The following is a 107,440-nucleotide window of genomic DNA, read 5'->3' as shown; positions in this document are numbered from 1 at the left end:
ATTTTATCAATTCCTTTTTGGTTACAAAATGAAAATCTAGGATTTGGGGGAGATTTAGAGATTAAATTTTGAATTTGTTCAAAAGTTTCAAGTGTTTGTGAAAATTCAATAGCAGATAACAATCATTTGCTAGTCCCACTTACCTGTGTCAGCCAAATATCATCACTATCAGCCAGAAATAATGTTTTGAAACGTACAGTATTTCTTAAATACAGTTGTGGTTACATTATTTGCACATGCCAGTTGCAGTTTCACGAAGTGTACAGTTTATATAAAATGTACAGTTCGTGTACCTCCTGGTGAATATACCGGCCTCGGTGGCGTCATTGTTAGGCCATCGGTCTACAGGCTGGTAGGTAATGGGTTCGGATCCCAGTCGAGGCATGGGATTTTTAATCCAGATACCGACTCCAAACTCTGAGTGAGTGCTGCGCAAGGCTCAATGGGTAGGTGTAAACCACTTGCACCGACCAGTGATCCATAACTAGTTCAACAAAGGCCATGGTTTGTGCTATCCTGCCTGTTGGAAGCGCAAATAAAAGATTCCTTGCTGCTAATCGGAAAGAGTAGCCCATGTAGTGGCGACAGCGGGTTTCCTCTCAAAATCTGTGTGGTCCTTATCCATATGTCTGACGCCATATAACCGTAAATAAAATGTGTTGAGTGTGTCGTTAAATAAAACATTTCTTTCTTTCTTTCCTGGTGAATAACATAAAGATTGTGTAATTCGAGATTTAGGCAGTGCTCTAAGACATTTCGAGAACTCGTAACAATACTTTATCGGTGTATAAATATACTTTCGTACGTAAGGCCGGATTTAGACCTGAGGGGGTCGGGGGAGGGGGGGGGGGGGGTCCGGGGCACTTCAGATTCAACATAGAAATTAAATTACATGACAAATAAAAAAACAAAAAAACTAATTTTATAATTATTACCTCTTTTTTTTAAAGGAAGTCCTTATTCTGACAAGGTGGCCTGGGTCAACTGCCCCCTTATAAATCTCTCGCACGACAGTACCTTTATACGCTGATAAAGTATTGTTACTCGTCCGATAACTATTACTCAGATTATTAGCTACATGAATAGTAATAAGCAGTGAACTCGCATCATTTTTATTTTATAAAAAAAAAAAATACAAGATACATGTACCAAAAAATGCTGTGCTTTCTTAGTGAAGGAAGTGGAAACGACCCCGTTACAAATGTCTATGAATCTAGTTACAGGAAATCTAGTTTTTTAACTGTTTTTTAAAAACTTAAAATAAATTATATTTAAGCAATATCGTATCGTATCGTATGTAAGATAAATTTGTCACCTCGTGTGGGGGGGGGGGGGGGGGGGGATAGGTATCTGTTATATACACTTGGGTTATTTTTTCAGAGACCATTGTCATGATTTCCAATAACATGTACTCAATCGCCAATGAATATTCGTCACACAGCCATAGAAATCACACACACACACACACACACTTTAGTTGGTTCAGCTGCTTAAATGTTACATAGGCTGTGTTCTTAAGGAAGGATTTCACAGCCTAGATTAATTTTACGTAAATGTACAGTTTTCTGATTAATATAGCAATGGAAGTTGCGCAAGATTTCTACCTAATTATCTGTAATACGGCTGTTAGGTTTGTAATCTTTAGTATACACTTTGACACGTTAATTCATTATAATACGTTTAACCCTCGGGCAATTTGAGGTCCAGGAAGTAAAGTGAGACTTGTTCGTGCATTTTGTTATCAGTCTACCCTTGAAGTTACTCTCCTATTACGTACTTGTCGCACTCAGCAATAATTCAGAGCACGGAAATGTGGCGAATACGCAACTGGTTAGGTTTTCCTGTATGTCGGGCTCAGGGCCGTACCCTTCGGGCGGACAGTTGTCCCCCTGAGAATCTCATTTTTTTTTTTTTTTTTTTTTTACTCCAGAAAATAGCATACAAATCTCGGGATTTAATTTGTATAGTGTGTCATTTGTTTATAAAAAGTAGTGCCCCCACCCCACCCATATGATTTTGATCAGGGTACGACCCTGGGGTTGAATATATACATACTCACTCATAGGCGGACCTAGAATCTTGTCAAATGTGGAAGGAGGGGCAAGCTTTAATTTTGATGTCCTTTTAGTTCAACCGACTTTTTAAAACAAATAATTTTTAAAAAAAAGACGTCGGAAGGTACGTCCCCACCCCAGCTGTGAAGATTATACATGTACATTCCCACCTCTCCCCGCTGAAAGGTGAAGTAATGTATAATGGCGCCCCCCCCCCCCCACCCCCACCCCACCCCAATTGCTGACATCTTGCAACGCCTATGTATCGACAAACGCACAATTGTTTGTTACTCGTCTTATCTACTCTAGATTCTAAACGCATAGAATAGTGACTGAATAACTGTGTAACTGACTAAAGGTTAGGGGCGTATCCTGTTAGCAATGCTATCAAAAGACATAGATCTCTAGTTGGAGTGCGATCAAAGTACACGTATCACAGTCATCGATCTGACCTCTTATGTATAATTCGCTATAACTTTGTGCCTACGAGGGCCATCCAAACGGTCTCTAGCTTAACCACATTAAAAAATAATAATAAACCTTTCCTATTACAACTGATTGAACCAGTTTTAATGTAGATTTGACAAGATTAAACCCGTATATATAGTGGACTGGGACATCAAATCTTTAATTATTCTAATAAAGTTCTCTATTGTTTCTTTATTTTTAAATTATAGATATTATTGAGTACGGTGTTGTTTCTCAACGCTTACATAGATACAATTATAAAAAATAATACAACTGTTGAGCTGTTAGAGTCGCAAACCCTAGTTTCAACCGGTAGAAATGGGCACCAAGTTTAGTTAATTTACAAACCTGCAACACATTTGGATAAAGTTAAAAAAATAGTAAAACAAGAGTCTGCGACTTTGAAATACTCTTTAAAATAGACTAAAACTCGACTTTATAACTGTTACAGGGCGAGACGTGGTAAAGCGATCGATTGATGCGCGGTCGGTTTGGGATCGATCCCCATCGGTGGGCCCATTGGGCTATTTCTCGCTCCAGCCAGTTCACCACGACTGGTATATCAAAGCCGTGGCATGTGCTATCCTGTCTGTGGGGTGGTGCATATTAATGATCCTTTGCTGCCAGTCGAAATGGTGACAGGTTATACCATAGTCACTGTTGACAATATATGTTAAAATCTAAAGTATACGACTTTATTAACATTAAAAAATAACTCTGTATATGAGCAAATAGTTTCTGTAAGAGGTCCCTAAAATGTTAACCAAAAGAAGGCGAGACTTGACATTTTAACTTCTCTTTTGGGGCAGTTACAGGAAATGGAAGGAAATGTTTTATTTAACGACGCACTCAACACATTTTATTTATGGTTATATGGCGTCAGACATGTTTAAGGACCACACAGATATTGAGAGAGAAAACCCGCTGTCACCACTTCATAGTCTACTCTTTTCGATTAGTAGCAGTGGATCTTTTATATGCATCATCCCGACAGGATAGTACATACAACAGCTTTTGTTACACCAGTTGTGGAGCATTGGCTGGAACAAGAAATAGCTCAATGGGTCCATCGACGGGGATCGATCCTAGACCGACCGCGCATCAAGCGAATGCTATCACTAGGTTACGTCCCGTTACCAGTTCCAGAAAGACTCCTCCGTACGAGTCGAATGGTTACGCAAGACCAAAGAAAGCATACGATGGCTGTACCCTTACTCAACCCGTCCTAAGAAATGCAAAAGTGTTTCTTCTGTTTTCTATGTTTCTGAATGACATTTGATGATAGTTTATTTTCACGAAGTCGCGACGGTTAAATGGGATTTACTTTGCGACACGTTATTAATAACTGTAAACGCAGCGGGAAACCCGCGATGCATCTACATAACCATTTGCCAGCGTGCTCAAGTTTCTGTTTCTGCAACAGCTGAATGTGGCTTTAATGTTATAGCTATAATGCTCCTGCCGATTCAACGAGTCCTTTTGGAGGCATTTGCTGCCCATTCAAGATGCTCCATCAACTTTGTAAGTACCCAGTTCACTGTGACTTATTGATAACGGCTTTTGTAACAGCAGCACACCTGCTGATGTGATTGTTCAGCGCCATATATAGACATCTATATAACACCCACCTGTGATGAACTTTGATAATGTCGCTCGATCCTTTTACTAATCTGTCTGCACATGTATGACTAATGAAATCACATGTTTAACATACCAGTAAATATCTTCGACAATATTTCTAATAAAAACGGTAACATACTTTCTGTTAAAATAATCGTAAATTTGTGTATGAGCTTTCTTAAGAGAGTCTTTGAATTGACGTATTTTGTCTTCTCTTTTCTTTTTTTTCTTTTTTTGAGGGGGTGTCATATTAAATATTCGATACTTCACCTTTAAAGAGGGTAGACATTCTTATACTTGAACATATTTGCATAACTAAGCCGTACAAATAGTATAAATAGCGGTTTAAAAGTAGGTATGTCACTCAGTTGGTCACTGGCGAAGTCGGAGGCTAAATCCGAAGTGGGCGTGCCTGAACCTCTGTGGATAGGGGCACGTAAAACACAGTTTCCTTCCTTCCTTCAGTTTTGAATCTGTTGTCTGATAACCCAACATTTGTGAGCAATTGGTAAACCATTGTCTTAATAATCTCAACACAATATTCCGGAAGAGTAACAGTGGTGGATATCTAACTTGAAACCGAGCAGGGGTTACAACGAAGTTGTGGGGGGTGGGGGCAAGTAGTCATTTTGCATTTTTTTAAATATTGTCACAACTGGCAGGGACGGATGCAGGATTTTCTAAGCAGTGGGTGCAACACTTTAAAAGGGCACCTACAGTTTCCAGAAGCACACTTACGTGTTTATAGCCTATATATGGTTACATATTCCACAGAAAAACAAAATGAAACTGACCATTGTAAACATATTCGCCACTAAAAACCAACAAATTAATTATATTAATCTACTAAACCCTGGGCTTTTCAGGGCACTTCTAATTTCGGATAGGGGTTCGAGTGCAGCTATTATATTATGGTTAAATTGATGTAAAAAATTAACCTTGCTAAAAAAAATTTACAGTCTATTAGTATGCATTGACGTAGCGGGGGTGGGAGTGGATGGGGCCATGTCTCCCAATCGCTCTTCTTCTCCCCCCCCCACCCCCACCCCACACACCATTTTTTTATATGATATTGTTTCTTAGGTCTCACTACAGGGTGTATACTACCAAATCAAATCCCATAGACAACAATAGTAACATATGTGGCTAAAATTTCTACATGGAGCGTATCAATTGACATAAACGCCACGGATATAAATACTACCACCCCTCGCCCTTAAAGTGAATCAGAAAAAAAATCGGAGATCAAGCTGCTCATTTCTAAGATAACGGTTAGCGTCTATGACTACCCTAGTTCCGCACAAAATTCGATTACTTATTTTTACAGGTACCCCATACATGTTTCAAACACAAGGCTACTTGACACAGTGGCACTAGATGAAATAAAACTGCATACATTTTTGTTTGCTCAGATGAAACAATTTTTTTTTTTTACAACCAACACACACACACATTTATCACCACAATCACAGGACGTGTGGTGTTCACTTCTCTATCAAAAGTAACTTTGACCCAGCCGGAAGTTATTTGGTTTAGTACTACCTACTCAAATGTCATCTGCCATTGAAATCCATGTTAAATTGCCCAACTTAAATGAAGATTACCAATAGAACGGGTTCTTGTTGGCACTAACAAACATACATCATTGCGAACATACATTATATAGACATTTATTTTCATTTATTTAGTTTTTTTGCTATAAGACCGCATCTGTCTGTAGTATCCGTCCCAACAGCTGGTTCAGGAACCGTTTTACACTGGCCGCCTCTTCCGCTATATACCCATGTCCCCCAAATTCAATATACAATATTAAAAAATAGCATGGGCAAAATACAGCCAGAAGACTTAACGTTGAAAAATACATATTGTTTTAATGCTTCCCCAATTAGACCTACTAGAAGTGAATGTCTGAACCACAACATGTGCCACAATTAGGAACTATAGTGATGAATGAACTCTCACCTGGAAGTGAACTGCAGTGAGACCTTGGCATCGCACCATAACACGACTAATTGACAGTGTGGGTACCTCCCCAATATAAATTCCTGTCTACGTCAATTCCTATGTACCCCTACCTCCTAGTTCAACGGTCCTGATAAACAAACTAATAAGAAGACTTACCTCTGTTCAAATATAGGCTACACTCAACATAGTTTGCAGAAAACATTGCAACAGAACAGCACAGTAGTTAGACGTCGTATTTAGGTAGTACTGGATCCATGCACATATTTTACATTTATGCATTTTAAAAATAAATATGCTTATAAATATCAAACAGTGATTGTGTACGTGGTATCGCTTTGAGATCAATAAGCATATTAAATTGCGTCAAAGCATTGTTGACGTCACGTTTTTATGGATATGTGTTCGGCAAGTTTCGCAAAAGTCGAAATATCGTTGAAACGCTCACCTCCAGTACCCTCCCCTGGATAGGCGCCTGACAGAATAAATGTAGCGCAGGACTATGCACAGTAATAATCCAATGTTCGTCACCTAATGATGCAATAAATATTAAAATAACAAGCCAGTTTAAGTTATTCTTTGTCTCGGGTGCTGGCAACCCACGCTACGCCACTGCCTGTTGGTCATCCTTATTGAAATGTTTCAATAATAAAAATTGGAAAAACAAAAATGGTAGTAAATAAAATTATTTGGATTTTTTTGTTGGGGAGATTTTTTTTTTTTATCTTGTTTTGTTGTTGTTTGTGGCGAATGGGGTGTTACTGCATTCAAGATGTAATCTTTATACTTTACAAGAAAAAAGTAATATTTTGATCATTTAGGCCTATGCAAATTTGAGAATGCAGCGTTAAGTGAGTGTATATTAAGTCTAACCACGGTATTAATATGTAGCCTAGTATTTAACCATTTAGAATAAACCATAATTTTCTTACCGTCGAACGCCATTCTTCAATATCATTTGGCTATAGGCTACTCGTTATATGTCGCCCACAAAAAAAGACAGACGCTGATCCAGGGGGGGGGGGGGTCGAGGGGGTCTGGACCCCCCTCCCGCTCGTGACACAAAATTAATTTCATTAAAAAGAATAAAGAAAACAAACAGTTATGTCTCGGGTGCTGGCAACCCACGCTACGCCACTGCCTGTTGCCCGCACGCTTAAAGTAAAGCATACAAAAAAGAGGGGGGCATGGATATAATGAGATATGTCTTTGACTACCTTAGTTTCACAAACACACACACCCGAAGAACCCGCGCATGTTTTAAGCATAATAGTACACTGGCGTAGTCAGGATTTTATGAGGGGACGGGCAACCCATAGAGGGGCGCAACCCACAATATGTATGTATTTATCTATGTACATGTATGTATTGATGTATGAATATCACCCGCAGTTGAGCTATCGAGGCATCCATTTATGTATGTATTTATTTATTGATGTATGAATATCTATATATGTATGTATGTCGAGGTTGACTGTTACATAGGCTACATAGATATTAACGCACTGGCGCAGGGGATACTTAAGTCCTTTCTGGCCTCACAAATTGTCCATGGGCGTACATGAGGGGGGGGGGGGTTCGATGGGTTCGACCGAACCCCCCCCTGAAATCGCTTTTTTTATAATTTAATATATCTGACATTATTATATTTACTCAACATAGAAATATATGCCCAATATCTCTGCAATCTATTTTGGAACCCCCCTTTTCAAAATCCTATGTATTGGAACCCCCCTTTTCAAAATCCTATGTACGTCAATCGGTGGGGGACAGGGGGGACACGTCCCCCTCACTTTTCAGCTTGGGGGGGGACAGCATAGGAAATGTCCCCCCCCACTTTTTTCAGACAAACAAATATTTTCTAGTATATATAGCGTAACTGATCACCATTTGGCATTTCGCCTTGGAGTGCCGGCTCTTATGTTCCTACACTAGACTGGTAGTAAATATACTAATTATTTTACAATCTATTTGTAGTAGTTTTTATTTTAAACCTTGAAAATAGTTGAAGATATCCCCAAATAAATCACAAATATTCATTGTGCCCACTATATAATAAAATTATTAAAATAACTATTTACCGAAATACTTTATTTCCTGATATTTCCTGCCATGCGCAGAGCACCGCAGACCACAGGAAACTACAAGAGAGTAGACTGAGCCAGCTTACTGTATACGAGTATGAATGAACATGTCGAGCTCAGATTAAACATCAAACACCACACTGTCTGACTTAGAACACTTCTCACACCAATCGTAATTGGCTTTAAATAAACGTCTTGTCATCAGTTGTCTCGCCAATAGGATACCGCCTTATCCACTTGCAATTGAGTTTCACGTTATGCTCCGGCGATTTTAAGCAACTCGAAGCCGATGTTAAACTTTTAATTAACAACAATAACAAAATTTTCGCAAACCAGATTTGCTAAAACATGAAAATAAAAACACGCCCATTTCAAACTTATCAAACCTCGAAAATGAAAAACCTCGAAATGTTTCCGGTTATACGGTATCTAAATATGCGTTATTGGTTAAGTAAAAATAACTATTAAAACTTAATGGTTCTTTCTTTTATACTGAAATTGACTAATTGGTTTCGAACTTCATATAAATAACAGGTATTGCTGATTTACTCTTAGCATTATGTCACTAAGTGTATATGCTATTTTGAATAATAATATATATGCTCTCTCTCTCTCTCTCTCTCTCTCTCTCTCTCTCCTTTCATCATCAATAGAAATATCAATCTATAAACTTAGGTAGTGATGTGTAATTTGAAATAATTATACCCAAGTGTTGGGGCAGAAAGTCTATAAAAATGTAACACCAGAAATGTTCAGTACTGGCGTCTACTTTTTTATAATTTGAAAAAAACCCAATAAAAGACATTTGAAATTAATAATAAAATAAAACACGTAAAGGAAAGACGGAACGAAAGTTATATAAATAATGGTTACTAGCGATATTTGTTAATTTGTCAAGTAAATAATATTGTTTAATTATTATTATTTTTTTATTTATTCTGAAAAAAATGCGTTTATTTTATTTTGAAACAAGGACATCGGATCAAACTACCAATAGCGCATGCGCGCTAGGTAGATGATGGTCACTAGTTTAGTTGTTATAGACCGGCCGTGGTTATATCGTCGGAAAAAACAACTACTCCAGTCTCCAGGAATCTAATAACGAATATTTTGCATACAATGTATTCGTCAATTATCATTGTACCCATAGGCTTATATCCGGTTATTTTGACATGCTATTTGATACAACAATTCGAATTTGATGAATTACACGCAGGTTATTTGGCAAACTGCATCGTCCAGGACGAAACGCTAACGGAGATAGTATACCGTAGAAAAACTACCATGGACATTAAAAAGTTCTTCACTGCCATACCACGCCATGCCCAGACTCTGTTGCGAGTAGGGACGACACCGGATTCAAATGTCGAAGTTGTTGGTGAAGATGTTAAAGAAAAAACAGAGAAAAGAGTCACTTCTCAGACACGGTTTCCCATCTTACCGCCAGTGCCGTACCAGCCACGGGACGTCAACTGCATGCCGGTGCAACGGCTCGCTAAACGAACGCTATGTTTTCAGCGCGCGTGGTTCGATAGCTTTCCATGGCTCCACTTTGACGCTAACGTTAGCGGAGTACTCTGCTTTTACTTGTGCTAAAGCAGCATGCATGGACTTGGCCGGCATGGCGCGGTATTCAGAGGACACATTTGTTTCCAAGGGATTTTGCAACTGAAAGAAGGCAATTGAGAAATTCAAAATCCACGAAAAGACATCTGCACATATGATTTCTCATAGCAACCTGAAATTCCGGTCTTCCAACAACGACGTTGACGCACAGTTAAGTACGCACCATCTTGAAGAACAAACGAAGGCGCGCAACGCTCTGCTGAAGATTGTGACGACCGTCCAGTATCTAGCGCAGCAGGGACTGGCAATACGCGGCAAAGAGTCGAGCGACGGTAACTTCATGAAGTTGTTAGAGCTGCGGAGCAACGATGACGTCGTGTTACAGAGGTGGTTGACACGCACAACTTCATACACAAGCGTTGCCGTGCAAAACGAACTGTTAAAAATCATGGCACACATGGTGCTGCGAAATATTTGCAAGAACGTGGGCCTTTTTGCAGTCATTGTCGACGGAACCCAAGACTTCCAAGGCGTTGAACAGGAGACAATATGCGTGCGATATATAGACGACGCTTACGACGTTCACGAGGACTTTATCGGTCTGTACAGCGTATCTGAGATGACTGGTGCCAGCCTCAGCAATATGCTGCAAGACGCGTTGCTCAGACTCAACCTCCCAATCACGCATCTGAGAGCGCAAACGTATGACGGAGCCAGCAATATGTCGGGCAAATACCAAGGCTGCCAAGCACTGATCAAGAAAGTACAACCACTGGCAAACTACACGCATTGCGGTGCACACATCACGCACCTCATCTGTGCGAAGGCCATCGAGAGTGCACCGTTCCTTCGCGATGCTCTTAACGTGGTGCAGGAACTGGGCGGCTTCTACAACTCATCAGGCAAATTTAAAAATTTGTATCTCGATCTGCAAGTTATGGATGATAGCCCTTCCCCTTCACGCCTGAAGCCGCTTTGTCCAACACGCTGGCTGTCACGTGGGATTGCCGTTAGAGCCGTCCTTAGCAACTACGCACACGTGCTGGAGGCACTGAATGAGGCATCATCTACATTTGGCAGCAGCACAGCAGACGTGATGGTCTGTCATGTGCACAGAAATCGTCTTGCCGAGTGCACTGCACGAGATATCGCAATTGAATTTGTCGATGGATCGAGCGATACACGGCGTAGTGTTTTTGGGAAATTTTAGACCATTAAAGACTTGTTGGAATACCATCAGTGGCACCATTGTTTTTATTCATGTTCATTATTTGTACTTAAATTAAGAAATTTGACTAATAAAGTTATATTGTATCTATATACCATTTGTTCAGTTTAGTCACAATAATTCAGGCGAAAAATATTTTGTCAGAAAGCAGCTCGGCTAGCCAGCAGAAAACACCTCAGAACAGCCCTAGAAGGGGTCAATTTTCCAAAATTTTCGGGGGGAGGGCCCCCAGACCCCCCGCCACGGGCTTCGCGCCTGCGGCGCTCGCGGTGGCGGGCTTCGCCAGACACCTCGACCCCCCCCCCCTTGCAAAAAAAACAAAATTATATGTATATGTATCGGTCCCCCCCACTTTTAAAACCGGATCGACGCCTATGTGTACGCCCATGTTGTCCCATGCCGTTGCTGGGACTCGAACCTATGGCACCGAATCGCCCGCATATACCAGTCGTCATGTACTGGCTGGAACGAGAAATAACAATGTGTGCGTGCGTGCGTGCGTGCGTGCGTGCGTGCGTGCGTATGTATGTATGTATGTATGTATGTAATAGTATAGTTGGTATATTTGACCAGTTCTACTGGCCAGATGAAACAACATTTTATGACAACTTGTGTCACATATTTGCAGTCGTGACGTGACATTCGAAGTTAGGTGCACTTCGAACTTTGATTCGATGAGATGCTAGTCGATGAGATGCAATTTTGTATATTATCATACTGCTACATATACGGCAACATTTGTGTTCTAGTATCAGTTTCAAGTTACATATTAAAATTAAAGTGGTATATTGTGAATTTGTCATCGAAAATACACATCAACCTTTGTTATTATAGTTTTGAACTTGCATTTTTAGACTAGCTGAAGTTTAAGAATATTGTTTACGCAAATAAACGCTCGGACTAAAAATAAAATTTAAAAAAAAAAAAAAAAATATTTAAAAGACAAATTTTAAACAACAGGGTGTGTGTGTTTCCAGTGAATAACAAACCTCTGCTCACACCCGAAATATTGTTTCCATCAGATGAAAAATAAATTAATTAATTAATTAACAACCCAGTAGACCCTATGTGCACTTTGCGCTACTCTCCCAAGTACAATCTTGGGTCCGACTGAGTTATTACGTTACGTCGTTATATATCTAGCACTAGGTCTAAATTGATTCAGAAAAGAGATGGGAGAAATAAAGATTTCATGTTATTCTATAGGTGATGAGAAACGTTACTATGCCACAATATATTTCTATACACACACACACACATAAACGCACCACACCACAAAACAACACAACACAACTGAATGAAACGAGAAAAATTTTTAGGAAGTGAAATATAAAGTTGGAGCTACTACAAACAGGAAGTAATTATATTTGTTAAACAGGCTCTATTACAGGCGTGTGTGCAGGGGAGGTCCAAACTCCCACCCTTCTTCAAGGGAAATTGTTTTGGGGTTTTTTGTTGGGTTTTTTGTTTTGTTTTTTTTAAATATATTTTTCGGGTGAATCATGACCAAAACCCCTAGAAACTTTGCTTATTACTGGTGGGGCATTTGTTGGGAAAGGGGAGGGAGTTCATCACTGAACTACATCCCGCGCTGAGAGAGAGAGAGAGAGAGAGAGAGAGAGAGAGAGAGAGAGAGAGAGAGAGAGAGAGAGAGAGAGAGAGAGAGAGAGAGAGAGAGAGAGAGAGAGAGAGAGAGAGAGAGAGAGAGAGAGAGAGAGAGAGAGAGAGAGAGAGAGAGAGAGCGAGCGAGCTATAAATTAACACAAATCAGGAACAATAATATAGTCTCTTCTTCAACTAGACAAAAAAGGACTTTGAAATCTGACAACATTATTACGGTTGGTTTACTGGTATTGTTGTTAATATTGTTATCCTCATTTTATGATCATGTAAATTTATGTTCGATAAACGAATATTCACGGGTGGAAATGGTGGGAGATACAAAGGGTGTGGTTCCTTATTTAAGATCCATAGAACTGCCGACTATATATTACAAAACTGGTTTAATTAGCGGTCACCCTAATTTTATAAACAAACTGTCATCGGATTACAACATAAACCCAATTGACATAAACAGTTTACAAAACTTGGAGGAAGTGTGTCCAAGTGAGATATCTAAATATGGACACCATGTACGGGCGGGCAAACCGTCTGTAGTCGGCGTTAACCTCAGATTACAACCTATTGTTCTCCCAGCAATCATTGATACGTCAACAGGGCCCACATTTTAGTCGGTTGTGAACAAGCCCATATTTGGAGTATGTGTATGCCCTTATTTGGAACAAAGCCCAGCGTTTTCTTAGAAATGTGATCACGATGAACCGATTATAAATAGATGACTGCTAATTGATTAGTTCACACCTCCGTTGGGGACGAAGCCGAGAAGTTAGAAGTTGTGTCTTGTTACAAATTACAATTTGAAGATGGCGGATGATTCTGATGTTGCCGCTCTGGTTATTGACAATGGCTCGGGAATGTGTAAAGCTGGTTTTGCTGGAGACGATGCACCAAGAGCTGTTTTCCCATCAATTGTGGGAAGGCCAAGGCACCAGGTTCGATTATTAATTATTACATATGATATAATACGATATTATAATGTACAAAATGTGTCTACCAATTAGCGCTAATTGGACATCACGACGCTGATATGGGTATTATAACTAAAGGTTACTTAAATTATGAGTAATGGTAATTAAAAAAAACACCCAACTTTTAATGAAAATTTACATAACACAAGGTGCTTAATGTAAGAAGGATTTGGGAAAAAAAAACATTTGTAAAATCTCACAAACAAAAAATGCTTAGACCTAATTAATATTTCAAATGACCTACTTGAACTATTTTACTATTTTGTCCCGTGTGTCTAGGTCCATTTCATCCTGGGGTCGTTTTGACCACATACCCATAATTGTTTTAAAATATCTCGGCACATTTTAAACTACGGCTGTTTGGTGTGTAATATATTTTGTTAATTTGGTTAATAAAACGTTTTAAAACCGTGATGTTAACTAAGCATCTAGTTAGTTATGGTTGAATCAATTTATTTGGTGCGACTGAACTAGATATACTGTTATATATACCTTGGTTTACGCCCCTGTATTATAATGCATATGTTTGTAAGCCCACGGATGACCAAATCAATTTGGAATTTAACGAGCTTCTATTAAATCAATGTTCTAATATGTCCACATAGGGTACAGACTTTGCCATGTGAACGTTGACCTTGGTATACGCCCCTGTAATTGATCTCTACTGGGTTATTATATTATAATATAATGTGTACACAGTTTATACCATTGGTTCATTGCCCGATAAGAAGGCGCTATTAAAGTCAGCAAGTGACATAGTTTATTCAAGTAGAAAGTGTGATATAGCCCTACGCTTCTGTACGGGGATTGTTCAAAACAGTATAGGCCTATAAAGCTTATCCCGTCTCAGATCATGTCTATTACATCCGCAATCCATTGCATCTCATAAGATGTGTAGGGTTATGGGGGGCGGTGTTTTTCTTTCTTTGTTAGGACATCACTAGAGCATATATATATATTAATTAATCATAGGTTACTGGTTGTCAAACATGCAAGGTCATTCTGACATGTAGTCCATAGAGAAAATCCAGAACATTTTCCCCCCATAAGCAGCAATGGATTTTTTATATGCACTTTCTCACAGACAGGCTTGCACATACCACTGTTTTTGACATTTACCAGTCGTGGGGCACTGGTTGGGAAGGGGGAAATCCAATCAGAGAATGGGTTCACCGAGGGGATTTGATCGTAAGACCCAAGCACCTCAGGCGTTGTAGGACTACGGAGTCTCCCTATAACCATTGGAGTTTCCGACCAACATAATACAGGAAACAGTTTGATAAATATTAAAAGGGAAAGGTAATGTATTTGTTGAATCGCATTTTGCAACACATTACACAAAATTGGCAAATTGAATTACCGAAATGCACACAGGACGCCGCGATAAAATGTGTGACTAGCCGCAGCTTACCTCGTCTTATTGTGTCCTCCGGTTTAATGAGCGACAACAAACACGATACTTCACTATTAGTGTTTATACAAGTGTTTTATGTAGGCTACTATTCTTGTTGGAAATAGCACCGATACCACACACACAATATGGTCGATGATTGCTGTGAATTTTTCATCAGTTAGCTTATAATATTTCTCGTAAAATTAAGGAACGTTTATTCGTTTGTAACTTTCGCTTACATAAAAAAAAAAAACCACCCACAAACCTACGATCATGATTCATGATACAGTATACATTGATATTACTTCTCCATTTCTAACTACAGTGCGCGTGCTTTAATTTAGTATCCCCCCCCCCCCCCCCCCCCTAAAAAAGTTAATGTCCTAAATTACATATATAGTTCGTTAGTTCATCTGTCCCTTTTAACGCAAACGAACTATTGCTGGTATATATTTTATCGTAATTTCCTAGATCTGCCAAAATATAGTTGTTATACATGTAGATACCTGTACGCATTTTTCTTGAAGGTTGTGTCTTTTCCACAGATGTAAATTGGGTAATGACCAGGTCACGTACCGATTGATACTGAAAGCATACTACACTGGACAGCATTCACGTTACATAGCTTTAAAGCTGTCATTTCGCCTCTCCACTCCATAATACAAAATACAAAGATAACTAGACCTACTGGTTTTAAACTCGTGTTTTCGCTATCAAAATGAAACTGAAGAACAAAAACGGTGTGATGTCGCCTCAGATTGTTATTCATATAAAATCAAACACTGAATATATTCAAGATTGCATGTTTGGTGTTATTAGTTACGATTGAGGATCACGATTTTTGAAGTACATTCGATTGTTTTGTTTTGATGTGCATTCTTGCTATTCAACAGTCATTTTGTCAAAATCAACTTCACACAATGTGCATATATTATTAGCATAGTAATAATGTATTGTAATTGTTGCAGGGTGTAATGGTTGGTATGGGCCAGAAAGACAGTTATGTTGGAGATGAAGCTCAGTCAAAAAGAGGAATCCTGACCTTGAAATACCCAATTGAGCACGGCATTGTCACCAACTGGGATGACATGGAGAAGATTTGGCATCACACCTTCTACAACGAGCTTCGTGTGGCTCCCGAGGAACACCCGGTCCTTTTGACGGAGGCCCCACTTAATCCCAAAGCGAATAGAGAAAAGATGACTCAGATCATGTTCGAAACGTTCAACTCCCCTGCCATGTACGTGGCCATCCAGGCTGTGTTGTCGTTGTACGCCTCTGGCCGTACAACTGGTATTGTACTGGACTCTGGTGATGGTGTCACTCATACCGTCCCCATCTACGAGGGCTACGCCTTGCCGCACGCCATCATGAGACTGGATCTCGCTGGTCGTGATCTTACAGACTACTTGATGAAGATTCTTACGGAGCGTGGGTACTCTTTCACCACTACCGCTGAACGAGAAATTGTACGAGACATTAAAGAAAAGCTGTGCTACGTTGCACTGGATTTTGAACAAGAAATGCAAACAGCCTCATCGTCGTCATCGCTCGAAAAAAGTTACGAGCTGCCAGATGGTCAGGTAATCACTATCGGAAACGAACGATTCAGATGTCCGGAGGCCATGATGCAACCTTCGTTCCTCGGTATGGAATCGTCAGGCATTCACGAGACAACTTACAACTCCATTATGAAGTGTGACGTGGATATCAGAAAAGATTTGTACGCCAACACTGTTCTGTCTGGCGGTACCACAATGTATCCAGGCATTGCAGACAGAATGCAGAAGGAAATTACGTCGCTGGCTCCAGCCACCATGAAAATTAAGGTGATTGCTCCCCCAGAGAGGAAATACTCAGTCTGGATTGGCGGGTCTATCTTGGCTTCTTTGTCCACATTCCAGCAGATGTGGATCAGTAAACAAGAATACGATGAATCTGGTCCAAGTATAGTGCACAGAAAATGTTTCTAGACTCTCAAGGAAGGGTATCGAGCATTACAATTATTAATGGCTATCGCTTGTTGGGACATCGAGGTCAACGTTTCCCCGACTGTTGGTGTCGCTCGAACTACGTGTAACATTCAGTGCAATTTCAGTTGTTGAACATTACCAAAAAATAATCTGTATATAAACTGTATAATAAAAACATTTTAAATTATTAGTCTTACTGTAGGTTATATTGACTAATATTGTTATTATTATACTAAAGTCAAGTCATTTATATTAGAGGGTACTTTACGAATGACCGTTTGATACAATTTATCTAATAAGTTGTTTCAAAACGTACCTCACAAGCAAAACAGAGATTGATGTTTTACACTTGTTGCAAGTTAACTAGGACATAATTATATAAGATTGTGGAGTTGAACCACTCCAATGCAAACCAAATATGGATTGGAATGATATACTGGTATTTTATTAAAGATTTAATATATATATAATTTTACAAGATACATAATTCATCACGTTGACTGTTTATAGTAAAACAGATTTGTTTTGTTTAATTTTGACATAGTCTTGGGAATCCCGCTACTTTTTTTCCATTAGTAGCAAGGGATATTTTACATGCAATATCCTACAGACATGATAGCACATACCACAGCCTTTGATATACCAATCGTGGTGCACTGCGTGGAGCGACACGGGGATCGACTACGCATCAGGCGATTACTACCACTGGGCTACGTCCCGCCTATGGCTGTTCACAGTACAACCTGTCTCAGATAACACTACGGAAAGTACATAGAGTACATAGTTGGCCGTCGTACAAAGTTGTATGATAAAAGGGATGACGTTAGCTTTTCAATAGTCGATTTTCCCTTCATATCGAGCAATATTTCTTCTGTTCCTTCTTTTGGTGTCTATATTTTGCAAACTCCGAGATACTTTCATTGTTAATAGATCTCCGCGTCCCCACCCCCGGGATTTGCCACTATGTGGGTCTGAAAGCTTGTTCAATTTGACAATGATATTCAGGTGTTTTCCCTCTGAAAACGGGTTATTTCACAAGTTACCTAGCCTACCCCTCGTATTGGAGAAACAATTGGCTTAAAGCATAGTGAACCTGGAAAGTTTGTATTTAGGTTTTTATATGCCCATCTATGATGGGTCATATTATGGTATGGCGTTGTCCGTCTGTTAACTATTTCTTGTCCGGACCATATCTTCCATACAGATGCATACAGGAGCATCAAACCTCACATGTAGGAACAACCTGGGATGGCGGTGTGTCGCGTACTATTACTAGGTCACTGTCACCTACTTTTTCGGTCTATTGCACACAACAGTAAATCCATGTCCATGCCATATCTTACATACAGGACCATCAAACCTCACATGTAGGAACAACTTGGTTGTTCCACAAGCTCTTCATCCTCAAGACCAGTTCTGTGGGAAGAATATATTTCCCTGGGTCCATTCTATTTCCAGTCCTGACTGAGCTGCTTTCAATTCTTTACCAACAGAACTTGGGAGGTTAGGTTTGGCAATATTTGCTGTTTTCCAAACTAGTGTCCGGTAATTGGAACATTTTGTGTGCCGCCTGAGGGAAGATCTGCACGGTGGGAGAAGGCTCAAGTTTGTCCCCATCACAAGCTGAGAAAGGTTGACCCTGTGCTGTTTGAAACGTTTAACAGCATATGTCATGGCGAAGCTTGTCCACATCTGTATTCGTGTTTGTCATTATTACATTTTGCTTAATTTTATATCAATTAGAAATTTATAAACATGGGTACGTTTTAGTTGGTACATGTATGGGTATGTTTTGATTAAAAAGTGAGTACGATTTGACAAAAAATGGGCATGTTACTTTTGGTTGGGTACGTTTTGACTTGTATCTGAAATAACCATTGACCGACTTGGACGTAAAAAATTCTACGTTCAAAGATTATTACCGCCCTCGGTGGCGTCGTGGTTAAGCCATCAGACTACAGGCTGGTAGGTAAATGGTTCGCAGCCCGGTACCAGCTCCAACCCAGAGCGAGATCTTAAGGGTTCAATGGGTAGGTGTAAGGCCACTACACCCTCTTCTCTTTCACTAAACCATTAACCAACTAACAACTAACCCACTGTCCTGGACAGACAGCCCAGATATGTGCCCAGGACAGCGTGCTTGAACCTTAATTGGATATAAGCACGAAAATAAGTTGAAATGAAATCAAAGATTATCAAAACTAGTGGCACCATATTTCAACTGAAATAGTGCAACAACTGGACACGCAAACAAAAAATGTATAAACTACTGTACCTGTTGAATCCCGATTGAACGTATTCCAGTGGAAAAGCGCTCACCTGATGCGCGGTCAGTCTAGGATCGATCCCTGTCGGTGGGCTCATTGGGCTATTTCTCGTTCCAGCCAGTACACCACGACTGGTATATCAAAGGCCGTTGTAGGTGGTGTCCTGTCTGTGGGATGGTGCATATACAACTACTAATGGAAAAAGAGTACGCCCATCAGGAGTTTGATGGAAGGAAGGAAGGAAATGTTTTATTCAACGACGCACTCAAGACATTTTATTTACGATTATATGGCGTCAGACATATGTTTAAGGACCACACTGATATTGAGAGAGGAAACCCGCTGTCGCAAGGGGTCTTTTATATGTACCATCCCACAGACAGGATAGTATATACCACGGCCTTTGTTACACCAGTTGTGGAGCACTATATTAATGAATATATTATAGGTATGATTCAAGTCTAATTATGTGAAATTTTTGCAATCGGATGGATGAACAGTTTGATTTGGACCAACCACCAAGTTGTTTCTGCATATGGTTTGATGGTCCTGTATGCATCTGTATGCAAAATATGATCTGGACAAGGATTTACTGTTATGTGCAGTAAACTGTGAAAAGTAGGTCATAGTAATCTAGTAATAGTACGCGACACACCACCATCCCAAGTTGTTCTTACATGTGAGGTTTGATGGTGCTGTATGCATTTGTAGGCAAGATATGGTCCGGACAAGAATTTACCGTTATGTACAGTAGACCATGAAAAGTAGGTTACAGTGACCTAGTAATAGTACGTGACACACCACCATCCCAAGTTGTTCTTACATGCGAGGTTTGATGGTGCTGTATGCATCTGTATGCAAGATATGGTTCGGACAAAAAAAAGTAGATGGACAGATGGACAAACAGACAACATCATACCATAATATGACTCATCATAGATGGGTGTATAAAAATTTAGAGGGTTTCCTCTCTCAGACTATATATCAAAATTACAAAATGTTTGACATCCCATAGCCTATGATTCATAAATCAATGTGTTCTAGTGGTGTCATTAAACAAAACAAAAACTTAAATGGATCCACCGAGGTACTTCAATCCTGTGACACATATTGGTGGCCATCTTGGATTTCTTATTATGTAATCCCCAATAAACCTTGTAAATAGTTTAAACAAATTCACGGACCTCACAGAACTATGACTAGACACCAAAATGAACAGCTGTCATAGAATTAATGTGAAGAAAGTTATATCCAAAACATAAATTGACAGCCATATTAGTGGCAATCTTGGATTTCCCATATAAACCCTAACCAACCTTGTAAATGGTTTAAATGGATTCTTTGGCTAGACACAAATATTATTATCCTAGGTTCAATATAGAGGCAATTATAGCCAATAACATGAAATGGTGGCCACATTGGATGCCATTTTGATTTCTACACCCTCACTTACCTTGCCATTTTGAAAATGACTGCTTTGTATAAAAAAAACTTATTTATTATTCAAAGACCAAATTTGTTGTGTTATTTAGCATCAAGTAATCATACCACTAAACTCAAAATATAGGGCTCAAAGAAGGAAAAATGGCTTTTATTTGGCCCCTTGTTGCCAAAATAATCAGTTTGCAGAAGGTAAACACATGCATTTCATCTTTCTGTCATGAGCTTTCTAAAGCAAATGGTCGCAAATCCACCCCAGGAGTGGGTGGGAGGATTACACCTTCTACCTGACAGTCTATACCTTAGAGCATGATATGCAGATTTTAAAGACCGACATCGTTCTGGGCTCCGTTCCATGAAGCGATCTAAGCACTAAGATCACCTAAAATTAATAAATACCTTAAACACAGCAATTTTAAGGATAAGATCGCTTTATGGTAAAGAAGTTGTTTGATCCATGGACTCCTGAAAGCCTTCAAAACAGATTATGGTAGACACTGAAGAGGCCATTTCACAATATGATGCATCACAGACTAAAATGATGTGTAATGCAAGACCCTATTTTGAACTTATACTTGCCTTTTTATCTTTCTTGGTGAAAATCCTGTACATTTGAACTATGGATTTGATACTGTACGCTGTGCTCATGACGGGTGTCACCGGTAGGCAGAATATACTCACCTTTCACGAACACCTGATATCATCACTATTTTACAGTGTTTGCTATTGAATGTCAAACATTTGGTAATTCTGATATATAGTCTTAGAGGAAGCAGGCTACTTTTTTTTTTCCATTAGTAGCAAGAGGTCTTTTATATGCACAATCCCAGACAGGATAGCACATACCACCGCTGGAACGAGAAATAGCCCAATAGGCCCCACCAATGGTGATTTATTTCAGACAGACCATGTTTTACAGCGATTCATGAGTGCATGCCATTATAGCTGTATATATTCCATTGTGATCTATCCTGTGCAAGTTTTGGTTTTCTAAGCTAGTCTTGGGAACTGCAGTGCTGGAGGGATGATACATCCCGTTATGGATCTCCGAGGAAAGTGGTGGTCCTCCTATGGACAAACACCTGATAATGGATCATGGAAGCAATCACAACTTTGCCTAACATCCTTTCAACTGCCTTATGCAGAGATATGATTTTAATATGGAGATACGATTTTGTCATTCAGATTTATTGTTTGACCTCAAGTTGCTGGCATCTTCTGGCCCGATGCATATGATATGGTAACTCGAGGAAGGCATACCCATGATCCTATAAGCATGATCCAAGTAAATACTGTCTTGATCGATCAACAACATTGCAGCTGTGTGAAATAGTACAAAAGTACTTTAAAAGGCTCACCCAAAGGGTACATATGCTTTATCTGCATCTCAACAATAGTTGTATTAATGTGATCCCTTTTTTTTTTTTCGTCGTAAGTGTTTTATATTTTCGACTTCTCCAAAACTATTTAACCAATAATCCAATTCCAAACAAATTTTGTTGGAATCTTCTTTGGCACATGGAAAAACCAATTTTTGGATTTGGATATTATGACCCCCAGGTGCCTGAGGTTTGGGGCCCAAATAGAGGAAATAAAGCCAATTTTAAAAATCTTCTCTACTTCCAGAAATGCTATAACCGAATAGTCTTCTTACTTGTTTAACCAATTTGTTAATGTCATTAAAGTTGAGTCCTCTGTACTGGTCAGACCAGTAGGGAACTAATAAAACCCAAGGCAAGCTAATTGTCCTCAGGGCAACCTCAATGAGCTTCTGGTAGCCATCCAGACATCACTCCGAACTTCATTAAATGTATACTCATGAAATAAATTGAAAAACTGACAGTAACTAACACTGACATATATTTTATACCTTTATTGGTTACTCACAATCTATATTTAGATTAAGAAATCATTATGACAATATGTACAACAAGTATTTGACAGGTAATAAATTGCTTAATTTACATGGTTTTAGAAACCTGGGACCTAATTCACTAAACTCTCACAACTTTGCGATATCATAGTGCAATGGAAAAAGACTTGCAAAGAGGATGCTTTGTTGTCTAGCAGAGCCTAAGAGATCTTTGTGAAAGAGGTCCCTGGTGCTTAATTCATAAAGCTTTTTAAGGCTCTCTTGAGCAACATCACATCATACTTGCAAGTCATTTTACATTGCACTACAAGGTGGCAAAGTTGTGAAGAGTTTAGTGAATTAGGCCCCAAAAGTCAGGCGTTAATTGGTAACATTCTGTTCATCAACTTCTCTTCTTTTTTTCACTAGTCTAATAAAGAAAGAAAGAAAGAAGGATTATTTAACTCCACCTCAATACCTTTTAAGCTATGGCTATTTGTGGTCTACCATGGTTATTTTGACATGGAAATCTGTTGTCCCACACAGGCTACTCCCTCAAAAAATAAAGACAGTACCCCGGTATATACCACAGCCTTTTATATACCATGTATGCACACAGATTAGGATGGAGAAAAAGAAACCAAATCCATAAATGGTAATCAATCCTACAATCCATCACACCTCAGGCAAGACATCAGTCAAATATCCATTTTTGTTTTTCTTACATATATTTGAGTCCTATTAAAGCATGTATTCAATAGAAAATATTTTAAAATATGCATATCCAATTTTTATAAGTGTCCGATTACAAAATATTCTGCAAAAAGATATAGCAAATCTCTTGTTTAAATAAACCAGTAGTTTATATCAGATAGCATACCAGTACATTAATTATGTCCAATACTGAAACCCACATGGTCTTTATGTGTATATCACCTTTAATACTGATTAAACAGTATAATGGAGTGAAATAATGTATATGCAGAATTCTAAATATTCTTTGTAGACATATGGTGGTCATGCAGTGTGAGTCTTATTTTAAGTCTTATAGCAGATCCAGCTGTTACCGGGTATGCACAAAAACAAGTGTTTTCACACACAAAATTGGAATTCTAAACTTACTGTATTTATGAAGGTAACTACATATATTTAATTTGAAAACATATTACTTTCTGACAAAAATAAAATTGAAATTACTGGGACACAAATAAATTGTGAAATTTAATTTGTTTTGTGATTACATGAAACTGGCCGATGCAGCAACAAAGACATTGTGGCTCCCAGTCAACAACTTGCTAGTACATCACTAATGTATTTTCAATAATAATTTTATGTTAAAGCGCATATTGTTCACAACTGTTGAGAATAGGTAACATTATAAAGAAATATTTAAGAACCAGCTGCTGGTTTAATGATTGTTTTAAGTAACTCTTTATTTTTTTTTTCTCTCAAAGTGTAGAATGCCTGAAACCTTAGTGGTATAAGGGCATGTTAAAAAGGTACTCTCTCTCTCTCTCTCAAAGTGTAGCTTTTGTTTTTTAGGTGAATTTAAAGTGTTTTTTAAAACACTATAATAAATTACTTACAAATTGTGCACCTCTGCATTTTCAAAACGTTCACCCTGCCATAAATTAGAATAATGCCAATATATAATTACTTTCCTCAACTTTATAACTATGTACCAGTGTTCTCGCTACTCCATTTGTGCAGGGCAGCCCGCCACACTATTGCATTTTACCACCCAGCATTTGTGTTTGGCCGCCCTCTTTATTTTTCCGCATTCTACTATATTTTACAGCACCCTGGTCCGCTATCTGAAATGCACGTTTTTTTTCACATATTAAAAACCCCCCAAAATCTATCAATCTGCACACTGGAATTACCAAAGGAAACAAGACATGATGTGTATGAAAATGTAACTGACGAAAAATTTCAGTAGCTTAGAACAGTTACCAGAGATGGGGGTGGAGGTCACGTGGCCGCCCTTCTTTAATTTTCACCCAGCTAGAACACTGTAGTAAAAAAATATATTATAATGTCCTTTAAAAAATTCAAAATTCAAAACATGCTGGCTTTCAATAACTGCAAAAAATTTAAAGATGATAAATGGGGATGTTAGTTTGTCAAAAAACCACAAAGACATGTATCATGAACAATGCCCCACAACTGCAGGTGAAAGCTTCATGTCTACACATGTAACAGTACACTGGTTTTGTCGTGGGCACCCACACTGAACTTCTGATCTATGAAATAAAATCCATAGTTCATAGGCAGTACTATTCTTGCAACTCTCAAAGTAGTTCTAGATCTTCTCTTATCTACCAGCTTTAGTTTTTATCTTCATGAGGCACAACATGGGTACCAGATGGTAATTCTTTCTCAGTCAAAGACATCCTCCACCGTAAAACGGCAACTCTCATCCTATCCCAAATCCCACCAAAAGAATCAAATGCTGGCCGAACATCTAAGATTGTGAACTTGTATTGTGAATCAACTTCACCTCCATCATAATAATCAATGATGTATCGAACATCTTTGCCACAGCGGTCGATAATCCAGTCGTGTCGATCAAATGGAAGACTATATCTACAAGATAAAAATAAACTCAAAATATAGAGTTAAAATAAAATATTTTTGGTTTATTCTTTTAAAAAATAAGGTAATCAATATATATACAGGTATATCTTGCTGTTGAAATCCATCTTTATTGTTATTTGCCTTATAACAAAATAACGTTTTTTATCAACATTATTCACTATCAATGGGATTTTTTACCTTTTATTTTTTATTATTTTTGTTGGGGGGTTTTGGTGAACAAATTCCCCATAGTCAATTTCATATCTGTTGAAACAAGCTCTGGAAATTATTTCAGATATATTTTTCGGGCCTCAGTAATATGTGACCAAACAAAATGATTTGTAAAAATCTCAAACCAGCTTTGTCTTCAGTATTATATTTAAACTGATATTAAGGAATTGTTTTCTGAAAGTAATTTCTTTACAACAATATGCAGTAACAGATTAATAAGGCCAATAGACCTATTTCTCATTCCAATTGTACATGTGTGTGTTCCTGGTAACTCATAGATGCTATCAAGGGTCTTATGTAAGATTACACAACAGAACACACCGAGGGGCATCTTATACATCTGCGGGCATCTTATACATCTGCAGCCATCTTGAATTGCAATGATGTTGCAATGCCTTAATTAGCTGGGAATTCTTCAAAATGAATTCCTGGTGAATGCTAACAAGTGCATTTCAGTTTGTGTGATAAAAATTAGCTACATATTGACATACAGATTAATATAGAAATTTTTTATTAATTTTTTTTTTAAATACCCCCTCTTTACTAAAACTCAGTTTCTGACCTTAAAGAGAGAGTAAACTTAAATATTAGCCTTATTTGTTGGAAAGATGCATACCGGACCACCAACACATACTGACACTTTAAAAAATGAAAAACGTGTAATTTTATAAGTTAATAAAAAAACGTGATTATTCCTGCTAACTGAGGGCAGCCATTTTCTTTGTTTTCAAGGCGTCCGGTATTCTAGCTTGGAGCGAAGTGTCATCAGCTACGGCCAACTCCTGTATGCACAGTGTAAATAAAAGCAGTAATTTACGACAAGGTAGGGGTTCTAGATTTTTTTTTTAAATTCACTTGCCATGAGGCCAGTGGATTTGAAAATTCACTGGCCATGGTGAAAAATTAACTTGCCCAATTTTAACTGTTGATAAACCAAAAAAAACAGTTAATTAAAATAATTAACTTTTTAATGTACAATTTGCATACGGAGATCATGTTTAATAAATTTGTCAATATGGACAACACATAGGCTCATTAGGTACACTTTATGGTTTGTTTAGAAAAACATGAAACAATTTTCATCAGTTTGGAATAAAATTACTAAAATTTAAATAATTGTTTCCATTAAAACCTAAGTTATACAAAATAATCCATGTTACGTATTACAACAATTAACAGTATTAAAAACAAATGTACATTTTATCACTTATGAATGAGTATATGAAGAGTTTAGGCGCAAAACACGATATATCAATTTTTTTCATTTTCAGTAAAAGTGATTTGCTTAATTGGCATATATCGCGTTTTGATAAAAATAAAAAAACAGGATTTACCCAGTACAATTTCATAAGGATCAATTGTGTTTTGCGGCAAATCAGCGGGCCTACAATTAGCCCTTACTGACATACAATAATGGCTTTAACTAAAAAAAGAAAGAAAATGGTTTATATCGCGTTTTGCGCCTGAAGTCTTCATATATTTATGTACTTATGAATGGAAAGTCCTCCCCTCCCCCTAATTTGGGGTCTCGGCTCATGGACGATAATGGTTTTTTTCATAAGACAGATTACATATAAATTGTTCAATATACAGGAAAATTTTGACTCATCTGTTTCCTAAAAGATTTTATATTTTAATAAGCAGTGGTTTTAATAATACAGAATAATAATTACTTCTAATGCAACCAGTCATATTATTTTGTACTGTAAACTTTTGGCTGTAAAAAGAACACTGTTGTGCCATGACAAAACTTACATTACGTCATGTAAGGCTCTTAACGTAATATGACGTAATGGCTGATGGCTTTGTTGTAGACAACAGAGGAATTTGTATATACACAGTTAAAAGTGATAATGGGTAATAAAGATAGTAACCAACTGGCTATCACAGTTATGAATTAGCTGTCCCTTGTAAATGAATGTTGTAAAACCCTTGCATCTCATTAGTTATTCTCTAAATAATTATTACTGTATCAGGTCATGACAAAATGAACATGGAACAAACATGGTTGATGTAATGCGGTATGACTGTACTTGTTTGGATAACTGTTAAATTTGTTATAAACCATAAATAAAAGAAGTTGTCAACTAGCAAACATTATAATGGTCCCCAAAGCATTTAATCCATTAAAAAAATTAATATCAACTGGCAAATTCATCTGCATTTTACATATCTGCTGTTAAGATGCTTACCCAAGCCAACTCCTTATGCGGGCTCTTGGAGAAAAATCCTTAGCTTTACCACCAAAACGTTTTAGTTTAGGGCAGTCGCATTCTCTGAAAATGAGATCATATAGATGTATTACAAACTTAAAGCTTTTGCTTGCTGTTCTTGGCAATCTTAAGGGAAAATGTGACCTCTCACTACGTTACTGTATAACATATTTATAACATAGTTAAGGGACTATACTAAGTTTGCAACCACTGTAACATATTTCTATATAATAAATTCTTTTTAACAACTAAAGTTACATCTTGAATACAGTTTATTGTTTATAACATCAGTTTTTGTATATCAAATATGTTTCTGGTCCTCCTAATGTTTGTTGTAGCTCAAATTTAATGTTTTCATATGTACAAAATTATCTGAATATAAAATACTATTTGGGCTACTACAACAATAATTAGGATTTAACCTTCTAACTACTGCAGGCAAGATATCTCACCCGACGTCACACAAGTCAACATACTGTACACTGTATACAGTGCATTTTCATATTTTGCACACGAAACAAATTATGTGACAGTATGGCAACTTAGTTTTCTGTTTTTCAATGGAAAATACAGTTGAAAAGGTGATTTTGTTTATTTTTGCCTAACAATGGTTTTGTGTGACAGATAATTTAATAATAAATTTGATTGTTTTCCAACAAAAAATGTTATCTGAATCGTAGTTCGAAAAAAAAAAATCTGGTCAGAAAAAAAAACTGGGAATAATGGACATAAATACTGGACATTGGCTACAAATGCTAAATGCGACTTTGTAATTTTTGCCTAATTTTACTCAACATTAACTAATCTAAAATATCATAAAAATATGCAAAACCCACAAAAATAATACTTACCAATTAAAATATGAACTTTATTTTATATATTTATACAAAATTTAAAGTGAATATGTGTGTGTAAAAGTTATAAACTTGTACCAACTCAGCATGGTTTTTGTTAAAAATTAATCCAGTAGTCTGAAGGTTATCGTAACAAGAAACATATTGTGTATACAGACACTAACATTTTAAACACGGAAATGAATTTAACAGGGGTGCAGAAATGGAAAATATTTCACTAGCCTGCCAGACCAGAACCATCTAAAATTTACTAGCCCACACAAATTTCTACTAGTCCCCCACCCCACCCCACCCCACCCCCAAGCATTTTCGCCCACTTCGGGGGCTCAGTTTATGTTCAACTATTTTACAAACCCTCTGAATAAAAAACACACATGTATTAATGACCAAAACATTATTAAGGACACTTGGTAAGTGATTAAGATCACGTGGCAAACGAACAAAATCAAATCCAAAAGCTATTAGTCAAGACTAGGTTTTTCACATTTCTTTCATATAGATTTACAAAATTCAAGTGACATCCTGCAAGTATTTAACAGAAGAATCTACTCAAAACACATCGGTAACATATTTTAAATGTAAACCAATCATTTGTAGGAACTGTCAACCTTTGACAGGCTCCGTTTCCGAGGAATGAGGCTAAATCAAAATTATTATCAAAACGGAACCATTTTCGTGGTGTTTTTGTTTGTTTATTTTTTTTATTTTTATTTTTAGGGGGATTTGGGGGGGGGGGACTTTTAGGGGGGAGTGTTTTGGGTGGGGTTTTTTTGTTGTTGTTAGCTATAATGGCATTTCAAAGTATCAATTGGCGAAAACGGTGTTGGGGTGTTAAAACATGAAATTTTTTGGTTCGAACATCCATTATTAAATGTTGAATAATGTAAACAACGCATGTTTGTAATGCCATTTTAGTCATACATTTAATTTTGTGCTTCCGTTTAAGCCATATAGCCAGATTTTAGTGCCATTTGAGCCAACTCTAGGTTCCATTTTATCCAATTTGGTTCCGTTTTCATTTGGGGCTGTTTTTACTATAACTGCTTCTGGAATATTGCACTTGCGCAGTTCGGAACTCTGAAGTAGTCTATTGGCAATACACCATTATACTGTACATGTATCATTGATGAATTTTATCATTTGAACCTTTTATTTGAATGGTGTGGAATTCCTGCATGGCTGACGTGGAGTCGCGAATTCAATGCAAAAATATAAATAAATAAATAAATAAAATTTGGTAAGATAACTCCCAGATCGCGGACTGATAGTTGCACTTTTTAACTCGTCCGTCATAATTTGTACTCATTTGGCGAGCGGGCGAGTACTTTCTGCAACCCTGATTTAATATGGGCAATTCCGTGGTCAGGTAAACCAATAGGTCATTCTTAAAAACTCATTCAAATGACACAAGTTTGGTATCATTTGAAAGATTATTATCTCTAGTGTCAAATCTTACATTAATCCTTTTTCAGTCAATTTATTTTAACACTCCAAGTTTTCTCCATTTCTTTTCACATTACTGGTACCTGTCCTCAAACAAGTGCAGCATTCAACAGATGGTGGTGGGTTCCAAGATCCGTAGATGCATCTGATAACTCCCCAAGACCGGATAGAGGCTGACCAGTGGAAGAATTAGGCCAACCATGGTAAGCCCTCCTCCTGGGGATGCCCATCACAGACCAATGTAGGTGATGTTAGTAACAACAACCAGAATGGTGGCATCCGTCAGCAGTGGCAGGTACAGCTCCTAGAACACATGGACCAGGAGGCGGAAAGCCACATCTCATGCTGGTTCTGACAGGGTGGGAAGACGTAGCCACCAGGGATGCAGGTGTTAGGTAACCCCATACGTATTGAAATGTTAGTAATAACAAGCGACAACTTAATGAGGTGCATCCGTCAGAACATTGAACTGAACAAGCCCCCCCCCCCCCCCCAAGTGTTTTCTGTCTAGTATACCAAAGAACTGTTAGTTCAATAACGACAACAGATAACCACATGCAGTGCAGGGTAAATGTTATAGAGACAAAAGAATGGCGAGCCCGAAGTTGGAGAGGAATGTCGTCAACCAACTCGTAGCGATTGATGTAAGCCGCTGCAGTGATACTGTCTGTGGCTACTATGAGAGAGGCGCCTGACAGCATCTGTTGCCACTGAAGGATTATGTTGTAAACTGCCAACATCTCCAATAGGTTGATGTGTAGATCGGCTTCGTCTGGAGACCACAGCTCGGACAGCGTCTGGTGAGCGGAGATGAGCTCCCTAACCTACTAAAAAAACGCATCGGCGAAGAGATGGTGAGTCGCTTGGACAGGCCACAAAGAGACTCCGTCTAAGACATTCGATCAACGTAGCTACCATCGGAGGCTGGGCTGCAGATCAACTGGCAGACGAAGTTGCAAGTGTGAGTTGTTGTACCGGATGGAAAAAGTCAAGAACTGGATTCAAAGAAGCTGGAGTTGACCTCTGAGCGTCAAGTCTTGGACCGACGTCAAGAGACCCAAAGGACTCTGCCACTCTTGAAAAGACATCCAAGACAACAAAGCCCCGGTGACCATCAATAAACTCTTCGTCCATTGGTCGAGAGGAACTGGAACAAGACCCAAATCCCAATCGAGATGCTGGAGAAACTGCATAATGAAGACATCTGGCAAGGGCACTACATGAACCAGTAGTGCAGTGAAGCAGGAACCGGGACATCGGAACAGTCATCCTGTTAAGACAGTCAGGAACCACCGATGGCGTAACGACCTGCTACGCTATATTCCCGATATACATGGATGTGAAGCAATGCACACACCAAACGGCTGGTATCCACAAAAGACACAGCCCGATGCGATGCAGCAGCAAGAATCTTCTCAGCATCAGACAAACTGTGGCGAAAACAACAGTGAACATCAGTGGGGGATAAACCACAATGGATCATAGTAAAACAGTCGCAGTAAAAACAACCCCAAAACATTTGATGGCAACTGGATAATTTCCGGCGCCAGCGGAAGTAGCGACTAATTGGCAACACCACCGGATGTAGCGATCGACCTGCTGAATATCGTGGTAACTTCATCGATCAACAGACGGACCGAATGCATGTAACTGCGAATCGATGACGTAGCACAACTGACTGTGTGGCCCAACAGCAAAAACGGCGAACTGACAATTGACAGGTAACTGGAAAAAATTGTTTGTCATCAGGCGGAATGTCCGTAGCAAACATCAGAGCGGGACATTTCGTCGAAGGTACCAGAGAATGCGAAAATGATGGTAATATACAACAGCAGCAAGGCAAGCACGCATCGACAGATGAACTGCGAACACCGTATCTTCAACCACATATGGGGCTGGAACATCATGTAGAAATTCTTCATAATGCGAGCACAAGCAAGGCCATCGGAAGGAATGGCAGTCGCTGGAGACGGAGACTATGAAACGTCCCGTCGGGATCCATCAGAAGCCTGGAAGCTAACATCAGCCGAAGATCAGTGACGACGGTCCGTGGGACCCGTGACAGGCCGTAGAGACCGACTGTGTGCACGGCTCCGATGAAAGGACGACTCAAGACTGGTGATGAGAAGAGTATGACGAACGCTAACCCGGTAAAACTGCTGAAATCCTTTCCACAGTAGCCGCAAGCGACGTAAACGTCAAAAGCAAAGCCGCAGGATGACCCGCATACGGAAAAATCAAGACAGGCGAAGTCTAGATAGGGCCACACACAAAAACAAGGTGTCGCTGGAACCGTCACTGGATTCGCCTTGAAACCACAAGAACCGTTGCAGCAGCCATGAAAGCAAACGTCATCTGCAACATCGTCGGTAGTACCGGCTTATAAAGTACTGGCCGCCAAGGAACAACCGAAGCAAACATTGGTGTCGGGCTCGTCTTGAAAGGCGTCGGTGGAAGTAGACGTGACGGAACATGTCGTAGACCGCTGCCAGGCAATCCCTCGCTGTCATGTGGTCCGCGGAATCCATATCATCTATAACGGAAGCAGCCGGAAACTCATCTGCAAAATCTCCCATAATTCGTGCACAGGCAAGACGATCGGCAGGACTGGAAGCCGCGGGTGAACCGAACCGTGGACGGTCCCGTCTGGAACCCTCAGAAACTGTGGAAACCGCTTCAACCGAAGATCGGCGACAAGAGTCCATGATGGCCGGAAAGACCCTCAGTACCCATCAATGATGGAGGCCGCTGCAGCCTCATCTGCGAAGTGTCTCATAACTCGAGCACAGGCAAGCCGGTCTGACGTAACGGATGCCGTAGGTAATCCGGACCGTGGACGGTCCCGTCTAGAACCTTCAGAAGCCTTGGAGGCCACGTCAACTAAAGATCTGCAATGACGGTCCATGGAACTCATAGTAAGCCTTGAGGGCCGCGGAGAATGGCTACGGTACCGACTCCGATGTGTCGATGAAGCCCTGTCCTTGTCCCATGACGGTACCGAAGATTCCGTAGAACGTCTACCAGAATGAGCAGGTTTCTTAGAGGGCTGAGTAGAGGCCGCAGGATGCTTGTCATCCGAATTCTCAACAGGTGGAATCGAAGGAACCTAACCGCCCGAAGAGGGGACTGGAACCGGCCCTGACCCCGAATCTGCCAGTTTTGATGATGATGATGATAACTAGTTTAACGTGCCCATATACCACTAGGGTTTCGAACAAGCCCATCCCGAGTCCGACAAGACCTGACAAGGCCTGACTCAGGATGGAGGGGGGGGGGGGGGGGGGGGGGTTGAAAATGGGCAGAATTTTGAAAATAGCAATTAGTAAAAAAGTTAATAGAATAAATAAAATAAATAAAAAGGTTACAAGCCAAAAATAAAAAAGAATTGACTGCTCGGCCGAATATTTATATAATTTGGAGCATTTTCGTAGGACAGTCCAAAATTAAATAAGAGAAAGGAGAGAGGATCGGACTATTTAATAATATTAAAATAAAGAAGTAATTTCGACATAAAATTTTGAACGCAGATCTAAAAGTTAAAAGTCCGATCAATATGTCCACGTGAGTGGCCTCGTTAAGGCCGTTTGGGTGCACAGCTTAAAGGGACGAGATGGGTTGCATCCCGTCAAGAAAACCCCTAGATTGACAGTCGATAGACGTTGAAGGTGTAGTGCTGTGCTGAAATACAGATCTTGAGAAGCCGGATCCGTCTGAACGAGAGAGAGTATCAGACTAGGGTATAGTCCAGTCATCATGGGTTGGTATAGTGGTGCGGACGGGCCCGACTCCGGATGATACGAGATGGTATCACTATAAAGCAAGGTAAAGTCTAGAAAAAGAGTAGTAGGGGCCGACTCCTCTTCCTATTTCTTCTTAGAGTGGGGAGGTCAATCTTCCAGTGCTGCTAGGACAGACTCGGACATGTAGAGACTAAACGCGAACAACCATGGCGTTCTGCAGAATGGCCATCATACGAGTCACGAAAAAAACAAGTCGACAGTCAGACGGAGAAATGACGTGGAGGCAAGGAATCTCGCTAAAAAAGAATTTTGAAGTAGTCGCCATGAACGCCATAGTCTCTTGAAGCATGGACGGCAAGATGGAATGTAAACGTCCGCCACTGATTCTGTGATGGAAGGAGAAAAGTCCACCTTCTTAGCCCTCACTGACACCATCATCAGGTACGCAGAGAATTTATCTTCTGATAGGTCCGAACAAAGTTCGCATCTAGAGTCAGTAGCACACGGAACACAACACCCCGGACATAAGTCGTGTGGGTCGTCACCGGCGGTAAACTTCTTACAGCGTAACACTCACGCATAAGACATTGAACACTAACATCAGACATGATAATAATTTCTATCTGTGAAATAGAAAGAAAAAACAACCATGAAAAAGCACAAAGCCAGTCAACAAAAGATGCCATTTTGCAAATGGCGGCCGACACGATGCTAACCGACAACATAAAACAAACATTTCACGTAAAATAAACACTTGGAAAACTAAGTGAAATACGCGAAACGAAGTAATAAATACAACGAATACAATGGAGGAAAAGATCCCACCAAAATACACGAATACAAAACCAAAGAAGATAAAAAAAAGGTGACTCTGAAACAGAGCGCTGAAACAGAGCCAAAGAAAAGACGTCCAGACCCTTTAGCGAAGAGAAAAAGAAGAAAGTTACAGTCATGTGACCGGAACTAGAGAGCAGTATGCAGTAGAAGAATTTAGGCCATCACAATGGCTGTTGGGATGTTCGGACCAGACCATTTGCGTGGGGGGGGGGGGAGGTGCACTTGTTTGAGGACAGGTAATGTGAAAAGAAATTATACATGCATCTAACTGTTTTGTTTTGTTTGTTTTTTGGGTTTTTTACAACAAAAAGATTTATTGCCCCCAGAACATAGGCAGTGAACAGGTTGGGGAGCCGTGGTCACTGCCTTACAAAGTACATATTTAAACAATAGTGTCTCAAAAAAATATGCTATTTAAATATGTTAATGCTTTCTATGATATTTATAAGACGGAAAGTCCCTTTGATTTTACCTGTGGTGTATACCATAGTTAGACCACAGGCATGTCTAACCTACATTTTAGCGATTGCTGAATGGCTGAAGAAAGTTATGCCTACAGGTCACATATAGTTCAGCAGGAAGTAAAGTAGAACATTGATTTTAAAAGTAACACTTTTATTAACATCAGTAATAAAAACAAAACAAAACAAACTAAAATAAAATATTATTAAATAGTTTAGCTTCATTTTCCATTACATTACTGATCAGCTGCAACATTTAAAAAGGTCACCTCCAGTATTGATGGAGTTAGCAGCGTTAAAAAGGACGCTTATAGGGTTGCAGAAAGTTGACATTCTGTCTGCACATCCTTTCCCCTGTTATTCTCTTCAGAAGACATGAAATGTCGTATTTTAACACCTGAAATTCAACATTTTTTCGGGGAAGTATGTCCCCATAAAACAAAACTCAGGTGCGGGCCCACAAGTACATGTATTTTTATCCACAGACATTAGTCCCAGCCCCGCCCCCATTTTCAAATATACTCCGTAAGGCCTGTGTAATAAACTTGGATAGTACACTTCTCCCACCCCTCAACTACTTGTTCAATATATATATAAACTCTTCAAAAGAAGAAACGCAAAACCACATTGTCGTAACATTTGGAGAATTGATTTAATTATTGAATGGTGAGTCCGATAATTACCAAATGTTGCAGGATTGTTCACAATTCACTCTAGTCCATTGTGAGTAAGTGATAGGACACACCACCAAGGTCAAGGTCATCTGGAGTCAATACCGGGTGTGGCCTCCGCGTGTGTTGACAACTGCCTGGCACCGCCTGCCCATTGAAGCAACCAGAGTACGGATGACGTCCCGGGGGATGGTGGCCCACTCGGCCTGCAAGGCTGCTGCCAGCTCGGGCAGGGTCTGGGGCTGTGGTTGTCGCTGTCGGAGGCGTCGGTCCAACTCGTCCCATAGATGCTCAATTGGGTTCAAATCCGGTGATATCGATGGCCAAGGAAGGACATTAATGTTGTTGTTCTGTAGGAAAGCCGTTGTGAGACGTGCTGTGTGAGGCCTGGCGTTGTCATGTTGGAACACTGCGTTGGCGTTGGCCATAACTGGAACGATGTGTGGCCGGAGGATCTGGTCAATGTAGCCCTGTGCATTCAGGTTGCCCTGCACGTGGACCGGGTCAGTTCTGCCAGTGTGTGAGATGGCTGCCCACACCATGACACTATCCCCGCCGAATCTGTCCACTTCCTGCACGCAGTTTGCCGCATAATGTTCACCACGACGCCTAAACACGCGACATCTTCCATCATGACGTCGGAGCAGAAATCGGGACTCGTCACTGAACCACACCTGTCTCCATCGCAGTTGAGGCCATTGTCGATGAATCTGGCACCACTGCAGTCGGAGTCGACGGTGTTGTGGTGTTAAGATGACACCTCGAACTGGACGTCTGGCACGAATTCCTACCTCACGTAGGCGGTTCCGTACGGTCTGGTCGGATATCCTGCGCAAACCTGGTATTGCTGCGGCTGTGGAGGTGGCAGTAGTCAATCGTTCCCGAAGGTGGCGTACCCGGATGTAGCGGTCCTGCCCGGGGGTAGTGACCCGTGGTCGACCGGATCTAGGGAGGTCACGTGTTGATCCATGTTGCTGGTAACGGTCCCACAGTCTGGAGATGGTGCTTGGGGACACATGGAATGCCCTGGCAACGGCCGTTCTGGATTCGCCTGCGTCTAGTCAGCCGATGGCATTGTTTCTCTGCGGTTCACTGAGACGTGGCATGTCCTGGATTGTCAACTGTCGGCCAGATACAGAGGCCAGGCAAGCGAACACCCTGCACTTTTATACTGTCGGTGTTCATGTTGCACGTGCAGACAACGCACGTGCAGTGGTGACATGGTTTGCACGTGGCTGCGTTTTTGCGAATATTCACATTTTGGAACTTTATTGTACAGTAGCTGCGTTTTATCAAATGTAACCGTGGGAATGTGTTTGGGACATGCAATGACCTTATATTCACAAAGCATGAACCGGTAGGAAACATAAAATCGGAGTTATAACCCATTTGTACCCTTTTGCGTTTCTTTTTTTGAAGAGTATATATATATTCGTCTGTTGCTTCTTAACATGACTCAAAAGATAGTGTGGGTACCCACCTCACGTATGGGTAGCCTACCCGTCACTATAAAATCATGCCAACATATTTATTATCTACATGGTAATTATCAAGCTGAGCAACATATTACTAAACTAGACGAATCTCTCATAAAAGGATGAGGTAACTATAACATCTCCATAAAAAAAATAACAAACCCAGTAATTGCATTTACTGCCAGAATTTTACAAATTGGAAACTTTTTAGAGGATCACAACCAATATGTTAAATGTGATGTCACATTTGGGGAAAACACTTTTACAAGTAGTGGCAAAACTTTACTATTTTGATATTCTTGAGTTAATTATACAGAGATTATGTGTCAAATCAATACATAAAAAGTTACTTATCACAAATATATGCAAATATATTAAAATATGTTACTTGCACCATGTTCAGGTCCCTAGTCATGGGGGTGGGGTGGGTGCTTCCACAGCTAGTTACCCCCATCTTATCTTTAGAATAATTAAAATTTGGTGCGGTCTTCTCAGTCATACATGTAGGTAGTGGAAATTTTTCTTGTGCCAATCGTCAGTTGTACATGCACACTAGTCACAAGGTAACTGCCCTGGGCCCCCCCCCCCCCACCCACACCCCATATAGTCATGGGTGTTACCTTGAATTTTCGAAGGGGGTTCATTTTGATAATGAACTAGTGAAGTTTATGGCTAATATTTAAGGGGTTTTTCAAAACAAAAAACTGCTTTAAAGAAAACACATGGCCAACAGGTGTGTGTGTGTGTGTGTGTGTGTGTGTGTGTGTGTGTGTGTGTGTGTGTGTGTGTTTGGGGGTGGGGGTGTTTCATCCTCACCCTCTCTGAACCGCCTCCTATGATGCACCTGGTAACTGTTTTATATTTTCTTCAAACAAAAATAATAAATCCTAGCTCAAACTGTGTTTTTAGTTTTAATATCATCTTGTTTGTTAAATATAATGACTGTTTTTCAAAACTTGTAAAGTTGTATTTTACATGACTACACTCGACACCAAAAAATGTACGTCCGACACCAAGCATGTTCGTCTGTATTTTTTTAGTGTGATAAAAATACAATGCTTTACATCTGATATACAAATAAACATCTACACAATAGGAATAGGACACAATATTTCCAATATGCCCTCACAGATCACAGAGATTTAGACATAACCATGTGTGGGTGAAAAATTGCAGTTTGTGTGCATATGTCCGACACCATGTATATCTTTCACTGTACACTTAATGACAATGGTGCCCTAGTTGGTGCTTACAATGTATAACAATAAAAAGTTGAGGAACTGTTTGTACATTTATGTATTGCTTGGCTGAAGTGTTTGAAATGTACGTCTGACACCACGGAATTGCCCACATGTAATTTTAATTGTTCAAAATGTTAGTTGAAAAGATTTTACAATGGCTGAAAACTTGGCACAGCGCCTTTAACATATTTTAAACGCGCTCTCTCACAGATGGTTGACCTAATTATTGACCCAACAAGGTATTATATGACAATATATACATTTGATTTGTACCTAAAAATACTTTATTGAACCATCTACATAACCACCATATCACACTTATTATTGATATTTTATAAAAATAATTTAATTATGGGTACGGTCCATAATTCTGAGAAAAAGAATGGCTATTTGAAGAGCAGAGGTGTGACGTATTATTTTGAATCACGTGACGGGCATTCCCTGAATAACCGCAGTGTCAAAACGATTTACCAAGCTCGTGTAACGAGAACACTTGACCGTCTCGTGTAACGAGAACGCTTGACCGTCCTCTGCGATGTAGGGTAAATAGAAAAAAAAATTAAAAATTAAAATAAGTTATTAAAATATAATAAAAACATGTACTGAATGATAATAAGATTATACGTTAATTTATTTTAGTAACAGAAGCATGTTAAACATCGACAATCCCGACTAGTTACCGTAGGCCTTGTATCTATAGGTAAATTTATCGTTAATCGTACGCGAAAAACTCTAAACATCTGGATCACAAACACCTTCATTTTTCACCTTGTCAAATTCATTTTATGCAAAATATGCCATAACAGCTGACTTGGGATAGGAATTGTTACATTTTTAAAGAATACTCTGAACTAGACGGTGTTTATATACGATGTGACTATATATAGGCGGTAAATAAGTACATGTATTTGATTGATCCATATTACCGAACCATCTGGAACAGGAGGAATACCCGGTACATACTAAGTACTCAGTGTTTCTGCCAGAAAGAAATTTTTGGGTATGGTAATATGGAACTGAATGCAACCACAGTCAACGTGGTATGAGGGGGCCTCCCCCAGAAAGAAAATGTGTTAAGTTTAGGCTTAGGGTTAAGAAAATCATACAGTAATGATAAGAGTAATTAATTTTGTACAAATAAAATACAAAATACAGGTTATTTTGCTGTATTTAGTCACATTTCAAATGCTCAAAATTGCAAGGGGCAATAAAACTCAAAATAAATTTTTTTAATAGGCTACTAGTAAAGCTGAGACCACTCCTGGGCCCCCCTCTAAATTTATGTAACGTTTCTGTAACAACCGCCCCCACCCACTGCAAAGTGATTTTACCAACATTATAATACATTTAATAATAATAATAATAATAATAATAATAATATACAAATATTATTCCTACTACTACTACTACTATTATTATTATTATTATTATTAGCCTACTACTACCTTTTTGCGGTGGAGGGGTGGTGTTTTATCTGGAGGAGTTTTGGCTATAAAAATGCAAGATTAACGTGTGTGCACACACGCACAAATGGCAGGCTAACTGGATTCAACTGGGTTAAGTAATAATTAGCCAACCTTTGGACGACAAAACATGCAACAGTACAGTTTTTTTTATGCTATACATTAAAACCGAAATACCACTTTGCGAACCAGTCAAAATAATTTGCACACGCGCCTAATAATAATAATAATAATAAATGGTGAGTTCATGTTCCGACTGTTTCTTATTTTATTTCAGCATATTCGCGGTTATTTTCGTCATGAAATAAAATAGTTTTTATTATTTGCCATGTAAATAGTTTTTATTATTTGTCATGTATATAGCCGCCGGCAGTTGATAGATAGGAGTTGCCAGATCAGGAAAAAATGACAGGGCTTCTAGATTATGGTAGCCCCACTCCTATGGCTAGTGATATTCAATGTTGGGCTAGTTTTGCCCCCACCCGAAACCCACAATGTTAGTGTTTTTAAACTCTCATCTCCCTCTTTAGGTGACATATCTGATTATTACTATTATTTAGTAAAATTGTATAAACTTAAAGTAGGGCTAGTGATTTTTTAATCATGGCAGGTACATTTTTTAAATCACTGATCCCATGGCTAGTGGATTGTATAAAAATTCTAGAAGCCCTGAATGAGATGGAATTCAAATGAGAGAAAGGAAAGGGGGCACTGGGATAAAAAACAAAACAAAAAAAATTCTTTATCCTTTATTTCTTTTATAATTCCTGAGGGATAAAACAATTTAAAACTATGTAAACCTTACTTGGCATGCAGCGCCTCCCACTTGAGAACTTCATCCCACGCTTGATCATTGTTAGCATTGTGAATTTTAATGATGTTTTCCATGTCAGTTTGTTCTATATCAGATTCTTTCCAACGCCAACCTACAAATAGTTTATTATAGTTGAGTTCCAAGTTAAAGATAAATTAAACATAGCAAAGACCAAAACAGGTACCAGTATATATATATATATATATATATATACTTTTATAAAAAATATTTTTTGCATATGAAACAAAAAACAAAGAGTACCGGTGAGGTATACGATACGCCTGTCCGGAGTTTGATAGAAAACCAGTTATTAATGAATATGTTACGGGTACGATTCAACTCTTAATTATGTGAAACGTTTGCAATGGGATGGATGAACCATTTGTTTTGGACCAACTACTGATGATAGTGTATCCATTGAAGAAGGTGCTGTCTGATTAATGAAGTTATTGTTCTTTATTAGAAAGGGAAATTTTGTTTAGCATAAGTACTCTGGTGACACATTCATATTGGCAGAGAAACAGTTTATGTTGGTAATGTTAACAATACAGAACCTCACAGTGACCTAGTAATAGTACACGACACACCGCCATCCCAAGTTGTTCCTACATATAGGGTTTGATGGTCCTGTATGCATCTGTATGCAAGATATGGTCCGGACAAGGATTTACTGTTATGTGCAGTAGACCATAAAAAGTAGGTAACAACCACCTATAAATAGTACACGACACACTGCCATCCCAAGTTGTTGCTACATGTGAGGTTTGATGGTTCTGTATGCGTCTGTATGTAAAATATGGTCCAGGCAAGAAAAAGTTAACATATGGATGTACAGTGGATGGACAGACAGCGCCATACCATAATACGACCCATCATAGACGGGCGTATAAAAAGGATTATTGTAAAATATACAACATGAACAGAAGAATGTCATAGCTTGTACAGATCTCCCCATTTAAGAGGAGCTATCACTCTGGCTCCCCATCACTCCCATGAGACCGGCCTCGGTGGCGTCGTGGTTAGGCCATCGGTCTACAGGCTGGTAGGTACTGGGTTCAGATCCCAGTCGAGGCATGGGATTTTTAATCCAGACCCCGGCTCCAAACCCTGAGTGAGTGCTCCGCAAGGCTCAATGGGTAGGTGTAAACCACTTGCACCGACCAGTGATCCATAACTGGTTCAACAAAGGCCATGGTTTGTGCTATCCTGCCTGTAGGAAGCGCAAATAAAAGATCCCTTGCTAATCGGAAAGAGTAGCCCATGTAGTGGCGACAGTGGGTTTCCTCTCAAAAATCTGTGGTCCGTAACCATATGTCTGACTCCATATATCCGTAAATAAAAATGTGTTGAGCGTGTCGTTAAATAAAACATTTCTTTCTTCACTCCCATGAGACTACTACAAGCTCCCCATAGCATGTGAATTTTGTTTTTAAAAGTATTAAATATCAATGCTCAATAGGGTAATTAATCTTAAATGGCTCTCCATAATTTAAGTTAGAGAGCAAGATAAAATAATTTATTAAAAACAATGAATCTGGTGCAAACTACTTGGGACCATAAATATAATTACTGCAATAACGTTCATGATACACACCTTTTCTAAGCATAGCATTCCAAAACATTTGCTGTGAAGGATACACCCAAAACTCATTCTCTTTTCCAGCCTTCGGTATCCGGGAAAGCTGCCTTTCAACTGGAAGTGGATATGGTTGATCTGGAGATGGACGCTGATTTGGTGGTGGCATCTGTGAAATGCAGAGTGAAATCCCATTACACAGTGGTAGTACATGTCAAAACAATTGTGGTTAATAGCCTCTATTAGAAATTTGCGAGAAAAGATAGCCAGAGTTACGTCCGCCTAACCACTTCCGGCGCATTCCAATTAAAGCAAGAATAGCTGATGACCACAGTTGTTTGTTCATTTTCAGCTGAGATTTATGCATGCCAGTCCGTGGCATCATAAATGTCCCCACCTATGTTTCAAAAATAAAGAATGATACAGGTAAAAATTAAGCTGATGAAATTGTGTTTTGTTATAACTGACCATGTGTTAAATATAGGATGAATCTAGCGAGCTGTCACCCACCCTGATTGTTTTGGTTTTCTTGCATGGAATGTTTTTTTTTTTTTCAAAGCTGCAATCTCGCCTCACATTAATTATCATAATTTTATTTAAACATACAAACATGCAGTTTTAATGAATTGTGTGTGTGACAGTAACACAGTTGTAATAGATAATAGAAACATGTTTATAGTGCGCCCCATGGAGAATACTTTTTTCATACTCATGATGGAATTACAAGTTATTTATTTCTAAGCCACTTGTTTTCTAAATTACACACAAAGTATATTTTTTGTTATTTCCAAAACACGTTTATTTTTATTTTTATGTCAAACCAAACTTAAATTATTTACAAAAACAACAAAGCATTTTTGTAGGAGGATGGGACGGACTATATGTAATATTCCGATCAGACCAGTCCTCTTCCCCATGTGCTATATTATGTTTGTTGTTTTCAATGTATTTCCGGGGATGCATTACCCGACCCCTCCCCTAAAAACACCACTAGCCAGTTCAGTCTTCCTCTACACAATTTCCTGCACACACGCCTGTTTGACTAAATATTTTGTTTGCAACAAATCAATTAGGCCTATATATATAGCATTATATATTTTGCAGCAATAACAGCTAAATATATAATTTAACCTTATATATTTGTATAAACATATTTATGTTAGTCTTGAATGCCGATTATTTAAGGTAGGTAGATGCCCAACATGTTAAAATGAAGACATTGTTGTAGGCCTATGTATGATTATAAGCGTAAGTGGCAGGCAAAACAAAAAACCTAATATTTAAAAAACACCCACCCCTCAACAATTTTATCTCCCCCCAAAGAAAACCTCAGCAACAACAAATCTGCCTCAAATAAACAATGGTCTACAAAACAAGCCCACACACCAGTACACATGCACAACCAAAAGCATAACCCAGACGAATACGCACATTTAAAAAAAAGGTTTTATCTATATGCATATACCAGTGGAGTAGGAAGGTGGCGGTGCATGCACGCACGTGTGTGTGTATGTATATATATCCTGGCGTCATATGTTTTCGATACGATAAGCAAAAAATTAAAATATAATAAAAACAATACTTCGTATATACAATAATATTTTACCTTTCTCAAGTCACATTAGTTTATTGTGAAAAAAAGTGATAATTTCCCATGAACGCCAAGTTTTCCTCCATAAACACTAGCTGCTAAGTCGTACAGGTGTTACCATTATATTTTTACAAACGTCATATTTTCAATACTTTCATTGGCTGTCTATTTTTGTCCTTGTTATGGCAGTGAGGGTCTATACTCCGTGCAATAATTTACATCAAAATCTTCATTTGAAAATAAAATCATAAAATGTTTGTAACTTGTAAAAAATATTGAATAATCTTCAGACCAATAGACAGTGTTCACTTAAAACATATTTACATTATGTTTTCGTCATAGACTAATGTCTAATCCTCTTGTTATACGTATCAACGACACCAAAATTTAGATTGTCAACTTAAGTACTCTAACAGAGATACAGAACTATATATTTTCAAAAAATCTAATTCCACTAAACCACCTTTGTTTGTAGTAAATGTAAATGTACATGTAAACATGGCCCCAGCAGAAATTATCTAAAAGAACTTTGCTGTGAATGACATAAGAGTTAACCCAACCAGCCTTCCATAAATTTTATTGTTCAGTGTAATGATCACGTAGTATATCCTCTAACTTTGGCAGGTCAGATGTCCGTGTTGCAGACGATAACTTTGCAGGGATTTGTAATACTTGGATTTCGCTATGTGAGGCATTTCATTAGTACCAAAATATTGCATTATGAAAAACCGATAACATGCACACTATATATGGTATTATAATTAAAACATAAAGTTGGCAAGCTTGACTTGAAGCATTTTTAATATTGTGAGGAAAAAAGACACTTCGTTGTTTATGTTCAGGCTGATAGTGACGTAATATCTCGCGATACATGCAGTTATAAACAAAGTATCGAAAACATAATATGTCGATCGAAATTGTATGACGGTACGATATAATATATATACTCTTCAAAAAAAGAAACGCAAAAGGGTACAAATGGGTTATAACTCCGATTTTATGTTTCCTACCGGTTCATGCTTTGTGAATATAAGGTCATTGCATGTCCCAAACACATTCCCACGGTTACATTCGATAAAACGCAGCTACTGTACAATAAAGTTCCAAAATGTGAATATTCGCAAAAACGCAGCCACGTGCAAACCATGTCACCACTGCACGTGCGTTGTCTGCACGTGCAACATGAACACCGACAGTATAAAAGTGCAGGGTGTTCGCTTGCCTGGCCTCTGTATCTGGCCGACAGTTGACAATCCAGGACATGCCAAGTCTCAGTGAACCGCAGAGAAACAATGCCATCGGCCGACTAGATGCAGGCGAATCCAGAACGGCCGTTGCCAGGGCATTCCATGTGTCCCCAAGCACCATCTCCAGACTGTGGGACCGTTACCAGCAACATGGATCAACACGTGACCTCCCTAGATCCGGTCGACCACGGGTCACTACCCCCGGGCAGGACCGCTACATCCGGGTACGCCACCTTCGGGAACGATTGACTACTGCCACCTCCACAGCCGCAGCAATACCAGGTTTGCGCAGGATATCCGACCAGACCGTACGGAACCGCCTACGTGAGGTAGGAATTCGTGCCAGACGTCCAGTTCGAGGTGTCATCTTAACACCACAACACCGTCGACTCCGACTGCAGTGGTGCCAGATTCATCGACAATGGCCTCAACTGCGATGGAGACAGGTGTGGTTCAGTGACGAGTCCCGATTTCTGCTCCGACGTCATGATGGAAGATGTCGCGTGTTTAGGCGTCGTGGTGAACGTTATGCGGCAAACTGCGTGCAGGAAGTGGACAGATTCGGCGGGGATAGTGTCATGGTGTGGGCAGCCATCTCACACACTGGTAGAACTGACCTGGTCCACGTGCAGGGCAACCTGAATGCACAGGGCTACATTGACCAGATCCTCCGGCCACACATCGTTCCAGTTATGGCCAACGCCAACGCAGTGTTCCAACATGACAACGCCAGACCTCACACAGCACGTCTCACAACGGCTTTCCTACAGAACAACAACATTAATGTCCTTCCTTGGCCATCGATATCACCGGATTTGAACCCAATTGAGCATCTATGGGACGAGTTGGACCGACGCCTCCGACAGCGACAACCACAGCCCCAGACCCTGCCCGAGCTGGCAGCAGCCTTGCAGGCCGAGTGGGCCACCATCCCCCGGGACGTCATCCGTACTCTGGTTGCTTCAATGGGCAGGCGGTGCCAGGCAGTTGTCAACACACGCGGAGGCCACACCCGGTATTGACTCCAGATGACCTTGACCTTGGTGGTGTGTCCTATCACTTACTCACAATGGACTAGAGTGAATTGTGAACAATCCTGCAACATTTGGTAATTATCGGACTCACCATTCAATAATTAAATCAATTCTCCAAATGTTACGACAATGTGGTTTTGCGTTTCTTCTTTTGAAGAGTATATATATATTTATGAGTGTGTGTGTGTGTGTGTGTGTGTGTGTGTGTGTGTGTGTATATATACTGAACAAAAAAGAAACTTCCGATTTGTACATATAGTATTTGTTGTGTTAAAGAATTCATTGTGTAATGAAATTATATAGGTAGTATTAGCCTTGAGCTGTATTATCAGGATTCATGAATTTTATCGATTATTTTTGCACTGTTAATCGTCGACAACGTGAAATTCAATTTGCACGTGCATGCATGGTTCGACATGTCCCGCGTAGTATTCGGTCAATTTGTTTTACTTGTCTTACTGACAAGAATACCCAATAATTTACACGAACGGGCGATTGGCTTGCTTGATGCTGGCATGTTGACAGAAGACATTGCAAGGCATGTTGGGAGTTCTAGTCGAGCGATACGAAATCTTCGCGTAAGATTGCGAACGACAGGAAGCACCAACGACTTGCCACGTCGTGCTACAATTGCGCAATCGATTCCAAACTGCCACTGCTACTGCTGCTAACACACCTGGGCTTCATAATAACCGAATCAGTGGGCAAACTGTTCGTAATCGTCTGAAGGAGAATGGTTTACATGCACGACGTCCTTACGTCGGATGCGTTTTAACGCAACGTCATCGTCTAAATCATCTTAATTGGGCACGTGTACACACTCGTTGGATACGGTGACGCTGGAATACTGTTCTTTTTTCGGATGAATCCAGATTTTCTTTACAACATGGTGATGGCAGGGTGCGCGTCTACCGTAGGAGAAATGAACGCTATGCTGACTGTTGTGTTCTTGAACGAGATCGTTTCGGGGGTGGGGGTTCTGTCATGGCCTGGGCAGCTATTGCCCATGGTTATCGTTCACCACTAGTCGTCATTGATGGCAATTTAAATGCTCAACGTTACCGCGATGACATTCTCGCTCATCACGTCATTCCTCTGTTCCATAACAATGCCAACATCTCGATTTTTCAGCATGATAATGCCACCTCTCATACAGCTAGAGATACTGTAAATTGTCTTAGGACAAATAACATTGATTTCATTGATGACTGGCCCGCTAAAAGTCCTGGGGCCTAATTCACTAAACTCTCACAACTTTGCGATCTCGCAGTGCAATGCTGACAGACTTGCAAAGAAGATGCTTTGTTGTCTAGCAGAGCCTAAGAGACCTTTGTGAATTAGGCCCCTGATCTCAACCCCATCGAGCATGTCTGGGATAGTCTGGACAGACGATTGAGGCGTCGTCCCAACACACCCGCTAACGTCAACGAACTTCGTCAAGCGCTCATTCGGGAATGGAACAATATTCCACAGGCAGAAATCAACACTTTAGTCAATTCTATGCGCCTGCGATGTACTGCAGTGGTCAATTCAAGAGGTGGTCATACCAGTTATTAAGTGGGTTTTTTTTTTTTTTTAACCCCTACCACACTTGGTCAAAATTTCTCCCAGTTTCTGTTAACCTATGGCCATGATTTTTGCACCAAACGATGCATCATGGAACACTCTTTAAACGCATATATAACAATTATTCCCCCGGTTTGTTTTCATCAAGTTATGTTCAAGCAAAGTTAGCGGAAGTTTCTTATTTTGTTCAGTATATATATAAAAATTAGAAAATTTGTTTCTAATTTTCATTATTATTCATACTTACCTAGTGCTAGCACAACAAATATGCTATTCAACCTGAGTCATACCTACACACTGCAGAATTCTGTCCCTTGCCGGATATGCGCAATGCTATCCTTGCACGGGCTACCTGTAACTTCATTCTCGGTCCACCCAAACCCACCGAGGGAAAGCCTCATAGGGGTGGGTGGGTTTGTTTGTATAGTTTGTTGTACTAGCACTAGGTAAGTATGAATAATAATGAAAATTAGAAAAAAAAATTCTCATAGTCTTATTCAACTTACTGTGCTAGCACAACAAATATGCTATAACGGACGTGCAATGACACTGTTAGAGCTGTGAATTCAACATTAATGGGAGGAGGTAAGAAAACAGAGGACTTGCCCATACCCAAAAAGCTCCTTTGAAGTAATGATATGGAGATAGGACGAACCACAACATATGGTAACAAGGAGTCCAAAAACTTTTGGGAATAAAAAGGGGCTTCCCAAAAGAAAAAACTCATCCCCATGAAAGGGAGGAAAAACATCTCCCCAGGGAGAGGAAACAGTAGACAACACTACAAAAACCCCATCCCTCAGAAAAGGGTGGAGTGTTAAACATGTCCGAAGCGTGAATCAATGGCAGTCAGACTGAAAAGAGGTTGACCCCTTTCCGTAGCCCTGCGCACAGACACGACGTGTTGAGCCGCAATGACGGTCTGGATCCTGGGCGTACCGTCAGGACCAACCGCCATATCCCGGAAATAAAAACAGTCAAAAGTGTGCCGTCCTTTCCAAACCCCTGCATTCATGACCTTTATAATATCTAAAGAGTCATGAAAATTCAGGGAAGCAGAAATGGCTCGGATTTCATGTGGTTTAACAGAGAAATTCCGTAACACATGATCACCCGCCATCTCATATGCTAGCTTGATGGTAGCTGCTATCCATCGAGACAAGGCATTTTTTGTGACATCACCAGGCCTAATGGTATAAGAAATAAACAATCTCTTTTTACCACGCCGCCGGTTTTTCATACGCTCCAAATAATACTTCAGTGCTCTCACCGGGCAAAGAAGTCTATCCGAGTTGTAAATCATGCAACACCAAGTTCGTAGAAAGGTCACGACATCCACACTGTTTAAGAGTAGTGAAAATCGCAGCTCTGTGACTTTTTACTGTCGTGACTTTTAAGTTTCCTTTCTTGGACCAACACCAGAAAGTACTCCGCTAAATCGTTGACAGTAGGTGATAAGGGATCGAAATCCTGTGCGTTCGCCCAACGAACCCACACACGCCAGTGACACTGATAAACCGACTCGGTAGAATTGCACTTTGCTGAAGAGACGAGATGCACAATTCTTGTCGAAAAACCTCTGCATCGCAAGGAAGCCCTGATAACCTCCACGCGTGAAGCCGGAAGACCTCCAGCTTCGGATGCCACACTGTCTGACTCAGTCGCTGGCCGAGTAGATCGGGCAACGCTGGTAACCGGAACGGGATTGCCACTAACAGTGACAGGAGCTGTGGAAACCAGGGCTGCGCCACCCACAGAGGAGCAATCAACATCACGTGACAAGATTCCTGGACCACTTTGGTCAACACCTTGCCGAGTAAGACAGGAGGAGGGAAGGCATAAAAATCCAGTCCTGTCCAATCCATACTCAACGCGTCGTACTCCAACGCCAATGTGTCCGGTACCGGGGACATGAACACCGGCAATTGGTTGTTCAACCGTGTGGCAAACATGTCCACCTGTGGACTGCCCCAAACATGGAGAACCGCTGCGACCACCTCTTTGTTCAACATCCACTCCATCTGAACAGGGGTATGTCGACTGAGGCCATCGGCTAACATATTCACCGAAGAAGGAATGTGTTTCGCCCACAGAGTCGTCCCTAGTTGGTTGCAGAATTCCAAAATCGCAAGAGCTTTGCGACCCAAAGTCTCCGATTTGGTTCCACCCCAACGATTGAGATATGCCACTACCGACGTATTGTCGTATCTCAACAGAATTCGATGGTGTCGAAGAACACACTGGAACTGAAGACAGGCACGATGCACTGCCTCCATCTCCAAACAGTTGATATGAAGCTTCCTCTCGGAGAGATTCCATACCCCTGAAATGTGTTGATCCAAGAGATGCGCCCCATACCCGTGCAGCGATGCATCCGTGAAAAGGATCAGATCCAGAGCAGGTGGGTGCAACGGAACCGATAGGGACATGCACTTGATCGACAGGCACTCCTGTATCGGACGAGTGAACCATGGGCCCAGAGGCACTATCGTGTCCCAATTCTGACCGTCCCACCGTGGGGACAAATGCCAATGGAGTGGTCTTTGATATCGTCTGAACCGCACGATCAATGAGGCCAGAGATTCGAGGTGGCCCAACACCACGTGGAGAGATCATACCGTAGTACTTGCTCCCCCATCAAACGTCGCACCGACGTTTGAAAATTGTGGATATGCGTATCGGTGGGACGAACCGACGCTACCACAAGATCGAAGACCACTCTGAGATATGTGAAAATCTGAGCCGGCGTCAATTCTGATTTCATCCAAATGGGAATAAAACCCAATTGGAGGATCGTGTCCAAAACCAACCCGACATTGGTCTGACATTCCTGTAGCGACGAAGCTGGGATCAACCAATCGTCCAGATAGGTATGCATTCGAACCCCTAACGAATGAACATGACCTACCACCGCTTTTACCACATGTGTAAAAGCATGGGGACTCGTCACCAACCCGAACAGGAGCACACGAAACTTGTACGCTTTCCCGTCGAAAAGGAAGCGCAGAAACTTCCAAAATGCCTTGTGCACCGGGACATGGAGGTATACGTTTTTTTAGATCGATAGACGCAGCCCACTCCCCAATTTGAAGCAGGTTCCGGGCCGAATGAACCGTTTCCATTTTCATGAAAGGAACATTCAGTGGCTTCAAATTTAGGATTGGTCTCCATTCCCCATTTTCCTTCTGGGCAAAGAAAAGATGAGAATAAAATCCCGGAGTGTCCAGACTGACTCTCTGGATGGCCCCTTTGTCGAGAAACTCGGCAATCATACTCTCCACTAAAACGTGCTGATCCTCGGACAGTAACGGCGGCATTCTTGGAGTGAAAGTAAGAGGGGGGCTGGAAGAAAAGGGTATTTTGTAACGGTGTCGAACGACCGACAGAACCCAGGGGTCGAGACCCGGCAGCTTGCACCAATTTCGAAGGAAACGACGGAGCCTGCCCCCTCCGAAAGCAACTGCCGATCGTTCACGTACCCTCACCCAAACCGCTTACCACCCGTATGCGGAACACCTTTGGTGGAATGAGAATGGAACGCAGTACGACGTTTGCGTCCTCGCTTAGCGGAAGACAGGTTGTTACCTGGTTGCCTAGGGATCTGAGCAGATTGTAAAAAAGCAGCCTTTTTCACAGGAGGCGGCTTAAACCCCGAAAACGTCGACCGACGTTTACCAGAGGTTGTGGGTTGAGTGTTCGGGACTGGTCGTGACAAATCCGTGTCTAGGACAATATTAAAATCCGGACCGAAAAGTAAGTTTTCCCGTAACGAACGTGTACGAAAAAACGTCTTCGCAACGTTTGATGCACTCAGATAACTGAGCGATATGCTTAGAGGCTTTTGACGCAGCCTCCAAACAGCCTTTCGCCATCGCGGGAAGGCTCTCGACAGCCTTATCCAAGCCAAACAGGAACGTACCTAAATAGTTATTAACCTGGAACATCGACTTAGCCAGCCATTCGAACGATTCCAGATCCGCCACTGGCAATGACACATGCGGCAATGGGGAACAAGCGGCTCGCACACTAGTGGGAACGACCGACGGATGTTCGTGAGAGAGCTGGGTCAGCGACAGAATCCGGTCCAACCGACGCATCCTCTGAAGCCAGGTCACTGTCCATTGGATCCCTAAAATCGACATGGACTCCTCCCCCTACTCGAGATGCCCCGAGACAGAAACAATAGGAACCGAACAACAATCCCTAACTGCATCGTCAACCTGCTGTCGAGACGCAGTTTCTGCTTGTTTTGGCGGAAAAACAGGGGTGGGGAGGAATGGGAGCTGCAACCGACGGTCCCGTCCGTGAAATCAATGATCCCAAATGAGGCAAAGCATTCAAAAATTCCACAAAACTCCGAAACAACGTTTCCTGAAAGCCTAACGGTTGTTCCTAACGGCCATATATATATAAATATAAAAACCATCGTTGCTGCTACCTTAATAAAAAAAAGTGATATACAGTGCCGAAACAGTGGAAAACATTAATCACATTTGTATTATTTTGGGGGGGCTTTCTTTTGACTACGGCGTGTCAAAACCTATTTACGAAATACCATGTGAGAAGACAGACTGATCGGACAAGCCTTGATGCACATTCATTGTTCTATGAAAGACGTGTTCGTAAGTATTTCTGTTGAGCAAAAAACATATTGTACATTTTCTTTTCTGTAAAAGAAGGAGATTGCACACAATCTGACAAACAATAATAGTAATATAAAACTTTAACTTCAAAAAATAAAAGAACAAGTCCACAATTCAGTAGTAACAAAGGGCCTTTGTTGCAAGCGACCAGAGCGTGAACGCGCCGAAAGTCATTTAGTGGCTGATTTGGGGCTGCTTAGCGATATGCAAATTAAGGGCAGATAAGTATGTTTCTAATAGAGGCTATAGTATCCAGAAGCATCAGGTTACCATATTCTTGCAGACATAACTCAGCACAATGATAATAACCATTTAATGTTCACATAGTCAAGATCAACTTACAGTCAGATAGGTTTTTCTTTTAGATGAACAGAAATGCAATACAGAGAAAAGCATAGAGTCGCAAATAAAACGGTTCAAGATGAATGATGATACTCAACAGCTCTGTAATATTCAGTTGTCTCACCAAGTATTGATAAGTCATTACCATATTCTCCATATTTATTTCACTTGATTCTTCCGTCTGTCTCATTGGGCATTCACTGGGAACAGGAACAAACTTTGCTGGTTCATTACCACTATGCATTGGGCACTCGCTAGGGATAGGCTTGGCCATATTAGGATCACCACTCTGGTCCGAATGAGGAGTACTTGGACTTGAAGCTGCTCCACCCATAATTTAAATCTACAATAATATGAATTGCGTGGAACTTAAAAATCTAAATATTTTGTATTGCTACAAAAGCACAGGTGCTTCCACAAATTTACATTTATAAATTAATCTAAGAAAACAAATTTAACCCAGCAGTAACCTGGTGATAAAAAAATATCAAAAGTGAAATGGTACATGCATAATTAAATTAACAATTGGTGACAGATGTTTTGAATGATTTAATACTAACTAAATATGAAAAGATTAAATGACAAATTACCTACAAAGAAAACAATCCTGTGAAAATCAATGGTGAGGAATAAATTGCCTTCTTGAAATCATGTAGGAGAGCAAATTTTACTCTCACTAGTCTCAGTTTACAAATTCATGGTAATTTTGAGTAAATAATTTAGTGATATTAGCATTTAGCGAGCATTTTTTCACCCACACGAAAATCGTGTTTCATTAGTATACGCGGGCGAACTATAAGGACTGGTTTATTGTAAAAAGGATTTAATAGTGAAAATATGTTGCAGGGGTCAAATTTCATTTTGGGGGCACACCAAGTGTTACAAAACTAACTTTATTTGAAGCACTCATGCTTAAACAAGTTTGCTGTTGCCGAGCTAAGCTCCTGTTCTTTTCTTTTTTTAATTCTCCCTTACAGGGGCATTTCCATGTTCAACAAAATAATAAACTGGATCCTGGCATGTGCACGTGCATGCATGTGGGATTCTGTAGTTGCAATATATCGGGAGTATAATTTAATTTTAATTTTTATATAATCTGACGTTACCTTTTCATTTGGGGTAATTACTCTTTCATCAGAATTGGGATTAGTTTCTTTCAGAGTTTGGGACTATTTCAATCAAGTTAATACAAGACGACTATAAACTATAAATAAAGGCAGTAACTAATTAACATAAAGAATATACTGGGCAGAGCAGAAAATCGACTGTTAGACTGGTTTAAGCGCTTTAATGAAATAAATCGCAAACGTTAGCAAAACGTTAGATGACTTAACTTGGGGCTGACCTTGTTCCACGATAACGTGATCACACATACCAATGTGTTCATGATGCGGACTCTTGCAGTGTAGCCTCCTGGGTTGTTGTTGACGGAAGTTGTAACGCAAATAAATTTTAAAGAAAACTTCCAAAAAATATGGGTGTTTTCACACTTTTTATTTGACATGATCAGTAAAACAATGCTATGGGACAAGGAAGGAAGGAAATGTTTTAACGACACACTCAACATATTTTATTTACAGTTATATGGCGTCGGGCATATGGTTAAGAACCACACTGATATTGAAAGAGGAAACCCGCTGTCGTCACTTCATGGGCCTCTTTTCGATTAGCAGCAAGGGATCTTTTATATGCACCGTTCCACAGACAGGATAACACATACCACAGTCATGGTGCACTGGCTTTAGTGAGAAATAGCCCAATAGGACCACCGACGGGGATTGATTCTAGACCAATCGCGCATCAAGTGAACGATTTACCACTTGGCTACGTCCCGTCCCCCATGGAACAAGGAAGAATACATATCAAACATGGAATGCATCATGGGAAGGGGACAGTGGCAAACAAGCTTGAGCACCACAGCATTTTTCTTGCCGTCGACACCATAATATTTTTGGGGCATAACGGCAAGTAAGAAGGGCAACTACGGCACTGCTGTGCTAAAATTCGAACCCTGATATTGTAGTGTTTAAAAACTAGGGTCTGTCACTTTAACGACACCACTAGAATACTTTTATTTACTGGATGTCAAAAATTTTGTAATTCTGACATATAGTCTTAGAGGAAACCCCATCTATGTTTCTCTTTTTTTTTTGCAAGGGATTTTTTATATGCACTATCCCACAGACAGGAAAAAAAAGAAAGAAATGTTTTATTTAACGACGCACTCAACGCATTTTATTTACGGTTATATGGCATCAGACATATGGTTAAGGACCACACAGATTTTGAGAGGAAACCGGCTGTCGCCACTACATGGGCTATTCTTTCAGATTAGCAGCAAGGGATCTTTTATTTGCGCTTCCCACAGGCAGGATAGCACAAACCATGGCCTTTGTTGAACCAGTTATGGATGTCTGGTCGGTGCAAGTGGTTTACACCTACCCATTGAGCCTTACAGAGCACTCACTCAGGGTTTGGAGTCGGTGTCTTGATTAAAAATCCCATGCCTCGACTGGGATCCGAACCCAGTACCTATCAGCATGTAGACCGATGGCCTAACCACGACGCCACCGAGGCCGGTAACCGTATACAGGATACCACATACCACGGCCTATTATACTCTTCAAAAAAAGTAGGGGAACTCTAATAAGAATTTACAACTGCCAAAATTGTAAGGTATATTAGCTGTGGGGAATGGTTATATGATAATAGTGAATTAATTGGGAAAACATTAAAACCGGTAGTTCGGTATTACAGTAGGTTTTATGACCACCAAAGATCTTGAAGGACGATTGGGGTCAGAAGTGAAATTTGAAAGTTGACGTTTTTTTATCAGTAGATCGCAAATTCAAACAATAAAAATGACTAAAAACAAAACAATAAGAAGTGTATGATCAACAGAATGAAAACGATTGACAGCAATAATTTTCCACAGTGATTAATGGACCTTCCTGGAAATTGTCAAAATCGAGAATGACACCCCACGCACGTGTACGAGGCAACTGCGTGATACATGTGCAAACTACGAAATGTGTTTTGGACAGACCTGAACATTCTTTACTAGGATGTCTGTGGTCAAAACGTATGTTCGGTCTAATAGTTAATATTAACATTAATATTTCAGGTTCCCCTACTTTTTTTCAAGAGTATATATATACCAATCATGGTGTACTGGCGAGAACAAGAAATAGCCCTACAGACTCACTGACGGGGATCGATTACTTTGGCATATCAGCCAAACATTTTACCACTGCGCTACACCAATCGGGATTCAACAATTACAGTAGGTTATACATTTTTCGATTGTGTGTCCATTTTTTGCACTATTTCGGTTGAGAAATAGTTCCAATATGGTGCCACAAGTTTTCATAATCTTCGAACATAGAAAGAACCACATCCTTTTCATGCCATAATTGTACCAACCAAAACGTACCCATGTGTCTGATCCCCGTCGGTTGGCCCATTGGGCTATTTCTTATCACAGCCAGTGCTCCACGACTGATATATCAAAGGCTATCAAAGGTTATGTGCTATCCTGTCTGTGGGATGGTGCACATAAAAGATCCCTTGTTACTAATGGAAAAATGTAGCGTTTTCCTCTCTATAACTGTGTCAAAATTACCATATGTTTGACATCCAAAAGCCGATGATTAATAAATCAATGTGCTCTAGTGGTGTCGTTAAACAAAACAAACTTTTGTACCCATGTTTATAAATTTCTAATTAATATAAAATTAAGCAAAATGTAATACAATTTTAAGTATTTTGTACCAGGTTTAAATTAACTAAGATCTTTATAAGAATGCTGAAGTAAAAAAGGAAGTAATGTGAATAATGTAGGGCTCCAGACCTTTGGATTTCATTGAAATGATCGTTTCCAGTACCGTGTTGGTAGTGTGTCAGTAAAATCATGGAACCTAAATTTTGTTTCCCATGATTATTATATCAATTACGACTATTCAATAGAACTTAAAAACAGTTTCTAATGGGTTCCCATGATCACAAGTTATGGAACCAAAAAAAGTGTTTCTCATGAAATTTTAAATCCTATAGCCTGCGTCTGTATTTTCGAAGCCATCTTAGCTAGGACATATCGTAGCTAGTTACAAGCAAAATACAAATGTCGTAGATTTAAGATAAAACAGATTTTCAAAGGTATTGTAAAGTTCTCTTAGTGTGTCATGATTTACAATATTTGTCATAAACAAAAGTAGGAACTCTCATTAAGTGTAGATAGAAAAGATGGGGTATTTCTCGGTGACGTCATTAAGGAATTTCCTTTAAACTTCATCTTGGTATAGCTGACTTGCCAGAATGGATACTATGCAAGCGTCCGAACCCCCAACGAAGAGAACCGTAAGGGAAACTGGGTTGCACAAAAGTGGAAATTTTAATTTCAGATGTGGGGAAGAAGTCTAACATTCTTTGTTCGTCTTTTGGTTGGTTAACAATGATTAGGCTAAATTAATCCCAGAATAAAAAGTACTATATATACCCATCAATCAATTTTTTTATTTATTTGATTATGAATATTTTAGTCCAGTGGTAAAACACTTGTTACAGCCATGACTGGTATATCAAAGATCATGGTATGTGTTATCCTGGGATGGTGCATATAAAATATCCCTTGCTACTAATGGAAAAATGTAGCGGGTTTCCTCACTAAGATTATATGTCAAAATAACCAAATGTTTGACATCCAATAGCCGATAATTAATAAATCAATATGATTCGGTGGTGTCGTTTATTAAAACAAACTGTAACTTTATACTTTAATAACAAAAAATCACAAATCCAAGAAGGAAAATGAATACAGCCTAAGGGGCCATTCATATTTACCAAATTACGTAACGCTATTTTGATAAAATTAGACACCCTCCTTCCCCCTGTAACGCTAGACCACTAACACTATTACACCCCACACATTTTTTTATATTACGTAACGCTTGGAGCCCCCCCCCCCTACCCTCCCAATTTCCAAACAAGTCATGCTATGGATGTAATATAATTTTAACGTGCTGTTTATGAATTTATGAATAAACTGATTTGATTTGGTTTGTTTTGCAATTTGGGAAAGCGCAGATATGCATGCATTTCAGCTCGATTTATAATCATTATGTGTTTACATCTAAAGTTTGTCCCATCCTCCTACAAAAAAAAAAAAGTGTAAATAATTTCAGTTTGGTTTGACGTAAGAATAAAAGTAAAAGTGTTTTGGAAATGTGTGTGCAATTTAGAAACAATCAGCTCAGAAATAAATAATTTGTAGTAAATTCCATGGTATGGAAAAAGGCATTCCCTGTTGGAAGAACTATAGCTGTAACTTTAACTACCTACGTTAAACACTGTTGTTGTGATATTGATGAGAAAAAAAAAACATTAAAAAATATATAATGAAAAGTGTGTTACGTAACGCTGTTCCGTAAAATAAAATATTTTAAAACATTACTACTTTTGTACCGACATCATGGACGCAGCCATTTTACATTGGCGCGCACACCAATAATGGAAGAATTATCTACAAACAACATTCTTGAAACTCATTCGGATCACACTGGCCGATTACGGTTTTTCAAATCAATGTTAGGTATTCCCACTGTGAATGCCTTTTTTTCATACTATCAAATTTACTACAAGTTATTTATTTATGAGCCAACTGTTTTCTAAATTGCACACAAAAATAGTTGGTTTTTGGGGGGTTTTATTTTTTCAAAAACACTTTTAATTTTCAAGATAACGTCAAACCAAACTGAAATTATTTACCAAAACATTTTTGTAGGAGGATGGGATAGACTATATAGGTGCATTGTTTATTTTGTATTGAACTTCGTGTTACTTTGGGGCTTCGGGAGATGAGGAACGTTTTTGTGACGTATTCCGCCTGAAGATTAAAAACATTATTTAAAATTATTATTGTTTTATACACGTTTTTTTTAAAATATATTTAAATACATCGTACTGAGATGTATCCTCATGCCAAATCCCATGTTTGTATATGCCATATTTAATTACTTATTGATGTTTCCTTCTTCGGACGGTGAATACAGATTTTGTTATGTAGGTCTACAGCCCTAACATGAAAAATCTTTTTTTTTCAAAAAAAAAAAATAAATAAACATTTCTACATTTTTGTTTTAACATATATAAATACATCATGATGAGGTGTATCTTTGTGCCAAATATGTACAATGTACACCTCGGCATTCGCAACCGAGTACTGTTTTTGTCTCCGGGTAACGTTCGGGCTCCGGGCTGTAAATAGGCTGACACCAAAGTACTATGCGGTGTTGGTGTCCAATCTTTTCTTTTGCGATAAAATACACACGTCTTTCTTCGGATACAATCCTTTGGAAAACCATAAAAAGACAATCCCGATCGTTTAAACTGTTTATTTTTACACCCAAAGGCTTCGCAGTACGGCACTGTTGGACTGAAAAGATCGTAAGCCCCTTATTCCATATATAAACAGTTAACAACAATGGAAGAGTACAGCGGCTCTGACGTCACTTCCCTTTTTTCCCGAACACTCACGAATAAATATGCATAAATCGTACTTTGATACTGATTAGCGTAATTTCTTCATTTTAAGTTAACTACACGTATTTTATTGTTATAAAGTTATTTGTATATTATTTTTATATCATTTTGCTTTTAACATGAGCTATAATATGGTCTCGTGTCATGTTTCCTTTAACTAGCTATCCTCCAAGTTTTAATGTATTTGGTTAAACCATGTATTTTTAAACATTATACAAACGTGTTACACGTCTGCCAAAACTGTCCACGGCTGGGCTTGTTCTCCCACCCACACTTGAAGACAAAAATATGTTGTAAAAATTTTTTATTCTATATAAATAAAGATGAAATAAACATGAAAGTCTAGCTTGTATCCCTCACTAAAGACTATACCCTCCCCCCACCCCACCACTTCAAATATTGTTCCTACTGGCCTGTACAAATGAAGATAATATGTAGAGGCTGAGGTTAGGAGCCTGTTCCTTTTATCTTTAGTATTTTATAATCATAATTTCAAACCAACTTTTTCAGGTAGTTTGCTCCACATACTGATATAAAACACATTTGGAATAAAACCAAATAATTACAATATATATGCAGTGTTATTTTTATTTAATCATTCATGGAGGAAGAAGGAAGTTCTGGTGACAAGATATTTCAAGTAAAACAAAAAATAATATATGATGCTTATTCTCATTGGTAACTATTGTAATTGGGTTTTTTAAATTGCTAGATGTCAAAAGTGATTAATTATATTATTTTATGGTACCAGTTGAAAATTAGATGACCAACCAGTGTTCGAGATTAATGGTATCCCGATATCCCGGGGATACCAGAATTTAATTTTGGATACCAGACTTCAAGAACCCAGTATCCCACCGGGATGCCATATAATACTAAATTCTCAGGTGGAATACCAGATTTTGAAATGTTAGTATCCAACTGGGATACTGGCCAAAAAATTTAATCTTGAACACTGCCAACTGTTTAAACTCCTGCCAAAGGTAGCAGGCTTTCTGCCAGAAAATTTGAGGGTACGTAATAAAAATTAAATATATTAAAAGGTGCCCATATTTTACCCTCCATGTAGTTCATCAAGATAAACGTCTCCGGCACGATATTTATTATTGTGATGTTTATTGCTGTGCCGTAACGTTTATCCATTGGATCGAATTTTCCATTTGCAATCACGATTTAATAAAATCAGGCATATGTGCTTTATTTAAGAGCCTCAACACGTACAACAACATATTTTAATAAATTTTAGACAAAAATATTAAGTACAATACCTTTGGTAACCTTTCCAGGATTAGATGTTTGAAGATGACACATTTAAACATTTGAAAGCTATTTTTATCCTGGCACATCGAAAATGTGGAATGAAAATATTGCGGAACGAGAATTATTCGTATCAAGCATTTTACGTACACCTAATAAAAAGAAATATTGCGGAACTGAATGGAATTGATTATTTATTTTGTTATTTTTATTTCTATATATGTGATTTGTGTGGGTTGCATTATATGCATTATTAATAATATTATCACATTAAAGTTTTGGGGTGTATTATTATTTTTTATTATTAAAAAAATAATGATTGTCAGTACAGGTCATTACTTATTTTAAGGCCTTCATGTATTTACTTTTTAAAAAATTATTTCCTTTAGTATTTTTTTTTTAAATATTATTACAGGCCATTGCTTACATGTGAATCAAAGCTTTTTATCCCTTTTTTTTCTTTAAAAAAAAATCTATAACTATAACTACTGGTTATTAGTTATTTTAGGGTTTTTATTCAATAATAATAAAAAATATATATATAAATTTCTTATAATTAATATGCACAGTCCCCAACCCCACAACATAAAAAATCATTGATTATAATAGTTTCATTAATCTTTCATAATATTTATATTCATCTTTTATAGCAAGTTCTGGGGAAAGGTGAATAGACACACAAAGAAATGGGGAAACAGACAATTTGAAAGTTAAACTGGCCGTTAAAAATATTTTATACATGTAAATCTAAAATGTTATAATGATTGTTAGCTCCATCTAATTTATTCCTTGAAACATTCATTAAACTACTTTCAAAACTTGTACTATAAGTCATATGTAGTTACATAACAAATCTGCACAGCAATGTACTTAAATAAAGTACTGAAAAAGTATGTTCAACTACATAATTATCAAGCATTAATTCTCAAATGTTAACCATAACATTCAGAAATTAACATAAGTGTATGAACATGTTAACTGTAAACTTACCTAAAGTAATCCTGGTACCAACAGAAAAACAGGAATTATACACATCCATCCCACTACTTGTATGTTATTATCAAGTCACAGTTATGCATTAATTACAAAACATGTTCATATGGTTGCGAGGCAATCGTCAACAACACAGTTAATGTTCAAACGGTTAAGTAGGAATCGAAGTACACATCGGTTTAGCCAATGTGCAGACAGGTACAAGGCAGTTATCACAAGCAGCAATTGTCATCAAGTCACACTTATGCATTAATTACAAAACATTGTCATATGGTTGCGAGGTTATCCTCAACAACACAGTTGTATTGCACTGATGTGTTTCATTCATACTGTTGATGACAGCTGCTGTTAGTGATAATTTATTCCTACTTAACTAATTTAACATTAACTGTGTTGTTGAGGATTGCCTCTCAACCAGATGAACATTTATTGCAATAATTAATGTATAAGTGTGACTTGGTGACAACTTCTGCTTGAGACAACTGCCTTGTACCAATGTGTGTTAAACATGGTTAAGCACACTAAATTATGAATAATGCACATTAATTACGAATAATGCACATTAACAAGAAAACAACAAGAAACAAGCAAATGTGTGATCTCTTGCTACCCCGTTTCATCTCTCTATGTCTGTCTCCCCAACCCCCCTCTGTCTTGTTTGTATATAAGTGTGTATGTGTGTGTATGTAATGGAAAAATTTATAAATGAAGAAAAAAACACGTTTTTATTTAGTTAATAATTAAATTAATTAATTAATTTATTATTATTAAATCAATAATTTATTTATTATGTTATTTATTTATTATAATTACTAACATTATTCAGTAATTTATTATTATATTATTTATTAAGTATTAATTATTTTTTTTAGTATATTATTTAGTTGTTATTAATTAATTTATTATTTATTAATTGTTTTTAAAAAAATATTATTCATTAGTTTATTTATTTATTTATTTATTAAAATAATCCGATTCCGCCAACAGTTTTCAATCACATTTTAAATATGCTCATAATGGCCGGCGGGAATATTCGAGATTTTGTTCGTAACTGAAAATTGGATTAATGCAGGATTACTGTTTGGACAAAATGTCTATTTATACGTAAAACGTAACTCGGGATGTTTTCTTTATACAGTAAGTGTTTATATTTATTGGTACGAAATACTTAATTCCATGGTTGTATCGATTCCGCCTGAAATCTGGGCGGAAAACGCACGCTTGTTTTTGCTGTTAAAGTTGTAAACATCAGGTCCAATAAATGTCAAAATGTTAAGAAACGGACCGTAGATGTTTACCTTGGTGAACTACCCTCCATGGTGGTAGGACTTTCCTTTGGCACCGACACGTATAAAGAACATTATTATAAATACTTATTATAAATAGTTAGAGTTAGTGACAGTGCCAAAGGAAAGCCCTTCCCTTTTATACAACATATCAATAAGGGGAGGGCTAGAGGTTTGTCAAGCTACATTTTGACCAGCTCCCCGGTTATTACACAACTCGATAACAGGTACGATACGGCACATTTCCTCTTATATTTACTAATGACAAGCTGTCAAATGTACAGGTGAATTCCGTTTCAGAAAATAGTTTAAATGGATATTAAATTTATATAAAGGCGAAAGAAATGGGATGGTATTTCATATCATTAACCTTGATTAATTGTTCCAAGATCAAACTAGAAACACACACACACACACACTTCATCTGCTGTTTGCAACTTCCGTTGCTCATAATACTAATATCTAAAGAAAACCTTCAATTCTATTGGTTATATAAGTAGCCTACTCTTCAAAGGCACTCAAAATTATATTATGAATCTTTCTTCCTATTTTGCATTATGTTATGGAACAATTTATCAATGGATATTAAAAATTCCACATCGATCCGTTCTTCAAAAAAAAAAAAAAAAAAAAAAAAAATTTTTAGCCGTTCTTGCACATTTTTATGACGGCGAAAGAAAGCTACAAATACCACACTGCAGACTTCCATTAGGAATAAGTGATCTAAATGGCCACAAATTTACACGCTTCGTTGGAGATAATCCACATTGTACCTGTGGTCATCACGTTGACCAATCCCATCTGTTAATATAAGCAGAAATAAATAGTGTTTAAACCAAAGGCACTCACTAATAATAACCAAGCCGTGTCTGATATATTCATCCATCCATTAATTCATTTATATTATGCCAAACATGCCGCCCTCAACTATCTAGCCAGGACAGTGGTTAATTTGCTGTTTGCCCCTGCCCCCTAGATCCGCCTCTGATATGCCTAGCACTACCTCACGTTTAATTTAATGCTCCCCTTTCAGTATATTATTTGTTCCGAGGCACCACCCCGTTAATTTTAAGTCGTTTTTAACTTTGTGTACAAAATACCGGCCTCGGTGGCGTCGTGGTTAGGCCATTGGTCTACAGGCTGGTAGGTACTGGGTTCGGATCCCAGTCGAGGCATGGGATTTTTAATCAGATACCGACTCCAAACCCTGAGTGAGTGCTCCGCAAGGCTCAATGGGTAGGTGTAAACCACTTGCACCGACCAGTGATCCATAACTGGTTCAACAAAGTCCATGGTTTGTGCTATCCGGATCGTAGTCATAACGGCCCCAGTACTAAACGGCCTTAACAATAATTGGTCAAAACGGCCCTAAAAAAGTCAAAACGGCCAAAGTGAAAAAGTCAAAACGGCCCTTAACAAAAGTCAAAACGGCCAAAGTTAAAAAGTCATAACGGCCCTTGAAAAAAGTCAAGACGGCCTTAGATATAATACTTTAAAAATGTATTTCATCTACACAAATGTCGAGAAATGCAGGAGAGTCTTGATGCGTCCTTCAAAATAAGGATGTGTGTTGATCATGACGGTATCAAAAATCGGTCTATCAGTCTTTTCAAATACAAGGTCAATTGGTGGTCTTAATTATATTAGTAAATTGGGGAACAGGCCCGTTGTGGCCCCCGGGTGAGCAGCGCCACTAGGAACTCGTTCAGACGATACGCACTCACCCGAAAAGCCTAGATGGTCCACTACCCCCCCCCCCCCCTTCCCTTTCTGAGATTGAATTATTAAAATAATGAATAACAGGGCGGGCACGCACGACACCCCGACGAGTAGCGCCACATGGAACTCGTCCGGGGGGCACGGCCGGGTCGGTCTATTAGTGTTGTTAAATAAAATGTTAATTGGTGGTCTTAATTACAATAGTAAATTGCGTTGTGTAGGCTAATAAATTGTTACCAGTGATTCCTTTGTTTTGGTTATTTTTATACATGTTTTTGAACTGCCTATAGGCTATATTGATTACTAATTATTACTAATGGGAATTAATTTAACGTGATAGTACCTACTGGCCGTTCTGACCATTTCTTTTCGCCGTTTTGACTTTTTTGTTTGGCCGTTTTGACTTTTTTCTTTGGCCGTTTTGACTTACATGTTCTGGGCCGTTTCATCATGGGGCCGTTTTGACCGCATACCGTGCTATCCTGCCTGTGAGAAGCGCAAATAAAAAATCCCTGCTGCCTGTCGTAAAAGAGTAGCCTATGTGGCGACAGCAGGTTTCCTCTATAAAAAAACAACAGTATTATAATAACCATATATTTGACGTCCAATAGCCGATGATAAGATAAAAAATCAATGTGCTCTAGTGGCGTCGTTAAATAAAACAAACTTTACTTTACTTTTTGTGTACAAAATAGAAATATTTCTTTCCTAAATCATCACGAAATTACTACTGAGTTGGACTAGTCATAGGACTATTATTGTTTGTTAGTTCATTCATTTCAACTTTTTTTTCGTGCTTATATCCATTTAAGGTTCAAGCTCTGAGTGGGAGTCGGTATCGGGCTGCGAACCCAGTACCTACCAGCCTTATGTCCGATGGCCACCGAGTTTGTTAGTAAAATACAAGCTTGTCATTTAGAAATACTATTTTGATTTTTCGCGCACTTGCACGCATGCGCATAGGCGAATTATTATGCGCTCTGTTGTATTTGGAAGCTGGCGCTAAACTCAAAGTTATATCATGGCGAAGACAAAAATGTCAAAAACATTCATGAAAGAAAACTGTGATGAAAATCCAAGGTACAAGGAATTTCGCATCTTATACTTACATTTGACATATTTTTAAAGCAAAAGCATAAAGTAAGCGTCTCAAAGTACGCTTTTAATAGATTAAAAAAATATAACAACCATGATTATAATTATTGGCGCCGCACATAGGGTCAGGCAATTCCAAGGATCACATTCATAATTAAAGTCGTGGTATTTAACCGTATTATTAATAAATGTAGTATCTATACATATATTACCAGACCATATAGGGTTATGGTAGGATAGGGTTGTGTTCCTTTTGTAACCCTTTCTCATTAATCATTTCGACATTTGTGAACTTTTTATCAGCTATCAACTTATTATATCAAGATAATAAAATATTGCAACTCTGAGTCTGTGGCTTTTTCTCATACCAAGGGAGGCCTCTGAGAACTGGAAACAGGTTATCAGAGAACTGAAACCATTTATGGGTTACAGGGCTAGCTCTGGGTGAGGAAAATAATTCTCCAAATTGCCTATTAAACTTATAAAATTGCAGAAATTGTCAGTTATATTCTAAATTTTTTAAAATTATTACATGAAATTATTTCGCCAAACTAAAATAAAATTTGCCAAATACTGCTTTCACAATTCGCAATTGGCGAATTTGGCGAGTGCCAGAGCTAGCCCTGGGTTATTGTTGTTCTCACATAAAACACAAAAATTACAAACCCAGGCTGCGAATTTTGCAGGATTCTATGTAGACTGAATATTTGTCTGTAAAGCTTTATTTCATGTTTTATATTTATTATTTTAATGATTTGTCTATTTTATATTTATATTTTATGTTCAGTGGCTTTTACAGACAAAACGTCTTGTTGAAAATGGAAGACTCCTTGGACCGTATGAATGCGCTTGATTTTCTCGCCTGTTATTGCGAATTCCACTCAAATAAAACATACTAATCCATTCGATAATCATTTTTGCTGTCACTGAATCAATAAAAATCAACAAATGTCCCATGTAGGTGTAGTAGTGTTGGTATAAAGTGCTCCTACTGGCAGTAGCTAATGGGAATTTCCCTATTAGTTCAGGGGATTCGAACCACAGACTCTCAGTGCGAGAGTTCAGTGCTCTACCAACTGAGCTAATAGGAAAACTCCCACTAGCTACTGCCAGTAGGAGCATTTGAACTGTTACGGGTCCTGACTGGGTTATAATTGTATTCTTGTGTTAAGAACACACCCAGTCTCTACGTTGGCTCCAATGTAACACACTCGTCGTTAGGAAGAAAACAACAAGGTGGGTCAAAGTTCGGGGATTTATTCCCAGACAGAACCAGAAGTTATACAGAAATAATACACACACCAAAGAATCCATCCGATCCAGCATGTGCAGTCCGGTACGTTCACGAACACCTGGGTCCCTACGTTGGCTCCATTGTAACACATTCGTTGTCTTTGGAAAGAAAACAGCGGGGTCAATGTTCAGGAATTTATTCCCCGCGGAACCAGAAGTTATAGAAAACTATACACAAGACTCTACAAAATAATAAAAATAATACATTAGTTATCACGAATATCACATTTACAACATTGTTATTTATCAGTGTTCTACATTGCGACTAAAATGTTGGCGTGGAGACCGACTGAATTTATTATCGTTGCCATCTGGCGACTGTCTCCAAAAAAGTATTCAATTATTTGCCATGTGCGTTCAGAGTCCTTACAGCAAAAACCAATGAAATTTGTTGACATCATTGTGAATTCTGTATTAAATTTCGGTACCATTCGGAATTCATCGCGAAAACAATCCAGATATTTCGATTGGTGTATTATTTTAATGCACACAACCATTTGGAATATCTCAACTGATATGGATTTCTGGATCATGTATGTAATCGGCCGACTAAAGAAGTTCCGAATACTGTATTATACTATACATAACCGATTCACTATGGTACATTAGTGGTGGTTGCATTCGATTGAAGAACACAAAAGTAGTACAAAATCAAGTAAAGGTTGCTCACTCACTGTTCATACTATACACATTGTAATCAAACGTGCGAAATGGAGACTGATTATTAAACAATGCATTATAAATTAGTATTTCAACAATTATGTAACGCTCTATGATGCACCATGTGATGCGCTACAAACGTTATGGGGGAGGTGAGGGTTGTTTGTCAAGATTTACTTATGTCTTTAAAACAATGTGATTTTTTTAAAAGCATAAACTAAATATCGGCAGCCATACATGGCCATATTTTTCTATTAGATGATTTTTTTAAATCGATTATTTATTTAAAATAAATTCAAAAGAAAAAAATGCAAACCGAATAATGTTGGTTAAAATGCAGAATTGTGGCAGTGAAAAGTGGAGGGGTGACGAGGGTGTTACATAATTTTAGAAGGGATGGTGCAGGGCTAGAAATGAAAAAAAAAAATCTACATGCACCAGGTGCATGCTGAAAATAAAGTTGCATGCACCAAAAATAAGGTAAATCCTGTTAACAATGAGGAAAATACTATTTTAATTACCTTGATTACAGTGTTGATTATCATTTTCTCTTTAATTTAACTGTCTTAATTGTCACTATCAGTATCACTGTCTGACATGATTACAGAAATCTATAATAGGCCTATTACAAAAACATACGAATATTTGTGTTTTGTATTAAGCAAGTTGTCAACTTTTTTAACTTGATAAGATCTGTTGGTATAATATAAATTAGCCTACGGAATTCGACGAGAAGTTGCAATCGCAATCATCTGATCAAGTGCCCATATCTGAGGTCGAAAATGTTCAAGGCAGTTACGGTACTTTGTATTGATCACAGATCTGGCGGAGTTCAATTTGTTAGTGACGACAACAACTGTGTTATGCGCGTGGATACCCCAAAGTCGGTCTCGACCACCTTCCCAGATACCGTTCACGGATATAACTGAGATATTGCCGGCAATTTTCGCAAATATATTTCACGGAAATGACCGAAAGGGCGCCATTGTTGTAAGTAGGATTATGGGATACAAAATGGATGCGCCCATAAGATAAAATGCAGGGCTCGACCTTAGCAGTAGCCCGGGTTGTTTTGGCTACCAATTTCTCACTCAGGCTACCAGATGTCAAAACCTGGTAGTCCGCCGGGCTACAAGATTTTTTTTGCACCTCCAGTTACTCTGTAATCAACAAGATGCTTAAACACCTAAAAAGAAAACATCCTAAAAGGAAGTTTAAATAAAAATAAATTATTTTGCTTTTTTCTCTCCTTTTTTAAAAGTTTATTAAAATTATGGGCTACCAATTTTACTGAGGGCTACCAGATTTCATAACCTGGAAGCCTGGTGTGCTACCACTGAAAAAAGTTAAGGTCAAGGCCTGCTATGATTACAATAACTAGTTTTAATTAAATACCTTTTACTCATTACTACTTCAGTTATGTGATTAAAATTAAACTTCTGAATTACATGTTCATTTGCTCATCATTAGTTACAATTTACCAGATATATTTATACAATTTATAATAATGTGCCAAATTAAAACCACTGATACATGCATATTATTCAAACCTGTGCTGTGTTCAGTGGCGATGAATCAGAAAAAGACCCTTCTTAATGAAAATCTTATGGTGTTGTGTGTTATATCATTAGATAAATAATTCTTGGTTATCAGAGTAACTTGTGTAACTCGACCAAAGTACAAATTACAAATATTTACTCCCTGTTACATAGGGATGTCACAACACATTTTAGTTTTCAATCTAGACTTCCCTTTCAAGCTGTGAAACGCCAGTAATTATGGATGTAGCTGATTGGAGGTTTTCTCATTCCAACCAGTGCACCACAACTGGTCAGAGGTAATTGTATGTGCTTTCCTGTCTCCTGCTAGCAGGTTTCCTCTCGTGACTACATCAGACCTTTGTTTTTGACGGGCGTGAGCACCATCACGCCCGTGTACCCCCGTCAACTCGATCTGACGGGCGCGAAATAACACGCCCCTAAATTGAACAAATCATGCTTGTATTTTTTTTTAACTCTGCCATTTTAATTGTTTATTGAATCCAATCCACAACGCCACAAACCTTTCCATTCTGTTCACAATGAACTTCCTAGACTACTTTTTATAAAGTGAAACACGATTGGTTGGTTATCTTTACACTGAGCCAATCGGCTAGGAGTTCACTTATTATTAAGATCTCGTTGGTTTTGTTTTGTTTAATTTCGTACAATGCATGTAATGATCGTGAAATATATGTTATACTGTCATTTTAATCATGTACAGAAGAAAAAAAGTGCTTTGTCCAATAATTCTATGATGTGTATAATGTTTATACATGTTGATATCACAGTAAACGCGTACACAACAAAAAAACCTAATTTAGTAAAGCAGGTTTTGTTTCGTTAATAGCATAGCGACGTATTCGCACATTTCTACTTTCTGTTTCACGATACTGCCACATGGTTTAAAGCCAAGGGCATTGACCTTGGTAGTCAGATTTCTAGTACATGTGATCAGTTGACGGGCACCTGAAACAAACATACAGCAATTTAATTTCAACCCAGTAATTTGAATTTACCAAGTGTAAAGCATATACATTTTAAAATTAAATTAACATTATGGTGGTTTTGTTGGGTTTTTAATTTTTATTATTGATGGGTTGCTGATTTGAGTTAGTATAATAAATGATGTGTTAACTACAGTACACCGATTATGAAAGTTAATCCTGTTCGTACAAAATATATATTTATAAAAATTGTAGTAAGATATATTTGGGTAGAAAACAATAGATGTTATGACATTGTTATTTTTTTTTTTTAAATAGAGAATTTGCAGGTACATAGTGATAACCCTGTGCCATGTTGTTACACTTTCAATTTCTTTTTAGTTTAAATGATTTACAAATAGGCCTACTAACATTATTTTTAGTGAGAGTTTTATTAGACATTTTACAGTAATAATACTATAGTTGTTAAATGTCAATTCACATTTACTGGGTAGTTCACAGGTTTGTGTCCATGGAGAAATTGCATCATTCTGCGATGAAGACTAAAATTATTGTACTTGTTTTAAATAAAACAAAATGAGCACAAACAAATCAGTTTCAATTCTTTATTCATAAATAGTCAACAGATTATCATGATTCAGAATTTTAATGCAACATGATATGCACATAATACATAAAAAATCTATAAATGTTTTGTTCATGGTGTTTCTTTTTCTTGTGTAAGACTGCAATGGCCCATTCCTTCATCTTTGAAAACAGCTATCATATTAGTTAAATTAAGATATTTATTTTGAAAACACAAAACATTAACTTTTAAGATATTTAATTTAGAAATCATTACTCCTCAAACTTAATCATGTTCATGGGTGCAATTCCTCGGTCTCTTGCCTCTAATTCTGGTTATTTTGAGGGTTGCAATTTTTCCCTCCTGCATTTTGAGGAATGTGATTTCCACCCCCCTAGTAAGCATTTTGAGGAGTGATTTTTAGCACTCCTTTGTTTTTCAAAAATGAAAGTGTGCTACAAGTCAAAATTACCAATTGTTTGACATCCAATAGCTGATTATTAATTAATCAATGTGCTCTAGTGGTGTTGTTAAACAAAACTAACTCTACATATCATTCAACATCTGCCATTATATGATTTGGAGGAAGGCATATGGCTGCTTGAGCTGGTTTGACTGAACATGAATATGCAATTACTTCTTTTTCTGTTTTTCTTTTTCAGAAAAAGGCGAAAGCTGGATGCTGGAACAACAAAGCAAACATGGTTAACAAAAACTGACAGACTGGATGATATCTACAGAGAAATGGGAGTGGATCTGCTTTCAGAAAGTAGTCATGAAAGTTGCATGAGCATTACAGAAAACACACCAGCTTGTAGTGTAGCCAGCAGAAACGACACACTCTTAGTTCCATCCGTATGTTAACACTTCTTTATTCTTCTTTCTTTTCAATTACAGAGCAGAATTAAAAAAAAAATTCATTTTAGTTATTTGACATTTAATTTTTCTTTGCCAGTTACTAATACTGTCGTCATCTGTGGATACATGAATATTACCTTATATATGGATTATTATTTCACCATTACTTTTTCAGGCTCCACGAGTTCTCCTTCCATGTCAAAGAGATAATGTGTCGCCTCAAAGTAATGGCACAGTCCAGTCTCTCACACCAAGGAAAATTGCCAAAAAGCTTATATACTCCAATTATCATAGCAAATGTGAATATGAAGGTAAGCTGATTTTGAAACTCTCTCAGTGCAGTTTTCTGAAATGAAGCTATGCTTAAATTATTCTTCATGTTCACCTACATAGTAATTTGAGTACATTTGTATCACCTGTTTTCAGTTTCCTTATTTTTTGTATCACCTGTTTTCAGTTTCCTTATTTTTTATTTGGCAAATTCAGGCCTCAATCTAGCTGACAAAATGGTACTTTTTCTTGTCATAAAATCAGTTTAAATCGGTAGTGAGAAGTCAAAGTCACCATATTTTGGATTTAATTTGTTTGCAAAATCAAAATCATCCAACAGATTTCAAGATACTGAATTATTTAGTGTTATAGCTCACTTAAAGTGCTGTTCCAGATGTATGGTGTATTGGGCTATATCAATCAACATATTATTTCATATGATTAGAATTTTTTTTTTTTAATTATATACTGGTATATTTTCCATTTTAAAATATTCCCCTGAAAAACAGAACCAGCTCAATTCGTTTCGGGAATTTCCGTAAGATTTGATCCGTAACGTCATGAAGGGAACTCCTTTCGATAGTCAGCACCATTGTTCATTGCTTCTTGTGTGTTTATTATGGTTAAACGGCGTGTTGTTGGCAGCTGTAGCAATACAAAAGCCGTTAAATTTAGTCTTCACGCATTTCCTAGTAATGTTGCTGTGAGAAAGCTGTGTGTGAATTTGATTAAAACAACATGGAAAGACTGAACAGGAAGAAAATGCTGGAGACCGTTGCGATAGCAGACATTTTAGTTTCGATTCGTCCGAACTGGCTTGTCGGCTTAAGCGAGATATGGGAATACCATCTGTTATGGCTTTTAAAAAAAGCTGCCGTACCAACAATTTTTGTGCGACACAAAACAAATGACAACAAGCCGACGCCATCCACATCGAAACGACCTTGGGGTGCATATCGTCAACGTCCCAAACTACATTATGCTTCCAACTCCAGCCAGTTTGTTTTCTCATGCACGGTTCGTGCAATCACCCAGATCAGATTTGTTGTCATTTGCATCTCGTTCATTTGTGAGGTTTTTCTTTACAGTTCGAGAACATTTTCATTAACAATAAAGTTCAGACAAGTAAGTATCTAAAGCCTAGTGCGTCCCATCCTACAAAAATGTTTGGGTTTTTTTGTAAAAAAAAAAAGAAAAAAAAAAGCTATTTTTGTATGCAACTTAGAAAACAATTGGCTCAGAAATAAATAACTTGTAAATTCCATAGTATGAAAAAAGGCGTTCCCTGTGAGACAGACTATTAAATACATTAAATTAATTTTACTACACCTTCCCACAGAGAACATACTATGAAATGTACTATACGTTATTTATTTCTGAGCCGACTGTTTTCACAACTGCACACAAGAAATAGTATTTTTTTGTTATTTCCAAAACACTTTTACTTTTATTTTTATGTCAAATCAAACTGAAATTATTCACAAAAAACATCTTTATAGACGAATGGGACGGACTAAAAGTCGTTTTTGTTTATTTCTTAATATGACCAATATCGGGTCCACTTGACTCGTAGAATTCAAGTGTTATTTATCGTCTTTTCTACATCACAAGTATTAGAACATAACGTGTAGCAAAATAATTCGCACAAAAAGCTAAAGAACAAAACAAGAATAAAAGTTGTAAATTAGTGGTAAGCTGTCTCCACGACCATTTTCATCGTCATCTGTCAGGCCGGTGGTTCTTCGGAAGATATTCCAGGTTCAAACTGATACAGCATTATTTGTTGTGTTGCACAAATATTAATCCAGTCATCATCACTACACTATTCATCATCGAAAGAAGAATCGCATGATAATTGAGCTTGGCAGTCGCTATCGGTCCCACTTTCGCTTGCGCTGGAAGTCATCTTGTGGTAGGTTTCTGTGAAGCGAGTTCCCTTCATGGCGTCACGGCTATTTACGGGCAAATGTTTTTACCAAGAATTTTACTCTGTCGTTTCCGGCAGTTTAAATATCAAAATTGCCCCAGTAATTGTTCTGTCCCAGGTTGGACTACTGGCATCCGGTGGCCGAACCTGGGATAGACATGCTCGAAACCTTTGTGGTATAGGAGCATGTAAATATTTTATTGATTGATTGATTTAATTGTGGCATTTGAAATTTTAGTGTATGGTCTGGAAAAGCACTTTAAAGTCTTTTGGGGCCATTTGTTTACTTTGGTGAGAGACTACATTAATACATATCATGCCGTTTGCAGTGACCAGTCAAGTGTTGTTTAGTTCTCAGCCACATTCATTTCAGTAATGTAATAAAAAATAATGATTATTTCGTTTTAACAACAATGGAAGAGAAAATTTCAAGTTTTGCCTAAATTTCATAATCACAAATAGTATTTGATATACTACAATTCAAAATGTATCATTCAGGACTGTTTAAGTAGACATGAAACATTAAGATACAGTGTTCTCGCTGGGTGAAAAATTAAACTTAAAGGAGGGCGGCCACGCAGCACCACACCCTTCAAAAAAAAAAAAAAAAAATGGAGGGGGGAGAGAGCTTGGTGGTTACGATGTTGTTGTGTGTTGATAGACTTTGTGGAAAGACATACTCCTTATTTTGATTACAAAGTGTATACGAAATACAAGCAGACTCGTCTTTTAATTGAACGAAGATGTTATCGGTCTGATATTCACTGGCAGTTCCGGTTTTGCTGAACTGATCAAACTTTTAATATTATTATTTTAATAAAGATTTCAAGATATACGAAAAACAAAAAAGACAATTGTGTGATCCCCTGATAGTTTTTTGTAGTGGCGGTGTATATATTATTTAGCACCCAAGATGAATGATTTTAATACTAAACACTACCACTTCCATTGATTTTATAAGTGGTGATATCCCCCCAAAATGAAAAGTTTACAATATGTTATAAGAACTGCTGAATAAACAGAATGACAAAAAGTGAAAATCATCAGTTACAATCAATTATATCTGTAACTAAGGACAAAATATCAGACGACAGTGGAAACAAAAGATAGAGTGACCGTTCTGATCACGTGACAAATTTGGCACCAAATAAGTGGAGGGGGGGGGTGCTTTCAGTCGGAGATTGCCGAATCCATAAAAAATCAAAATGTTTCCATTGCTCAAATAAAATATAACTTTTATTGTTGGTATTAAACATACAAATGGATACAGGTATGCGACAAAATAGAGGCTGTTAAAAATACTATTAAATTATGTTAGGTAACTGTCGTAAATGTTTCGTCAGTTGCTTTTTCATACACAAAGTGGCTTGTTACCTTTGATGTCCAGTGTGCAGACTGATCGTTGTGGGTTTTTTTTATGTGTGGAAAAAAGTGCATTTGGAAATACAGAGTATGACAAATATTTTGAAAAGTCACTAGCCACAGGGCTAGTGGGTTTGTGAAAACCACTAGCCCACCAAGATAAAGCACTAGCCCAAATTCTTGATCAATTATAACTGGATTTTTACCATTAAAGTAAATTGTTTTTCTGGTTGCCGATAACCATATGTAAGCGAAGTGTTAAATTAGAAAACAATAGGTAAATAAAACAAACACTGAAATTCAAAGCATGACTGGGGTTTACTTGATTGAGATTAACCTGTCGTCGCGATTGGTGACTTCCAAGTTCTTAGCCTAAAACATATGTGCGAGATTAACTACCACGTGACGTGTCCAACCAATCAATATACGCATGTCATTAGACTTATTTCCTGTGCCAGAAACTTGAAAGGGAAAAGTAAACAACAATGCATGCTGTAACTGTGATAATGTAGAGATAACATGTTACTGCAGTTTGCAGACCTAGTTCAAGTGGATTATTATTATATACTGATGGTGTTGTTGATATTATTCGATGACAAACGTCACAATCAAATTTATTAAACGAAATTTCAGCCGAGAGAAAAAGAAAAAACCCACGATCGAGCGATAAGGAGAGGGGGTGGGAAACCACTAGCCCTGCGGGCTAGTGTTTTGCATTTCTCACTAGCCCGAACTTAAAAACCACTAGCCACGGGCGTCGGGCTAGCGGATTTGTCGAACTCTGGGAAATAGCAGAGATAGGTGCAGAAAAATAAAGGAGCGCGGAGAACGTGAAAGGAGGGCGGCAAAATGCAATAGCAGGGCGGGCCGCCCCACTTAAATGGAGCAGCGAGAACTCTGAAGATATGTACCCATTAAATGTTTACTCTGCTTATTTTATCAAACTTCTCTCCTTTCTTCTTGGATTGGTATTCACTCAGTAAGTTGTTACTAATTTTGTCTGTCATGTCAGGATGTAGCTCAATGTTAGAATGCTTAAGTTATAACTGATGTGCTATGGGTTGAATTCATAGAATTGATATCAAAAGCAGGACTAGCAGAAAACATTGTTAAATTGTCTGCTAAACTTCAAAGATTGCAGAAACCTAATTGTTTTCTAATAAAATATTAATTATTTTTATAAACTTACTTTTGAATGCATCTGTAATAACTATATCTTAAGGCACCAAAATGACTAAAGTTTTAAGTGTGTGAATCTGTTGTTAAGCAAACATTAATTTTTGTTCTAATTTTTTATTTCTTTTAGATTTTATGAGTAAATTATCTGATGAAATAATGCTGAATATTTTCCGCTGGTTACCAAAGTATGTTTTAGCCAAATGTGCCCGCGTGTGCCACAGGTGGAACAATCTAGTGTAAGTATAATGTGTGTGTGTGTGTGTGTGTGTGTATTTTTAAAGTAGTGTCTTTTCATAAATCAATAGTAAGTTGGCCATTTGACATGAGCTTACATCCAAGGCTCAAGCACGTCTTAAGCAAATGTGTCCAAGACAGGTGGGTGGGAGGTTGTTGAGGTAATAAAGCTATGGAATTTACAATTATAATTTGGAGTAAAATCATATGTTATAATAATAAGCTTAAAATCAAACACCCAAAACTTTGTTTGCATCAGGCCTAATTATGGAGCAAATAGGTCGGGCAGCCAAAACAAACACAATATTAGAACCATAATAAAGAAATAAAAAAAACATGTCTGCAACAAGCTGAGATAATAAACTTATTTTTGCATTTATGTTGCATGTTTTTTTTAATTGTCAAAATCTTAAACTGTATATTAGTTAAGTTTCATTCAGATAATATGAATAGATGAAGATATGTGACACATAAGACAAGGTACTGCTTGGGATCAGACTAGCTCAGTGGTAGAACACTCGCCTTAAATGCAATGGGTCGCAGGATTATTTGTTTCCCCTGTTTCAACCAATATATCAAAGGTTGTCAGGGTTTCTGCCAGAGGATAAAATTACGTACCTTAAAATCTTGGAAAAATTATAGTAATAGAACTGTTTAAAATTTGTCCAAGTTTGTGAAATGCAGTGTCCAATTTCAAACCCATAACCACTTAGTAAGAACCCTTGTGGTCTGGTTTGTTTTTATTACATACATGTACCCTCAAATTGTTTTCTGTCCAAAAACCTGGCTGTGATATATATTGTCCTGGCTGTGGATGGTATCTATAAAACAACTCTTTCTGCTTTATCATGATGTGTAGCCTACATGACAGCAAGAGAGTTGTGCTGAGGTGTTTTTAAACAAATATTCCTTTGTTTAATTCATTTGCTCTTGACATGACATATAGAAGGCCTTCGGATTTCATGGAAACGGATCATTTCCGGTACCGTGTCTGCAAAATCATGGAACCAAAATTTTGTTTCCCATGATTATTATATGCACACAAAAATTCAACGAAAATAATATATAGATGAAATATTCATGGAATTATCTCTTTAATACAAAGTGGCATAATTTCGTTATTTATGATCGTATCACAGTCAAATTTGACATGAATATGTGACAATGTTCTTGCTATGGACTGACGGCTGTGTAGGTATTTTCGTCACCAAACAGCGTCGCACAAGGGCACTGCAATCAGTACCTTGTGTGGCCACCAGCAGCAGCAATCACTACATGGCATCTCCTTGGCATAGACTGAATGAGTCTCTGAATCTGGGCAAATGGAATCCTAGCCCATTCTTCCTGCAGTGCATGTGACAGTTGCGGAAGCGTCTGAGGCTCTGAGTGACGATGGCGTACACGTCTGTCCAGTTCGTCCCATAGATGTTCAATGGGGTTGAGATCTGGTGAGCTTGATGGCCATGGCAGCACATTAATGTTCTCATTCTGTAGGAAATCCATTGTTACACATGCCGTATGCGGCCTGGCATTGTCCTGCTGAAAGAGTTCTCTCTGTCGATCCAAAATGGGAAGCATGTGACGGCAATTTTTTTTATCCTGGTAGCGTACAGCTGTTAGGTTGCCGTGTACAAACACAAGTTCACTTCTGCCGGTATATGAGATGGTTCCCCACATCATGACACTCCCTCCACCGAATCTGTCAACTTGGGCGACGCAGTTGTTGGCATTCTGTCTCCTAGCCCATAAACCAGCTTCTCGAAGTCTGTTCCAAATGGTTTGTGTAGACACCCTTCTCAAACCAGGTATCCGTCCAGCCGTATTCGTTGCTGTGGCAGTTCAGTGACGCAATTTCAGAACCTGGATGTAGCGATCTTGTGCTGCAGTTGTTATGCGAGGTCTTCCACTTCTGGGCCGGTCTTCAGCTGATTGAAACTGCTGGTACCTGTCCCAGAGACGTGAAGTGATGCTCTGATGGACGTTCATGTGGCGTGCGACTGCTGACTGCGATTCACCTAACTGGAGGCGGCCTATTGCAATGTTTCGACTCGGCAGGTTTAGTCTTGGCATCTACGTCGAAATGGAAATGAGGCATCATTGCGAGCATCGCAGCTTTAAATACCCATCACTACCCCAATCTTTTCCCCGAGTTTCATGTGCATTCGCCAAAATCCGACCATTTCACGCCGATTTCCTGCAATTGTCACACAACGTGCGTTAAATTTGTTTTAGGGTGCATTTGGGCATGCTGTCCCATTCCAGGAACATTAATAAACATGGTCATTCAGCAACATTGAAAAAACCCCAATATTTTTAAAAATCAAACACTTTTCTTCTTTCCCAATCACCTATGCGTTGCTTTTTTGACAGAGTATATATATATATATATATATACTGAACAAAAAAAGAAACTTCCGATTTGTACATATAGTATTTGTTGTGTTAAAGAATTCATTGTGTAATGAAATTATATAGGTAGTATTAGCCTTGAGCTGTATTATCAGGATTCATGAATTTTATAGATTATTTTTGCAATGTTAATCGTCGACAACGTGAAATTCAATTTGCACATGCATGCATGGTTCGACATGTCCCGTGTAGTATTCGGTCAATTTGTTTTACTTGTCTTACTGACATTGTTGTTAAGTGAACGAAAACGCTTCAAAATTTGTAAAAAAAAATTAAAGTTTTTTACATTGTAGCATTTTTAGTATGCCAAGAATACCCAATAATTTACGCGAACGGGCGATTGGCATGCTTGATGCTGGCATGTCGACAGAAGACGTTGCAAGGCATGTTAGGAGTTCTAGTCGAGCGATACGAAATCTTCGCGTAAGATTTCAAACGACAGGAAGCACCAACGACTTGCCACCTCGTGGACGTCCGCGTGTTACAACACGTGGTCAAGACCGCTATATCATGAATACGCATTTGCGCAATCGATTCCAAACTGCCACTGCTACTGCTGCTCACACACCTGGGCTTCACAATAACTGAATCAGTGGGCAAACTGTTAGTAATCGTCTGCGGGAGAACGGTTTACATGCACGACGTCCTTACATCGAATGCATTTTAACGCAACGTCATCGTCTTAATTGGGCACGTGTACACACTCGTTGGATACGGCGACGCTGGAATACCACTCTCTTTTTCGGATGAATCCCGATTTTCTTTACAACGTGCTGATGGCAGGGTGCACGTCTACCGTTGGAGAAATGAACGCTATGCTGACTGTTGTGTTCTTGAACGAGATCGTTTCGGGGGTGGGGGTTCTGTCATAGTCTGGGCAGCCATTGCCCATGGTTATCGTTCACCACTAGTTGTCATTGATGGCAATTTAAATGCTCAACGTTACCGCGATGACATTCTCGCTCATCACGTCATTCCTCTGTTCCATAACAATGCCAACATCTCGATTTTTCAGCATGATAATGCCACCTCTCATACAGCTAGAGACACTGTAAATTTTCTTAGGACAAATAACATTGATTTCATTGATGACTGGCCCACTAAAAGTCCTGATCTCAACCCCATCGACCATGCCTGGGATAGTCTGGACAGACGATTGAGGCGTTGTCCCAACTCACCCGCTAACGTCAACGAACTTCGTCAAGAGCTCATTCAGGAATGGAACAATATTCCACAGGCAGAAATCAACACTTTAGTCAATTCTATGCGCCTGCGATGCACTGCAGTGGTCAATTCAAGAGGTGGTCATACCAGTTATTAAGTGGGTGTTTTTATTTTTAACCCCTACCACACTTGGTCAAAATTTCTCCCAGTTTCTGTTAACCTATGGCCATGATTTTTGCACCAAACGATGCATCAGGGAACACTCTTTAAACGCATATATAACAATTATTCCCCCGGTTTGTTTTCATCAAGTTATGTTCAAGCAAAGTTAGCGGAAGTTTCTTATTTTGTTCAATATATATAATTGTTTTTTTAAAAGGTTTCTGATGGGTTCCCATGATTACAGGGGCAGGACGTAGCTCAGTGGTACAGTGCTCGCTTGATGCGCGGTCGGTCTGGGATCGATCCCCGTCAGTGGGCCCACTGGGCTATTTCTTGTTCCAGCCAGTTTGCCACGACTGATATATCAAAGGCCACGGTATGTACTCTCCTGTCTGTGGGATGGTGCATATAAAAGATCCCTTGCTGCTAATCCAAAAGAGTAGCCCATGAAGTGGCGACAGCAGGTTTCCTCTCAATATCTTTGTGGTCCTTAACCATATGTCTGACACCATATAACCGTAAATAAAATGTGTTGAGTGTGTCATTAAATAAAACATTTCCTTCCTTCCCATGATTACAAGGCACGGAATTGAAAAAGTGTTTCCCATTAAATTTGAAATCCTATGGCTTGATATAGTAATTGGTTTCACAAGGATATTGATGTGTTTTGTTTTACAGCCTTGATGAGACATTGTGGAAACGGATTGATTTGTCCAACAAAAACCTACCACCTGGAACATTAGGAAATGTAATATCAAGAGGAGTAACAATTCTTCGGTTGGCAAAAACAGAGGTAACAAAAATGTTTTGCAATCTTTATTTCCCAGGAATGTTTTAAGCTAGACAAGAAAGGGTGTTGAATTTGGTTATAAAGTCTTTCTCAAAATGACTTTCAGTTAGTACACTAATTATAGCAGTTAAATGAAATGCTGTAGATGACAAGATCTGCTTATACGGTTGAAATAAGTTGTGAACATGTGCAAGCAGATGCGCAGACAAAATAAAATGAGCTAGCCAAAATTGTTGATCACACATGATTTTTCAATAGCTTTTTGGCAAAGTAGTAATGAAATATATTTGCTAAATTGAGTTTTGGTGAATGACAGCTTAAACTGATATAGCTTCTATTTACGGTCAGACCAAATTGAATGTTTTCTTTTAATTTATAACATACTCTAATTCCTAATAGACTTCTTTCACATTCCACTGCGCATGTGCCCGTTGCGGAGTTACTCGAGGACGCAAACCGTGAGATCTCGCCAAAATAGACCTATCTGCAAATTGGGGGGCAAAAGCAATTAACTGTTCCAACCGCATATGTCCGGGAAATTCGTTATCCTTCCATCGATATCCAGCCAATGGATATCGGAAAAGATTGTGGGTAATCGTTTCACGTAGAAAACGATTTTAATGTTACTCTAAGTACGAGGGTTTGTTCGGCACATTTTGTAGGAGGGAAGCCAGTGAACGCATAAGGGACCAAAACCTTACCGGTTCTGTACAGGACGTTCCTACACAGGGCGGTCTAGTATACTTAGATATGGTGGAAAACACATTAACAGTAAAAAAAAAAAATATATATTTTGTATATAAAGAAAATATATGTATATTTCGAATTATACTCAATAAAATATATAACTTGGCGTGTGTAAATATATAAAAAATATATGTAGTCAGGACAGCTCTGTACAGAACGTTCCTATACAGGGCGGTTTAGTATTCTCTACTTAGATATGGTAGTCAACAGTAAATAAAATAAAATAAATATCTATTTTGTATATACAGAAAATATATGTATATTTCGGACAATACTCAACAGAATATATATATATATATATATATATATATATATATATATATATATATATATATATATATATATATATATGAACTTTTAATGTTATTATTACTCAGTATGTTTCAAATTTAATTATAAGTATTGTCTGTTATTACTTTACGTTCATCTAGGTATGAACAAAAAAATCATCCGCAAACTTATGTGAGAACGGCTTTGCCGATTCACAAAATTTACGGATGATTTATTTTGTTCATACCCCGATGAACGTAAAAGAAATAACAGACACTCCTTAAAGAATAATAATAATAATAATAATGATATATAAATATATATAGAGTGATGACAGCTTTGTACAGGACGTTCCTACACAGGTCCTTCTAGTATTTTATATACTTAGATATGGTGGAAAACACATTAACAGTAAAGAAAATAAATATATTCGTTCATGTTGACACTGTATAAAAACGTGTGTATGGGTAAACAGAACGGCACCTACCTTCAACCCCCCCCCCCCCTCCAAATCCCCCTTTTTTAAATTCCCACTTTATGGATATACATGTAACAGCATAAAAATCTCTTCTTTTTTTTTAACTTTTCCCAATTAGATAGACACTAAGAAAAATGCAACAAAACACCTGATATATATATATATATATATATATATATATATATATATATATATATATATATATATATATATATATACACAGTACACAGTCAAACCTGTCCTAGCGGCCACCTGTACTCAGCGGTCACCTGCCTTAAGCGGCCACTTTTTTCCTCCCAAACGATTTATAATGTAAATGCACCTGTAGTAAGCGGTCACCTGCAGCCACCTAAATTTGATCCCAAATCGCTAAAATACCTGCATTAAGCGGCCACAGTAAAGTTTTACTCTTATATAAAAGGGATATTTTAACAACAGCGATAGGTGCAGCAAATAACCGATCTTCACACCTTCAGGAATAATAGTACCCATTCAGTCCCGACATCTCCACTGTGTATCAATTAAGGAAGTATGAATCTGACATGCATCTAATTGCCTCTGGGCAGGCTACGCTTGACATTTGTAGATTCACTTACTATAACAACACATCGCATGAAGTCTGAATTAAATAATTAAATGGAAAAAGAAAACAAACTTGTGGAAAACGGTTAATTTAATATATTCTATTTGCATTATTTTTGAAGGAGACGACATGTCAAAAGTTGATTTATAGTCAACTATGAAGCACACATCCGTTAATTAGCAGTACAGACGGTAAAACAAGAAACAACAACAAATGTTTTAAAGACTATATATGTGGCAACCTGTACTCAGCGGCCACCTGTCTTAAGCGGCCACGTTTATCTACTCCCTTGTGTGGCCGCTTAAGACAGGTTTGACTGTGTATATATATATGTGTGTGTGTGTGTGTATGTGTATATATATATATCTCTCTCTCTCTCTCTCTCTCTCTCTCTCTCTCTCTCTCTCTCAAATATATATATCGATCGATGCCATAACCTATGGAATCTGTCAAATGTTTTGTTTATACTTTTTACGAGATAGTCTTTTAATCTGGCGTTATCAAAACCCTCGGATAAAAGTCGCAGAGACTTTGTCCAAGTTGTTGCACTGCTTTTTAATTTGAACCATTCCGCTGTAAATTTCAGCGGACCGTTTTCTACGGCCATTATACCATCTAATTCGAAATATGTACATGTTAGTTGCCAAAGTTTAAAAGTGTCCTACGAAGCTACTCAAGTCGCCCATAACAACCTGTCTGTCACGCCCCCCAATTTGTAAATAGACTAGTTTCAGTCTATTTTGTCAAGGGACGTTACTCTTCGCGCGCATGCGCAATAGGAATGTGAAATACCTCTATTCAGTTGAATTTTCCATGATCATCCCTCTGCAGTTTGTTGCATTATAGTCAACATTTCTTCCATGTCCGAATGTAAAACTGAATTAACTAGACGTTGCTAGTGGTATCCGCTTCAATATCCACATGTTGTGCATGTTCATTAATACTTCAAGCTATTTCCTTAGTAGCTTGTTTTTTTTATGTTAAAATTAGTAATTTTGTTGTGGGTTTTTTGTGTATTTTTTTAAAGATTGAAGATCCATTGTTTACAGGCCTAACACGTGAAATAAAAATGACAAGGCAAGTACAAATTTGTTTTTATTTACAAAACGTGTTGTAAATTCATAAATATGGACCTAGCCTTGTGCTTAGAAGTCCAGCTTTAAGACTTTGCCTTAAAGCGGCAGTATCCAGAATATTTTTATTATTTAAGTATATAGAACAGAAAATCCAATTACGTTTGGTGCATATATGACGCCGCACTCCACATTGGTTTCACTACGCTGGCTTAACCAGGTCAAAAACAAAGCCAGTATTTTGAAAGTGGGACACTTTTGACGGGCTCCAACCGATCTCGGTTTTCATTGGCTTATCACAAGTGTGGAATTCCCCAACAAGAGATCACATGAGATTTCGCAATTTTTGAAAAAAATTTAACTGTCTTGATTGAGGGGTCGTCTCATATCTCCAAAACATATTTATATCTATAGAGGTATGGTACAACGCCTTTCCATGGGTCGGTGGGTGGGGGATTTGCCTTGAAATTTTGACAGTGGACAGCTGTTGGCATACGCGTTACATGTAAGGGGGTGTTACTAATTACGTAACGCTCTAGGGGTAGAGGAAGAGGGTACGGTGTTTGATTTACGTAACATTTTTCAAGACTATGTTATTTTTATTCATTTAGACATAAAAAGGTGTTTTTTGGAAATGCGCGGTCAGTCTAGGATCGATCCCCATCGGCGGGTATATAAAAGACCATGGTAGTATATGTGATATCCTGTCTGTGGGATGGTACGTATAAACGATGCCTTGCTAAAAAAAAAATGTAGAAGGTTTCCAAGGTGCGTGTGCAGGGATTTCAGCGGGGTTGGGGTTATAGACTGTTGATCGAAGTTTATATGGGGCTATGTTCCCCCAAAAAATACATTACAATTTTTTTTAAGCTTGGGCAAGTAAGGGTTTCGACCTCCAGTACCCTCCCCCTGCACATGCACCTGATTCCTCTCTAAGATTATGTGTCAAAATTACCAAATGTTAGACATTCAACAGCAGATAGGATAGATAGGATATGTTTTATTTAACGACACACTCAACACATTTTATTTACGGTTGTATGGCGTCGGATGATTATTAAATCAATATGTTCTAACTTTGATGTCGTTAAATACCCACCCCCTAAATTTACCCTTTCCTAACAAAAGAATATTTATTTGAATTTGTCGATTTTAACACGTAAAATTAAGAAGTCTACTTAGTATATTTTATTTAAAAAATATATACATGATTAAGGTGTTACTAGTATACAAACTAAACTTTGAAAGTTCTACTAACACTTTATAAAATATTAATTCTGAAATAGGAAGGTGCGATTATTGATAATACATTGTCAAGATCAAACCGGTTTTAACGAAAGACTCTAGTACCGTATCCTTAACTGAACATTCTTCGTACAGTGCAAGATTTCTCTAATTTTTTGAGACGAACCCTACAATTTGAAATTGGCAAACGCACGTGTTAACTGAAACTGACAACAGGCTGTCATTTGTGCTTTGCCGAGCTATGGCGACACAGGCGACGAATCAAGCGTATACTTTTAACGATCTCCGTTCATAGCGAAGTTTTTTAAAAGTGCATTTGAGCTTGTATTTCATATTTGTATATGATGTTATAATATGGTAACCAGAGACTGTAACTTGAAATCCAGCATATAGATTGCTAGAGAGTTATGGCTGGGATTCAAAGTTTTTGGTCAGTTTTTTTTTGTAGTTTGAATATAATCCAGGAATGGTTTTTGCAAAATTCAGTTCTCAGATACTTGAAATTAGTCAATAAAGTACTAAATGCTTTGATAAAGGGACAGTCAACTTAAACAAGAGCCTTGTGTGTTGGAAAGATGCATAACTGGACCACCAACACATACTGACACTTTAACAAATGGAAAACGTGTAATTTTAGAGTTAATAAAAAACCCATGATTATTCCTGCTAACTGGGGGCAGCCATTTTGGGTGTGTGTTTTTTTGTGGCGTCTGGTGCTATAGCTTGGGTCGAACTGACATCAGCTCTGACCAACTCCGACCAACTCCTGTATGCACAGTGTAAAAAAAAATGCTCTAATTTACAAGGTGCTTCGCTTGCATCAATATGACTTGTAAAACAACATAAATGACTTGATAGTATAATAAACTATTCTACTAAATATATTTCAATTTACATCTATAGGACGAAATAGAGTTATAGTATTTTGCTCTCTTTTTTTAAAAGAAAAAATGCATGTTATTAGGCCTATTGGTAGAGTACGTTGGAGCAAAAACTACCACTCACGATACCCAAGTGATACTTTTCTTTTCTTTGAGACTACATAATTTGTCAGTTTTATGATTTTAGATGGGGGAAGTCAACTTAATCAAGGGTTTTGCAGAATTATTTACATTTAAAGCAGGACTGATGATAATGTTCATTACGATTTTAGGGGTGCCCACGCGCTTATCACACAATACCCTGTGATCTTAAGAAAAGAGGCACATATTTTTAGTGTGTCTAGACACATTGACTGGGACCGTCTAAATATACACCTGCCAATACCAGTCCAAAAGCCTTGCACGAGCATCCCTATAAAGTGAGAATTATCTTTATTCCATCTTTCTGTGGCTGGACCAGACTACTATCACTAGGGAAATATGTCATTGTTTGAGGTCAAGTTAAGTATACTTAAAAGAAAAAACTATCCAAGTTTTCTTCAGTCTGAGGGGTACAAAAAACACCCCATACGTCTTGTTTGAATAAACTTTCTTTCTTATACCAATTATTTTAGGGAGTGCAATTTAGTGTCCAGAATTTAAAAATAAAAAAAAGGAAGTCTTGTTATGTTCATTAGCAGGCATTGGTACATATTTGGTTGTCCATTGTGTACAAGTTATAAATTGTATTTGTTAGATGTGAAGGTCTTAGGAGTTACTGTAGGTAGCCAAATTAACCACTGGCTAATTTTTAAAAAAAGTGGCTGATAAACTGGTAGTGACTAAAATTGTGGCTACGCTAGAACTGTTAGAACACGACAACATTAAATTTATTTAACACTGCTTAAATGCTGATCTTGTGCACCCTAATTAGCGTGAATTGCACTCAGCCAGTCGGTTCTGGTATATACCTTTTTAAAACAATTATAGTGTCCTCACACAATGTCACAGAAACGTATAATTGGTCTCATTCGATGCAGCAGTGGATGACATTTCATAAAATATACGGTCAAACTCTAGCTTCTTCTTTTTTTTGCGACCAAATTTGAAGATTAAAAAAAAAAAAAAGTTTGAGATGCCATAGCAGAAAAAATATTCAAAAAGAAACATTAGTTTCGGAACTCAATTCGAAGGTAATTCATTTGTATAAACAATGGTAATGTTTTTATTACCATTCACATGACTCAAAGGCCACCCCAGCGATTTTTGTGAAACCCAACTCTTTTGATCTGAAGGCCAAAGTTCAACAAAATGGCAACTTCCAGTCCAGAACACATGGCTTATTTTCGAACGTCGATCAATCGTTACTTATGTAAGTACTTTATTTATTTATGCTACTTCTATTAAATAAAATATGGTTTACATTTACTATTGTATTGCTGTTGTATGTATAAGATTAATGTTCATAATATGTATTTTATTCTACCATGATCGAATGATCATTATGATATCATTGACGGCAAAATGGCAAAAACTATTTTATTTTGTTTTATTTGTCTTCGATTTCATTCTTGAACCAAAATCAAGTGATCGTGCATTTCATACATTAAGTATCCAAATTGTTGTGGTATATTTTTTTCAGTACATGAAAATGATTTATCACAGAGATATTTTGATTTTTTTTCTACGCAAATCTTTACCGGAAATTGTACTATTTTACATTAGTTACCCATTTCCGTATACGGTAGTCAGTACTCCGTTCCAACATGTGGAATTTTTTAACAAAATTTTAAATTCTTTCTTTTCTTAGTACTCCAGATTGGCATGGTATTTAAAGAAATGTGGACGGTTTTGGAGGGTTTTTAAAAAAAAAATTATTTGATGGTTTGTTTATTTTCTTTGTTTGTTTTTTTTGTTGGTTTTGTTATAGGCTTAAATCATGCTATCTTAATCCATAATGTTTTTGTATAAATTATAATGTAACCATTGTTATATGTGGGAAAGTGAATTAGAAAAAAATAAATCTTTTTTTTTTTAAATGACAAATGTCTCATTTTTATATGAAATAGGCCTATGCATGTTTCAATTGTCTGAGATCGCTACACAATTTTAAATGGTAAATAGTTGCTAATCAATTTTCAATCAAGTAACAACTGTTGCTAAAACAAATTGAAATTATAATATATGTATGTCAAACAATTTGTCTAGATATTTATAAATAAAACAGCAATACTCACCAGCTATAGTGAAAGAAACCCTGTTTGCTCATGGAGTTTAAAATATTATGATTAGTAAAAAAAAAAAATTAGAATTTATTATGTGAAATTATATTTGCTTGGTGTGCATGCAGTATTTTCAATGTCCTGAAAATGTAAAAATAAAATTTCACATCAAAGCCAATTTAAAAAAAAAAAAATTAATGAAAATTTTGAATTAAATTTATAATTACCTAATTAAGTAATATTGTCATGTTTTCCATTGTCTTGGTGTTTTTCATTAGTAAACAACATGGAATGAGAAAGTACATTTTGTATATGTACTTGTAGTTCAACATGTCTTGCTCTAAATACTATTTGGCTTCTGATTTTATTTTCAGATGCTAATGCACCAGTCTGACTGAAAAGAATAATCACACGTTTGGTGAGAAAGATGACGGATATAAATGTTTGGGGCTTCCTATAGGAGTGTAGTCTACATCAAACACAACAAATAAGTACAGACATTATGACCACAACTTCTGTGTTGACAGTTGTGTATACTTACTCTGAATATAATCATGCTTTTGTTTATTTGTTGGAAATAAATATTTCATTATCAGGGTGCTTTAATATTTTTTTTTTACAATATACGCTAACAGTAAAGATTGATTATGATATGTGTACAATCAGTTCATTAAGTATTGATCCCACTGGTCATAGATTCAGTAATAATCACATACAACCGGCCTCGGTGGCGTCATGGTTAGGCCATCAGTCTACAGGCTGGTAGGTACTGGGTTCGGATCCCAGTCGAAGCATGGAATTTTTAATCCAGATACCGACTCCAAACCCTGAGTGAGTGCTCCACAAGGCTCAATGGGTAGGTGTAAACCACTTGCACCGACCAGTGATCCATAACTGGTTCAACAAAGGCCATGGTTTGTGCTATCTTAATCCAAATAAAAGATCCCTTGCTGCTAATCGGAAAGAATAGCCCATGTAGTGGCGACAGTGGGTTTCCTCTCAAAATCTGTGTGGTCCTTAACCATATGTCTGACGCCATATATCCGTAAATAAAATGTGTTGAGTGCATCGTTAAATAAAACATTTCTTTCTTTCTTTAATCACGTACAACAATGATAGGGAAAATGGGGCAGAACTTCAATACTTAACACACAGTAACATAAATAAATGTTTGTAGTGAAAACAAAATGAATGCTTGAAAGCAAACACCCTACAGTACAATAAATTTAGGTGTTATTTTTATATTTATGATTGTTATCTTTTGTTCATCATCTGTTATTCGTGAAAGATTATGCAACATCTAATAAAAATACTTATTTTGAGGTTGTGCATCTTCACTCATAGTCTAGGTAACATGCTATAAAATGTAGAGCTGTTAGATCTTTACATAATCTCCATGCCAAACGTCAGTAAGATATTGCCAGTACTTTTTGAAATAATGAAGTTTGAAGTTGGGGGAACTTCAGCATTTTTGGCACATGTTTTTACGTGTGCAAATATAAGCATGTGGTAATTTTCAGAACTCCATAATCTTTTAATTTCAATTTACAGACTTCTGGAAAAAAATAAGCAATAAATATGCAATGTGTAACATGTAAAAGGTGTTATATATAATCTATACTTCAACTATATTTTAGTTTATTAGATGCTAAAAAGCTACCCAAAAGCCATTTATCAAAGTTTATTTGTTATAAATTTGGAATTTTGACCAATCTGAAATTGAACTATGAGTAGGTTTAAGAGATGTACCTTCTCATTTGTTTGCCGACATGTATGCATACATTGAAAAAACACAATAACTGCATTGTTGTAATTGTCTGTAATTTTTTTTATAAAAAAGCAGCTTATATAGCATGAAATCACGATACGCAATGTCTAAAATATTAAAACTGACTTCTAGAGAACTAATAAAGATAAACGAAAAAGGTTTGTTGGGTTGTATTTGTGTTTCTGTAGAGCTTTCAGAAAATGTCTTGAAACCAGTGGAAACTGTAATCCTAATTTTGGCTGCTGGTACCTAATACAGCATACTGATGGTTCCATCATTTAATCACTATTGTTACTAACTCGACACATGTAAATGATGGTAAAGACCTGCTTCTTTTTTTTTCTGCTTTTTTTTTTACTCTGAAAATGTAAGCCTAGTTTTGCATATAATCGTAAATCTGATTAACCTCAATGCTTATTACTACTTACCAGGACTTCTAGAATATGGCAGTCCCGATGTCCATGGCGAGTGTTTGTTTACAATAGGTCTAGTAAAATGTGCATTCCACCATGTCTGATGGCCAGTTTTAAAAAAATAAAAATAAAAACCCAACTCAAAAACATCCCCAGTCCTCAGGAGAAATGTTGCCATTTAATGTTGCCATTTTTGTTCACCAATCTCATTACCAGCAATAAATACCATCAAAAAATTAATCTACTTACCAGTTTAATTTTTTATTCATATCTGAGCTGAACAGACAAAAACAATTTCTAAGAAATACTGTAGCCATGTTGCTTACACTGGTATTCAATGATTTGCTGTTTTAAGTAACAAACTGTAGGCATAATGCAAACAGTCACCACAGTGTGTCCACGTCTCCTTTATTTCAAAGAATCCTTTATTTCATGATGCTGCTAATCTCTTTTATTTTCTCCTTTTTTGGAAAAAAGGAGATTGTCTGCATTTTTATTGGCTTATTTCCTCACAGTTGAGTGTGTACTTGTATTCAAGTGACGTTTATACTGTCAAACTGAGCTCATTCTGCAATAAAACACTGGTTTATAAAGGTGTATTGTCTAGTGAACCAATTATTAGACTACACCAGCAAGTGCAAATATAACACGATTTATTTTTCTTCCAATTTTACAATTAGCTTTACATTAGTCCATTTCTAATTCATTGCAGATTTTCATGTAGCATATTACTAGGCTTTCAATAAATAGTGTAAATATTTAGTAGTCACATAGGAAAACAAGATAATTATTATATACTATGTTGTAATTTACTTGCTGGTGTACATTGGATATATTGGTTCTGTTTTAAAAGGTAATAATATAATGTACTGTGTATCATATAGGTGTTAATAAGTACATGTAGGTGAGAATGGAATGGATATGAGGGCTAAAGGAGGAGGCCATTCATAAAATAAAACAGCTATTAAATATAGACTTTTATTACCCCAGCAATATTTTCCATATTTTCTCAGTGAGAAATATTCTGCATTGGTCTAACGAACAATACTATTGGACAATTTGACGCTTACAAACCAATGACTTTGTCGGTACTAAATATGACGTCATCACGATTTGACAAACACACAAAATGACGTCATGTAGTTTAAAGAGTTTGCCTTTACGGGTCTCTGTTTTTGGTGTTAAATTAATAACAAAATGTCATTTTAATGCAATTCATTATAGATTTGTAAGCAGAATAAAGAGAACTTGTGTTTTTTTAAATATCTATGAATGTAATTAAATTACAACGTTATAGTAATTCTCAGAACAGTGCTTAAAGTGGTTTACATCGTTCCTATACAGGTTGGCCTTCGTGCATGTGTGTCGAAAATAAAAGCTTTTAGAGAAAAAGTAGCTGAGGTAATAAATAGAATAACAAACTCGGTACCAGTTATTATCAAATTTGTCTCTCGTGAAAGAATTTTCATTTGTCACTCGCTAAAGCTCGTGACAACTGAAAATTATTTCACTCGAGACATAAATTTGATAACTGGTAATTCGTTTATTATCCTCTATATATGTTATGTATAACATGTGTATGTTATGTTATAATTTAAATAATAATCTTGTTAAAATCTTATAGATTGTGGACTGATTTCTCTGTTGATGCTGTCAGAATGCATCTGGGGGTTTTTTTCAAAAAATTTTACAGACAAAAAGGGGGGACATCTCATCCCTCTTGAACTCACCCCCATGGCTGCTTTTTCATTTCGAGTCTGTGGACACACTGCACCAGTTAAGTACTCCCAAATTAGTTTCCATTGCTGATAATGTTAACATTTTGTAATGAAACTGATCTATAAACAATGTATCAATCTTCTAGGGTAGTACATAATAATTTTAAAAAAAGTGTTACATTATATTTTATTTACTTGCAAATAACATTATAGCAATTGGCATTTAAGATAATTAAATAATGTTTTTATTAGTCAGCCCCAGTTTTGCAGACTAATTAATTTGCTCTTTTCAGTGGTACACTAAATAAAATATATTAATTTATTTGGAATAATTAATGGTATTTGCACTTGTAAAAACACATAATACAAATTGCATGTTAGCTATTAATAGTGAGTATAATGTGCTTGGACATATTTGGGGGTTTTTTGTTGTTGTTTTTTACTTTCTAGTATTTTTGGTACAAATAGACCACTTCAGAGTTCCGATTATTTCCAGTTTAGCGCAATGAATTCTGATACTTCCTGATTTGAATTTGTTGTTTTTTATCATAAGAAAACCCCCAGAGAAAATGTGCATCGACTGCACAGATATAATCAGCTATGGTTTTATCATTATTTTGTAGACAAATAAATTCCAAAAAGTCCATCAAAAGCAACTCATCGTGGTATGAATTTGCTCTACCTCTACTGTCTCACTTTGGAGTGTGCATTGATGAGAAAAAGTTGATTTTGATACATGGCTTGTGTTTAAAATAACGCATGATTCAGAACGTGGTATTAAAACAGCTATACCAAGATTTACTAAAAACAATAATCGATTGTCCAACTTATTTTTCTCTTGTTTTCTTTTCTCTTTTTTAGATACTCTTCTTTATTTCTTCAGGAATGTATTTTGCCTCCCAATATTTTAAGATTTCCTTTTCATGTCCCACGACTGCAACCGTATGGCTTATTCAATAGTCCTGTTTTTCCGGATCAAAAAAAACCTCTAAGAAATAAAAAAGTGAATGATTTTCTACAAAAAAAAGAGAAAAAAAAAGACAATGGGTTATAAGAAAAGAAAATAATGGGACAATCGAGCAATGTTTTAGTACAAACAAAAAATGTTGAGGGCATATAGCATATTTTGACATTACATTTTGTATTATGTGTAATTTTAAAAGTAAGTCGTGTATGAAAAAAAAAATACACACAGTAGACAACATAATTTTTATTTGCAAAATTTTAATGTTCTACCGCTGCATACGTGTTCCGCTATTCAACTTCAAAAAGTGGGATTTAAAAAAACAACCAATTTAGTCACCCGCTGTACATATATATATATATGTGTAAACTGTCTCAAATTTCAGATATGTTCAACCAAAACTCTACAAATCTGTTATTTTGTGCAGACTGTCCCAGAAAATATTTGTCATCTAAATCTGAAACTAAATCAAATGACCAATGTAACAAAACACACCATGTCTATGCTGGCACGAACTACAGATCTGGCAGGAGATGGTAGTATAGAACATGTTCTATATTTTGACAGCTCACCAGACTGACCAGACTCGGTCTTGGCTTCTATGATTTTGGTCTGGGGCTGTAAACAAATATAGCTCAAGACGTATTGCAGACATTTGAATAGTGTTTTAAAGTTGTCAGCTTATTGGAATTAATTGGATATGCCATAATTATCTAGTAGACCTAGTAACTTTTTGACATTAAATGTTGCAGTACAAATTAATCCTATTTAATTAGCTTACTATATTTTAGGACAAATTCAAAATTTATCCTATAGTTTTAACTCCCACTAACAATGAAATTTTTCATTACTCCAAGGATTATTCCAAAAGTCAATTATGTAAATATAAAATTCATATAAAAACATTAATTTATAAAATAGTAAACCCATACCATCTGAAATAACTTTTTTGGGGAAGTTCAGTGTAAATAATAAAAATATTTGTAAAACTGCATAGTTTAAATCAGGTTTTACGGCAATTGATGGAACATACAAGGTAATCTGAATGACAAAACCGTAATACGACATCAGGGCAGTATCTCGAATGGGTATTTGGCAAAATAGTGGATGATTCCATCAATCTTTATCTAGTGCTTTGTCTATAGGACAGCCACTCCCAAGGAAATCCTTTACTGGAGAGTTCATCCCTCTTGCATTGCCATAAAGAAGACTGCTACCCCCAGACTAATTGACTAAAACACGCAGTTCTACTTTTAAGGCTTTAGTCTCTTTGTACTGCGTTATCGATTACTTCAGAGACACTTCAAGTGTATAAATTGGTTGTTCTAGCATTTTTCTTTACCCCTGTATTAAACATATTTAATCAGTATCATTTAATGGTAATTTGTAAAGAAACATTTCTATTTATAATGGATTTCTTCTCTTTTTTTAATGTGTTTTGGATTAGTATGGGTTTAAAACTTAATAATATTTTTTTTAATATGAATTTTAACATTGTTCATTATAAAGTTACATGCTAATTCATCGTTTTCCTTTTGACGCAAACAGACTATATACATTGTTGAATAATAACCATTATATTTTCACTGTGCAGTTAAATTGGAGGGCTAGTTGAATTTGAGAAGGTACAATAAGATTTTTCTTCAACTGGCCCTGCTGGCGACCATGGTTTTCATGTTAATTTTCAACCCTGGAAAATACATGTTAAATGTAACTGTAAATGTTTTAACATTCAATACAAACTCAAAAGTTAGAAATATGCCCTACTAGTTTGTGGATATTGTCCCCAAAAAAGACAAGTACGTAGTTTTATAAATATCTAATCAAAACTAGTAGGGGGGGGTTGGGGGGAATATATATATATATATATATAAGTTGACGGACAACGGACAGACACTAGACAACTGTACAAGAAAAGCTCTGCCAAGGAAATCCTAGTAGAAGTTTTAAAATGTGCTATCTGCATCTCATATTACCAGCATATATCAGTATCTTTAATGTAATATGAATAAATGTTGTTCCCAGATTCAGGCATTTGTCTAATTCGAGCAAAAACCAGTCTGCCCCCCAACAAAAATGGGAGCCTGTACTGTAATCATGTTGCAGCTATGTTATTCAGTGGAATATGGTTGCAGTGGGGTGCAATTCAAACTCGTCTATGGAAGATACCTGGTAAAAGCTCTCTCTTTCTCTCTTTCTCTCTCTCTCTCTCTCTCTCTCTCTCTCTCTCTCTCTGTCTCTGTCTCTCTCCGTGTCTCTGTCTCTGTCTCTGTCTCTGTCTGTCTGTGTGTTATTGCTAATGTAGATATCAGGGTATCCTTAAATAATAATTTATTCCCATGCATTATTATAACCATGATTTTATTGGCACCACACACACGCGGCTTCGCCAGTGCTAATGGGCGTATTGTAATCTGGATCGGAAGGTGGTGTACTATATGAACCTAGCAAACCCTTTTTGTCTTCATTTTTCCTAGACTCGTGTATATGAATAACCCAATATTGCACTGTAAGCCTCAGTGGGTAATGGGGGTTTGTCTGACCCCGACTCCCCCCACCCCTCCAGCTAACTCCCATCATAATAGCTCCATTGACAAATGTTATACTGAAGCAAGAAAGATTTATTCTAGGTGTCATATGACAAAAACTTTTATTAAGACAGGCATAAATTTGTAAATATTCTAGTGAAGACCCAACGTTTTTCATATTTAATTCATATAAGTATACAATATTTATATGACATTCCGCAAGTATTTCACCAAAATATATGTCTTTATTTACAGAACAATCTATTTTAAAATCACCACCAATGTACTTTAAATGTAAAACAAGCCATTTCTAGGCAGTATTGGCCTTTAACTGGGTCTGTTTCTGCAATGTCTTGTATGCGCAGTTTGGAACTCCAAAGTCGTAGGACTATTGTCAACAACGGTCACTTTTCACACCCTTTTTTTTTGGCTTCGTACACAATGAATATAGCATATCTTACTGTAATTTCACTTGAAATCCATATTTCGTAAAAGGTACAATTTTTTAATCACCAGATTTTCGTAAGACATATTCAGCTGCATTAGTAATGTTCAAACAAAATATTTTCAACAACAGTTTTGCATTGGAATTCTTAAAATGGAAACGTCATGTACCCAGTTTATGGTTATTGTAAGGAGATGCAAAGTGATGTCATTGGAATACTGACATCATTCAACTGCAAAATTAGCTATATTATTACAATGCTTGCCACACTAACATAAAAACTGATCTACTAACCTTGACCCCTGTCAGATTTCTATTATCCTATAACAAACAGACAATGCTGTTTAGTTTTTATAATTCTGGACAAAATATTAATTTAAGTTTTAAAAGATGAAAGAAATAAAAGTACTTTTTGTTAAATATAGTAAAAAAAAATACCATTGAATATGTTTTATTTATTATGTATGAAGCCAAAACAAGTGTCCAAAAAGTGACTGTCATTGACCTTAGTGGATTAAAAAAAAAAAATCTACAAGCCCCGTACTAACAGTACAACAAATATAGTTTGAAGTAGATATGAATTGTCTTCTTTTGTCCTTAAAATGCTCCATCTTCCTTAATGATGTAATTTTCTACATGTAATACATGTCAAACAAATGTAATTTTATGACCGGTATAGCTGCTAGATCCAGACGTAAACTTACGGTGTTTTGTGAAATTGGCTCCTGTACATTACTACTCTACAAATATTTTTTATTATTATGTGTAGGGTTAGCTAGGGTTTTTACTCCAGCTTTATAGGGTTGTCCTGGTATTAAATGTGTTTTTGGTTGTTTTTTTTAATCATTTTATTTTTATTTTAGATTAACAAAAATTCAGTACCTTGACCTTAGTATGGCAACCATAACAATGAATAGCTTGGAGGAACTGTTTTCAGTGTGTCGTGACTTGAGGAAAATAAGTCTGGAAAATGCAGATGTTAATGAAGCAATTTGCTGGTGAGTTGTATGTTAAAAAACCAAAACATGGTAAATTTCTTTTTCGTAAATATTGCATATTTAGAAGAAAGATGTGGGTGTTTTTTTTATTTACCAAAAATCTCTTCAAAGAAAAGTAAAGTAAAGTTTGTTTTAATTAACGACGCCACTAAAGCACATTGATTTTTTATCTTATCATCGGCTATTGGACGTCAAACATATGGTCATTCTGACACTGTTTTTTTAGAGAAAACCCGCTGTCACCACATAGTCTACTCTTTTACGACAGGCAGCAAGAGATCTTTTATTTGCGCTTCCCACAGGCAGGATAGCACAAACCATGGCCTTTGTTGAACCAGTTATGGAACACTGGTTGGTGCAAGTGGTTTACACCTACCCATTGAGCTTTGCGGAGCACTCACTCAGGGTTTGGAGTCTGTATCTGGATTAAAAAAACACAACTGGGATCTGAACCCAGTACCTACCAGCCTGTAGACCGATGGCCTAACCACGACGCCACTGAGGCCAGTTCTCTTCGAAGAAGACTATATTGTTTTTATATAGATAAATACAATTAAATTTTTATTTTACTTCAAAATAGGTGTAAAGAAACATCTTCCATTTAAAATTACTTAGTAACAGTATTTAAAACATTAGAAGCTGCTGTAGAGTCAAAAGCTGCTGATGCAGACTTTACCTACATAATATTTGTACATAACCACAGTGCTAAACAATGTTTTTGTTCATAACTGATTAATGGTAGCATTTAAATAACTAGATAGATAGAATAGAATAGATGTTTGACACCCCAGCACAAAAAATACATCTACTATTGGGTGTCAAACTATGGTAAATGCAAAAATAATGAGGTGATCAACATCAAGATAAAAATGCAACAGTGAAATTACAACAGTATAAAGAACTGCATAAATACAAATATCACAGATAGGTAATATTAAAATTTATAATAAAATTCAGTATCATGAAGAAATTGCAATAAAAGTTCAGGATTGAATCGAAATGATTTTAAATAACTAATGCAAAGTATACAAAGTATCCCCATTTTGAAGTAGTTTATTTCATTAAAACTCTTTCATTTTATTATCCTTAGCAATTATTTTTAAATGTTTTGTGGTTGGGTTTTTTTCAGTCACATTGGCGAAAACAAATATTTGCAGACGTTAAATCTTTGTATGTGTCGTGGAATCACGGCCAATGGTCTTGTGCCAATTACATCAAACTGTCAGAAGTGAGTACTGTGCCCATTTTTTCATCCAGTTAGATGAGTATGTTATGTTGAAGGCAATGTCCTGAGTTTGTAACCATTTTAAGAAGTTTCCAATTGTTTGTTTTAGAAAACTAAAATGACATGTTAAATCCATTTTCTTGTTTAAAATACCAACATCTATATATCCAGTGTGTGTCCAGTTGTGTGCTTTAATATGTTTGTAGTAGTCATTTTTTATTCTACTTTGTAATACAGTTTGGGCTACTACAAACACCTTTTATTATACGGACATTGATATTCTCAACAAAGTGTATTTAATATATTTTCATTAAAAGGCTCTGTTTGTCGCAAACAATGGAAGAAAACTCAAGACAGACCCTTTAACTCAATTTGTTGATTTTATTTTCTCTCTTGTAGACAAAGGTAAATAAATAAATCCTTAAGAATCTTAATCTGGCTATTGTAATGCAACAGGATTAAAATAAAACAACCACATAATTTCACAAATATGATTCAAATCTTACTGTAGTGTTGATAATCAGCAGATAGGAATATTGCTTGTACTTTAGTACTTAAAAACTATTTAATTATAGAGATTGAAAACAAAGCCTAAGAAATACATATGTGTAATAAAATTTAAAGCAAATGGTTACTATTACAATTTGGGTGTGTCCAATACACTTTCATCATAATAACGGAGTTTGCATTAACAGTTTGTTATGTTTTTCAGCCTCGAGTCACTGAATCTGTCTTGGACATCTCTGCCACGTCACACCATTGTGTACCTAGTTCTCTGTCTTCCTGCTAGTCTGACAAAACTCAATCTTAGTGGTTGTCGACAAAATATCACTGATGATGGTATGTTACTAAAACCAAAACCATGTCACAAAATGTTAATAAAATATTGACTCCTAACCACCACTCCAGATCAAACCAACAACAATAATGACATCCTTCATACATAGTGCTTTTTGAAATCCATTGTGTATTGGACAGACTGTACATATTTATTACCGGGTAACTGAATTTGTTGATAGTTTTTGTTCATTATGTACTGTGAATACTGCATTTAGTGGAAGATGTCGGATTGCAGTAGTTAACTTTTGCTTTTGCTTTGTGGTATATATATATTTTTTTATATACACATTGGGCATTGATTTTTAGTAGGTGATTGAAGACTTCATACTGATTGCTATAAATTATAAACTGATTCTGAATAATTTCATTTCTAACTTTATAAATATTGTAAATCCTTCTACATTTTGGTTTGTTATTCCTTCAGGAGAAAGTAGGTTAAACCTCATCCATAAATCAATGAGAGACTATTTTATGTTTCAGATTAGTTTTTTTGTCTTTATAATCTAAAAAGTGAGAATGTATAGATGCTTCCTGTCCCCAACCCCCTACCATACAGCATTAGCTGGGTTAGAAAACAAAATCTTGACAACAGAAACACTTTTCTAGTTGTGTTACTTTGTAACTGCATGAGCTCATTTTTTTTCAGATGTTTTTCAGCTGTGTAAAGCCTGCCCCAAATTGAAGGAACTGGATGTTAGTGATTCCACAGCTCTGACCTGCACAACTGTGCACCATGTTGCAGACAACCTATCACAGCTGGAACATTTAGCTATCAGTCGGTGCTATCATATTATGCCACTCACAATACCGTAAGTGATAGTGATGAACTAATCTGTTAAAGGGACATTCCCGAGTTTGCTGCATTGTAAGATGTTTCCGACTAATAAAATATTTCTATGATTAAACTTACATACTAAATATATTTCCTTGTTTAGAATATCAGTGTCTGTATATTCAAGGTGTTGCTGGTCGTCTTAATATTCGCAAGAAGCCCAAATTGGATTTTGTACGTACGAAAAAATCCTTTTTAGGAAATAAAATAAAATTTAACCTAGTACAAATATTAGAACGATCAGAAACACGTTTAATATACAGCCACTGATATTTTATGCAGAAAAATATATTTGATATGTAATTACAGTCGTCAAAAAGTCTGTTAGTTGATAATATCTTTAAAATTGCAGCAAACTCAGAAATGTCCCTTTAAAGGAATACATATTTTGGTCATTTGTGTTTGGATATATGATTTACTAACTACTCTGCATATAAATGATCCCTTGTTAATGAAAAATACAGCAGGTATGTGTAAACTAGCACAGTTTTAAAGTCCTCCAGCTACCGTTAATATATTATGAATAAATCTGCCTAAACCAGTTTAGGATGCAAATTCAAGAATATGAACAGCTTATGTCACAATTAGTTCTGTCTACACCAACATGCGATCTTAGCTCTACTGTCTGCCTGTGGTCCCCTTTTAAACAATGCAGTAATTAGACACCAAAGTGTTATGAAATAATCGCACCTCTTTGAAGGCTTAATAAACAATGATCCACACCTGTTGTAATGGGTGTAGGTTGCAAGATCAATGAGATTATTATTAGTATTATTTGTTCATACCTAACTCTGTATCATACCAATTTGGTGTTCTGTCAAAACTAGTACCTACATATATAAGAATGACGCTTCCGTTTGCATTGTCTTACTGAATTTACAATAGCGGAGCAACCATAAAAACCCGGCAACGTATCAGATTCTCCTTACATTAATGAAATTAATCTAGAAATTTTTATCAAATGATCTGTGTAAACAGAAAGATTTATCTTTGATTTTTAAGATTGGAAAATGTGAATAACTTTCAGGCTTATACCAATCACTAAAGCAAGCATTGATTAGCCTTGTTTTCACATAGTGCAAATGTTTGGTGAATATGACATTTTATTTACATGTCCTCCTGTTTTGTTGTTAAATAATGGCAGTACTCTCTTAACTATTGTTTGCTAATAATGCAATTACATGTGGAATAAATATTTGCCTTTAACTGAAAAGTCAGTGTCTGTCACATGCCTTTGTACTGCCATTCCACAATTTCTGTCAAGACAAATATATAGGTTAAATGAAGCCATTATTAACTTTTACGATTTCTATTTACTTTTTAACTAATTAGTGTTTTAGTCGTCCAATGTGTACGTTCCTCAAAATGAAATTGCCCAGTAGGGGACATGTATTGCTTTATCAGTACTGCTTGTTTTAATTTGCTATCAGTAACATGGACATGCATTAAATGACAATACGTTGGAAATAATCTTGTGTTTAAATATTTGTTATATTTTTTCAGAGTACTTGCCAAGCTTCCAAATCTTTTGGCTATTGATGTGTTTGGAATGTTACGTGAAGTACTGTTGGAGCAACTGAAGAAAAGCATGACTAGAATTGAGATTAACAAATTTCCCTTCTCTAGTATTGCACGACCCACTACCGGTATCAGAAGAACTAGCGTATGGGGGCTCAGAGTTAGAGATAATGTTATTTGATTGCACTGCCCATACCACTAGTAAATGTGATTTCTCAATAATAATGTGAAGTTGTGATATTAAGGCAACAGTACTGAAATTACGTGATACTTTGATTAGATCTCAAATAGTCAAACTCATTCATTTGAAGAGACCAAAACAATAAGTTTTGAGATCAACAGCATCGCTGGTGAACGATAGAATTTTAGTTTTTAATGATTGTATATTACATTATATACACTACACAAGCATGAACAAAGATGTTTACAATTCAGTTGAGACTGAAATATACATAATGTATTAATAATTAAAAACAAAGTGAACGAATAAGTCCCTATGAATATTCTTAGCACAAACCTTCATGCTGAGATTTTCTTTTCTTAAAATAAGCATTTAATCACTACATTTTTACATTTGAAAAGGTGACTTATTTTCAAATAATGTACATATTATATTGAAACAGTTGGACCAAGAACATAACTTCCAACCAATTCCCTAAGTAACTGTGATAATCTTTAAAGAGAGTCAGTGGTGATTTCCAGATACTCATCTAGGAATTTTGTACAGGTCAAGTTTCATTTAATGCTCAGATATTTCCCATTCCGTGAAGATATTTTATTTCTTAATTTGACACTTTTTTTGTTTCTTCTTATTCCATATAAAAGATCCTCCTGCCCTGTCTGTGGATTGGTCCAAACACCTCAACAATTAATCAAATTGCTGTACTCGCCCATTTTAAGAAATCTCATTAGAGAATTATTAAAATACTATTAAACACTTGAGAGAAAAAAATACAGCCCATTTGGTTGTCTTTTAGGATGTTCAACTCGGTGCACATGATTGGGGAGAGGGATACTAAAGTTAGAGGTCAAGTAGAGTATAACAAAAGAGGAAACCTGTAATTTTCCATCAATTTAAACACTTGGGAAATTATGTCTTACACATGTGTAACTACATATATTTACAAAACCTGACACATCTGTGTAAGAAAATCAAGCTTCAAAAATTCAGTACTTAATTTTTCAGCAATGACATAGAATCCTCTTTCTTTTTTTTTCTTTTTTTTTTTCTTAAGCATTTAGGGATAATTTTTTGGATAAAATATTCACTAATATTTATTTACTTAATTTAGCACACTACAATTTTATCGCCATTGTCTTTGGTTTGTCATAACCTTTTTTGTTGGATTGTCTAGTTCAGACTAAAACATAAATTTGTTTACATCTGTTTTTATTAAGAGTTGTTGGAATGGAATTCCCAAAGTGGGCATTCATCGATGTAGTTTGGTTTCTGTAAACATTTTGAAAACTTCATTTATGTAATACTAAGCCCATTACAGCCAGCTACTGGCTTTTTAAATCTTGTTGAACATTTACCAATACATAGCAGCTTTTAAGTTTGAGAATGATATGGAATTTCAGCCACATTCTCGATTTTATTAACAACTAGGTTTTAAGATATGGTCTCATATTTTGCAAGCCATTTGTGTGTGTTGGGGTTGCAGGAGATAACCTTACAAATAGTAAAATGGATGTTGCTTATAAGACTGAAATAGATTTCAGACTTTGAAAAGACAAAAATTCAAATGAGCACTTGTTCATTTGTTCTGAAAAGTGAAAATCTGCTCGAACAAACAAATGTATGTTGGTGGTTGTCCAGTATATAAGTAAAAATATTCAATAGAGTTTCATTTTGAGCAATCAAAAACATTGTCCATTTAATTGAATATATTGGTGGACAAGTCTTTGTAGATGTATTTGTCAGGTGGATTAGTAAAACAAATTCTGCTTATTTTTTGCTGAAATTTCTTTATTAGAACCGCTGAAGCAATCCTTTTTGACATGAAGAATGTAATATATCTGCAATTGCCACAAATATTTGTTTGTTGACAATTTTATTTTATGGCAGTCACTTTGCAAAAAGTCATACATTACATAGCTTGAATATTAGTGTAAAGTAGAATGTTTGTTTTTGTGAGGTTATCTTCAATAGAATGAATGTTCAGTAATATACTTCATGATATCTTTAATTGGAAGAGAGAAAAACCTTTACATTGAAAAGGATTACTGATGTGCAGAACTTCACCTGAATGATTTATTATAAAATCTGCTAATTACATAATTTCAAACATTCTGTATGGTTGGTAAAATCAGACAGGAGGAACGTGTACTAAGCATTTTAAAAATGGGTAACCTTTTGTCTGTTTAATACTGTATTTGTATTAACGTCTTGGATTTATGGCATAATTCAGACTAAAATGCTCTCGGGGGGTTTTTTCCGTTTTTTTCTTGTGCAAAATTTGGAGTGTATCTTTGATATTGAGGGTATTAATCCTTACAAACATCAGTGTGAGAGTTTAGTTAGCGTCGGATACAGTCAGGGCTTCTAGAAAAAAAATTTAATCCACTAGCCATGGAATCAGTGATCTAAAAAATTTACTAGCCACAATTAAATATTCACTAGCCTTACTTTACTTTAAGTTAATACAATTTTACTAAATATAGTAATAATCAAATATGTCACCTAAAGAGGAATGTAGAGCTTAAAAACACTAACGTTGGGGTGGGGGCAGGATATTCATATTTACAAAATAGACTTAACTGCAACATTAGACAATATCATTTTTCACTAGCCGTCTGGCATGGCAACAGTAGTTATTTACTAGCCCAACATTGAATATCACTAGCCATGGGAGTGGGGCTACCATAATATAGAAGCCCTGATGATACAGTAAGTTGGGACATTTTCTAAGCATGGAAAGTCAATGAAACTGTAAAGTTGGGTTCTTGAAAATAAAGATTAGCTGATAATAAAAAATATATATATTCCCATTTAAAATAACAAAAAGATGTATTATTATTAGATTATGTTGATGATAACCGAACAATATTTTTAAAGCTTATTTAAAAAATGTAATGTAAGTCGTGGAATTTGATTGATAAAGAAGTTTATTATCCCTAAAGTTGAAAATATCTTGGTTTACATCACACTAGAACATAAAGTGGGATGTAACACCTCAACGTTATATGATTGGCACACCTTACAAGAACTAAAGCTTATGACAATTGAACATTATTTCACTCTGGACATAAACATGATATAAAATGGAAGCTCATTTAATATTCTATAAGTGTAAAACTGGGAGATTAATATAGCACACAAAACCTCTGATCATTTTTTATATTCATCCAGTTTGTTTGAAATATCTTTGCAAAGTCATAAAAGATGATTTTTGTGGAAATATATATTTTTTATTTGTCAGAACATATATTTTGTTTCATTTCTGGTATATTTGAAATAAAATGTAATATTTGTCATAGAAGCTAACTGGCTGACCTCGCGATTACAGTGTAACTGAAGCATAACAACACACAAAAATTTAGGCAGCATAATGGATAGAATACTTGTGTGGTTTTCCGTATTAGCTTCAAAGTGAATGAATTAATATTTAACAATACCCCAACACAAAAATACACATCAGCTATTGCGTAGAAATGTCTTTAAAATATCTCATTATTCACGGCTTAATTTCTATAACATTAGTTTCTGCACAAACCTCACTCATAAGTTTAATATGCAAAGTGGTGTGAATAGGGCAGACATTTGATTAATTTTATCATCTGTTGGTGAAAAAAACTATTATCCACCTCACTCATAAGTTTAATATGCAAAGTAGTGTGAATAGGGCAGACATTTGATTAATTTTATCATCTGTTGGTGAAACACTACTATCCTGTGAAATTGTTCTTATGATATTGTATTTGTTTTTTAAAAATTTTAAAGTAACTTTCAATTTGTTTACATTTGAAAATTTTATATGCAATTGTTGTTGCTGCACTTGTTTGCATTTATTTTGTTACATTAAGATTGAATGATGTTTGCAAACCTTGAATTGGTATGTGGACATGTACTGTGTCTTCATTGTGTTAGTTTTTAGACCAATCTATAATAATAATAATAATATCACATGATTTAAATTTCGTTCAGTGTCTGACCGATAATAACATTCAAGTGGATTCTTTATAAATCTTATGGAAGTATGGTACTGTCATGTAAATTCTCAAGAGTTGTAAACGCCCATATCCAGTTAAAATGTTTGATAATCATAATGGAGTCCGTTTGATTTTAAGTACCAGTAGTGTATTTGTATTTATATGACATATATTTAACAAAGAAATTGTTAGGATACCTACGGTAAATTGTTTTTCTTCTGATTAGATACTTTTTGAAAAACATATTCATACCATGATAGTACATGAACTTTTATTGACATGTTCAATAATCATGGTAAAAAAAAAAAGAAAGGATATTATTATTTATTTATTTTTCCTTTTTTTTTTTTTTTTTTTAAATAAACTATTTTTAGAAGAATACGGTTAGTGATATTACAGAACCAATCTAAATGTACAAAATGTGTTTGATACAAACTTGTTCTCAAATCCTATCATTAGTTTTTCATAACTGTTGGACAAGATGGTTTAAATGAAAATTATTGTACAGAATAGGTTGTCTGATCTTGTTGTCTGTTAAAAGTTGTTTTGCATAAATTAGATTTTAATATTTTTAAAAACAAAATTTATTAACTTTTGTTGCTGTTTCTCCCAGTTCTGTTCGTTATTTTGTTGAACATATTTAATGCGGTGTTTAGTCAAAGTTGCTTCTATTGTATATACTACAGTTTCTGGTTTGTGTCCAGTATTTAAACTGATAAAATATATCATTTGTTTTAGGTGGTCATTTCATTTTACTGGTACATTATATATACATTTTATAGTAACTGTGCCTTAGCTAATTTATTAAATGTTGACATTTTTAAAACATGTTTCCGGTATGCAATCATGGTCCAGTTTTCATTTCCATGTATATAAAGATGTACTGATGATCACTATTTATTATCATGCAAGGAAATCATGATCAAGCATAAGCATAATTGATAAATTTATGTACATAATTTTCTTTGTTTAAGGTTGAAAATGAACAGTTCTGTAAACACTCAGGGCTGTATTAAAATGGGGTGGTGAGGTAAACACTCAGGGCTGTATTAAAATGGGGTGGTGAGGTAAACACTCAGGGCTGTATTAAAATGGGGTGGTGAGGTAAACACTCAGGGCTGTATAAAATGGGGTGGTGAGGATAGGAAACAGCCAATCAGCAATGTTTTTATTTGGGGTAGGAGTTAACAATTTGACACAAGCTGTCATTTCATTTGCAGATGCATTTATCTTATTGGCAGCTGGAAACTGTAAACAGCTAATTTATACTGCTTACTTTTGTAACTTACATTTGAATGGGGGATTGGGAACTGTCAAAGTTGTATATGAATGAATGACACTCCCATTTATAATTGTGGAAATGTTAGATGAAGGCAACACTAAAGGGAATCTTGACTTGTAATTTGATGATTAACCCAGTGTTACAACATGTAAAGTAAAGTAGTTTGTGGTGGTAATTGGTCATTATTTCAGATACTCAAACAGGTTACTGGTAGTCATGTCCAATGAGTGCAGTCAAGCTGATTGGTAACATCCTGTATTGATGCTGATGTTATCATTTTTAGGTAAAATGTGTTATCCATATTGTCAAACCTGTATTGTTTTTAAAATTAAGTTTTATAATCACAAAAGCTGAACGTAAAAAAAACCCTTTATTTTGAAAAGATATTTTATATGTTATTTAACTTTATCCCCTTGTATACACATATTAGGATACTGAAATTAATGAAGACACTATAGTGGGTGCTTGTGATACTTTTATATCATTTAAAATGAAAATGAGCACATGATAAAAGGTTACT

At 37.1% G+C, this 107,440-nt stretch overlaps 3 protein-coding genes and 1 long non-coding RNA gene across 5 annotated transcripts; 3 read left to right on the top strand and 1 right to left on the bottom strand.

The window, feature by feature from the left end:
- Positions 1-3,570: 3,570 nt before the first annotated feature.
- LOC121374288 lies at positions 3,571-42,528 on the top strand. The gene is made up of 3 exons (XR_005958220.1): positions 3,571-4,043; positions 26,036-26,126; positions 42,179-42,528. It is a non-coding gene; the product is annotated as an uncharacterized LOC121374288 (long non-coding RNA).
- On the top strand, positions 13,339-17,123 carry LOC121374286 (actin, cytoplasmic 3-like). The gene is made up of 2 exons (XM_041501324.1): positions 13,339-13,534; positions 15,932-17,123. The coding sequence occupies exons 1-2, from the start codon at positions 13,406-13,408 to the stop codon at positions 16,934-16,936; spliced, it is 1,134 nt and encodes a 377-aa protein (XP_041357258.1). The 5' UTR covers positions 13,339-13,405; the 3' UTR covers positions 16,937-17,123.
- LOC121374287 (holocytochrome c-type synthase-like) lies at positions 22,502-63,258 on the bottom strand. 2 transcript variants are annotated; one of them, XM_041501327.1, is made up of 7 exons: positions 62,958-63,258; positions 53,860-53,927; positions 52,660-52,857; positions 42,110-42,260; positions 40,507-40,627; positions 27,496-27,579; positions 22,502-25,081 (listed from the first exon to the last, which is right to left on the bottom strand). In XM_041501327.1, the coding sequence occupies exons 3-7, from the start codon at positions 52,846-52,848 to the stop codon at positions 24,823-24,825; spliced, it is 804 nt and encodes a 267-aa protein (XP_041357261.1). In that variant the 5' UTR covers positions 52,849-52,857; positions 53,860-53,927; positions 62,958-63,258; the 3' UTR covers positions 22,502-24,822. The 2 variants fall into 2 exon arrangements, with proteins under 2 accessions (XP_041357261.1, XP_041357260.1); XM_041501326.1 differs by lacking the exon at positions 53,860-53,927 and having other exon boundaries at positions 62,958-63,257.
- A 2,017-nt stretch (positions 63,259-65,275) lies between these two features.
- On the top strand, positions 65,276-104,116 carry LOC121374647 (S-phase kinase-associated protein 2-like). Its single transcript, XM_041501755.1, has 11 exons — positions 65,276-65,386; positions 71,067-71,259; positions 71,438-71,573; positions 76,128-76,236; positions 80,648-80,762; positions 83,865-83,914; positions 96,937-97,071; positions 98,201-98,299; positions 99,009-99,136; positions 99,783-99,945; positions 101,472-104,116. The coding sequence occupies exons 1-11, from the start codon at positions 65,328-65,330 to the stop codon at positions 101,665-101,667; spliced, it is 1,383 nt and encodes a 460-aa protein (XP_041357689.1). The 5' UTR covers positions 65,276-65,327; the 3' UTR covers positions 101,668-104,116.
- The last annotated feature ends 3,324 nt before the right edge of the window (positions 104,117-107,440 follow it).

Source organism: Gigantopelta aegis, chromosome 6, assembly GCF_016097555.1.
Source record: "Gigantopelta aegis isolate Gae_Host chromosome 6, Gae_host_genome, whole genome shotgun sequence".
NCBI classification, from domain to species: Eukaryota; Metazoa; Mollusca; class Gastropoda; order Neomphalida; family Peltospiridae; genus Gigantopelta; species Gigantopelta aegis.
The sequence above is the reverse complement of the archived record's forward strand: the minus strand, read 5'-3'. Positions and strand labels throughout refer to the sequence as shown.

What these genes read in the sequence shown, in the direction of transcription:
- LOC121374286 (XM_041501324.1), top strand. Translation starts at nt 13,406, where the DNA reads ATGGCGGATGATTCTGATGTTGCCGCTCTGGTTATTGACAATGGCTCG. An exon ending in TGGGAAGGCCAAGGCACCAG is followed by an intron (nt 13,535 to 15,931) that starts GTTCGATTATTA and finishes TAATTGTTGCAG; the next exon opens with GGTGTAATGGTTGGTATGGG.
- LOC121374287 (XM_041501327.1), bottom strand. Translation starts at nt 52,848, where the DNA reads ATGGGTGGAGCAGCTTCAAGTCCAAGTACTCCTCATTCGGACCAGAGT. An exon ending in GAATGCTATGCTTAGAAAAG is followed by an intron (nt 40,628 to 42,109) that starts GTGTGTATCATG and finishes AACTATTTGTAG; the next exon opens with GTTGGCGTTGGAAAGAATCT. An exon ending in CGCATAAGGAGTTGGCTTGG is followed by an intron (nt 25,082 to 27,495) that starts GTAAGCATCTTA and finishes TTTATCTTGTAG; the next exon opens with ATATAGTCTTCCATTTGATC.
- LOC121374647 (XM_041501755.1), top strand. Translation starts at nt 65,328, where the DNA reads ATGGCGAAGACAAAAATGTCAAAAACATTCATGAAAGAAAACTGTGAT. An exon ending in CACAGGTGGAACAATCTAGT is followed by an intron (nt 76,237 to 80,647) that starts GTAAGTATAATG and finishes TTTGTTTTACAG; the next exon opens with CCTTGATGAGACATTGTGGA. An exon ending in ATTACATCAAACTGTCAGAA is followed by an intron (nt 98,300 to 99,008) that starts GTGAGTACTGTG and finishes TATGTTTTTCAG; the next exon opens with CCTCGAGTCACTGAATCTGT.